Genomic DNA, 101,076 nt, shown 5'->3' with positions numbered 1-101,076 from the left:
CATACATGCATGGTATATCCTGGAAATAGAAATGCTGGATCACTGGATGTATAGCAGGTGCTTTGATTTCAATGTGCATCCCTTCCCAAATTCATGGAAACTTAATCTTCATTGCAGTATTGCAGTGGTATTTAAAAAGTGGGTCTTTTGAGAAATGATTAAGTGAGAAGGGTTCTGTCCTTGTGAATGAATTAATGCTCTTATAAAAGGAACTTTAAGAGAGTTGCCTCTTCAGCACTCTTCCCCTTTTGCCCTTCCACATTCTGCCACCTGAGATGTTTGTTCCATCTGGAGAATGCAACAACATAGCACCAACTCAGAAGCACAGAACAAGACCTCACTAGACACTGAACCTACCAGCACCTTGATGTTGGACTTCTCAGCCTCCCCCAGAACTGTGAGGAATAAACATCTACTGTTCATAAATTATCCAGTCTCAGCTCTTTGTTATAACAACACAGTGGACTGTGACACTAAGTGATACCAAACAGTTTCCCAAAATGATTCTAGTAGTTTATAAATCTACTAGCAGCAATTGAGGATTCCCTTGCTCTACAATCTTCAATATTGTGGCATTGTTCAAACCGGAAAATTTTACCTGTCCATTGGTTGTGAAATAATACTCTGATATGCTTTTAATTTGTATCTCCTCGGTTATTAAGGAGACTGAGCATCTTATAACTTCACAAATCTTTTGTGAATGTATACTTGTCTTTTGTTTTCTCACTTTCTTTTTTCTTTTTTTTTTTAAGCAGTGCCAGAGATTGAGCTCAGGGCATGCTAGGCAAGTGCTACTGAGATATACTCTCAGCCCCTTGCCTCAAGACTTAGTTTTGCTTCATACATATAGATCTTTAATCTACATAAAATTGATTTTTTTTTTTTTTTTTGCAGTGCTGGGGATGAAACCCAGGGCATGTTAGATAAGCATCCTGCCATTGAACTACATCCCCAGACCCCCCCACCCCCGCCAAAAAATTGATATTTATTGGGAAAAGGAATTCAACTTTTTCCCCCACGTGGATGACTATTTATCTCAACCTAATTTATTAAATGACCCACCTTTTTCAAACTATCTTTTCTAAATTGTTTCTATGTCTTCATTAGTTTATTTTTTGGGGGGGGGAGGGCACATACTGGGATTGAACCCTGGGGAACTCTACCCACTGAGTTATATCCCCACACCTTTTTATTTTTTATTTTGAGACAGAGTCTTGCTAAGTTGCTGAAGCTAGCCTTGAAATTGGGATTCTGTGCTTCAGCCTCCAGAGTTGCTAGATCACAGGTGGGTACCACCATGATCAGCCTATTTCTGTGTTCTTTTTTTTTTTTTTTAATATTTTTTGTTGTAGTTGGACACAATACCTTTATTTTATTTATTTTATTTTTAGTGTGTGTGGTACTGAGGATCGAACCCAGGACCTCACATGTGCTAGGCAAGCGCTCTACCACTGAGCCACAACCCCCCAGCCCCTGTGTTCTTTATTCTGTTCCTTTGGTCTGTTTTTTTTTTTTTTTTTTTCCCTTTGCTAATACTATATCATTTAACTTTCTATACTTTTATTATAGTTTTATATAAATGTCCTTGCTTGTTCTTCAATAATTGTTTTGGTCTTTTACTTTTATCGAATATTTAGTCTGCCTATAAAAATAACCCAGCTAGGATTTTAAAGTTTCATTAAATCTACAACTCAGTGAGGAGAGAACTTACATGGTTTTCCTGTCCTAAAACATGAGATATTTCTCTATTTAGTTTTTTTTTTTTATGTTCTTTGATTGTATAGTTTTTCTTCATAGAGTTTGCACTTCTTTGGTTAGATTTGTTTCTATATTATTGATATGATACAGTATACTTTTTAAATACCTAATTAACTTTTGGTTATTGTTGTTCTGGTGGGTGGTGCTGGGAATTGAACTCAGGGGCCTTGCATGCCCTGCAAGCATCTACCGCAGAGCCATACTCTCAGCTCTTTAATTTTCTAACATCTTGATGGATAGAAGTGAAATCACTTTTATCTATTTTATATACAGCAGACTTTGTAATCTTTCAATATATCAATAGATTTTTGTTTTATCTATAATCATATCACATGCATAATGCCAAGTTTGTTTTTTCCTTTGTAATTATTGTAACTTTCATTTCCTGTATACTGTACCCTCAGGAATTTGAGTAAGTTGTCAGCTTGGAGAACAACTCATCTTTGTGATTGATCTGAAAAAAGAACGCTTCCTTCTACAATTATTCTGTGTCAATTAAAAAGAAAAAAATTTAAAGAATGCCTTCATTGTTTCACCATGAAGTACTATGTATGCTTCATGTTGTTTTTTTTAAATAAACTTTTATCAAGAAAATAAACTTCTATGTCTAGTTTGCTAAGTGATCTTATTATGAATGAACATTACAATTTATTAAACATTTTTCATGCAAGGTTTGTTAACCTCAAGGTATTTGGGATTTTCTGTTCTTTCAACAAGTACAGAATTGTCTATTCACCTGAGTACTTGAAAACATTCACTCGAACTGTGGTCAGGGTCAGATGCTAGGCATTTTTGTTGTGGGAAGACGGTTATATACAGATTCAATTTCTTTAATTCATTATAGCATTAGCCATATTTTGTATTCCTTTTTTACTTAATTTTGGTAAATCAGGTTTTCCTAGTTACTTTCAAATAAAATTGTTCATAACATTAATTTTTTTATGTTTCATTTCTATTCTTTCTGGACCATTTTCTTCCTGTATTGTTTATTTTGTTTTTTTTTTTTTTATTTTACCTAGCTATCTTACCAAAGAATGGTCTCCTTTTTACTCTTTTATAACTATTTTGATTATTGATTCTATTACATGACTGAATTCTAATTCATTAGCTTTTGTTCTCAGCTATATTTTTTCCAGCCTCTCTACTTTGGGGGATGGATATTCTACTTTTAATAGTTTCTTTCACTTGGACGTGCTTTTAAGCTCTAAACAGTTATATTGCATTTTTAAAGAAACTCAGAGGAAAACAAGTCTTACATTTACTTAGAGATGCAGCCTTTCCTATGCTTTCATTCCTTCCTGGAAGTCTGTGTGCTCTGGTATCATCCTTTAAGCCTGAAGAACTTTCTTTAGTTTTTTGGTTTTGTTTTTGGGTTTTATTTTTGTACCAGGGATTGATCCCAGGGGTGCTGAGCTACATCCTCAGCCCTTCTTCATTTTTTATTTTGAGACAGAGTCTTGCACAATTGTTAAGGCCTTGCTAAATTGCTGAGGCAGGCCTCGAACTTGCAATCCTCCTACCTCAATCTCCTGAGTCACTGGGATTACAGGCGTATGCCACCATGCCTGGCTTTAGTATTTCTTATAGAGCAGTACTGCTGGTGACTAATAGTCTTGGGGTTTTTGTGGGTTTTTTTATCTGAAAAATATCTATTTTGTTTTCACTCCTAAAGGATATCTCCATTAGATATTAGAGTATTCTGTGACAGGTTTATTTTTTTATTTTAGCACTTTCAAGATGTCCTACTACTTTCTGGCCTTTGCATTTTTATAATGAGAAATTCAGTCTTTTGAATTATTATTTCCTTGTGTCCAGCCTCTGTCCCCCATGTCTTCAAGATTTTATTTTTATCTTTGGTTTTCAACATTTTGGCTTTGATGTATTAGTCAGTGTTCTCCAGAGAAACTGAACCAATAGGATATACAGAGATATATAAGAAGCTTACACAATTATGAAGGCTAAGATGTTTCACAATATGCTGTTTGTAAACTGGAGAACTGGGAAATCTGGTGTTAAAATTCAGTCTGAATCCAAAGGTCCAAGAGCTGGAGGTGGTACTGGTAGTGGTGCTGGTGTTAAGTCCCAGAGTCAAAAGACCCAAGAACCAGGAGCTCCTATGTTCGAGGGCAGGAAAAGAAGGATATTTGAGCTGAAGGGGAGAGTTTTCACTTTTTTTATATCCTTACCCTCAATGGATTGGATGATGCTCACTCTCTTTGGTAAGGAAGAATCTTTCTTTTTTCTTTTTTCTTAAACTGGGGATAGAACCCAAAAGCATTTTCCACTGAACTATATCCCCATTCCTTTTTAAATTTTGAGACAGAATCTTGATAAATTGACGAGGCTGGCCTCGAATTTGTGATTCTGCCTTAGCTTCCTAAATGGGTGGGATTACAAGCATGTACCACTGCTCTCACCTAAGAATCTTTACTTAATCTACTGATTCAAATACAAATCTCTTCCAGAAACACCTTCCAGACACAACCAAAAATAATGGTTTTCCAGCTATGTGGGCAATCCCTTATGCAGTCAAGTTGACACAAAATTGCCCGTCACAATATGGTAGGACATAGTTTCTTATTTGTTCTGTAGGGGTTTCCCTGATTTTTTTTTTTTTTTTTTTGATTCTGTAAATTTGTGTCTTTCACCATATTTGGGGAAAATTTAAACATTATTTTTTCAAATATTTTTTCTGCCTGTTCTTTTATTCTGGGAGTCCAATAACATGCATATTAGAATTTTTGATTTTTACCTTGCAGTTTCCTGAGGCTCATTCATTTAAAATTTTTTAGTTGTAGTTGGATACCATACCTTTATTTTATTTATTTATTTTTATGTGGTGCTGAGGATAGAACCCAGCATTTCACACATTCTAAGCGAGTGCTCTACCACTGAGCCACAACCCCAGCCCGAGGCTCATTCATTTTTATAATCTTTTGCTTGATAAGCAAAATCGGAAACAAAAAGTACAAAAAAATAAAAATATGAAAAAACAAAAATTAGGGCTGGGGATGTGGCTCAAGTGGTAGCGCGCTCTCGCCTGGCGTGCGTGCGGCCCGGGTTCGATCTTCAGCACCACATACAAACAAAGATGCTGTGTCTGCCAATAACTAAAAAAATAAAAATAAATATTAAAAAAAAAAAGAAAAAACAAAAATTATGAAAAACATGTCATTAAGTAGACTGAAAAAAACACACTTGTTTACAGTATGAGACTGGAAAGAAGGAAGAGCATTGCTTATTCAACCTCAGCTGTGAATGTATACACTTAGTGACTCAAAATTTTTGCCAATCTGCATATATATGCAAATAAACACAAATATTGACTTTAAAGTTACAAATAGATTTTAGGAAATAGGCAAATTTCCAAAGATGGGATCCACAATGTGGATTAACTTTGTTGTTTTTCTTTTTTCTTGTTTTTCAAATTCATTATCAAAAATGCGCGCGCGCGTGCGTGCGTGCGTGTGTGTGTGTGTGTGTGTGTGTGGACACATGTGCGTGTTAGTTACTGGGGATTGAACCCATGGTTTTACCACTGGACTACATCCCTTACCCATTTTACTTCTTCTTCTTCTTCTTCTTCTTTTTTTTTTTTTTAAAGAGAGAGAGGGAGAGAGAGAGAGAGAGAGAATTTTTTTTTTTAATATTTATTTTTTAGTTTTCGGCGGACACAACATGTTTGTATGTGGTGCTGAGGATCCAACCCAGGCCTCACGCATGCCAGGCGACTGCGCTACCGCTTGAGCCACATCCCCAGCCCTCTTCTTCTTCTTTTTTTTTTTTTGAAACAAGCTCTCACTAAATTACAGAGGATGGCCCTTGAACTTGTGATCCTCCTGTCTCAGCCTCCTGAGTCGCTGGGAGCACAGGAATGCTGTGCTGTGCCTGGCCCTCGATGTGCAGTTTCTTGGCCCTTCCAACTCTCAAGGTGCTTCATTGCTTGTTGCTTTATAACTTTCGATTGCTCTTTTCCCTTGCTCTTTATCTGTGAGAGAACTTTGAGTCCTTGGCCGAAGTGGCATAACTCTAAAGAGAATTTGTACTATTTGTTTCTTTCTGATGCCTGGGTGTGCTACCAACCCAGGAATGCTTTAAATTTTGTTCTTTGAGCACAAACCATGGAGCACAGATGCTCACAAAAGACTTGTCTTTCTTCCATCCAGTGTCAAGATAGGCAAGTTTTTTTGTTTGTTTTCTTTTTTGCTGCCTCTTTCCCCGAAATGTTTTTTCTTGTTTTCTTATATGCCTTTGCACTGAGATTATAGAGGTCCCAGCATATGTGAACATCTCCCACTATCTTGGTATGTAGAGGCGTGAGTTGTATCTCCTATCCCCCACATTCCAGAGAACAATCTGGACTACATTCAAGGTTTCCTGTGTTTCACAGAAACCCTTGGGAAGAAAAGCTGATTTTAGTCCTCATTTATCTTCTGGCTTCCTGATTTTACTTCATTTTGGCCTCTGTAGAAATGCTTCTATTTGTGCTAGCTCAGTGTTTTTCAGTGTTTTATTTATTTCTGTATTTTGTTTTTAGTACTGAGGATTGAACCCAGAGGCACTTTATCACTGAGCTGCATCCCCAGTCCTTTTTAATTTTGGGACAGAGTCTTGCTAAGGTGCTTAGGGCCTTGATTAATTGTCCAGGCTAGTCTCGACAAGGTGTGTGCTGCTATGCCTGGCTCAGAAGTATTTTTTATTTTTATTTTGTTTTGAGGGTACTCAACCACTGAGCTACATCCCCAGTCCTGTTTTTGTATTTTACTTAGAAACAGGGTCTCACTGAGTTGCTTAGCTCCTCACCGTTGCTGAGACTGGCTTTGAACTCAAAATTCTCCTGTCTTAGCCTCCCAAGCCTCTGGGATTTAGATGTGTGCTACTGTGTCTGGCAGCAGCTCAGCAGTGTTTTTAATTTTTTTTTTTTTTAGTTATAGATGGGCAAGATATCTTTTATTTATTTATTTATTTATTTATTTATTTTTATGTGGTGCTGAGGATCAAACCCAGTGCCTCACGTGTGCTAGACAAGCACTCTACCACTGAGCCACAATCCTAGCCCCTCAGCAATGTCTTTAAAAAAGTTCTCTTTTGGGGGGAGCCTGAGTTTGTGCTTGCCTTGCATGTGTGAGGCACTGGGTTCCATCCTTAGCACCACATAAAAAATAAATTAATAAATAAAAGATATGTGTCCATCTATAATAATAAAAAAAAAAGTTCTCTCTCTCTTTTTTTTTTCCCAGTTGGTAACTGTCTGTAATTCCAGCCACTCAGGAAGCTGAAGCAGGAGGATCACTTGAAGCCAGGAGCTCAAGGCCAGATTGGACAATATAGTAAGAACCTGGTAAAAAAAAAAAAAAAAGAGTTCTTTTGGGGGGACTGGGGTGTTGGTCAGTGATTGAGCACTTGCCTAGCATGTGGGACGCCCTGGGTTCAATTCCTAGTACCACAACATACAAAAGACCCTCTTATCAACTATAATAAATAGGATATTCCCTTAATCTGGTACAGATAATCTGCCAAAAAAATTGTAGGAAACATCGTCTTTAATAGTGAAGCACAGGAAACATTCTGTTCAAGGTCCGTAATGAGACAAGCATGAACCTCTCTCACCAATTTTATTCATCTTTGTCCTGGAGTCCAAGGAAGGAAATCTGATTGTGTTCCTTAATGACTTTCACTTTGGACCTCATGATAAGGACAAGCGAAACACAGGAGTCAGAATCTTGGTTGGGTGTGGTGTCTCACACCTGTAATCCCAGCTACTGGAAAGGCTGAGGCAGCTAGATCACAAGTTTGAAGTCAACCTGGGCAATATAATTTGATCCTGTCTCAAAATAAATAAATAAATAAATAAATAAAAGGGCTGGCGCTATAACTTAGTGGTTGAATGCCCCTGGGTTCAAGTTATAGTACCAAAAAAAAAAAAAAAAAAAAGGAGTCACAAAATCTTAATGTGCCTTAACTGTTTGGAAGTGTTCCAAAATATTTGAGGACCTGTGCTGTGAACAAGAAGAAAAGCCATTTGCCATGTAAGAAGCAGAGGATGACACTGAGCAAGCTGTACCTGTGTCAACATGTCTCTCAGCATGTCTTCTTCACCACACTGCATCACATGCTACCTGTGGACCTTCCAGTATGTGTAAATTCTGAATTATAATTTGAAACAGATCAGGTAGCACGTAGTTTGCCTGGACCTTTTATGCCTTTAATGGCAAAAATCCAGCGTCTCTCAAAACATTTCAGTGTCAGGCTATCTGGATAGTTGGTTACCCTACCTATAGAGCCTTAGGGCAAGGTTGGGGCACGGCTCATTCTGCCCAGGTCTGAGTCATTATCTTGGTCCTCAGCTTTCTCCAGAATCTTTGAACTCAACTTGTTCCTCTTATCTGTAAGAAGCAGAATCTCTGCTTAACCAGTTATAGGGGACTTCCTGGTGGCCTACTGCTACCTCACTATTGCTGCTGCTGTCAGGCTTTAAACTCTGCTGAGAGAAAGGAGGCTGGACTTCTTGCTAAGGCTCTTGGATAACTCTTGGTCTTCTAAGACATCCCTGAGTCTAGCTGGCAAAGCAGGGAGATCAGTGGCAAGGTGCTCAGTGACAAGGTCAGGACTCATTACCAACCCCTGGAGGGCTGTTTTTACCAAAGTATGCTTCAGTGTGATGCTGTAGTCTGCTTGCAAGGAGGGTCTTCCCGAGAAATGCCCAACTCTTGTTCTCCAAGGATGGTAAGGAGGTGATTTTATATGTGTGTGTGTGTGTGTGTGTGTGTGTGCGCGCGCACGTGCGCACATGCCTGCATGTACGTGAAATACTAGGGGTTGAATCCAGGAATGCTCTACCAGTTAGCTGCATCCCCAGCCCTTTTCATTTTTTGAGACAGGGTCTCCCGAAGTTGCTCAGGGCCTCGCTAAATTGCTAAGGCTGTCCTAGAACTTGTGATCCTCCCACCTTACCCTCCCAAGTCACTGTGATGACAGGTGCATACCACTGTGCCCAGCTCAAGAAGGTGATTCTTTTTTTTTTTTTTAATTTTTTTTAGTTGCAGTTGGACACAATATCTTTATTTAATTTTTTATGTGTGCTGAGGATCGAACCCAGTGCCCCAAACCTAGTGTCCCGCACGTGTGAGGTGGGCGCTTTACCAATGAGCTACAGCTCCAAGAAGGTGATTCTTTATCCACCCTTTGGGAGGATCTCAGAAGAAATTCAACCATGATCCAAATACCAAGTTTGGGAGTCGTTTTCCTGAGCACTGGTTTGTTGTTAATTGCAGGGACTTAGAACCAAGTTTCTGATCAAGTCTAGCTTCTTACATTACTGCTGCGACACGGCAGATTTGTGGCTCCTATGAATCTTCTATAGCAGATTCATGCTCCCACATGAAGCCATGATGGCAGCATTGTCCTCATTTTATACCTTTTTCTGGTTTATGATTGCCCCACCTTGCCTTTTTTTTTTTTTTTTTCAGGTTTTGTTACCATTTTATTGTTCAAGCGTGGGACTTGAGGCATGCCTGGATCTGCAGCAACCTGCAGAGAAGAGGCTGCAGGTGGGGGCGCTTTGGGGACACCACCTGGCCAAGAAGGGAAAAGGATAGGAGGGGAAAGATCAGAAAGGGAGACAGGGTGGTCACCATGACACCAGAAGACATCATTAGCCATACCATGTCGGGTGAGGAAGGGGTCAGGGAAGAGTCAACGGACACCAAGCAGTGGTTTTTCCCATGCCCCTAGCACCCGCATGGAGGCCACCTGTTTAGAAAAGGAATGGAGGAGGGAAAGGATGAGGAAAATAGCTGCCCAGTAGCCTCCCTTTCCACCCTGGATTCACATCAGACTCCATCCCTACCACTTACCCCCCTTCTATATTTGGAAATGGACCTAACAACAGAGGGAGCAAAATGAATTAACATTCTGATGCGTCAGTGGATGGCATATGTTCACGTATACGGGGGAAGGAGAGGGGGGATACCACCTGAAATTATCCCCCACCTCAACCCCCAGCCTATTCCTGTCCCCCAACCTTGCTTTATTTATCCTTCTTTTCCCTGACTTATGTCTAGTGAGATGCACAAGTGTTAAGTATATAATCGGATGAGTTTTGACAATTTAAATGTTGACGCCCATGAACCCAACACCCCAACCAAACCTTGAAAATTCCCTCATTTCCTTACAGTTGACCTCCCACCCTGAAACCACCCTTTCTCCTGCTTTTAATGTATTCTGTTGTTTTCTTTGTACCCTTTTGAATACCTTGAATCCAATGAGGAAGGACATGGACAATTAGAATATTAAAATGCTGAAGAAGTCCTAGCCCTGGCGCATGCCTTTACGGAGCTTCCTGCTGATAGGGAGACTGACACCCACCTAGCATGGAATGCTGAGGGAGCTCAGAGTGGCTGATGCCCAACCTGAGCTCTTCTGACCAGGTGCCCAATTCCCTGCCAAGTCCTTCTCCCCATCACACTCTCCAGCCTGCCAGGTGCTTCTTGGAACACTTATTCATGGACGACTCCTGCCTTTATTCCACCTGTCCCTTTCTATCACTGTTCTAATGAACCCTCTCCCTCCTTCAACCCCGAATTCACGAGTCTTCCTGGATTATCCAACAACCTGTTTTTGCTATGTGCCTGATACTGTGCCAGTTGATGGGACAGGACACAAGGACAGAGCCAAAATCATTCTGACCCCTGAGGGGCTTACCAACATATATGGAAATCATTTCTAAATAAAAGTCAGTATGTGACCTCAACAGACAAATGTCACTAAACTAATCTTACCCAGGCCCTCCTAAGGTCTTGTAGTTTATGAATCATCCTCAAACTGGGTGTGGTGATGCAGGTCTGTAATCCCAGTGACTCAGGAGGCTGAGGTGAGAGAATCACGAGTTTGAGGCCAGACTCAGCAACTTATTGAGTCTCTGTCTCAAAATAAAAAATAAAAAGGGATGGGGACGTAGCTCAGAGGTAAAGTGTTCCTGTGTTCAATCCCCAGTACCACTAAAAATATAAATGAATAAGTAGGTAAATCATTCTTTTGGGCACCTGGTCAAAGTATTCTTTTTTTGTTCTTGTTATTTAAGTGTCAGTCACAGTTCTAGGTACATGGGCTACATCAGTAAATAAAACTGAAGGCTTGGGCTGGGGATATAGCTTAATTGGTAGAGTGCTTGTCTCACATGCACAAGGCCCTGAGTTCAATCCCCAGCATCAACAAAACAAACAAACAAACAACAACAACAAAAAAAAAAAAAAAACTGAAGGCTTTCTGCCCTTGTGAGACTCCACACAGTAAGTGTAATAAATCAGTAAATCATGTAGTGTGTGACAAGGTGATGATTGTTATAGCAAAAAGACAAAGGACAGGACCAGGAGCATCTGGAGTTCCAGGGTTAGGGGCAGATGTGGGATTAAACAAGCACTCTCTGAAGCCCTCACTGAAAAGATAAGACTTGTGCAAAGACTTGAAAGAGGTGAGGGACAAAGCCAGAGGGTATCTCAGGAAAGATCTTTATAAACCAGTAGTTTTTCTGTCAGTAGCAATTCCCCACCCTTTTACCCAGGGGACATTTTCAATGTCTGGAATAGTTTTGCTTGTCACAACTCGAGGGAGGAGGGAGTATTCTACTGGCATCTAGTAGGGAGAGTCAGGGATGCTATTAAATATTTTACAAAGCACAAAACATCCCTCTGCGACCAGACCAGTCAATAATGCCAATGTTGAGAAACCCTGGTTAGTGGAGGGAATAACCAGTGTAAAGGCCCCGTGGCAGAAGTGTACCTGGGACTGCGTGGGATTGACACAAAGGAACCAAGGGGGAGGCAGTAAGAGATGAAATTGGAAGGGGAATGGCGGTGCCAGAAGATGTGGGCAAGGAGGCACTGTGAGAACCTTGGCTTCACTCCCAGGGTCTGAAGGAGCCAGTTCAGGATCTGAAGTAGAGGAATGATGTAATTTTGCTTTGTTGTGATGACAATAGGCTCACAGGAGGCCAGTGTGGTGGACCCAAGGAACCAGCTTGGCTTCCTATGGGCTGAACTACCCTTCTCAGACTTTCTCTTCTCTTCTCAAAGCTTAGTCCCACGTCCCTCTCCTTGGCCCTCAGCTGAGAATCTTACCGTTGACTTCAGAGCAAAGCCAGCAGCTGTCGCATTGCCCCTGGACACCCCTGCCATCTTCCATCACAGCTGAAATTCTGCAGGAGTCCCCTCCTTTTCTGGCACCAGCCAAACCTACCATGAGGATCCAGGCTCTTTCCTCTCGCCCCTACACCTTCCACCTCTTTCTGTCTCTACACCTTCCCCTTCAACATTCAAGCATGCTATAGTATCTCCCGTGTAACAAGCCAAACTAACCAAAAAATACACACAATTCTCCTTTAACACAGGAAACTTGGGATGGGGGTCACCATGCTCCTGAACCACTGAACTTCCTTTATTATGAAAGATCCTAGGTGTTCCCATTGTCCACCTGCATGTCTTCTTACATGAGCATGCATTCTATTGACTGGAAAAACATTATGTTTGAGCCAGGTGCCGTGGCACACACCTGTAATCCCTGCCGCTCAGGAGGCTGAGGCAGGAGGATCATGAGTTCAAAGCCAGCCTCAGCAAAATCCAGGTGCTAAGCAACTCAGTAAGACCCTGTCTCTAAATAAAATACAAAATAGGGCTGAGGATGTGGCTCAATGGTTGACTGCCTCTGAGTTCAATCCCTGGTATACCCCTTCCCCCGCAAAAAAAAAAAAAAAAAAAAAAAATGTATGCTTGGTCTATGCCTGGTTCCCTTAGAACTTCCTGGCTGACAGCATCATCTTTTGTCCTCATGAGGTGACTTTTGGTAGGCTCCTGAATTGCTTTTGGAGGGCTACTGCTCACCAGAAAGTCGAAATCTTGATTAGAAGCTTGGAACTGTCAGCTCCACCCCCCGGTTTCCGGGGAGGAGAGAGGGACTGGAGATTGAGTTAATAATTGATGGTGCCTACGTGATGAAACTGTCATAACAACTCTTAAAGGACAGGAACCTGGGGAGCATTTCCAGGCTGGGGAGTGGATCCACACACCAGGAATTAGCACATACTAACACCATGGTTAGGTCAGAAACACCTGGGCTCAGGATGCTTCCAAACTTCACCCTAGGTACCTCCTCATCTGGCAATTCATCCATATTCTCTCTCTCTTTTTGAGAAAAAGGGAAAAGATGGTTTATTGCTTTGTTAGTAAAGGAGAAACACAAAAGACTCCTGTCCCAAAGGCTGTGATTTTCACCCATATTCTTTTTTTTTTAAGATATTTTTACTTGTAGACAGACAATAACCTTGCTTTATTTATTTATTTTTATGTGGTGCCAAGGCTCAAACCCAGTGCCTCACACCTACTAGGCAAGTGTTCTACCACTGAGCCCCCAACCCTAGCTCCTCATCCATATTCTTCATAATATATATTTTTAATAAACCAGGAAACATAAGCGTTTCCTTGAGTTTTGTGAATCATTAGAGTGAATTATGGAACCTGAGGAGAGGTGGTAGGAACCCCCAATTTGTAGCCGAATTGACAGTGCCCTGGGCACCTGTGTTAGTCAACTCTGTCACTATTAATCGTTTTATTAATAATTTTTATTAATAATTTTCTAAGTTGATGTAATCAACTTAGAAAAGATTTATTTTGGCTAATAGGTTTGGTGTCTTCAGCCCATGATCAGTTGGCTATCAGTTGCTTTGGGGCCTATGGCAAGGCTGCTGTTAGACCAGGACGCAAGAAAAGACCACTGACTCCAATTAAAATCAAATTAAAGCAAGCTTATTATTTCGACTGGCCGGGCTGCCTCTCCCACCCAAAACCATGGGAACAAGACAGCCACAGCAGCTTTCCTGCAGCCCAGCTTTATAGCCCAGAAAGTTACACAAAGGGGGTTACAGATAACAGAACTCTGACGAGCATAACACTAATGGTAGTTTACATTTTTTGCTGGCCCGACATCAGAATTTATGAGGACCATTAGAGCCTCAGAGAGGGTCGTTATCTGGCCAGGGAAGGCCAAGATTTGTGAGGTGTCACTAAAGTCTCAGAGAGGGCTGCTATCTGGTCAGAGAGCCAGGCATGGGTGAGTTCAAGGCACGGGCAGGCATTCCAAGCAGGTTCAGAATTTGCAGTAATTTATAGTAAAGCCAAAATTATCTTTTCATGGCTTTGTGGCGAGATGGCTCCCAATTTTAAGAAAAGATCAGGTTGGGCCTATCACTGCATTTAGTAGCAGTAGCATGTGGTGGAAGAAAGTCACTTACCCCGTGACCAGAGAGTGAGAAAGAGACCAGGGTCCCACATCCTTTTTAAGAACACAACCTCAAGAACCTAAAGACTTTCCCCTAGGCTCCACCATGTCCCCACAGGGCCACCCTGGAGACAGAACCTTTAACCCATGGACCCTTGGGGCACATTAAAAAAATAATTTTAGTTGTAGATGGACACAGTAACTTTATTGTATTTATTTATTTTTATATGGTGCTGAGAATCAAACCCAGGGCCTCACATGTGTTAGGCAAGCGCTCTACCACTGAGCTACAACCCAAGCCCTGGGGCACATTTTTTTAAAAAATGTTTTTCAGTTGTCTTTTATTTTGTTTATTTATATATTTATATGTGGTGCTGAGAATCAAACCCAGGGCCTCACATGTGTTTGTTAGGCAAGCGCTCTACCACTGAGCCACAACCCCAGCCCCCTTTGAGGAACATTTAAGATCCAAACTATAGCAGACCCCTGGTTTCTGAGGTTGGGGGCAGGCTTGTGAGGCTGAGTCTTCAACCTATGGAATCTGTGTCATCTCCAGGGAGTTACTATCTGAACTGAATTAAATCAAAGGACACCCAGTTGGTGTCTGTCCCAGAATTGGAGAGTTGCTTTGTGTGAAAACCCAAGCATTTGGTGTCAGAAGTGTTGTGAGTAGAGAAAGGTTTGTCTTTCACATACCTTTGGGATTAGTGCTTATGTAAAAGAGACTCCGGGGAGATAGATTCCCCCTTCCAACATGTGAGAACAGCTAGAAAGCACCATCTCTGAACCAGAAAGCAGCCCTCACCAGACACAGAAGCCACTGGTGCCTTGATTATGGACAGTGGTGAGAAATAACAGTCTGCTGTTTAAAAGCCACTCAGTTTGTGGTATTTTGTTATAGTAGCCTAAGCAACAAGTCACCAGCAGTCTTTTGCCTGCATGGGTGTAGGAACCTTGTGATGTTATGATATATATTTTTTGGTTTTTGCCACAGTTCCTGGCTTGTAACTCCTTTCTCCAGGTGGGTCAAAGAAATTCCAATCCTCTTTGCCTTTCTTGGATTTACGTTTTCTTTTCTTTTCTTTTTTTTTTTTTTTAACATATTTTTAGTTGTAGATGAACACAATACCTTCATTTTGTTTATTTTATTTTTATGTGGTGCTGAGGATCGAACCCAGTGCTTCACATGTGTGAGGCAAGCACTGTACCTCTGAGCCACAACCCCAGCCCCTCAGACTTACCTTTTCTGATAGTAGATGACAAGACACCCATATCAGTAGAGGTCCCATCCCATGCCCTGAAGGAAGGAATGGTGCACATAGAGGCCAAGAAGAATCTGGATAGGCCTGGCTGCTCTCCCCACCCTATTAGTCTATTGCATAGTCTATATACAATTAAGTTCCTTTAAAAACCCAGAAGAACAGGATTCAGAGAGCTTCTAGATGACTGATTATGTGGGGGTTCCTGGAGGGTGCCCCCTGGCCCCCAAGGGTATGGAAGCTCCCCTCTTCACATACCTTGTCCTAATGCTAATCCTTTATAATAAACCATTAATGTTGTTTCCCTGAGTTCTGTGAGCTGTTCAAGCAAATTAATTAAACTCAAAGAGAGGGTTGTGGAAACCACAATTGCTAGCCTGTCCTCAAAAGCTCAGGTAGAACAAGCTGGGGCTTGCAACTGAGGAGCACTCTTGGGAACTGAGCTCTCCTGCAGGACAGGTGGATAGTGTCAGAGCTGAATTGGAATAGAGGAAAACCAGCTGGTGCCCAATGCTACAGAACTGATTGCTCCTGTGCTAGTGGAAGACAGCCCTACAACTTTTTTTTTTTTTGTGTGTGTGTGTGTGTGTAGTACTGGGATTGAACCCAGCAGGACCTTGCAAATGCTAGGCATGCTCTCTATCCCTATACCCCCAGTTCATTTATTTATTTATTTATTTGAGATCGGGTCTCACTAAGCCACTGAAACTCTCCTCAAACTTGTGATCTTCCCACCTCACCTCCCAAGTTGCTGGAATTAAAGGCGAGTGCCACTGCTCCTGGCCCCACAACCTTTGAGGTCACAAAAGTTTCTGTGTTGATCTGTGTTGATTGTTGTGGTTGAAAACAAAAGGAGAATTTTTTTTTTCCTATACACACAGTCTCCAACCAACCTGCCTCCTTTCCCTCCCTCAAGTTTCTTTTGAATGATTCTTCTAAAACACAGGTCTTTTTCCTCTTTAACTTGAACACAGTTTAATGGCTTCCCTCGGCCCTGACAATAAATTCCAAAATGCAGAGAATGTCTCTTTGCCCTAATTTAAGTTGTTATCTGGTCTCCCAAGAAATCAGGAGAGGAAGAGAGGCAAATTTCCTAAACAAGCCAATTGACATGGCAATGAAGTCTCCTTTGTTCTAATCCTTGAATCCTTTTACAAAAAGTAAGAAGGCGGCTGGATGTGGTGGTGCACACTTGTGATCCCTGCAACTGGGGAATTTGAGGCAAGAAGGATTGAAAATTCAAAGCCAATCTCTGCCATTTCATGAGACTCTGTCATAAAATAAAAAAGAGCAGGGCTGTAGCTCAGAGGTAGTGCCCCACTGGGTTCAGTTCCCAGTACTGGGGGTGGGGTGGGGGGAATAAAAGTAACCTAAAGTACCTGATGTTAACCAACTGGTTACTTTTCTATCCTTCTATCTTCCTGTTCCTACCTTACAAGGAAAGAAACTTGAAAGGGCCTATCACTTTTGTTCTTTGTTTCTGCATTCTTCAGCCTTTGCCTATAATCTCCTCTGCTCAGCTCATCTAAATACTCACTCTACTTTGTGGAATGAAGTGTTGCCTGGTTCTAGAATAACAAAATGAAGCCAGTTAAGATCTTTGAACTAAATTGTTGTGATGTTGTCTTTTGACACTAGTTATCAAATGATTTGTGATTATTTTCTTCCATTCTGTGAGCTGTCTCTCCTCTTGGACACAATCAAGTGTCCTTTGATGCACAGAAGTTTTTAATTTCAATGTAGTCCAGTTTATTTATTTTTAGTTTGGTTGCCTGTACTTTTGGTGTCGTATCCAAAGAAATCATTGCCAAATTCTGTGCCATGAAGCTTTTTCTTCCCTATTTAATTCTTGGTTTTATAGCTATAGCTGGGAATACTCTGAAACCCCTTTCACTCTGCCTCACTCCATCTCCAGATTTGCTCTATATGGCCCTTCATACACACACACACACACACACATACATACATATTTCAGCAATTTAGTTCATCATATATATATATATGTGTGTGTGTATATATATAGTGTGTATATATATATATTTATATGCATACTCTGTGAGTGTGTGCGTGTGCATGTACAGTTTTTTGGCACTGGGGATTGAACTCAGTGGTACTTTACCACTCAGGCATCCCCACTCCCCCTCCCCTTTTTTTTCTTTTGAGATAGGGTCTTGCTAAGGGTCACGCTGAGGGTCATGCTACATTGCCCAAGCTGGCCCCAAATCTGTGAAGATCCTCCTACCTCAGCCTCCCAACCCTCTGAGATTATAGGCATACACCACTACCCCTAGCAGACAGGAGGCCTTATCTAATTCCAGCTGCATTCCCATTGTTCTGTGATGTTCACTCCTGTCCCATGCAGTACAATTTCCCCTACCTGGCCTGGGACACAAGTGTACCGAGGAGTTTACATAGTGAACATATCATCCTGAAGATGGCAGTCTGTCTTGTTTTCCATAGCTTCAGTGCCCAGCTCTGCACTTGTCCTGGGCAGAACTAACTGGTTGCTGCTCAGTCTTCTGGTGCTTACCTGTTTGACCGAACTGGTCATGTGGTTGGATTTGACTAGGGTCCTTGTCACTTGCTATCCCAAGAACACAGTGGGCTTACAGCAGGCCCTGGTGATTGGTCAGATGAAAGATGGCTTTAATATAAGTTTCTTTCCACTCTCTAAAAACTAGCACTTGTCACTGTACTGCAGCTTAACAGAGAAGCCTAATACATTTTCTCAGAATATTGTCTAGTCAAGCCAGAGGTGGTGGCACATACCTGTAGTCCCTGCTACTCTGCAGACTGAGGCAGGAAGATCACCTGAGCTCATGAGTTCAGGGCCAGCCTAGGCAACATAGTGAGACCCCATCTCTTAAAAAACAAGCAAAAAAAAAAAAAAAAAAAAAGAATAATGTGAATACAGAGTACGTTCCTTGTATTTAACTACAATTTCCCCTCTGTACAATGAAAATTGCTTCACAAGGCTCCTTGGACACAGTGAGGGCTCATTCTATATTGTCAGCAATGAACAATGAGCCTCAATAACTGTCAGCTGCCCAGCCCAAACACAACTAAGGAAAATAAAAAAGGCTGGGGTGCATCAGTGGTAGAGTGTTTGCCAAGTGCTAGTCCTAGGTTCCACCCCCTATACCACACACGTGTGCGTTTACACACAAACACAAAGCCCATACAAAATGTGAACAAGCCTTAGCATCCACCAACCCAAGGAGAAAGCTGCTAGCAGTATGGACATTTGCTTTCACTAACTGCCTAGGATCACATGTCTAGAATGTTTCCCACACTATGCATATTGGCAGTGTTACCTGGTAGTGTTGAGTCCAAGGAAATCCTAGAAGGGGGTGAACTCAGGACAAGTAGGGTCCTTGCTGTACTTGTTGGAAAAGAATGTCAGCATGTACCAGTCAGAGATATAGACAGAGATTTACTTAGGAAAGAAGATATATATTCAGGGCTGGGGTTGTGGCTCAGTGGTGGAGTGCTAGCCTAGCACACAAGAGGCACTGGGTTTGATCCTCAGTACCCCATAAAAAATAAATAAAATAAAGATAAAGGTATTGTGTCCATCTACAACTATAAATATATATTTTAAAGATACATATTCAAGGGAGAATGTGGTCTATCTTGAGAGGGAGAGACACTTTAAGGGTTCTCAGGTTCTTCATTTACTTATTTATTTAGTACCTGGGTTTGAACCCAGGGGCACTTAACCACTGAGCCACATCTCCAGCCTTTTTTTTTTTTTTCATGTTGGTGCTAAGTTGTTTAGGGCTTTGCTAATTTTCTGAGGCGGGCCTTGAATTTGCAGTCCTCCTGTCTCAGCCTCCCGAGCTGCTGAGATTACAGGCATACCACCACAGCTGGTTTCAGTCTCTTCTTTTAAAGGAAACCTGGTGAGGGGTAGGTTTATGGGAAAGTGTGTGAGGATGACAGTTTGTGGTGGTTGGGTTGTTCTCTCAGGATCCTTAGGCTGACATGGTCTCCATTATCTGGTCAAGTCCCCTAAATTATAGGATTCTTAAAATACTGTATCTGTCTTTGCTTAATCTATTATTGGTGGACTAATTAGCAGTGCACAAAGTAATTATTGTAAGTGATTTTATGATAACTCTAAAATTTATACTTTTCTCAGAAATTTGAGAGTGACAGGCTTGTGAGAATAACTAACTTGGGGGAGTGACAGGTCTGGAAGAGTATGTGGAACTTTTTTTTTTTTGTGTGTGTGTGTGTGTGTTTATTAGAGAATGAACCCCAAGGGCTCACTGAGCTACAAGCCCAGTTCTTTTTATTTTTTAATTTTGATATAGGGTCTAAGTTGCTGAGGCTGACCTTGAACATAGGATCCTCCTGCCTCAGCCTCATGAGTCACTGGGGTTAGAGGCTTGCCCCACTGCACCCAGCATATGTAAAACTTTAAAATAAAATTGGGCTGGGGCTGTTGCTCAAGCGATAGCACGCTCGCCTGGCATGAACAGGGCTCTGGGTTCGATCCTCACCGCCACATAAAAATAAAATAAAGATGTTGTATCTACCGAAAACTAAACAATAAATATTAAAAAATTCTCTCTCTCTTTTTAAAAAAAAATAAAATCATATTTCCTTGTCCTTATTTGTTTTAAATATCTTACTTTTTATTTGTAGTTGGACACAATACCTTTACTTTACTTATTTATTTTTATGTGGTGCTGAGGATCGAACCCAGGGCCTTGCACGTGCTAGACAAGCAGCTCTACACTGAGCCACAACCCCAGCCTTCCTTGTCCTTATTTTATGTCTCCTTTCTATCTAGTCTTCAATTTTTTCCATCCTACCTTAGTAGGAGGTAGACATTCCGCCCTTTATGGAGGCCCTAAAGCCAGAGGCTCACTTTACCTTACATCTGATGGGGGGGTCCTTGGCCCAGAATGATCCAGGAGGACTAGTGGCCCCTCAGACTTTAGTTTGAGGGCTAGTGAGGCAAACAAGGAAGTAGAAAGAAGAGCATCCATCCTGGGGGTGGCAGCGGCCTCCAGCATCTGGGGCCCAGTGGTGCTAGCTGTCCCTGCCATGAGTTTGTGTCCAGCAGGGCCTGAGGCAGGCATGTCCTCACCCGGCCAGCTCTGCAATGAGCTTTGGCCCATGTCCACACCGCAGTGGCCTCAACTCAGCTTGTTTCCTGGAAATTTTAGGAGCTACCTATGGCCTTCCAATAAACTCCTTTTCTGTTGAAATATACCAGGGTTGGTTTCTGTTGCTTCCAATTAAAAACTCTAACTCAGCTCAAGACAAGGGTTCTATGCAGAGCTGGAGGCCCTAAGTTCTGCTCAGCTAACGGTCAGCCTTAGGCCCAGCTCTGCCTGGCAGGGGTGTATGGGGGAGTGAAGGTGGGGAAGGGCTTGTTTGGCAAGGTTCCAACAGGAGTCTGAGATGATGGGATCAGATACCTGAAATGCAGGTTCTGGAGCAGAGGGCCTGGACTGCAGCAGCATTGTCACTTAGAATGCAAATTGCAGTCCCAGACCTCCAGGTCAGAAACTCTAGGACCTGCAAACCAGGTCCATTACTCTGGATGATTACCCTCTTGATGACTTACCTGTGCCCTAAATTTTGCCCTAGAGCTCCAAGGATCCACTTGTTGCAGAAAAAACAAGTGTTATGGTTTGGATTTTAAATGTCCCCCAAAGCACATGTGTTGAAGATCTGGTGCCAGATGGTGGCACTAATGGGAGGTGATGAAAACTTTAGGAGGTGGAGCTTAATTGGAAGAGGTGGGTCACTGGGGGCATACTTTTGAAGGTGTACTTTGTCCCTGGCCCCTCTCTCTTTCTGTTCATTTCCTGGCCACCATGAGGTGAGCAATTTTCCTCCTCCACGGATGTTTGCCATGATGGATTGCTTCACTACTGGCCCAAAAGCCACTAAGCCCAACAAACATGGACTGAAATCTCTGGAACTGTGAGCCAAAATAAATTTTTCTGACTTTAAGCTTTTTTTTTTTTTTTTCTTCCTCAAATATATATATATATTTTTTCCAGGGCTGAGGTTTCAACCCAGGGCCTTGATCAAGCTAGGCAAGTTCTCTGCCACTGAGCCATATCCTCAGCTCCTCTTTCTCCTTTTATCTTTTTTTTTTCCTTGTGTACTTTGTCACGGCAATGAAAAACTGACTTTCAGACAGAAATAGAGACTCGGGCTCTAGGTCTTTGACTAATTTGCTTTGTATGCACTTGCTTTACTTCTCTGAATCTAGGTGTTTTCATCTATTAATTGGGGATCACAATATCACTACAGAGGTTTGTTGTAAGGATTAAAGAATACTATTGAACTGGAGTGTAGCTCAGCCATAGAGCACTTGCCTAGCACGTGTGAGGCACCAGTTTCAATGCCCAGTACTACAAAATAAGTAGATAAATAATGTTGTATACTAACAGTATCAAGCATGATGCCTGGGACAGAGGAGGGGTCAGTCAGCAATTCCCCCCTGTAACATGAAGATAACAGCCCTCATCGTCCAAGCTTGTTTGTTTAAAGAATCAGAGAAGATAAAACACAAAAGCAACGTTTCTCTAAGTGAAAATATGGAACAATGAAGACATAAACTAAAACAAAGAAGTTTAAAAATACAGAATTGAAGCCAGCAGAGTTGTACACACTGTAATCCCAACTACTTGGGAGCTGAAGCAGGAGGATCACTTGAACCCAGGAGTTTGAGGACAGCCTGGACAACATAGTGAGTCCCTGTCTCAAAGCAAAACATGAGACCTAGACACCAACACCAGGAGAGGTGAGTGCGTGTGGGCTTCTCATTAAGCAGACCCTGGACTCCTCCATGGGCCAGAAACTGCATGGGCCCTAGGCACACAGTGGTGACCCTGACCCAAGCAGACATATGCTCTGTCTGAAGTTGCTCGTGACTGAACTCTTCAACTCAATCAGACCAGAGTATACTGTTCATATTTTGGCAGTGAAAAAAAAAAAAAAAAATATATATATATATATATATATATATATATATAAATTTTTTACAGGCTCTTTCTTGTAGCGAGAAAGATGAGCTGAGTACAGGTATGCATTCTCTCTCTCTCTCTCTCTCTCTCTCTCTCTCTCTCTATATATATATATATATATATATATATGTAGATTTGAATCAAAGTTGGTTTTGAAAACTCACACTTTAATCCCCCCTTTATTTTCAGACATGATTAAGTCTTACTTCCATCTTAATGTTGATTTATTCATTCCCTCTGGAAAGGGTTTTTCAGAAAATCCCGAATCTAGGAGGAAATACAGCAAACCCAAGAAAACCGTTAGCCCCAAAATACACATTGTACTAAAAAAATAATTTTTAGGTATATAAAACCTGCAAAAGAACTCCCTGTGTCTTTTTATTTTCTCCTTAGATAGTGTTATTTGGGCTGAGATTGTAGCTCAGTGGTAGGGCATTTGCCTAGCATATGTGAGGCACTGGGTATGATTCTCAGCATAAAAATAAAACAAAATAAATAAATAAATAAAAGTATTGTATCCATCTACAACTAAAAATATTTTTGTTGTGGCTCAGCGGAGAGCACCCACCTAGCACGTGTGAGGCCCTGGGTTCTATCATCAGCATCACATAAAAATAAATGAATAAAATAAAGGTTTTGTGTCCATCTACAACTAAAAAATATTTAAAAAAGAATAGTGTTGGGGCTGGAGTTGTGGCTCAGTAGTAGAGCACTTGCCTGGCACGTGTGAGGCCCTGGGTTTGATCCTCAGCACCGCATATAAATAAATAAATAAAATAAAAGATTTTAAGAAATGGCATTATTAGCTCAGTGGTAGATCACTTGCCTTGCATATGTGAGATACTGGGTTCGAATCTCAGCACCACATAAAAATAAATAAATAAAGATATTGTCTCCATCTACAACTAAAAAAATATTTTAAAAATATACTGTTATTTGTCAGGCATGGTGACGCACACCTGTAATCCCAACAGCTTAGGATGTTGAGGCAGGAGGATCACAAATTCCAGGCGTACCTCAGCAACTTAATGAGATGGTGTCTCAAAATAAAAAATAAAAAAGGGCTGGGGATGGGGCTGGGGTTGTGGCTCAGTGGCAGAGCACTTGCTTAGCATGTGAGGCACTGGGTTTGATCCTCAGCACCACATAATAAATAAATAAAGGTACAAAGAAAAAGTGAGGCGTTAAAGAAAAAAAAATAAATAAAGTCATGCTTGTTCATCTACAACTACAAATTTTTTGTGTGTGTGTGCGGTACTGGGGATTGAACCGAGGGTCTTTACATAGGCAGCAAGCACTCTACCAACTGAGCTACATCCCCACCCCCAAAATTTTTTTTTAAAAGGGCTGGGGATGTGGTTCAGTGGTAAAGCACCCCTGGGTTCAAGCCCCGGTACCCAAAGTACATGAATAGTGTTATTTTAAACTCACAGTTGGAAAAAGAATGTGCCCATGCAGCAAATCAGAAGTCTTATCTTTTTCCTCTTGGGAGAAGGAAGAATGTTGAATGGGGATGAGGGAGCTTCCAGGGCAGAAAAGCAACAGGATTGGCTAGAGATGGTGCTGGGCCAGCAGTAGGAGGCATGTTGGGAATGCTGAGGTTCCCTTAGGCTCTGGGCAGGAATCTGGAAATTCACATTCAAAAATTTGGATAATTCCCTTCTTCCTTGCAAAACATTTATCTATTTATTTATCATAACATGAGACACATGCATGTGTGAATAAGAGTGCAAGACAAAATTTTCCCTCTCACCAGACCCACAGATATCCAATTCCCCTCACACAGAGTTTTCTGGTTTCTTATATTTCTTTCCAGAAATATAGGCTGCACATATATAAGAATATACATATGTTTTACATTTTGTTTTTTCCCCACTTAAAAATATATCTTTCAATTTGCTCCTTCAGTGGTTGTATGCACACATTAAGTTTTGGTCAATATTTTGTATCTCAAACAATTCTACAGTGGAAAAACACACAGTTTAAAAAAACAAAAACAACAACAACAAAAAAAAATCAGTGGACTTTTATTTTATTCATATATTTGTATGTGGTGCTGAGAATCGAACCCAGTGCCTCACACATGCTAAGCAAGTGCTCTACCACTGAGCCCCAACCCCAGCCTGAAAAACACACAGTTTAAATGTTTACAGCACCTAACATTCTACTCCTTCAGAATTCCTACTCCTAGACTTGCTTTCTTTTCAGCCCATTTTCCCACTTGATAGTCAGGGATCTCAGTGGCCTACTCAAGGTCTTTCCAAAGCCAGAAGGCAGTGGAGATCAGAATCCAAGTGCTTTAGTTTGGATCTTAAATGTCTCCCAAAAGCTTATGTGTCAAAGTCTTGATTCACAGCCTTTGGTGTTAATAGGAGGTTATGGAAACTTTAGGAATTGGAGCTTACTGGATGAAGTTGGGTCATTGGGGGTGTGTCCTTGAAGGGGATTTGGAGAACCCAGCTTTCTTCTTCTTATCTCTGTTTCCTGGCCACCATGAAGCCAGCAGCTTTAGCCGCCACATTGTCCCCACCACAATGTTCTGCCTGACTACAAGCCCAAAGGCAATGGGGCCAAGTGACCATGAATTGGAACTTCTGAAACTGTGAGCCACAATAAACCTTTCCTCCTTAAAAGTTTATTTATCTCATATATTTTGTTATAGTAGGAGAAAGCTCACAAATGTGAGATTTCCTGTTTCCCAACTCATCACTGGTGAAAGGGTTAATGGCATTTGACAGACACAATGTTTTATTTTTTATTGATTTGTGCATTTACACTTGATTTATCAAAAAAGTCCGAGGCAGCTGTGGGAGGCCAACCTTACAGATGACTGAGTTACACTCCCCAGCTGGGTGCTGAGGTGCTCAGTCACAGAAATGGATGTGTCTTGCTACAGCCCCATGGGTGAAGCTATGCTCACCTGTTCCTTTGTAATATAACCCCTTGCCCTGTTTAGGATAGAATCTTACATGGAAGTGCCTTGTGTGTGTCCCCTCCTCTTACTGTGCCTTTGGGTGTGGCCTACCCAGGTGTCAGTCAACCTGCTGACAGTGGACATCATGAAGATAGACTCAGCCCCCTGAAACCTGACCCCTTGCCTCATTTGAATAGCTTCTCCTCAATAAAAGGGGTCAGCGTGGGTTGTGTGTGTGTGTGTGTGTGTGTGTTCTCTCTCTCTCTCTCTCTCTCTCTCTCTCTTTCTGCTGACCCTTAAGGTCAGAGGAGCCATAACAGCAACCCCAAAGAAAAAGGTATTTGTGTCTCTTGTGTGGTTATTTTGTGCAGCCCAGTTAGCCCAGTTTAACTAGAGTGACCCCTGAGCCTTTTAGTCAAGAGAACAGAAACCCGGCAGGCAGCTGCCATTGAGGTGTCAGTCCTTGTGTCTGCTTTTGTCCCCTTCTCTTCTGCTTGGAGGGAGACCAGATGGTCTGACCCATCGCTGCAAAGGCAGAGCTGAGTCAAGCTGAATCATAAGGCCAAACCTGAGAGATGCTGAGAGCTGAGGGCCAAACTAGATCAATCATATTATCCAAAAGATTGATCATATTATCCAGTAGGCAAAGCATCATATCACCAGCTCAGACAGGTGAGAGCCACAGGCTGAAAGCCATGCCTGGGGGTGACCGGTGCACATTCACCAGGGAGCCTGGCCCCTTCCTGTCACTTCATGTGTGCCCGGGGCTGAGTTTTACCTGGAAGCAACTATGAAATAGAAGCAGAATTGGGAAGAAAAGTAGAAAACTTGTTGTCCAGAAAACTCTGAAATAGAGAAGGCAAAGAACCAAGTGAAATTCATGCTCATGATTGTCCACCCAGCCTTGGGATGCTGACACTCCCCCTCTGCTATCAAGTCCTTTCCAATCTTCAGGACTAGGGCTTCTTTTCCTCCTCCAGGGGTTACTGAAGCATATGGGGAAGAAGGAAGTCACTTTGGAGACTGGAGGTTTGAATTTTGATGCCTCCACTTCCTGGTTGTGACATTTGAGCAAAACCACTCACTTTTTCATGCAAAATACTTACTGAATACTTACTATGTGAGGCATTAGCGAGGTTCTCAGGAACAAAGATGAATGATCAGTCCTTGTTCCGGGAAAGCTGACAATAGGAGAGTCAGATGAATGAGCAGATGATAACATTAGAAGATACACGGCCCTGGGTTTGATCCCCAGCACTGCAAATAATAATAATAATAATAATAAAAAGAAGAATTAATTAATTAATTAAGTTATTATTGTATGCCAGACATCAAGTATGGCCTGGAGAGATGGTCCACACATAGCCCCTGTGCTCATGGAGCTGGATAATATTGAGAGGGAGGTGAGTAATAAATACAAACTGTGATAACACAATGAAAGAAACACATGATATTGTGATGGAGAATAACACAGTGGGGGCAGGTTGGATACCACTGTGGAACAGGAGGAGATGAGGCAGGACTTTGTGGTGCTGAATTAATTAGAAGTGATATTATGAATTTATCATACAGACTCTTTGATATACAATGGTGTTCCTCAATCCAAATAAACTCACAGTAAATGAAAAATGTTGTCAGTTGAAACACTGAATCTACCTATCCTACTGGGTGTCTAGCTCAGCAACCCAGCTGTGGACAGTGTTTTCCCTGGTGATGGCATGGTGATCACAGGGCTGACTAGGAGAGAATGGGGCTAAATATCACTAGGCCATGGTGGGGGTGGGCAGACACAAATTCAAAATTCACAGGATGCAATAGCACACGTCTATAATCCCAGCAACTCCAGAGGCTGAGGCAGAAGGATAGAGAGTTCAAAGCTAGCCTCAGCAAATTAGCAAGACCCTAAGCAACTCAGTGAGACTCTGTCTCAAAATAAAATACGAAATAGGGCTGGGGATGTGGCTCAGTAGTTGAGTGCCCCTGAGTTCAATTTCCAGCAACAACAAAAACAAAAATCAAAATTTGAAATCATGGGGCTGGGGTTGTGGCTCAGTGGTAGAGCGCTTGCCTAGTATGCTTGAGGCACTGGGTTTGATCCTTAGCACCACATAAATATAAAGATATTGTGTCCACCTAAAACTAAAAAATAAATTTTATATATATATATATATATGAGAATCTGGCTCTCAAAAAAAAATTGAAATCGTTTCTACTAAATGCATCACACCATTGTAAAATCAAGAAATTATAAATTATCCAAAGTGTCTGTACAATATTTTTATGTTCTATCTCTGTCTGCTGTAGAGCAGACATGCCCAGTACTACAGAGTTTACCTAGATCTCAGTTCTTATATTTGAAATACACTTCTCCATGAAAGGAAGCAGAGTTCCTCCAAGAAATGGCTTCCAATCCCAGGGTCAGTACTGAGATGTGCCAGGAAGAGAGAGAACTCAAAAATCAAAGAGAACACAGGAACCAGATGGAAAAGTGTCCCACTGAACAAATCTAGAACAATTTGAGTATAAAATAGATAATGAAAGCTGGGCATGCCTGTAATCCCAGAGACTTGGAGGGCCTGAAGCAGGAAAACCACAAATTCAATGCCAGCCTCAGCAACTTAGAGAGGTCTTGTCTCAAAAAATAAAAAGGTCCCATCATTGTGTACATCCACAACAATGGGGTCCTAATTAGAATAAGATATATTCCATGCTTGTATAACCATATAAAAATAGATTCTACTCATGTATAACTAAAAATAACCAATAAAAAAGATTAATAACAAAATTAAAACAACAGGGGAAAAAAAGGCTGGGTGATAGAGTGCCCATAGGTTCAATTTCTAGTATCAAAAATAATAAGAATAGGGGCTGGGATTATGGCTCAGCAGTAGAGCGCTCAATTAGCACCTGTGAGGCCCTGGGTTCAATCCTCAGCACCACATAAAAATAAATAAAATAAAGATATCATGTCCAACTACTTCTAAAAAAATGTAAAAAAAAAATAATAATGGCTTAATAAATTATAATATATTTTCAAATATATTAAATATATGAGTACAAACTTATGCTAAAAATAGAAACAAAGATAAATTGGGCCAGCTGCGGTGGCACAGGCCTGTAATCCCTGTGGCTCCTGAGGCTGAGGCAGGAGGATCATGGGTTTAAAGCCAGCCTCAGCATGGGCAAGGCACTAAGCAACTCAGTGAGACCCTGTCTCTAAATAAAATACAAAATAGGTCTGGGAGATGGCTCAGTGGTTGAGTGCCCCTGAGTTCAATCCCCACTACCCCCCACAAAAAATATAAATAAATAAGTAAATAAATTGGGATGGGATCATGGCTCAGTGGTAGAGCGCTTGCCTACCACATGTGAGGCACTGGGTTCGGTCCTCAGCACCATATAAAAATAAATAAATAAAATAGTTTGGGGTCGTGGCTCAGTGGTAGAGCACTGGCCTAGCACATGTGAGGCACTGGGTTCGATCCTCTCGTCACATAAAAATAAATAAATAAAATAAAGATATTGTGTCCATTTAAAACTTAAAAATTGTTTTAAATAAATAAACGTGCATAGGAAGGAACTTGCACACGCCCTGTCTCTCACCACATGAAGCCCTGCACCACCTCGGGACTCTGCTAGCAAGAAGGCCATCACCAGATGTGATGCCTCAATCCTGCATCTCCAGAACTGGGAGCCAGAATAAACTTTCCATTAAAACAGTCCAAAAATTGTGTCTATCTACTAAAAATATATTTAAATAAATAAATAAATAAACCAGTGGAACAAAAGGGGAGAATTAGAAAACCAGGCTTTTGAAAGAAACAGTAATATTGATTAGGCAAGAATCATTAACAGATGTTAAGACCTTTGGGTGAAAACTTGTGGAAAAACAGGATATGTCCAGAGCTTCAAAATATCTTTCCACAAAATAGTGATTAATCACAAATATTAAAAAAGATAACTTTAAGCCAGGCGTGGTGGTGCACGCCTGTAATTCCAGCAGCTTGGGAGGCTGAGGCAGGAGGGTAGAGAGTTCAAAGCCAGCCTCAGCAATGGCAAGGTGCTAAGTAACTCAGTGAGACCCTGTCTCTAAATGAATACAAAATAGAGCTGGGCATGTGACTCTGTAGTTAAGTGTCCCTGGGTTTAATCCCTGGTACCAAAAAAAAATCTAAAAATATTCCCAATTTAAAATACTTTGGAGTCCATTTAATGATCAATGATGGAATTTCTACCTAAACTCTGTTTTGTGATATCAAACTTGGTGAACAGTGTATGCACCAGTTTTGAAAATAGCACAGTTGGGGCTGGGGTTGGGGCTCAGTGCTAGAGCACTTGCCTAGTATGCGCGAGGCACTGGGTTCGATCCTCAGCACTACATAAATGTAAAATAAAGATATTGTGTCCACCTAAAACTAAAAGATAAATATTAAAAAAAAATAGCACAGTTGTGCTCCTAGAGTAACTTGAGGGAAACTAAAACCCAGAGAGGTAGGAGGCTGCTCTGGTTTGGATGTGGTCTGAGTGTGTCCTCCAAGGTTTTCATGTTTTAAAATTTAGTTCCTACTGTGAGATATTATGTAGGTGAGAATCTAATCCTGCTGTAGTGTTGGAAGTGGCCTTGAGAAGGTGATTAAAATTAGATAAAGCCCTCATGATGGAATCTCAGAGATTTTATAAGAAGAAGGAGAGAGACCTGGAGAGACACGTGCATGTTCACACACGTGCACAGAAACTTGCACACGCCCTGTCTCTCACCACATGAAGCCCTGCACCACCTCGGGACTCTGCTAGCAAGAAAGCCATCACCAGATGTGATGCCTCAATCCTGCATCTCCAGAACTGGGAGCCAAAATAAACTTTCTGTTAAAACAGTCTGAAAATAGAAAACAGACTAATAGAGGCCAAAGAAAGAGGGTTTCAGAATGAGAATGAGAAGCAAGGACAGAGGCTGCGAGGATGTAGTAAGATGGAGTCAGTATCTTAGGAGTATGGAGGAGTTAGTAAGAGGGAGGCCTTTGGAGGAGCACATGTTCAGTGCAGCAGTGGGGAGAAGAGGACAGGAGAGTCATCAGTGAATAGATGGCAGGTAAAGTCTGCATAATGATCTGGTGACAGGTGGGAGTGAAGAGAGAAAGGGGTCCAGGACCAGGCTGTGAGCTGTATGATTGACTGGTTAGTTGATTGCAGTTTAAATAAAACTTATGATTTTGGGACTGGCACTGTGGCTCAGTGGTGGAGCACTTGCCTAGCATGTGTGAGGTATTGGGTTTGATTCTCAGCACTGCATATAAATAAATGAACAAAATAAAGGTCCATCAAAACTTTTGAATTTTAACCAAAAGTGAGTGGGGCAGTGGCTTGGAGGTGGCATGCAGTCCTCCTTTGGGCCTGAGACCAAGTGATCCTAAAGTGTTTTGGTAAAATATTTAAAGTTCCTCATCCTTCAGGAGATGGTGGTGCATACCTGTAAACCCAGCAGCTTGGGAGGGTGAGGCAGGAGGATCAAGAGTTCAGAGCCACTAATGAATGGCAAGGCGCTAAGCAACCCAGTGAGACCCTGTCTCTAAATGAATATAAAATACAGCTTGGGATATGGCTCAGTGGTCAAGTGCCCCTAAATTAAATCCCCAGTACCCCCCTCCCCAAAAAAAGTTCCTCATCCTGCTGGCATGGTGGCACATGCCTGTAATCCCAGCTACTTGAGAGTCTGAGGAGGGAGGATCACATATTTGAGGCCAGTTTGGGCAATTTAAAATAAAAACTAAAAGGTCTGGGGTTGTAGCTTAGTGATAAAGTGCCCCTCCATTCAATCCCCATTACTGGGTGGGGGGAGAAAAAAAGAAATTTCCTTATCCTGAGGACCTCCTCAGTTCCTGGCAAGCTGTCCAGTCCCAGGCTGCAACCACCATTTAATATTCATTGGTCACTTCTGAGTGGGAGGATTAGTCTGTATTTATTCATTCAACAAACTTCAGCTGGTCCTGGGAATATAATGGTCAGCAAGGCACGCACAGTCCCTACTCTTATAGACTACAGAGATACTAAAAAAAAAAATAGGTCTCTAAAAAAAAAAAACCAGAACAAAAAGTCTTATCTCCCCTCAGGATCATGGTAGAAAATCCAAAAACTAATAAAAATATAAGGCTGGAAAAAAATCATACTGGCAGATTTCCTCTCTGTATTTTTCCTACACATTTCCCAAGTAATTTCCGATAAGTGTCCTAAAAAAAAAAAAATGCAAGTCAATTTTAACTTTGGCTGCAAACCAAGAACAAAAAGGTTAAGTGTATTGAATTAATTTTTCAAGGCAAAGTTATAGAATCTGTGGATGATCTGCCGTCTCCAAGGGTCCAATCCCTGTTTTTTTCCATTAGCAGAAGGTGTGACCACAGGCCTGGTGAAGGCGGGTAAAAAAGCAAGTCTTCCTGCTTTTCAAGTGTTTTCTTTATTCTAAATTAAAATGCTGCATTCACCTGATAACAAAAATCGAGTAGAGCAGTGGAGCTACGAGGACAAACACAGTGCCTCACCCCTGCCCATCCCATCCCACTCCACGCCTTCTCAGCACCTAGAGGCAACCAACCCCTTTAACCGTTTGTTTTTAGACCTTCTAGAAGTTGTTTCCAAATCCTCACTAAAATGTTCATCCTTCTATTTCTTTATCTATTGAGTTTAGTTAGTATTGATTTTCCAACATAAAATATCAGGTATTTAACTCGCTCTGTCTTCCTCTCCTCTTCCCAAAGATGACTCTATTTGCATTAATGTTTTATATATATTTTTAAAATGTTGGTGCTTTTATTTTTTTATCTTAATTTAATTTATTTATTTATATGTGGTGCTGAGGATCGAACCGAGGGCCTCCCTCATGCTAGGCAAGCGCTCTACCACTGAGCCACAACCCCAGCCCCAATGTTTTATTTAATTATTTGTGTCATATAAGCAAATTCTATAGTTATATAAGCAAATTCAATGTGTCTGGTGAAAGAGGCTGGTTGATAATTCCTCATTCTCTGCCCACATCCACATGCAACCTCTTCTTGGATTCACATTTACAAAAGTCAAGATTGTGGGCATTTCTGATCTTTTGTTACAACCATAACCATGTCTTCTGGGTTTTTCTATAGGGTGACTCTAAAAGTTGAAATCAGGGCTGAGGTTGTGGCTCAGCGGTAGAGTGCTTGCCTAGCACATGAGAGGCCTTGCGTTCAATCCTCAGCATCTCATAAAAATAAATAAAATAAAGGAATTGTGTCCAACTACAACTAATATATATATATATATATATATATATATATATATATATATATATATATATATATATTTTTTTTTTTTTTTTTAATAAAAGTTGAAATCTAATAGACCACATATGTTGTCATGGCTGTGTGAATATGGGTTCAGCTCAGGCTAAACAGTGGGCTGACATAGACTTCTTTCTCCATGCGCTCAATCTCACAATCCCTGTGTCACTCCAAAGAGAATAAATATGTCAGTCATTAAGGTCTTTGATAGTGTATCAGTTAGATACAATCATGTCACATTATATCTCATTTTTCATTTAAATCATAAATTTATTCTTCAGTTTTGAATTTTTCTAAAGGCTATATTGTTTTTCTTTTCTATTTTCTTTTTCCAGTACTTGGAATTGAATCCAGGGGCACTTTACCACTAAGCTACATCCCCAGCTCTTTTTAATTATTTTTAAATTTTAAAACAAGCTCTGATTAAGTAGTTTAGGGCCTCACTAAGTTGCTGAGACTAGCCTCAAACTTTTGATCCTCTTGCCTCAGCCTCCCAAATTGCTGGGATTAGAGGCGTGGGGCACTGCACCCAGGTTTGTTTTTATTTCTTCTTACACTGTTTACCTGTAACATATTCTACAGTATGAATAAGAATTATCCCTTCTGAAATTCATGATAAAATTTCATTCTCGGGCTGGGGATGTGGCTCAAGCGGTAGCGTGCTCGCCTGGCATGCGTGCGGCCCGGGTTTGATCCTCAGCACCACATACAAAACGAAGATGTTGTGTCCGCCGAAAACCAAAAAATAAATATTAAAATTCTAAAAAAAAAAAATTTCATACTCATTGTGATTATTTTAAGAGGTGAGACCAGGTGGAAAAACTTGATTAGTACTCTGCTCTGAGGAATAGATTGATTCATTCATGTGACTAATGGACTTCTAAACGAATGGATTATCCCCAGAGAGGATCTGATATAAAAGCCAGTTGGGCCAGGTACCTTGGTGCATGTTTATAATCCCAGCAGCTCGGGAAGCTGAGACAGGAGGATTTCAAGTTCAAAGCCAGCCCCAGCAATGGCAAGGCACTAAGCAACTCAGTGTCTTTAAATAAACCCTGTCTCTAAATAAAATATAAAATAGGGCTGGGGAGATGGCTCAGTGTCGAGCGCCTCTGAGTTCAATCCCCAGTACCCAAGGTGGAAAAAAAAAGCCAGTTTGGCTAGGTTTCTCACACCCTGGCTCTCAGTGATGTCCTGAACCTCTTGAGACTCTGCCAGCACGAATGCCATTATTGTGGTCCTTTGACCTTCAACCAGAACCATGAGCCAAAGTAAACCTCTTTTAAGTTATCCAGTCTGTGGTAGGCACATTATTAGCCACAGAAAATACACTAAGACATCACATCTTTAATTTTTTTCAAATTATCTTTTATATCATTATTCAATTCAAGTCCTTTTTTTTTCTTCCTCCAATCTACATCCCAAGCCATTTTCTTTTCTTTTCCGCTAGAAGAAATATGGATATTTTTTATTTATAATTGCATACTGGGGATGGTCTTTTGAGGTATGACTCCAGACTTAGAAGCTCTAAAGAAAGAGTTGTCATCCTAGCAACTCAAGAGGCTGAGGCAGGAGGATTCCAAGTTTGAGGCCATCCTTAGCAATTTAGTGAGACCCTGTCTCAAAGGAAAAACTAAACCAAAACAAAAAAGGAAGGGCATTAAAAAAATTTACTTTTTAAAAAGTATTTTTTCTTTTAGTTGTAGATGGACACAATGACTATTTATTTATTTATTTTTATGTGGTGCTGAGGCTCGAACCCAGTGCCTCACACGTGCTAGGTGAGTTAATAGATTTACACTTTTTAAAAGTTGCATTAAGAACACCATCAATGGGGCTGGGGTTGTGGCTCCTTCATACAGCGCTTGCCTAGCATGCATGCGGCACTGGGTTCAATCCTCAGCACCATGTAAACATAAAATACATTGTGTCCACTTAAAATTAAAAAATAAATATTAAAAAAAGACAGATCCTCCCCCCCAAAAAAGAACATCATAAATAACACTAAAACTTTGGGGAGTTATTTTGTGTGTTCTCAGTAGAAATAATACTAAAAATTGGGAGAGTTGTTTGGTGTATATTGAGTTTCAGTTTTGCAAGATGAAAAAGTTCTAGAGATCTATTACCCAATAATGTGAACATAGTTGCACTACTAGATGATGCACTTACAATGGTTTAGAGGGAAATTTTTATATTGTGCCTTTATCACAATTAAAAACATTTTTGAAGGCTTAAGTAAACTGAATAATGTTGAAGGTGAGCTGGGAAAATATTTTTTTTCTTTTTTTTTTTTCTAATTAATTATACAGGACAGTAGAATGCATTTTGACACATTGTACACAAATAGAGCACAACTTCTCATTCCTCTGGCTGCACATGATGCTGAGTCACACAGTAGTGTAATCATACATGTATACAGTGTAATAATGTCCGTCTCATTCTACCATCCTTCCCATCCCCAATGCCCCACCTTTCCCCTCACTCCCCTCTGCACAACCGAAAGTTCCTTCATTCTTCCCCCCACTCTACCCCTGACACACACTATGGACCAGCATCCACTTACTAGAGAAAACATTTGGCTTTTGTTTTTTTGGAATTGGCTTATTTCACTTAGCTTGATACTCTCTAATTCCATCCATTTACCTGCAAATGCCATAATTTCATTCTTCTTTAAGGCTGAGTAATAGGGAAAATATTTTTAAATAATTGACTTTCCTTAAAATCCCATTCTTTTTTTAAAAAAAGTATTTTTCTTTTAGTTGTAGATGGAAACAATGAACTTATTTTATTTACTTATTTTTATGTGGTGCTGAGGATCAAACCCAGTGCCTCACATGCTCTAGGCAAGAGCCCTATCACTGAGCCACAACCACAGCCTAGGATCCCATTCTTTTTTTTTTTTTTTTTTTTTTTTTTAACATTTTTTAGTTGTAGATAGGCACAATACCTTTATTTAGAATTTTTTTATGTGGTCCTGGGGAACGAACCCGGTGCCTTATGCATGCTAGGCAAATGCTCTACCACTGAGCCACAACCCCGGCCCTAGAATCCCATTCTTTTTCCCTTTACTTTGGTGTTTAAAGCTTTTTTTTTTTTTTTTTAAAAGGCCTTTGATGATTTCTTCTTTTTTTTTTTCTTTTTAAAGATAGAGACAAAGAGAGTCAGAATTTTTTCGGCGGACACAACATCCTTGTTTGTATGTGGTGCTGAGGATCAAACCCGGGCTGCACGCATGCCAGGCCAGCGCCCTACCCACATCCCCAGCCCGGTGTTTAAAGCTTTTATGCCAACAAATGCCTCTTCAAAACCTAACCTCTCCAACATAACTCCTTCCCTTGTGCCATTAGGAGGATATACCTTTTCTTTTTGTTTGTTTGTTTTGTTTTTTTCCTTTGAGACAGGGTCTACCTAAATTGTTAAGGATGTCCTCAAATTTGGATCCTCCTGCCTCAGCCTCCTGAGTAGCTAGGATTATAGGCATGTGCCGCTACACCCCGCTGTTCTACATTTTCTGAAATACATCCTCTATTTTCTAGGAAACCTATGTGGAGGCCAACTTTGTATGTCAAAGATGTCATTATATTACCTTTACATTGCAGGATGGTTTAACTGGATCTAAAATTCTAGGCAAACTTTGTTTTCTCTCAAAAACAAGCAGGCACCGTAATCAAAGGCATTTCTGTATATCAGTGACAAATCCTCTGAAAGGAAAATGGGAAAACTACCCCATTTACAATAGCCTCAAAAAAAAAAAAAAAAAAAAAAAAAAAAAATAGAATACTTGGGAAGCAACTTAACAAAAGAGGTCTATACAATGAAAACTGCAGAACCCTAAAGAAAGAAATCAAAGAAGACCTTAGAAGATGGAAAGATCTACCTTGCTCTTGGATAGGCAGAATTAATATTATCAAAATGACCATACTACCAAAAGCATTATACAGATTTAATAAAAATCGACCAAAATCCCAATAGCATTCCTCATAGAAATAGAAAAAGCAATCATGAAATTCATCTGGAAAAATAAGAGACACAGAATAGCTAAAGCAATCCTTAGCAGGAAGAATGAAGCAGGTGGCATCACTATACCAGACCTTAAACTTTACTACAGAGCAATATTAACAAAAAAAAAGTATGGTATTAGAACCAAAATAGACTGGTAGATCAATGGTACAGAATAGAGGACACAGAGACTAACCCACATAATTACAGTTATCTCATACTAGACAAGGGTGCCCAAAACATACATAGGAGAAAAGATAGCCTCTTCCCAACAAATGGTGCTGGGGGGCTGGGGATGTGGCTCAAGCGGTAGCACGCTCGCCTGGCATGCGTGCGGCCCAGGTTCGATCCTCAGCACCACATACAAACAAAGATGTTGTGTCTGCCGAAAACTAAAAAATAAATATTAAAAAACTCTCTCTCTCTCTCTTTAAACAAAACAAAACAAAAACAAATGGTGCTGGGAAAACTGGAAATCCATATGCAACAAAATGAAATTAAACCCCTATCTCTTGCCATGCACAAAACTCAACTCAAAGTGGATTAAGGACCTAGGAATTAAACCAGAGACCCAGCATCTAATAGAAGAAAAGGTAGGCCCTAATCTCTACCATGTCAGATTAGGCCCCAACTTCCTTAAAAGACTCCTATAGCACAAAAATTAAAATCTAGAAATCAATAAATGGGATGGATTCAAACTAAAAAGTTTCGGGGCTGGGGATGTGGCTCAAGCCGTAGCATGCTCGCCTGGCATGCGTGTGGCCCGGGTTCGATCCTCAGCACCACATACAAACAAAGATGTTGTGTCCGCCGAGAACTAAAAAAAATAAATATTAAAAAATTCTCTCTCTCTCTTTAAAAAAAAAAAAAAAAAACTAAAAAGTTTCTTCTCAGCAAAAGAAACAATCTGTGAGGTGAAAAGAGAGCCTACATCTTGGGAGCAAATTTTTACCCCTCACACATCAGATAGAGCACTAATCTCTATGGGTATGTTGTTATGCTCGAATTCAGGACCCCCCAAAAGACCACCAGAGACCAAGATCAATGTAAGCAGCAAAGAGGTGTTTATTACGAGAGCTAGCTCGGTCCTCCCTGCACACACACAGCAACTGGTGACGCTGAGAGGCTGTGAGCCCAGGGCTTGCAGCAGTTCTTTGGGGAAGGCAGGGACCCCACATACATCATAGCATCTCTTAGCAAATCATCATACACCTCGGGAAAGTCATAAAAAACTCTAAAACATGATTAGCACATTCACTGGCAGGAACAAATTGGGTAAGGGTGATTGGTTAGTACAAGAGAGGGATTCCTTTGAACTGATTGGTTTAAGCCACGAGGGGAGTACGTCCCAACATGTTATCAATCACCATAAACTACTTGGGGGTCATTTGACATTCCAGGTATTTTCCCTGTCTCATGATGATTAGTGGTTGCTAAGGGGTTGCTATGGGTCCTCACCTAGCCTGACTGAGTCAGGGACATCTGGCTCCGCAGATCTCTCCCGTTGTTTATAGATAAACAACTCATCAGGGTGGGTATGTGCCTAGGAGTGCTCTGTGGGTCTTTCCAAGGACAAGGGTCACACCCCCTTCCTTAGGACAGGCTTTGCTCTGAGGTAGATGCTGGTTTCTCATATAAAGAACTCAAAAAGCTAAACACCAAAAAAAGAAATAACCCAATCAATAAATGGGCCAAGGAGCGGAACAGATACTTCTCAGAAGTGGATATACAATCAATCAACAAATATATGGGAAAACGTTCATCATCTCTAGCAATTAGAGAAATGCAAATCAAAACTACTCTAAGATTTCATCTCACTCCTGTCAGAATGGCAGCTACTATGAAGACAAACAACAATAAGTGTTGGCGAGGATGTGGGTAAAAAGGTACACTCATAAATTGCTGGTGGAACTGCAAATTGGTGCAATCAATGTGGAAAACTGGGAATTGAACCACCATTTGACCCATCTGTCCCTCTCCTCAGTCTATACCCAAAAGACTTAAAAACAGCATACTAGAGGGACACAGCCACATCAATGTTTATAGCAGCACAAGTCACAATAGCTAAACTGTGGAACCAACCTAGATGCCCTTCAGTAGATGAAAGGATTAAAAATTGTGACATATATACACAATGGACTGTTACTCAGCAATAAAAGAGAATAAAATCATGGCATTTGCAAGTAAATGGAGTTGGAGAAGATATTGCTAAGTAAGCCAATCCCCCCCAAAACAAATGCTGAATGTTTTCTCTGATATAAGGAGTCTGATTCATAGTGGGGTAGGGAGGGGGAGCATGGGAGGGGAAGGGAAGGCAGGGGGTTAGAAATGATGATGGAATGTGATGAACATCATTATCCAAAGTACATGTATGAAGACACAAATTGGTATGAATATATTTTATATACAACCAGAGATATGAAAAAATGTGCTTTATATGTGTAATATGGATTGTAATGGATTCTGCTGTTATATATTTAAAAAATCAATTAAAAAAAACAATCAGGCATTTCTCTATTCAGTCTTCTAGGATTCGATATTACTGACGGGAAATTTGTACTTATTCTGACTCTTGTTTATTTTTTTATTTGTTATTTTTTTTTTAGTTGTTGATGGACCTTTATTTTATTTATTTATATGTGGTGCTGAGAATTGAACCCAGTGCCTCACATGTGCTAGGCAAGCGCTGTACCACTGAGCCAAAATCCTAACCCCTCTTGTTTCTTTAGAAATGATATTTTTTTCTCTTTAGAAACTTTGCAGATCTTTTCCTCATTCATGACATTCTGAAATTTCATGAAGAAGTGTCTAGGTATGGACAATTTCCCATTCATTATCTTGAGGTATCTTGAGCACTGAAAGGAAAGTGAGGAACCAGGAGGAGAGAGAGAGAGAGAGAGAGAGAGAGAGAGAGAGAGAGAGAGAGAGAGAGAGAGATATGAATGACAGAGACCAGGCAGAGATACACACCAGAGTTTATTTGCCAGAGCTGACAAATGAAGGCTATCTCTCCATAGGTGGAGAAAGGCAAAACAGGCTTGGGGTTGGGACTTTTTGGGGGCAGGCTGGGGGGGGATTAGAGCCTAGGGGTCATAATGCGGGTAGTTAAGGGTGGGGTTGGTACAAGGGAGTGGTGAGCCTTTCTCAGAACTGCCCTTGGGCAGGAAAAGGAAATTTTTCTTAAAAAGGAGGCTGTCACTTAAGATGGCCATCCAGATGCTAAGCAAGGACCTTACAAGCACAAACTAAACTCATTCAGAATGAAGATATGTCTTTCAGTTCTGGAAATTATCTCATATTTTTCCCCAAGATATATTGCTTCCCTCTATTTTATTCATTCTCATGATCTGGGATTCCTAATAACCACACGGACTTCTACATTAGTCCTCTCTGTTATTTTTTTCTCCATGATCTCCATCTTTTCACATTTTTGCCCTATGTTTTTAGAGTTTTTAAATCCTTCTATTGGACATTTTATTTTTGCAACCACATTTTTAGTCTCTGAGAAATATTTCTTGTTCTCTGAGTGTTCCTTTTTATTATAGCATCCAATTCTTATTTTATGAATGTTTTGTCTTCTTGTATTTCTTTATATTATGTAGTTCTCTGCACACACTGAATTATCTCTTTCCTGCAGTGACATATTTTTGTTTTTTAATCTTGTTCTTTCTTTTGCAAGCTGATGGCCTTCCTCATTTATATAGTGATTATTGGTAATGATGAGGTTCAGAACACAGAAAATGCTACTCCAAGCTAAGTCACCTTGGCCTATGAGTATTTTAGACTGAAGGAATTTGAGAAAACCATAGGAGCAAGAAGATGTCCTTGACCTTCTCTGTCCTTCTCTGTCTGAACCAGGTCTGCCCTTTTCCTGAAACAGATATTAAGACCCTCAGGTGAGAGATGCCCCTCCTATACCCCAAGAAAGGAAGGTCTTTCCATTATATTAAGTGAAATAAGTCAAACTTAGAAGGTCAAGGGTTGTGTTTTCTCTAATTTGGGGAAGCAAAAGAGGAAAAAGGAGAAGAAAGGTGGGGAGGGGATCTCATGAAAATCAAAGGAAGGGCTGGGGTTGTGGCTCAGCGGTAGAGCGCTTGCCTGGTGCGTGCGAGGCCCTGGGTTCGATCCTCAGCACCACATAAAAATAAATAAAGGCATTGTGTACAACTAAAAGAAATGTTTTTAAAAAAATCAAAAGGAGATGAGTAGAGGAAAGGGACCAAGGGAGAGGAAGGGAGGGGTGAGAGGGAGGGAGGAAGGGAGGGGTGAGAGGGAGGGAGGAAGGGAGGGAGGGGTGAGAGGAAGGGAGGGAGGGGTGAGAGGAAGGGAGGGAGGGAGGGAGGGGTGAGAGGAAGGGAGGGAGGGGTGAGAGGAAGGGAGGGAGGGAGGGGGAAGAGTTGGAGAGTGATATTGGCTAAATTTATGTTATGTTGCATGCATGAACGAATATATAACAACAAATCGCAAATCCCATCATTATGTTCAATATAATATATGAATAAAATAATGTGGAGGAAAAAGAAAAAAGACAGGAATAAATATTAAGATAAACATTAAAAATAAATAAACATTAAAAATTTCTCTTTAAAAAAAAAAACAAAAACCTCAGAAGTCCAACTTCCAAGGGTTAAAACTCAGGGATAGAGTGCTTATTAGCATACACAAGGACCTGGGTTCAATCCCTAGCTGAGGCAGGAAGATCCCTTAAGCCTAGGAATTTGAGGCCAGCCTGGGCAACATAGTGAGACCCTATTTCAAAAAAAAAAAAAAAAAAGGGAAAATACCTTTATATTCCATCATCTCTTTCCTTTTCCTTCCTTCTTTCCATCTTTTTTTTTTTTTTTTTTGTAGAGGGAATGAAACCCAGGATGTTTTTACAACAGATCTAGCCCTTTTTACTTTTTGAGACAGGGTCTTATTTTTATGTGGTGCTGAGGATTGAACCCAGTGCCTCACATAATGCTAGGTGAGCACTCTACCAAGTTTAATTAAAGGACAGCAGAAAAGACTTCTCCCGGAGGAAAAAGGGGACCAAGAGGTGGAATCCGTGGAAGTGCGGTTGTCTCCCCTTTTTTATAGTTTTGGTGATGGAATGTAAGGGGGAAGGGTTGGGACACAGGTGGGCCAAACAAGTAATCTGGGCAGGAAGGACTTCATTAGCACTTCTTTGGGATGGGCTATCTCCAAATCTGTTGGGGGCTGTTTCCTGGGTTCCATTAACATTTCTTTGGGGTGGACTTTGGCCTAGGGCCTTTCCGGGACTTCATTAACATTCCATGAGTTGTCCGGCAATCATTATCAACCTGGCCTCCATTTTAGATTTCACTCGATATGATATTAGACCCGATTTACCTAACTACACTGACTACCTAATTTTAAATCTGGCTTCACTGGGATCATATGTGCATACCATGGTGCCCAAGTTCCATAATCTCTTTCTTCATTTTATTTCTATGCACCTATATAATTCACCTATATAATTCTAACAGTAGCCTCTAGGCCCAGAATAATGCCAGAGAGAACTTGCATCAAGGGAAGAAAGTCACAAGTTTAAATAAAAGGAAATTTAAATCAATTTCAATGTTATATAGATCCTGAAAATGACTTGACAGGCTTTGGGTTTTTCACCAAAGTCTCTTATGTTTCTTTCTTTTTCTTGCATTAAATGTCCACCACTAGAATCACAAATAAAGCATTCGTCCATTTATTCATTCTGGAAGTATATGAATACACCACCAGTGAAACTCCTCACCATATACAACCATAAGAATGGGATCCAAATTAGAGTAAGTTATACTCCACGAATGTATAATATGTCAAAAATATACTCTGTTGTCATATATATCTAAAAAGAAAAAATAAAAAAAGAAGTTATGAAATGCTGCCCAATTGCCAGACACTGAATTAGACACTGAGTATAAACAGTGAAGAAGACATAGTGTAAGGGTAAAAGAAATTGAAGTTAAAGCGTAAAAGTTAAAGGGTAAAAGACCGGGTGTTGTAAAGTTTCTAAGCTGCAAGGTCTGAGTTAAATTTCTGTAGCTGTTAAGACAATGCTTGGAACTGCCCAGTAATAAGGGCTCTGTGTGGTCCCACATAGGCATTGTAGGGCCTGGACCAATCAATTTAAATGTAACCCCCTCCTTAGGAATGACCTATCACTCCAGCCTGACCTGTTCCCGCCAATGAATGAACCAATCATGTTTAGGAGTTGTTGTTCAATTTTCCCGCGCCTCATGATGATTTGTTCTGATGTATACAAAGCCCTCCGCCCTCCCCAAAAAGTGTACTTAAGCAATCCTCAGCCCCTGCTCGGGGCTCTGGGCTGCTTTCCCTTCTTGAGTGGGCACGGAGCTCCAGCATGCTGGTTCAATAAATCCCCCCTTCTGCCAATTGCATGAGTGGTCACTTGGTGGTCTCTTTCTCCGACGTTTCGCGGGACCCTTACAATAGATGGTCCTCATCCTCTGGAATTTTCAGTTCAACCAACAAAAAAATGTTTAGCTGGGCACAGAGGCACATGCCTGTAATCCCAGTGACTCAGGAAGGTGAGGCAGAAGGATCACAAGTTTGAGGCCAGCCTCAACAACTTAATGAGGCCTTAAGCAACTTAATCAGACCCTGTCTCAAAATAAAAAATTAAAAAGGATTGAAGATACAGCTCAGTGTTTAAGGGCCCCTGGGTTCAATCCTCAGTGCCAAAAAAGGAACAAATGTTTATTAAGAATCTATTATGTCCAAGGAATTGCTGCTGCTGTAGTTTTGAGAACTGAAGTTACTTACCCACACAGCTAATGCTGATATGAGAGCACATTGATATGACTATTCCACTATCTTCACTGGCATAACTATCTAGGGACCATTGCCCAGAAGATAAACTGAACATTTCAAATTAACTTCATTGTTTTCCAAAAGATCCATCAACCCTTTAATAGAATTTACTATCAATTTGCCCCTAAGATTGAACCTCTTACTTCAAAACCTCCCCTTTGTTATGGTCATCCCAAAATACTATGGCATGATCCTTTCCCACTCCTAACCAACCCCTGCCCCCACCCAGCATTAAAAGACCCTATCCCTTAACCTAGGCTTCGATATCTCAATGAATATCACAGCCTTGCACTTTTTCCAAGGAGGCACAGTCAGACTGTTGAGGGGTCAGCAATGAACTTAGCTTCACCTTATTCAATAGGTGTGATAGTGACAGTGCAGGAGTCAACATTTGACAAGGTAGTGGGGATATGGTAGTGAATAATGTCCTTGCAGAGTCTGCATTCCAGAGACAGACAATAAGCAGATAAACCAGGAGATAAGTACTTTAATAATATTTTACAATGTAGCTGGGGAAATAGACAATACCCAAGTCGCCAAACGTATCATTACAAATCGCAATAACTAAGAAAGCAATAAAGGACACCAGAATAGAGACTGAGGGGAGTTGGAAGTCTCAATTTAATTTTATTGTTTATCTATTTATTCTTTGTGGTATTGGGAATTGAACCCATTGGGGATTGCTTTACCACTGAGTTACATCTCCAGGTCTTTTTACTTTTTATTTTGAGATAAAAGTCTCGCTACATTGCTGTGGCTAGCCTTCAGGAAGTGGCTTTTCATCCTCCTGCCTCAGCCTCCCTAGTAGCTTGTATTTCAAGTACCAGTATCACCACACAGGGCACAGTGATCTCAATTTTATAGATGATCCTCCGAAGTGCCTTAAGCTGAGGATGGATGTGGTCTGAGTGTTCCTAGTATTGGAATTACATGTATTGAGACCCTGAAGCACACACAAGCCCTTTAGCAGGTTCTGGAACAAAGAGGAAGTCTTCAAGACAGGAGTGAGTGAGGAAAAAGCCAGGACTGACCCTGGCAGATTTCCTATTCTTACCTCACTCAGAGGCTCAGCTTCACTATAGTGTTTATTTGTTTGTTTGTTTATTCATTCATGCAGTGCTGGGGATTAAACCCAGGGCCTCCAGTGCTCTACCCCAGAGCTACACCCCTGTCCTCTAATTGCTCTTGCAACAGAATTTTTTCTAATACGTTTCACTGCAAATATGCAGAAGTGAACATTACAGACTAAAGTGAACATTACAACTTTAAGAACCTTGTTGTTTGCATAACTGTTTTTGGCAAAAACGGCCCAGTTTTACCAAAGTCGTGTAGGGGGCTCCTGAAGCTTTGCCTTGAGCTCCATAAGCCCCCATGTCTCCAGAGAAGCAAGCTATGGGAACATATTAAGGATGCACCATTTCTCTGTCTTGCATTCTCTAGCTGCAGGACGTTGAAGTTTAAATCTACTACCAACTGCTTTGCTGAAAGAAGTGAAAATATGACCCAAGTTAATGGATGTTCACAGGCTCTTTTCTAATTACTTCCTGGAGAAAAATGTCTTTAGGTGCCGCTGATAAATTAAAATGTGTCCAAACTGGTGAGGAGGATGGTGCATTGGCCCTCACCTAACAGGCTGAGGGAATAACAATCCCAGACATTCACTGGCTAGTGCTGGGTTCTTGGTCGGGAGCCCGCTGGGCAGGACTGTCTTGTAAGAGTTCCAGGGGGGCCCCCGGCCCCATCATAATGCACACAGGCCTGGGTGGGGTTCCTGGCTATTTCTGCTTTCGCTCCCTCTCATAGGCCTCTGCCTCAAGTGTCATCAGATGCACAGTCCCATTGCGGTCGCCCTCGCACGCACACAAACCTCCACCCGCGTGTACACGCCCTGGTGCTGCGTGCCTCTGGCCCGGTGCTGTACTCCGTGCGCTGAAATCGCTGGGGCGCACACTTGCTGGGCGCACACTTGCTGCGTGCACGGTGCTCAGCTGGGAGGCTCGGAGTTTAATCACACACAAACAGTGTCCGGCTTCCTGTCCTCATCACACCCCTCCCTCCCCGTTTCCCTTGCCCCTCCCTCTCCCCGGCCCGATCAGCCCGCCCGCTCCCCCTCCCTGATCCCTCGGGTCCCGGGATGGGGGGGCGGTGAGGCAGGCACAGCCCCCCGCCCCCATGGCCGCCCGTCGGAGCCAGAGGCGGAGGGGGCGCCAGGGGGAGCCGGGCACCGCCCTGCTGGCCCCGTTTGTGCTGGGCCTGGGCCTGGCGCTGGCTTGCCTTGGCCTCCTGCTGGCCGTGGTCAGCCTGGGGAGCCGGGCATCGCTGTCTGCCCAGGTGAGGCCTGGCAGCACACTCCTTCCCTGGGCACATTAGGAGCAGAGACTGCAGAAGAACCTATGGGGGTCGGGTGGGCAGAGGGCCAGGGGACCTGAGGATGGGTGGAGGGCGAGATGTCAGGTGAAGAAGAACAGGGTGACGGCTGCCTCCTTCCCAGCAGGAGCCTTCCCAGGGGGAGCTGTTGGCAGAGGAGGACCAGGAGCTGCTGGTGAGTAGGTGTGGGCACTGTGTGTGGGTGGGCTGCAAGGCAGGGGAAGCATGTCAGAGCTGAGGCTGCAGCTGTGCCAGCTGTGAGTGAGGTGTGTGCCCAGTATGTGTGCATGAAGACTCACATGCATGGGTGTGAGTCTGTGTGTGTGTGTGTGTGTGTGTGTGTGGAGGGGGGTGCAGCAGTATAAGTGGGTATGTCTGTGTGTGAGAGAGGGTGACCACCATGTATAAGAAGTTTGTGCCCCAGTTGCTAACTGAATGCAAGTGTTTATTGGCTGTAGGTGAAGTGAGGTTATGAGATATACCATTTTGCCATGGGACATGGATGCTGTTATGTGCAGTGTGTACTGCCTAGGCACACTGACTGAGTGTGGGCATTTGTGTAGCATATCACTGGAGTGCAGGGGCTGTGCTGTGGAGGGGATGTGAGGGCAGGAAGGTGTGGCTGGTCTCCGGAAAGGGCCTGACCCCACGCTTAATCAGTCCCTAAGACTTCTGTGTCCATTGCTGGCTGGTTGCTCTTCTGACAGGCTCTGATCATCTTTGCTTATATCTTTGGGAGGTCCTAGTTGATCCCTGCCCTTAATTCTCCTAGGAACTGAACCCCCAGACTGAGGAAAGCCAGGGTGTTGTGCCTTTCCTGAAACAACTAGTCCGGCCTCGCAGAAATGGTGAGCATCCCTCTAAGAATGACAAGAGTGGCCAGTTTAAGGTGGCTTCTGAATTCATTATTAATTTTGTTCATGTAACAGCCCTGTGAAGTGGGCAGAGCAGAAATCATTATCCTTCAAGAGAAACTGAGGCACAAAGAGTGAAGGGGGATGTTCTGAGTCACACAGCTGAACAGTTGAGGCTCAAACTTAGGAATTATAACCTTTGCTCTGAGGCTCCTTTTGTCACATAGACCTGCTTTTCATTAACTCTACCCCAGATATGAAGAGGGGATAGTCAGGAGTTAGGAGGATCCCTGGAGTCATGATGAGGACCAGGTGGGAGAGTCAGAGGCCTGGGACCCAGTTAGCAAAGACACTTATGAATGGGATGTCCACATGACCATGGATCCAGGTTCCCATGGGTTACACCTGTTATCTCAATGTTATTTCCCCTGCTGCACTATAAGAGATAGAACCCAGGGCCTTGCGTATGTTAGGCGAATACTCTACTACAGAGCTACACCTCCAGCCATTGTGATTATTAATAGCACCCCCTTTTGCTCTCAGAAGCAACCTGATTTGGATGATAATTATATAATCACTCTATTTATGGAAGAAGATGAGGCCTGAGGTTCTGAGGACAGGAGACTAGACAAGACCAAGGACGCCAGGGTCCTGAGAGGAGAGCAGGGCTGCTAAGCGGCTCCTGGGCCTCCAGAGGGATCTACTCTGCTCATCTGTCTTTCCTTGATTCTCAGCACCTAAAGGCCGGAAAGCACGGACTCGAAAAGCGATTGCAGCCCACTATGAAGGTGGGTGATGGGTGAGTCATACCTGGAAGGAAGGGTGACAGAGGGGCAGGGCAGGTCTCAGTAACCCCTTCTGTGTCTTACAGTTCACCCACAGCCGGGACAGGATGGAGCACAGGCAGGTGAGACCCCATCCCCATCTCTGAGATCTCCTCTTTCATCCTATGGCACTAGCCTCCTGGGAAAGGGATCCCTCAGATCCTTTGTTTTCTCAACTCCTGCCCGTCCTTCAGCCTAAGAATCTGAGGAGCCGGTTCATCAAAGTTCTCAGGGTTTGGTTCTCTTTATGACCCATGCCTGGGAACCTGGGAAGACCCTTGCCCTCTTCATCCAGGCTGGCTTTTCTACCTCCTCAGTGGCCCCAGCTTTCTCTATCAGTCCTCAGATTTCAAATACCTGGGATTCATTTGTCCCCCAATCCCCTGTATCCCAGGGGTTTGCATGCCCTGATCATTGTTCCTCCAAATGTTTCTATTCTCTGCTCTTTTTTCCCATTCCTTCCCCACCTTCCACCTCAGCACTACAACCTCAGAACCTCAAACCCACTTCTGGCCCCTTCTCCCTTCCTCACCCTCCCATCCCTCCATTCTGCCTCATTTACCCTTCCAAGCTAAGTCCCCTGAAACTTCCATTTCATTATTCCATCACTTCTCTGCTTGGCTTCTGGCCTGCCTCTTAATGGCCCGGTCTCAACCTTATTTCTGAGCACTCCCTATGCATTCGCCATGCTTGTAGTGAGCAGATATGTCTGCATTCCAGTGTACCCTCTTCTGGACTTTGCACATGCTGTTCTCTCACCTGAAATGTCCCTCCATTGGGAAGGCCAGGAGTCAAAATATGAGGACAGGTCCAGTCCTGGATGTTTGCAGCAGAGATGGAGAGAAGTAGTTGGATTCAGCATGTGGTTTGAAGATACAAGGAGGGATTGTTTGTAGGTCTGACACAAAGAATAAGAGAAACTGAGGAACCACGAATGATAAATATATTTTAAAATATATTTGTGGTTCTGGGAATGGAACCCAGGGCCTCATGCATGCTAGGCAAAGCCACTACCTCTAATCTACATTCCCAGTTCTGCAATGGTTATTTTTGAGGGATGGGCGTGGGGTAGAGAGGAGAAAGGTTTTTATGTTCTCTTATCCCTCCATACTAATGAATCCATAACCATGACCAAATGTTATTTTCACAATCAAAAAAAAATTTCCCAGGTACTAGGGATTGAATATAGGGATGCTCTATTATTAAACTACACCCCCAGCCCTTTTATATTTTTTTTAAATTTTGAGACACAGTCTTGCTTAGTTGCCCAAGTGGTCCTTGAATTCGCAATCTTCCTGTCTCGGCCTCCCAGATAGCTGAGATTACAAGTGTGCACCACTGTACTCAACTTTTGATTTCTCGATTTGTAATTTGGATATCTCTGGAAATGAAAAAGCCACTTGTAAGACAGGGTTTACAAGAAATAAGTTACCAGGGATGAAGTAAGTTGGAATGTGTACATTCTGTCTGATCTTCATAATAGCTCTCAAAGGATGTTCTGGTAACCTCTGTTTAATAATTAACTGAGATGCTTAATAATAAACAAGTGGATAGGCAATACTAAAGGGAATTTCACAAATAGATGGCTGGACATAGTAGACTAGCTCAGGCTAGGTGAGGAACTATAAAGACAGAAGTATGTGGCTTGAAGATACAAGGAGGGATTGTTTGTGGGTCTCATGGGAGTTGAGTATATACCCACCATCCCAGTGATTCAAGAGGCTGAGACAGGAGGATTGTAAAGTTGAGGTTAGTCTCAGCAATTTAGTGAGACCCTGCTTCAAAATAAAAAGTCAAAAGGGCTTTGTAACTCAGTGGTAAAGTGCCCCTGGATTTAAAAAAAAAAAAGGTAATGACCATAAGCTACAGAACTGAATAAGACACCCAGGGAAAGAAAGAAGCCCTAAGGCCCCAGGCCATCTGGACATAGGGCGAAGGAGGGAAGCTGGGCTGAGATTGAGAAGCAGACATAGAGGAAGAAACTCAGGGAGGGTGGTGTCCTGTAATCTAAGAGAAGACTCTGATTTAAGAAGGAGGATGTGGCCGGCTGTACAGAAGCAGCTGATGCATCACATGAGATGAGAACAGAGAAATGACTGCTGGGTTTGGTAACATTAAAGACGACTGGTGACCTTGATGACTGGTGACCTTGATGACGGAGGTTTTGGTGGTGGAGTTAGAATAGAGGCCCCTATGGGTTGAGTCAAGAAAATAAAAAAATAAAAAAAATTGAGATAGTGGCAATCCTTTTTAGAAGTTTCTCTAGGACAAAGAGCAGAGAAATGAACCACTAGATGCAGGGAAGTGTGCATCAGAAAAATTTAGTCATTTTAAGCAATACTGTATTCCTCTTAGTTTTATTGAGTGCGTTTTGGACTATGACTAGCTCTCATTTATTTGATTCTGTCTGATCTTCATAATAGCCCTAAAAGAAGGATGTTCTGGTAACCTCTATTTAAAGATGGAGATTATACAGCTTGTCCAAGGTCACAATGATATTAGGAAGAAGCAGGCTGTGAAGCCAGCTAGAGTGTGCTCATGTGCTGGACATGGTCCACATGAGAGGTATACTTGCTGGGGTGAGGGTTGGGGATCCTGCAGGGGCAATGTCCAAGAGACATTGGGAGGGTATGCTTTCCATCAGGAAGAGAGGACACATCTTCCACCATCACAAGGGGGTCTAAGGAATCTGAGAGAACAGGTAGGTTTATAGATTTTGTTGGTGTGGGGGGTGAGAGAGCCCTTGTCTGAGGACTTCTAGGTCCTTCAGAGAACTAGGGAGATAGGGACAGGGGGTTTGAGGAGAGACGGTACCAAATCATTGTCTTTGGGAAAACGAAAGCCTGCTTGGTGGGGGCAAGTGGGTGGCCAGGCAGCACAGAATATCCATTTGAAGTTTTTGTGTGACCATAGTTTCAAACACACTCTGCCCTTTGGTTACAACCAGCCTTTGCTCAAGCTGGTTCCATAGTTGGGATTCCTTCCCTCCTTTTCTCCCCTCCCTCTTCTTCATGGCCCGGCCAGCCCTCCACCTCTCAGTATAGTTCACTTATTTTGGCAGTTACCCAAGACATCCATTCATTCATTGACTGAACACACACGCACTAAGAACCTGCTATTTGCTAGGGACCAGCCTAGGTGACCCTAGCAAATCACACCCACACCTGTGCTCAAGAAGTCACTGTCTAGGACAGGAGACAGCATATAAATATGTAATTACAGTGCCATGTGACAAGGACAACACTCAGAGTAGACAAAGATCCATGGCAGGATAGAGGAAGACAAAACAACTTCAGAGTGGAACCAGGGACTCCTTCCCTATGACAGTGAGGCATCACTGGGCTTTGAAACCTGAGTGTAAGGTGGCCAAGGATCAGGGTGTGGCAGGCAAAGGAATCACCATGTGAAAGCCTGGAGTTTGCCAAGGGTCTGATAGGCTGGGGGCTGTAAGAAGTTCAGTGTGGCTGAAGCAGAAAGTGCTAGAGAACAGGGTGGGTTATGAGGCTGCGGAAGACGAAGCCAGGTCACAAAGGAGTTTGGAAGTCATTCTCAGGTAGGCCATTGAAAGTAATGTGAAGTGGGAGGGTGCAAGAAGGCGGGAGAGTTGTGCTGTGACCAGCTAAGGCCTCAGGTCCATGAGGGGATGGCAGATTCACTCAATTGTCCACTTAATACAAGAAAATGGAAGCTGAACAGCCAAAGGAAACCTTCCCCAACACGGAAACTAATGGTGAATTTGTGTGAAGCAGTATTCTGGAAAGTTTTTCTAAGAATAGTGAAGAACTGAAGGGTCCTGCATCTTTTTTTTTTTTTTTTTTTTTTATGTGCTTCTGTATAAAAACCCAACATTCCTCTGTTTCATAGGTGTTCTACATTTGAGGCGTAGTGAATCTTTCCTGTTCACCAGGTGTAATGTTTTAGTTTCTTACCAACAGGGCTGGTGGGGGGAGGGCATACAAAACTAACACTGAAATTTTGAAACAGCACAGAGTGAGTGAATTTTATTTTTTGTTCATTGTTGGTGGTTAAAAAAAAATACCCTCCATGTTTAAAAAAAGAAAGAAAGGTAATATGAAGGGGCTGTGGTTGTGGCTCAGTGGCAGAGCACTTGCCTTAGCATGTATGAGGCACTAGGTTTGATCCTCAGTACCACATATAAATAAATAAAAAATAAAGGTACATCAATAACTAAAAAATATTTTAAAAAGAAAGAAAGGTAATGTGAAGCCAGGCACCATGGAGCATGCCTGTATTCCCCAGAGGCCAACCTCAACAACTTAATGAATCCCTGCCTCAAAACAAAATCTTTAGAAAGGGCTGTGGCTGTGGCTCAGTGGTCGGTGGAGTGCTCACCTAGCATGTGTTAGGCACTGGGTTTGGTCCTTAGCATCACATAAAAGATAAATAAATAAAATAGAGGTATTGTGTCTATCTACAACTAAAAGAAAAGAAAGAAAAAGAAAGGGCCAAGGATGTAGTTCAGTCCTAGAGCACTTGATTTATGGGCAGCCCTGGGTTTTATCACCCCAGTATTGCAGAAAAAAAAAAAAAAGATAATCATCCTTGCTCTCATGGGGTAGTCAGATTCCAAACAAACACATGAATGAATGATGAATAAATGAGATATGTTCGCTTGTTGATGACTGCTAGGAAAGAAAGAGAAGAGGGAAGAGATTAATGGAGGCAGGGATGGGGCTTTTTTTTTTTTTTTTTGATACTGGCCATTTACCACTGAGCTACATCACCAGCCCTTTTTATTTTTCTCTTGAGACAGGGTCTTACTAAATTGCTTAGGGCCTTGTGAAGTTGCTGAGGTTGGCCTTGAATATGTGATCCTCCTGCCTCAGCCTTCCAATTTGCTGGGGTTAAGCAACCAGTAATCGACTTTCTATCTCTCTAGATTCGTCTGTTATGGACACTTCCTATAAATGGGATCATAAAATATGTGGTCCTTTTGGGACTGGCTTCTTTCACTTAGCATAATGTTTTCAATGTTCAGCCACATGATAGCATACACCAATACTTTATTCCTTTTATGGTTGAATAATATTCCATTGTATGAATAAACCACATTTTATTCATACAGGTTATGAACATTGGGATGTCATTTTTTTCTTTTTAATTATAATGATTCAAGTAATGTATGTACACATATTCAACATAAAAGAGGCAAACAATATAGACACAGGTGAAGAAAATGCAAAAGCCCTCATTTTTCCTTAAATCCTACTCTGCTCCCCAGAAACAATCGGGTGACAATTTTGTCCTGAATCTTCCTGGTCATATATGTTAGATTTCTTCACACAATGTCCAATTTTACTTTGGGCTGCATAGGTCATGGCTCCTCCCATACCTTGGGCAGTTGATCTCTCTTCTGGATTAAGGTGGGCCCCAAATGTTTATTAGCTTAATGGATCCTTGGGGAATGTGTGGGAGTCCTGTAAAGGGACTTTTCCTTATCTTTGAACATCCATGTTCAGGTGTGGATGGGACGGTGAGTGGCTGGGAGGAAGCCAAAATCAACAGCTCCAACCCTCTGCGCTATGACCGTCAGATTGGGGAATTTAGAGTCACCAGGGCTGGGCTCTACTACCTATACTGTCAGGTAAGACCCACCTGGCTACATGGGTAAAGGAGAAACTGAGGGGAGAAGGGCTTGGTTTGCGGGGAAACAAAGAGGTCAAGATCAAGGCTGGGAAGGGAGAGTTTGGGGTTTTGGAAAAATGGGATACTTGGGTCTCTAAGGATATTTGAAACTGAGGCGAGGGCAAGCAGAGGCCTAGACTCTGCCTGCCCTCTCCCACCGCAGGTGCACTTTGATGAGGGGAAGGCTGTCTACCTGAAGCTGGACTTGCTGGTGGATGACGTGCTGGCCCTGCGCTGCCTAGAGGAGTTCTCTGCCACAGCAACGAGTTCCCTTGGGCCCCAGCTTCATCTCTGCCAGGTGTCTGGGCTATTGCCCCTGCGGTCAGGATCTTCCCTGCGGATCCGCACCCTCCCCTGGGCCCATCTCAAGGCTGCTCCCTTCCTCACCTACTTTGGACTCTTCCAGGTTCACTGAGGGGCCCTGCAAATTTTCCAGCCGCCAGCTCCCCATGCAGCTCTCTCAGTGCCTAGTCTCTTCTGCCCCACCTAAGCTCCAGACCTGCCTTTCCCTCCATAGGCTGCCAGTGCTTATTCACTTTATCCCTCATAAACATTCCCATTCCTCTCTTACAACGCCCCTCCCTGCTCTTCACCTCACTAGCTCCCAAAGCCCTTATCTTTTCACACTCCCATTCCCATTCATCCCTTGATTCCCCCCTAGCCACAGCCCCCCCAGGACACTGTGTTTTCTGGCAAGGATGGGCAAGGAGGGGTCCAGAAGACCCTGCTTTCAGGCACTAAGAGAGGCTGGACCTGGTGGCAGGAAGCAAAAAAACCTGGGATTAGGCCAGGAGTTCCCAAATGTGAGGGGTAAGAGCCCAAGACAAGCTCCTCCCTTGATAATTCCCTGTGGATTTTGAAAACAGATATTATTTTTATTATTATTGTAACAAAATATTGATAAGTGGATATTAAAGAGAACAAGTCATGGTCTCTCTCTTTACTGGGACCCACGGTAGTGGAGAGTCATGGGGAGGGAGTCTGAGCACTGGGGAGCAGGGACCTGCATTCCTCCAGCCCACAGTTGTCAGAAGAAAGCAGAAATGTGCACTGCTCAAGAAAAAAACCTGTCCTCCGCTCAGGTATTGCAGAAGCAGCCTCATTTCCCTAGGAGGCGGACTTCCTCCTGCGGGGGAATCCCTGGCAGGGAGGAGCAGGGGCCCTTCCTCTTGGCGGCCTTAGGACATACAGCAGGTGCTGGCACATGCCCTGGCTGGGAGATGGGGTGGGAGCTGGCTTGGAGGGGTCTCTGAATCCATAGATGGGATGCCGGGGACCAGGCACAAGAAAACATGGGCTCCTGGGGTCCTGGGGAGGAGTTCTGCAGTGGCTGGGGGGCTTAGGGCCGCTTCTTTGTCTCTATCCAGAGCCTTATGTAAGAGCTTTTCTTGGGAAACAGGAAGTCCTGCTTGCCAAGTTCAGCACAGGGAGTAGTGCAGGCCTTATTCCAACACACCCGGCCCGGCCTTAACCCCAGCACCCAGCCAGTTTCTTATTCCTGGTTCTCTTCTCCAGCGACTCCCACCTCCTTTTCTCACCTTCAATTGCCCCTAGAAAACTTCCCCAGTGGTCTCTCGCATGCCTGAGCCAGAGGGTCTTCTGTCCTCATCCCCTGGTCCTCAACACTGCCCAGCTTGTCCCCCATCCTGAGCCTGGCACCATGCCCCATGGCCAGCCAGCCTTCCCTCCCCCAACACTGGGGCCGCCCCTGGGTTCCTGAGCTCTGGCCGCTCCTCCTGGGTGTCACTGGCAGCCCCGTCCTTCCTAGAGAGACTGGCACCAAATTCTCCTGAGGCTGGGGGGCGGGTCTCAAGGAGACACTAGCCCTACAGAGGGGTGCCAGGAGCACCTAGATTACCCCTAGCTTGCTTTCCTCCTCCCTCCTTTTTATTCTCAAGTTCCTTTTTATTTCTCCCTTGCGTAACACCCTCTTCCCTTCTGCACCACTGCCTGTACCCCCACCCTCCCTGCCACCTCCTTGCCCCTCCATTCCTAAAGACACAGCTGTTAGCAGGGTCCTGGGCTCATGCCAGCCTCGTCTCCTTTCTTGCTAGCCCCCAAAGGGCCCTCGGGCGACATGGGGGGCCCAGTCCGAGAGCCGGCACTCTCGGTTTCACTCTGGTTGAGTTGGGGGGCAGCTCTGGGGGCTGTGGCTTGTGCCATTGCTCTGCTGACCCAACAAACAGAGCTGCAAAGCCTAAGGAGGGAGGTGAGCCGGCTACAGAGAAACGGAGGTCCCTCACAGAAGGAAGAAGGGTATCCCTGGCACAGCCTCCGAGAGCAGGTGAGTGAGGGGAAATGAGAGTCCGGGAGAGAAGAATGGGTGTCAGGGGGTCTCTAGGTCTCTGAGCTATGGTCTGCAAAGTTTCAAATAGGTGTAAGAGAGGGTCCCAGGTTTGGAAGTCAAGGGAGCGGCCATTCCAGAAAAAGAAACTGTTAAAGATTAATGCTTCTTGTACCTAACAGATCCTGGAGGGCAGCCAGCACCAAGACGCAGGGTGCTGGGGAAAGGTGCATGAGGGATTTGAAGCATTCCTAGTTTGGAGGAGAACTGAGAAGGAAGGCTGTCTGGGGTCGTTGCATCTTAGTCTTACCTTGACCCTCTTTCTATAAGCAGAGCCCTGAAGCCCTGGAAGCCTGGGCGAGTGGGGAGAGATCTCGGAGAAGGAGAGCAGTGCTTACCCAGAAGCGGAAGAGTGAGCCCTGGGCACAGCAGGGGTGGGAGGTGATCTTGTAATGTGGGGATCAGATTTTTATATATATATATATTTAACCTGAGCTAAATGAGGGTGGAGGGCAGACATCAGGGCACCTGAGGTAGACAATCCAACTGAGATTTCCTCCTTCTCTTCTCAGAGAGGCGTTCAGTTCTGCATCTTGTTCCCATTAACATCACCTCCAAAGGTGAGCATTATTTTAAATAATGACTTTGGGGAGAGGCACAAGCAAGGAATTTTGGTATCTGGGCCCAAGAGAATCTTAGAGGTGAAAAGATGAGAGATGATAAATGTCTAGGGTGTAAAGAAATCCTGACAGCCACACTCCTCACCTCCAGAGGACTCTGATGTGACAGAGGTGATGTGGCAACCAGCCCTTAGGCGTGGGAGAGGCCTGGAGGCCCAAGGATACGTTGTGCGAGTCTGGGACGCTGGAGTTTATCTGCTGTACAGCCAGGTAACTCCAGGCATACCCTGAACTCCACATGGGGGCCTGGAGGCTATCTCTTTACTCTTCTCCCAAAGCCTGTATACCCCATACTGAGGGTTCCTGATCCTTCTGTTCATACCAAACTTGGGAGACCCTTATTCATTTCCTAGCTCCTGTGAGGGCTCCAGAGCTGTCTCAGAATGGTCATACCATCCTGGTTTTCTTCAACATCTTCTCTCTTCCCTGCCAGGTCCTGTTTCATGATGTGACTTTCACCATGGGTCAGGTGGTGTCTCGGGAGGGCCAGGGAAGACAGGAAATTCTATTCCGATGTATATGCAGTATGCCTTCGGACCCTGACCGGGCCTACAATAGCTGCTATAGTGCAGGTGAGAATCATATAAGCAGTGGAAGTCGGATGTGAGCAGAGGACATCGCTGAACTAGACAGTGGAAGCCTGGGTGTAGAGGTAGATTTGAGGAATGAAGGACTGAATGCCTAGGTCCTTAGAGGAAGCATAGAAAAGGTGGAGCTGGAGAAGGCAGGGTGAAACATCAGAGTATGTGGATGGCTGTGCTTCATTGAGCATCTGTTTTCTCCTTTTCTCAGGTGTCTTCCATTTACACCAAGGGGATATTCTCAGTGTCCTAATTCCCCGGGCAAAGGCGAAACTTAGTCTCTCTCCACATGGAACCTTCCTAGGGTTTGTGAAACTATGATTGTTACAAAAGGTGCTTCTGAAATGGGAAGACCAGTGGGGGTACACATTGGAGACAGCCAAGAGCTGGCTAGACAAAAGATGGGGAATGGGCAGAAACAGAAGCCTCTACTTGGGTCTGACTTCATCACTCAGTCCACTCATTCTTCACTCCCAATCCTAGATTTTTACTTAACGGATATTAAAGAGGCAGAATATCTTGCTTTCATCTCCCATCCGCCCCAAATTCTTGTGTGTGTGTGTGTGTGTGTGTGTGTGTGTGTGTGTAGGGGGGTTGGGAGGTGGATGCCAGGCATTGTCCAAACGTGCTGTGGGTCCTCTGGAATGCATCCAGAACAGCACTACCATCTAGCGGCAGTTTGAGGGAATCATTCTGCCTGCTGGCACAAGTCCACTAAACCTCCCTCATCCAGGGAAAATCTCAGTTCCTAATGCCACACCCCTCTTCAGGTACCCTCTGAAGAAACTCTATGAGGAACTTCATTCTCACTTCATCTATTGGGCCCCACATTCCGTCACTATTTCCAGAGATGTATCTATTATGCGTCCGTCTGTAGGGCGTGCCCGATGACGAAGGTCCTTTTGCGACCACATTACTTAGGGTCCCAAGTTTTTTGTTTGGTACTGGGGACTGAACCCAGAGGCGCTTTACCACTGAGCGACATGCCCAGCTCATTTCCATTTTGAAAGAGTATTGCTAAGTGGCTAGGGCCTCCCTAACTTGCTAAGGCTAACCTCGAACTTGTGAGCCTCCTGCCTCAGCCTCTCCAGCCGCTAGGACTACAGGCGTGCGCCACCGCGCCCAGTCGGGTCCCAAGTTATTCCTTTAATACTCTCCATTCCCCTAGCGTGGCAGGCTAGACTGGTGGTCAGATGATCCTTGGATGTGTCGTACGCTCTGGCTGGTGTTCACCTCATTCTTTTGAGCTCTTTTTATTCAACAATCGCTAAAGTAAAATAAAAGAATTAAGTCCCCCAGTATTTCGCCTCAAGTCGCTCCCTGTATCAGGACCTCCCTGCCCTCCTGCCTCTGCCCTGACGCGCCCCACTGGACAAGGGTCTGGGGTCCCCCAGGCTCAGGCCCACGAGCGCCGAACGCAAAAGGGCGTGAATCGAGACACAACACGCAGGCGCAAACAGCGGAGCTGTGGGGCCGGCACGCGCGGCCAGGTACGGGGGTGTGCGCAGGCGCAGCCTGGCGTAGAGCCTGGGGGCGGGACGCTCCCGTGGCGTCTACGTTCTCCGGTAGGCGGGACTGGGCGCGTGGAGGCGGGGCTGGGCGCGTGGTGGCCGCGCCGGCGCCGTTCGCCGGGTGTGACGTACTAATTGTGCGCCGCCAGCGCCGGTGGGCCTGGGGCTCGCGGGAGGGGAAGGAGGAGGAGGGGGGGGAGGAGGTGGTGGTGGTGGTGGTGAAGGAGATAGAGGCTGAAGCCGAGCAAGAGGCGGTCGCGGCGGGGTCGCGCGGTGCGCGGCCCTGAAACCCTGTAATCCTGAATTGAGACGGCTGCGCCTGAGGACAGCAGGAGTGGCGGGGCCGCCGCCGGCGCCGGAAAGATGAGCCGGGAAGCCTGAGGCGGAGACGCCCGCCCTCGGGCCCGTCCGCCCGGCTTCCCCGCTCCGGTGAGGACGCCTCTTCCCCTCCCCCCGCCCTGCCTTGGCGTCCCATTCCTGAGCCTCGCTCCTACCGAACAGGGGCCAAGAGGCCCTCGACGGGGCGTCTTCAGCCCCTGTGAGCCTAGCTGTCCAGTCTTACGGTGCTGGGACGCATTTTGGTCCCCGGGGATGGGGTAGGAGAGGGGGCTGGGCTGACCTGGCTCACGTGGCTCGGTTCTGTCCCAGTACCTTGATTCGGTACCGTAAACACCGATTCGGTTTTCTTTTAGATTCCTTCAAAATTGTTTCCCTTTCATCAGATTCTGACCTCTGAGCCATATACCTAGCGCCTCCATTCCCACCTGAGATGACCTGAGAGTGCTCACCCCACTCCCCCGCATTAATTCCAGACTGGGAGGGAACTGTCTTCCCAGTCTGGGCAGTTCACCTGTGAAAGTTGTATTCTCTCCAGATACCTCTGCACCATGTGAGGGATCTTATATTGGACATTCTCCACTAGCAAGCTCACCTTTATTAGGCTCTCAAAGAACACCTGGTTATGTTAAAATGGAGAGTGGAGCCTGGAAATACTGGGTTTCACCCAGAGAGCTGAGAAATAAGATCACTTAGGCCTGCTGCTTAGCCATTTTCCCTTGCCTCCATCTGGGTAAGGGAGAGATAATGGCTCAGACTCTAAAGGCCTTTTTGTGGATCACATTAACTAGGAAGAGCTAAAGTTATGAGTTTTACATTTTTTCTCTATTTATTTGCATGTGAATCCCAAGGGCTTGCTGAGGAAGAAGAATCAGGGGCAGGATGTTTGGATTCTGATACTCTAACCTTTGTTTTACAGGGTACTGAAACATGAAAGAGACTATACAAGGGACCGGGTCTTGGGGGCCTGAGCCTCCCAGACCTGGCACAGCTTATTCGAGCCCCAGGAGGGAGCGTCTTCGTTGGCCCCCACCACCTAAACCCCCTCTCAAGTCTGGTGGAGGGTTTGGGCCAGATCCTGGGTCAGGGACCACAGTGCCAGCCAGACGCCTACCTGTCCCTCGGCCTTCTTTTGATGCTTCAGCTAGTGAAGAGGAGGAAGAGGAGGAGGAAGAAGATGAAGATGAAGAAGAGGAAGTGGCAGCTTGGAGGCTGCCCACCAGATGGGGTCAACTAGGAGCCTCCCAAAGGCCTCGTCCTCCCCGCCCCACTCATCGAAAAACCTGCTCACAGCGCCGCCGCCGAGCCATGAGAGCCTTCCAGATGCTGCTCTACTCAAAAAGCACCTCGCTGACATTCCACTGGAAGCTTTGGGGGCGCCACCGGGGTCGTCGGCGGAGCCTCACACACCCCAAGAACCATCTCTCACCCCAGGAAGGGGGTGCAACGCCACAGGTGCCATCCCCCTGCTGTCGTTTTGACTCCCCCCGGGGGCCACCCCCGCCCCGGCTGGGTCTGCTAGGTGCTCTCATGGCTGAGGATGGGGTAAGAGGGTCTCCACCAGTGCCCTCTGGGCTCCCCATGGAGGAAGATGGACTAAGGTGGACTCCAAAGTCTCCTCTGGACCCTGACTCGGGTAAGGTGGGAAAGAGGTGGGGTGAAGTGGGGAGGGCTAGCAGCTGGAGCACCAGGAGACACTTGCTGTGGTGAGAATCAAGCCTAAGGAAAGCAGAGTGAGGGGTCTGAAATAGCTGAGAAACATCTTCATTAAACCTCACTTTAAGCAGGAAATAAGACTAACTGATCATGCTGGGAAATAGAACCCCTAAGTTGGAGTCCTGTGGTCTTAAGTACAGATGAGAAAGGGAGCTATGGTTTAGGCAATTTATCCACTTCAAATCAGAACTCCAGCATGTACATCTCCAGAGGACACTGTTTACATAGTGGTAGCATGGGACCGCCTCCTGGTAGTGGAGTACATAATCTCTATGTTTGTCTGTAACATTCTTCCTCAGAATACTTCACCTCCAGAGAACTCCAGCCAAACAATTTAACATCTTTTATTAAGGACTCAAGTATTTGTTGAGCCATTATCATAGGTTGGGCAATAGGCTACATGCGAAGTGTAGAGTAGTAACATATTCCTGAAATTTATATTTCTGATTCCAGTCTTTTCTTGATTTCCTCCTATCTGTGAATAGGAACTCCTGCTTTCTCATTAGAACCTCTTGGACATCCTTATTTTATGCTTTAGGTTTTTTTTGGCGGGGGTGGGGGGGTGTCTCCTTACCTTGAGGCTTATATTGGTAGATTCTGCTTTAATTCATCCTTTTTGTGGAATTATGTTTGTGTGCATTAGTTAATCCTCCCATTATTCTTTCAGCTGGGCTAATTTCTCATCCCCATCCTATTTCCCCTGCCTTATAGGCCTCCTCTCGTGTACTTTGCCTAATGGCTTTGGGGGACCACCTGGGTCAGAAGGGGAGCGCAGCCTGGCACCCCCTGATGCCAGCATCCTCATCAGCAATGTGTGCAGCATCGGGGACCATGTGGCTCAGGAGCTCTTTCAGGGTCCTGATTTGAGCACTGGGGAAGAAGCAGAGCGGCCCGGGGAGAAAGCTGGCCAGCATAGTCCCTTGCGGGAGGAGCATGTGACCTGTGTCCAGAGTAAGCCCTAGTGGACCTAGCCTCCTTCCCTTGGTCAACTCCTAGAGCAAAGTCTCACTTCCCTCTCTTCTCTATCCAGGCATCTTGGATGAATTCCTTCAAACTTATGGCAGCCTCATCCCACTCAGCACTGATGAGGTGGTAGAGAAGTTGGAGGACATTTTCCAGCAGGAGTTCTCCACGCCTTCCAGGTAAGGCTTGAGGGACTGATTTTCTTTAAAGGAGTGCTGGGACCTAGGGGTTAGGAATAGAATGCTTGTTGTTTTATCTCCCATAGGTATGTACTTGGGGAGGAGGAAACTAGAGCTGAAGGGGAGGAATCTGCAGGCAAGGTGTCAAGTCCCTATAAGCCAACTGGGAGGGTCTTCACCTGGGACCCTGAAATATTATGTATTTCATGTATCTCTCGGGAATGGGCCCTTTCAGGTCCTCCAAAGGATCCATGATCAAGAAAAAGAAAGTCATTTTAGGTTCTTATTCTAGGCAGTAGTAGGTATTTCTGTATGCCCCAACTCCATCATCTCTTGTGTGATTCCACCTTTGGCCTACTCAGAAAGGGCCTGGTACTGCAGCTGATCCAGTCATACCAGCGTATGCCAGGCAATGCCATGGTGAGAGGCTTCCGAGTGTCCTATAAGCGGCATGTGCTGACCATGGATGACTTGGGGACCTTGTATGGACAGAACTGGCTTAATGACCAGGTGAGAAGTGGTGGAGAGGCAGCCTGAGTGGAGATTCTGGGAGAAGGGTGTCTGAGGCCCTCTGCATGGGGAAGCCTGGTACTCAAGCCACACCCTCCATGGCAAGTTGCCTCTCATCTTCTTCCCAGGTGATGAACATGTATGGAGACCTGGTCATGGACACAGTTCCTGAAAAGGTAGGTCCAACCACATAGTTTAGTCCCCAGAACAGTGGCAATTCTAAGCAGTTTTCAGTTCATCTCTTCCATTTTATATAAAGAGGGTTTCTGTTTTCTGGGGAAAAAGTGGTAGAAGTTATCCATTTCAAATCTCTAATCTTGGCTCTGGACTTACCAATTCTTTTCCTTTCTGCCAGCCTTTAATGTTTTTCCTTATGGGTAACTCAAAAAGAATTGGAATGGGAACCTATATAAAAAAAACAAAACAAAACATTTTTTCACTCTTAGGGATTTGAAGTGGGGGTTGTTCGAACCAATCTTTAGAGCCATATGAAATGGAGTGGACTAGAAGAAGGAAGGGGAAACTTGGTGGTAGGCTCAGGTCTTTTAATTTCACCCAACTCTATGTGTCATTGGCACAGGTGCATTTCTTCAACAGTTTCTTCTATGATAAACTTCGTACCAAGGGTTATGATGGGGTGAAAAGGTGGACCAAAAATGTAAGTTATTAATTGATAACTACTTATACAATGCTTTGCTTCTAAAAAATTAGAGTGGTTTTCTATGAGCCCTTTCCCAAGTTCATTCAGTCTTACAAATATTAAATACTTACGTGAGCCAGGAACTGTTATAGGCACCAAGGATGCAGTATTAAATGAGGAAAACTTTTATTTCATTTATATAAATGAGTCCCAAAGAGAAACAACATGGTTGAGGAACGCAGGGCCTGTGTGGGTAGCCTATTTGACTGGAGCAGAGTGAACAAAGGGAGAATGATAGAAAAATTGGGTCAGAGAGATCATGTAAGGCATGTAGGATAGGTTAATGAGGTACATTACGTGTACCAAGAAGCCATTGGAGTTAAGCAGGCTGGTTCTAGTAACAGATTAAAAGGGAGCAAAAGTGGAAACTGGCAGACTAGCTAGGAGAGAAGCACAGTAGTCCAGGAGAAGTTGCTAGATGGGAGTGCTAAAAGTGGAGGTGGGGTTGGTTGGAGAGACTGAGAGTAATTTCATCTAGAATAAGTTTCACAGGTATAACCAGTAGAATTTTATGACAGGTCAGATGTGGGAAATGAAGAAGATAGAGGAATGGAGGATAATTCTTAGATTCTTGGCCTAAGTGAACTGGGAAAATCGGAAGAGAAGGAAATTGAGATTTTTCTTCTTCATGGGTTTCTCTGCCCTACATTTGACAGGCGAGGAAATTTCTACAGCATTTTATTTTTATTTTATATACTTACCTATTTATTTTGAGATGGGGTCTCATTATATCACTCAGGCTGGGCTTGAATTCCCCAGTTCAAGAGATTCCACTGCCTTTCTAGTATTTGGGACCCAATGTTTTGGGACTATGTAGTGGCACATGCCATAACATTAGACTTTTCTTCCCCCAGTGCTAGGGATCAAACCCAGGGTCCTGTGCATGCCCTTGCCTCCTTTTTTCTGGTTTCCTCTCTTACCTAAACAATCTAATGTCCAGATGTTGAGCCTTGCCTCAAAATGCAGGGCCTGGGTATTGTGTTCTCTCACTTGTCCTCCTTATGTCCCTTTAGAACCCTTGTGGCAATTACCAGGACCCTTTTGTGTTCTACCTGACCTCAGCTGCTCTCTCTCAGGTGGACATCTTCAATAAGGAGCTACTGCTAATCCCCATCCACCTGGAGGTGCATTGGTCCCTCATTTCTGTTGACGTGAGGCAACGCACCATCACCTATTTCGACTCACAGCGTACCCTAAACCGCCGCTGCCCCAAGGTTTGAAAGGGGTAGGAGGAAGGTGGGAAAAATATAGGGACAAGGCTTTCCTGGAAAAATGGTGGGCTTTGGGTTTCTGAGGAGCAACCTGGGCATGGTATTTACCACTGTCATACCTTGGGTTAAGTTAGGAAGTGTGAGGCATCACTATTCTTTTTTCCTACCCACATAGCATATTGCCAAGTATCTACAGGCAGAGGCGGTTAAGAAAGACCGACTGGATTTCCACCAGGGATGGAAAGGTTACTTCAAAATGGTGAGTTTCCATGGGGAGGGGTATGGGGTGATGATGAAGGTAATGGTAGGAGGCAGAAATTGAAGTCATACCCCTGGGAGTCTCTAGGTGAATAGGTCTACCTTTTATTTTCTAGAATGTAGCCAGGCAGAACAATGACAGTGACTGTGGCGCCTTTGTGTTACAGGTAAGCAGATGATGGGGCCTCCTTCTCTTCCAGTTCTGAAGTCATTTGGGTTAAATGGTTGGGAGGCTGTTGTCTCATTTGGCTCACAGCCAGCTGTAGAGCAGGGAATAGCCTTATTTGTTAGAACACAGAAACCCTGATTTTATTGGTCCTCTCTATCCCACAGTAGAACTGGGCTGCTTGAGGCCCTGGTACAGCTGCCTCCTCAGCCCCTGATTCAATGTTTTATTCCACTTAAAGGCTAGGTATATTATGTACAAAGAACAGTAACATCTGAGCCAGGCTGATTTTGAACTCTAGACCATGGGAGTCTGGCTCCCTCTTATGTGAAATGGGTATAGTCTCTAAAAAATTGAGTGAGATCTCATATGAAATATGTAGCACAGGTCCTGACTTGGGAGGGATGCCCAGTAGATGGTTCTCATGGCCTGCTTTGTTAACACCCAGTACTGCAAGCACCTGGCCCTGTCTCAGCCATTCAGCTTCACCCAGCAGGACATGCCCAAACTTCGTCGGCAGATCTACAAGGAGCTGTGTCACTGCAAACTCACTGTGTGAGCCTCGAACCCCAGGCCCTGGGCCCGTTAATGGGCAGAGGGACCTGGGAGACCCTCCCCAAGATACTCCAGTTCCTTTCCTTTCCTGCCTCTCCCCATCCAATTCCCTTTGGTTTTTTCATATTTAAATGTTTTAATTGATTTCTGTATTTTTTTTTCTTTTGAGAGAATACTTGTTGATTTCTGATGGGCAGGGGGTGGCCATGGGGAAAGTCCTTTTCTCCCTCTCTGCAGGGGAGTGTTGCCTTGTGGCTTGGGTGGAGCAGTCATTCCCCCTTCTATGCCAAGGGGGCAGGAAATCAGTGTGGGGGTGGTGGGCGGGCAAAGGGATTACTGCCTGCCAGATCTTCAAAACTTTTTATATATATATATATAAATGCCACGGTCCTGCTCTGGTCAATAAAGGATCCTTTGGAGATACATAAGTGGTGGTCTTCCTTAAGGGGCCTCAAACTAGAGGATATGCTCTCTCAGGACTCCTTACAACCTGTGCAGTTAGCTATTCCTTTTGGCATCTTGAGACTGCAGGAGCCAGCTCTCCATATCTGATTCAGTCAGTGCCAACACCCAATCTTCATCACTCAAACAAATCCCCCAACCAGAGTGCAGAGGGCAGAAAGAAGGTAAAGTAGGTAAGCCGCAAAAAATGGGGGAGCCTCAGAAGCTGGGGAAGAGGACGCCGAAGGGATTGGGGAGGAGGCTGGATAGGATTTATGTCAGCTACCCCACAAGCCTTTAAGCCCAGAAATAGTTCCAACCCTCCTCCTCCCTCCAGCCAGGGGAATCCTCACAAGTCCTAGGATCGCTTCTGATTCTGTCATCCCCATTACTTAGAACACTCCTGGGCGGTGTCGGATCTATCCTTGCTGCCAGGGAAAACAAAATTTGAGTCCTGTGGAAACCGGGAGCACAGGTAAAAGGAAGTGGCAGTCCCGGGAGCCCGGAAGTCCCTTGAGGCTGAGACCTCGCCCCCCTTGCGTGATAGGACCTCCTGAACCACATGACTAAGGCACGATTACCTCCGCACGTGTAAGGGTGCAGGGCCCCAAGATGGCTGCCAGGCCTCGAGGCCCGACTACTGTATGTCACTTCCGTGCCGGCGAGAAAAGCGGACCCATTAGCCAATGAGACTGCGGGGCGGGCCTTCACCTTGATAGGCGCCGAAGCTACCCAATGGTGGCTTCGAGCCGTAGCGCTTACGAGCTAACGTCACGCCGGGTTGCAGAGCGCCGGCAGGCGGGGCCGAGGCGGCCAAGCCAATGCGATGGCTGGGGCGGGGTCGGGCGCTCTATAAGTTGTCGATAGGCGGGCACTCCGCCCTAGTTTCTAAGGATCATGTCTGCGAGTCAGGATTCCCGGTAAGAAAAGCATTTGCAAGAGTTGTGGCTACTTACCCTTCCGTTCCCTTCCGAGGGCCCCGCCCGGGGGAAGCTGAGAGGCCCACCGCCCCAGGCCCACTAGGGTTGCGGGGAAAACCAAGCCGGGAGGACTGATCCGGGGGGCAAGAGGGCAGATCCATGGTCGACGCTGCCATCAGGCCCGAGGCAGAGGGAAAGAGAACCCGGCTAGGGCCGAGCGAGTGAGGCTTATTACGAGTCCTCGATCCGAGGCGATGCCGTGCGGGAAGCCCCGTAGCTGAGTGGCGAGACGAGGTCGCGACCTAGCGTGGGAAAAAGGCAGAGGCGACCGCGACTACGTGGCCCGGATCCGGCCGGTCCGGTTGCCTCACTGTGCCAGGGGAGGGCTCGTGCGCGGGGGTTCCGGAGGATTCTGACGGTACCACTCGCTAGAGGCGGGGGTGCCTGGGTCCTCAGACAGTCGCTCCGTCGCGGCTGAAATGTGGGTCGTGGAAGAAGAAACCGGCCGTTCAGTGTGCTGGTTTTCTTGACGGCCAGGACTGAGCCTAACCCCGAGGAGCGGCCGCGTGAGGCACCAGGAGCCCACCCGGCGCCGGGCGGGCGGGTCCATTTTGCCGCACAAGCCGGGCATTTGGCAAACTGCGGATGGGCAGGTCCACTTTCCTTCGGGGGTGAGCGGCCTGAGGTATGGGAGGGCGACGCCATTTCGCGACGGGGGCGGGCGGGATGTGGATTGTTCCATGGGGGGTGGAGACGCCGCTGGGTGGTCGAGGGAGCGAGCACATGGCGGCCTGAGGGGTTCCCCTCCCCCAGTTTGCTTCGCTTCTAAGTGTTGTGCAATCTCCCCCTTTGCTAGCTCGGCTGGGGCTCATTGTGCGCGAGGCCGCCACCGCCCGCGGCCTCCCACATCCGGGCATTGCGAGGGGGGGCATCGGCTGAAGGGAGTGGGGGAGGGCGCGGGCGGAGTGACGTGGGGGAGAAGGGGATGTCCTACCCTCGGATCTAGGAGGTGAAGGGCGGGACTTCCGGCGCGCTGGAGGTGCGGAGGGAGGTGCACGCGCTTGGGCTTTGAGCGGCCAGGCCCGGGACACGTGGGCCCGATGGCAGGGAATTCATCCGGGCACGGCAAGCGCGACGAGCTTTCTTCCACCCTCTGGGTCTTAAAGGAGGATTAGCCCATTATGTTGGCGGCCGGGCTGGGGTAAAGGCCCGAGTCCGTTTTTTTTTTTTTTTTTTAATTGTCTTGAACGGGTGGGAGTTGGAATGAAAGCTGATGGCATCATGCATGGCTGCTTGCTGAAGTGCTTCAGTCAGGCAGGGGACAAAACTCATACCTTAAATCAACAGATCCAGAGACAATGGCCCCGATGGAATGGAGCCTGAAGGTGTCATCGAGGTGAGACTACCGACCTGCTGCTTCTACTCTTCAGGCAGTGCCACTTGCAGTTTGCTCTAGTTTCTGGTAGTCCAGTAGGGACTTGGGTTTCAGTTAGACTAGAACTTGGGATTTATCCAAGTTTATTAGCTTACAAACAGCAAAGCCCCACTCTAAGGTAGAGTTAAAACTCCTTTATAGGCTTTGCAGGGAAACTTAACATTTCTGGGGGTGATTATAAAACGTGTCTTTTGAATTCTCCACAAGCCCTATTATTGCAGTTGTGTGATGTCATGTGAATTGGCTTTTTTTAGTGATTTCTCAGTTATCTAGAACCAGCTGGCTTTCTTAGAGGGAGAGGGAGTTGTCTAGGTGCAGACGCCAGGTTCTATTTGTTCCAAACTCACCTATTTCACTATTTTAAGTTTTAATTTCTTTGCATTCTGCAGAGTAACTGGAATGAGATTGTTGACAGCTTTGATGACATGAATCTCTCCGAGTCCCTCCTCCGTGGCATCTACGCCTATGGTTTTGAGAAGCCCTCTGCCATCCAGCAGCGAGCCATTCTTCCTTGTATCAAGGGTGAGATCTCTCAATCCCAGAATAGATTGGATTGCTCCTGACCTGGGTAGAATGGCATCAGTCTAGTTGGTGGTGATCATCTCATTAGGTGGAGCAAAACGATCCCTTGTTGATCCCACCTTGACTTTTGGTCCCTGCCCATTTCCTGTTTCATGCCTAGGGCACATGAACGGCTACGGCTGCGTTTTCTTTCATACAGTTGCCATTGTGATTGTTTTTATAGCTATAGTCTAGTTTAGTATGGTTTAATCCAGAATTAACTAGTACCTTGACCTTGTCTTCTGATTTTTGAGAGGTGAAGTTGGCAAAACACTTAATTTTTGGTTTGTTAACTATTGGTTGCTTACTGACCTCATGAAGCTGGGGCTTAATTGTCTTAAATGTGCCAAAATTGTATGCCTTCTGACACATTTAATTCTGATTTGTCTATACAGGTTATGATGTGATTGCTCAGGCCCAATCTGGGACTGGGAAAACAGCTACATTTGCCATATCAATTCTCCAGCAGATTGAATTAGATCTAAAGGCCACCCAAGCTTTGGTACTGGCACCCACTCGAGAATTGGCTCAGCAGGTAAGTGTGGCTTTGGCTTCCCTGCCCTCTCTGGAGGACTGGTTTAGAGATAGCATATATAATCCAAAACTCTGTATTCTCTGACCCATGCTCTGGGGTAGGGAAAATGGATTGATGGCTTCTAGTTCTCAGGATTTGTTGGATTAATTATAAGTTGTTTCCTCCTCCAACACAAACACCGCCACTTCTCCCGCCCATTTCCTGAGTCAGATAGAAAGGCTGCTGGGTGGGACTTAGCTAGCTGGGCAAGTTTGGTGGCTATTTTATGAACAAACCCCCTGGCAATGGGCAAAGAGACACCTCACTAGTGGTGTTACTCTTATATCAGTCAGGGGCAGAGTAGAAGATAGTCCTTTGTTCATCCTAGCTTGATGCCTGTGTTGTGGCCAGAGCTGTTTCATGCCTAGGGCACATAAGATCCTAAATTGGACTGTTTTCTTGGAGTGCAAGGAGTAAATTCTGAAATGTTCTTTGGCAGATGTAGTGATTGTTTTGCTGTGAACTTATGGGCACAAATAATGTAAACAAGAAATTAGTAAATGCTGGCACATAATCTATAATCCCATCTACTCAGAAAGTTAAGGCAGGATTGCAAGGTCAAAGCCAGCCTGGGCAACTTGGCAACACTTTGTTTTATCTGGTTTGGTGTTAGGTTTTTTTTTTGTTGTTGTTGTTTTTCTTGTTTTAAGAATGAACATGTCACCTAGTTTAGGTTCTCTAGCAATAGACCATAGATGTGTATCATGAAGTCATGTGGTTCATAAAGCTGGCTGTTGATGGATTCAATGGGTTGTGAGTTAGGAAAGTTAAGGGTTGTAACCATCCAGCTTTAAAAACTTAATCATGCTTTGTTATGAATCAGTGTATACTCAGGAAACTGTTCAGATATTGTTTCTATAATATTGAGCAGTGTGATCTTAGAGGGTTAACAACTGTTTCTCACCCCAAAATTAAACTTAATAGTTGTTGGGAAGAAATGAAGACGAAACTCATGAAAAATGGGGGGGGGGTGGCTGGCACAATTAGAGCTAATATGTAAGTATCTGTCTTTCTCTGGTTTAGATACAAAAGGTGGTCATGGCATTAGGAGATTACATGGGTGCCTCCTGTCATGCATGCATTGGGGGCACCAATGTGCGTGCTGAGGTGCAAAAGTTGCAGATGGAAGCTCCCCATATCATTGTGGGTACCCCTGGCCGCGTGTTTGATATGCTTAACCGGAGATACCTGTGTGAGTACTATGTTCCTGTCCCCTGGTTCCTTCCCTTTTCTGCATGCTTTCCCCTTAAGCCAAGTCTTATTACCAAGGATGCTGCTGCTGCTTTTAAATGAGTTGCTCCATGATGAACCCCATGCGTGTCATCTGAGCCTGACTTCCCTGTTGTCTTAGCCCAGGTAGTGTTCTACTTCCTAGGGCTGCTGCTGGCTGGCTTCCAGGGAGGTCCCAGGCAAAGGATCAGTCCTTGTATTCTGAGAGCAGACTGCCTGCTACTTCCCTATTTTATCAAGAGAATTAAGTGTATTTTGTATTTCTCTGATTATTGTATCTTGGTATTTTCCTACTCTAGCTCCCAAATACATTAAGATGTTTGTATTGGATGAAGCTGATGAAATGTTAAGCCGTGGATTCAAGGACCAGATCTATGACATATTCCAGAAGCTCAACAGCAATACCCAGGTGAGAAAGACCCTAGTCATTATTTCTAGAATTTTTTTTTTAATGGACAGCATACCTTTATTTTATTTGTGTATTTTTTTATGTGGTGCTGAGGATCAAACCCAGTGCCTCCCACATCCAAGGCAAGTGCTCTACTACTGGGGTACAGCCCTAGCCCCTATTTCTAGAATTATAGTGTGGTTGGCATAAAGAAAATCCAGTGTCATGTGGCAGGGGAACTATAGAAGAATCTGGTCTCACCATCCCTAGTCTTGACTTTTTTCCCCTCATTAGGTGGTTTTGTTGTCAGCTACAATGCCTTCCGATGTGCTTGAGGTGACCAAGAAGTTCATGAGGGACCCCATTCGAATTCTTGTCAAGAAGGAAGAGTTGACCCTGGAGGGTATCCGCCAGTTCTACATCAACGTTGAACGAGAGGTGGGGCCCGGTGCAGGAGGCGGACCTGATAGCAAGTTGTTGGGTATAGCCCCTGACTGATTTCTCTCCCTACCTACAGGAGTGGAAGCTGGACACACTGTGTGACTTGTATGAAACCCTGACCATTACCCAGGCAGTGATCTTCATCAACACACGAAGGAAGGTTGATTGGCTCACTGAGAAGATGCATGCCCGAGATTTTACTGTCTCTGCCATGGTGGGTTTTTTTCCCTTGACAGCCCTGTTGTCTGTGCCATACTAATTTTCCCAAAACCCATGTACCTACCTACCTGCTATGTAGAACCTTCTGTATGCTTTCTAGCATGGAGACATGGACCAAAAGGAAAGAGATGTGATCATGAGGGAGTTCCGGTCTGGCTCTAGCAGAGTATTGATTACCACTGACTTACTGGTGAGTAAAGAGACCGGAAAGGGGAGGATCCAAGGTGATTCCCTCTCCACGGGGCCAACTAGTGCCTCTCAGGAAAGTAGCAACTTGGAAGAGGACCTGGCATGCCTGAGGTCTGTGGGAGACAGAGGATACTTGATTTCTTTGCCTTCCTTTGGCTGCCTACATGCATATTTAAGTCCCTCTGGATGGATCATATCCTTAATTCACAGGCTGAATTTGCCATCTTTCTTGACATAGGCCAGAGGCATTGATGTGCAGCAAGTTTCTTTAGTCATCAACTATGACCTTCCCACCAACAGGGAAAACTACATCCACAGGTAAGTGTAGATCTGGGATTATTTGTCCTAACTCCTTAGACTAGATCTCTATCCCTTTCTGTGCTTAAAAGCTTTTGGTGCTCCTTGGCCTATTTTTCATTCCCATTATTATTTTTTCACCAGAATTGGTCGAGGTGGGCGTTTTGGCCGTAAGGGTGTGGCTATTAACATGGTGACAGAAGAAGACAAGAGGACTCTCCGAGACATCGAGACCTTCTACAACACCTCCATTGAAGAGATGCCCCTTAATGTTGCTGACCTCATCTGAGGGGCTGTCCTGCTACCTAGCTCCAGCCAGGGTTCAATCCTGGGGGCTAAGGAGCAGCTGGAAGGGGGAGGGAAGGGAGCCAAGGGATGGACATCTTGTCATTTTTTTTTTTCTTTTTTTTTTTCTTTGAATAAATGTCACTTTTTGAGGCAAAAGAAGGAACCGTGAACATTTTAGACACCCTTTTCTTTGGGGTAGGCTCTTGCCCCAGGCGCCGTCTCCTCCCAGAAAACACTAATCCATGCCCCTAACCTAGTCACCTCCAAATCCCAGAGGCTCTCCCACCCCACTTGAATCCCAAATGATTCAAGGGGTTATAAAGTCACAACCTCATTTGCTGGACCAAATCTGCGAGGAGAACCCCTAAGTGAGGTTGCCCAAGGGATTGTCCCCAGGTGGGAGGAGCAGGGGAGAGAAAATGGTAGCCATTTTTACATTGTTTTGTATAGTATTTATTGATTCAGGAAACAAACACAAAATTCTGAATAAAATGACTTGGAAACTGCCTGTTTGGGCTTCTCATTTCTTCCCTTCCCTCTCCCACCTGCAACTTGGGTGTGGTGCAGCTCCCCTTTCCCACCATGCTTACCTTATTTGATAACACTATGCTGCCTTCCTATTAAGAGCTGCCAAATAATAGAGCTATTTTCTCAACTGAAAATGATAGTGTTAACACATTATGATGTGACCCTCTAAAGGGTTGGGTACACTGTCACGAGTGGCTCACATGACCCCAGCTAAGAGGAAGTAACTATGGAGGAAAGGGGAGTGAAAGCCAGCTGTTTTTTGCTCTCCGCTTAAATATTGGGGAGGGGCCCACCTCTTCTAGGTTAGTCCTCCTATAACCACTTAACTCCAAATAGTAGATGATCCCTGAGACATCAGAGTGCCATCTTTACCCACGTGACATCTTTTGACTTTGCCCTGATACCTCCTACTTAGACTAAGAGCCAATAATCCCCTAACTTGATTTCGAAAACTAATGACTAAGATTGGTGGCTGGAGCTGAGGTGCCTGAGTCAGGTTGGGGGTGGGGTCAGCTTAGTTACAGGAAGTAAGGGACTTTCATTTCCTCCTTCCAAGAAGGCAAAGGGAATAGGGTTGAACAACTGGTGCTGGCACAGCCTAGCTGGACCTGGGGTGAAGCAGTTCTGCCATGAGGCTGGCTGTACTTTTCTTGGCTTTGTTGGGGCTACTAGCAGGTAAGGACAACGGGGAAACTGAAGGGAGGAGTCCCTGGGAAGGAGCCTGCCCCTGGATTGTTAACTAGTCTCTTTACTGAAAGCCCAGGAAACAGGCAATGACTGTCCTCACAAAAAATCGGCCACTCTGCTGCCGTCCTTCACGGTGACACCTACAGCTACAGAAAGCACAGCAACCCCTACAACCACTCAAGGACCCACCACCAGCAGTCCTGGAAATTCCACAATTCATCCAACAAGCAACAGTACTACCAGCCCTGGACACACGACTGCCACTCACAATCCTGCCACCATCACCAGTCCTGGAAATGCCACAACTCATCCTACAACAAGCAATGGCACTTCTACCAGCCCTGGGCTCACTAGCTCCCCTCACCCAAGACCACCTCCACCCTCTCCAAGTCCTAGTCCAAGCTCCCAGGAAGCTATAGGAGACTACACGTGGACTAATGGTTCCCAGCCCTGCGTCCGGCTCCAAGCCTGGATTCAGATTCGAGTCCTGTACCCAACTCATAGTGGAGGAAAGGTAAAGCTAAAACAGTGAGGAGAGGGCCAAGTAGCAGGAGACAAGTTCAGAGAAAAGAAGGAAAAGTAGAGGGGATGGGGAGCCTCGGATGGTAGAGTCATACAGTCTTGTGATTCTCTGCTCTAACTTCCGCAGGCCTGGGGCGTCTCTGTACTGAACCCCAACAAAACCAAGGTCCAAGGGGGCTGTGAGGGAGCCCATCCCCACCTGTTTCTCTCATTTCCCTACGGACAGCTCAGCTTTGGATTCAAGCAGGTATAGTTCTATGAGTTCATCCTCATCCTTCTCTCACCCTCCCATTGTGCCATCCCTACAAACCCCTTGCCTCACTCCTTCCTCTGCTGTCCTGAGCCTTCCTGTTCACCTCCTAGGACTTGCAGCAGAGCCAGAGCATGGTCTACCTGAATTATATGGCTGTGGAGTACAATGTGTCCTTTCCTCAGGCAGCACGTAAGTAAACCTCCCTCTACTTCCTAAAAGACTAAGTTATGGTTGGGAAAGTAGATTGGACCTGACCTTTCCTCAACCCCTCAGAGTGGACATTCTCAGCTCAGAATTCATCCCTTCAAGATCTCCAAGCACCCCTGGGGCGGAGCTTCAGTTGCAGAAATGCAAGCATCATTCTTTCTCCAGCTCTTCACCTTGACCTGCTCTCCCTGAGACTACAGGCTGCTCAGCTGCCCCATACAGAGGTCTTTGGACCAAGTAAGACCTACCTACTCCCTCCCTCCTAGAATATGCCCCATGAACTGGAAGCCCCTTCCCCAGGCCCAATCTCCCTCCCCCCTTTTTTTCGGGGGGGGGGGGGGTACTGGGGATTGAACTAAGGGGTACTCAACCACTGAGCCACATATCCAGCCCTATTTTGTATTTTATTTAGAGACAGAGTCTCACTGAGTTGCTTAGCATCTCGTCATTGCTGAGGCTGGCTTTGTACTCATGATTCTCCTGTCTCAGCCTCCCCTGCTTTGGGGATTACATGCATGCACCACCACCCCCAGCCCCAAACCTCCCTTCTTAAACCCCAGACTTCCTTCCTCTCCTGGGTTTGTCATGACTATTGGGCAGCTCTCCTCCCTTCTTCAAAATTCTGCCTGATTCCCCCTTTTACTTGCTGCTCCAAGTCATTATGATGAGCTTCTCACCAGTCTACTTAATTTCTGTTCCCCTCTGCCTTTAATCCCAGCTGCCATCCTTGCAATGCCCACTTGCCCTATCTTTTTCTACCAGGTTTCTCTTGCCCCAGTGACCAGTTCACCTTCCTGCCTCTCATCATTGGTTTGATCCTGCTTGGCCTCCTCACCCTGGTGCTTGTTGCCTTCTGCATTTTGCGAAGGCGCCCATCCACCTACCAGCCCCTCTGAACATCTGCCCGGACTTCAAGGCACCAGAGAGCACCCTCATTTCCTCACCATGCAACTAACTCACAAAGTTATCTTCCTTCCCAGTCTTTCTTGAAGAACAAAAATAGAGATAATGCAATTAGGAGGAAGGAAGGGAGAAAGGTTTCTTTTTTTTTTTATTTGAGAAAGGTTTCTTTACACATGACAGGCTTCTCCTCCCCAGTAGGAGAGTGGTAAAACCTACTCAAATCTTTGTCCTTCATTTGCCTTGTTCTGCCAGGATTAAAAGCCATGAATTTTTTGTCACATGCCTTTGTGTTTTACATGGTTCAGCTGCAAGGAGCCAAAAAAAAGCTGGTGAGGAGGGATGAAAATACCAATGTGATCAAATGCCCCGCCCATGGGTTCATCTCTCCAAGTCTGGCATAGCAGTTATTCAATCTGCCAGACTACTTCCTCCATTTTGGGGCCACTGGCCCACCCTTGCCTACAACCCAGTGGAGCCATCCATCTTGGCAGCCTTATTCCTGGTCCTCATGTACAATTACAGGTACAGCAGATAGCCAAAGCTACGCGTAAGTGAATGTAATTTCACTTCCAAAGTAGTACAAGTGGCTCGTAAGCAAAAATTCCCTGTCATTGTGTCCAGGAGTAGGTAAGCAAAGAACTGCATCAACCAGCGTCCGGGTGCTGGGTAGCAGAGAGCAGGGCCCCTGCAAGGGTAGTCCCAATATACGCTTTCCCAGACAGATGCTGGATCCAATCATTCTTGCTGAAATCCTTGCCCAGCACATAGTGCACCCTCGGACCATCCCCAAAGGAGGTCCCTTGCTAGGTTTCCTGAAGGCTGCCACCTCAGAGCCTCGCATGGTGGCTCAGGGGTTGCCCTCTCCCAACTAGGCTCTTCCCCCGCCCCTCGCCCCCATGCTCCTTCCTCTTTATTGTACCGGACCCAGCGGTCCCTGGGACCCGGCCCACAAGACGGAGAAACATGGGGCTCCGACTGGCCTGCTCTTGCCGGCGCCATTGCCTGTGGAGATCTAAAGAGAAAGGGGAATATAAAGGTATAGCGCCCCGCCCAACGCCATTTTGGAGAATCATTCCTTTCCTGTTAACTTTGAGCAATATAAAGTTGGCAGGGAGAAGACAAGATGGCGTCTGCGGCGGCGGGGGGTGGGCAGTGATAAATCTTGCTTCCAAATTGGAAGCGTAAACAAAGACACGGAAGGTCTAACTGCGCAGGCGTATAGCTCCCGCACGCTTTAAAACACTCCGAAACGTGGTCTCTGAACTAGCCCTATTTTACGCGGCTGAAGCTGAAGCCGTGAGAAAGAGCCGGGAATAGGGGGCGGTGCAGCTTCGTCGAGGGATAGAGAGGCGGAGTGCCTGAGCACGCATGCGCACTGTATAATGGCGGGCTACGGAGACTGGCGGAAGCTGGTTTTCCAACATGGCGGCAGAGGCAGACGGGCCACTCAAGCGAGTGCTGGTGCCGATTTTTTTACCCGAGGAGTGCTACGATCAGCTTTTCGTCCAATGGGACTTGCTTCATGGTGAGTTTTATTCGGCTTCCAGTGAAAGTCTTGCTCGAGCGACCTCAACCTGTAGGTGGGACCTGACTGGCGACTAAGTGACGGCGGTAGCTCCTGCCACTGCGAGTTGGGCGGAAGGCGCTTCTGAAAGGGGCGGAAGTGTCTGGGATTCTGTGGAGGGAAGGCGCATATTTGGGCAATCGGGAGAATCTCCATAAGAAGTACTTTATGAAGCTTGTGCTTTAGCGACAAGGAAGGATGAGAAGACTTACATTTTACAAAACAAAATAAAAATGTGGCCAAATAACTTAAGACTTTATTAGGTCGTTGGCAGGGTTAATTCAAAGCTTATGATGAATCAGGTCTTCAGCACCCAAAGGCTCCTGGCACCCCAGTTACTCTCCTTTCAGCCTTCCCTTCTGGGAAGCTTTCTAAATCTGCTCCTGTCAGTTCATGGAACCTCCCTAGTGCTTGCAGGACATTGTGCTAAGTGCACTCAGGATCAGTGAGATTGTAATCCCAGCGACTGGGGAGGCTGAGTCGAGATTTCCAAGCCAGCCTCAGCTACTTAGCGAGACCCTAAGCAACTCAGCGGGACCCTGACTCTAAATATTTTAAAAGGGGTGTGGGATGTGACTCAGTAGCTAAGGGCCCCTGGGTTCAATCCCGCACCAAAAGAATGAATCCCGCTGGACCAAGCTCCTGGGGGAAGACTTCAGTGCTAGAGAAGTTGTGTATAGTTAGAGCATAAAATTAGGCCCAGGAAGGGTGGTCAGGAATAATCAGGGTTCGAGAATAAGTGGGTGTATGGGGCCGGAGTTGTTGCTCAGGAGAGAGCGCTCACCTAGCACATGGGAGGCCCTGGGTTCTATCCTCAGCCCCACATAAAAATAAAGGTATTGTGTCCAACTACACTAAAAAAAAAAAAAGAATGGGTATAGAGGGCTGAGGTTCCTAGCATGTATGAGGCACTGGGTTTGATCCTCAGCACCACATAAAATAAAGATCTTGAAGAATGGGTATGTATAGAGACCTGCCTTTGGAGAGAGAAGCAGTGGAGATCCTTGGAAATCAAGCTGAGGAGTTTAGCTGTTAATTTGTAGAAAGAGAATGAAAAACTGGTGGGAGGGAAGGTGTTATGGTAGAAAGCTGTTTTGGAAAGTCCCTAGTACAAATAGGAAATGGTTTGGAGCATTTTCCATTCCTTTGCCTTTTTTGTTTGCCTCATCTCCAGATCAAACTTATTTTTGTGGACATGTGAAGGTGAGGGGTGGGGAAGGAGACAGCCCACTGGAGCACTCCTGGGACTTGAGTTCCAGAGGACTTCTCTGCATCTTTTTTTTTTTTTTTCTCAGTTCCCTGTCTCAAAATTCTTCTCAGCAAAGGCCTTGGGCTGGCCATTGTGGCTGGGTCACTTCTTGGTATGTATCATAACTGCTGTCAAGGTTGGGGTGGAGGTGCTGAAAGGTCATAAACTGCATGGGTCCCCTAACTGGAAGTGGGGTTAACTGTGCTTCCCAGTCCATTCTGTAGCTGTTGTATCATGCTACCAAGGGGTGGAGGCTTCTCAACTCTGCCCTTCTCATCCTTTCCTCAGTAAAGCTGCCCCAGGTATTTAAAATCCTGAGAGCCAAGAGTGCAGAAGGGCTGAGTCTCCAGTCAGTAATGCTGGAGCTAGTGGCACTGACTGGGACCATGGTCTACAGCATCACCAACAACTTCCCCTTCAGGTGAGGGGTCCACCATTCATCCCCAAGGGTAATTGCCCACAGCTCTAGTGGGAGTTAAGATGAGGAAGGCAAAGGGGTAGAAAGGCTGAAGCCCTTCCAAAAATCTAGTTATCACCCACGGAGGTGATGAGAGAAAAGTGAGCATCACAAGAATGCCCAGGATTCCAAATGAGATGGGATTGTAGAGGACAAAGTAATCAGAAAATTGTGTCCCTAGATGGATGGGCCATGGAGGTCTTCCCTGCCTCTTTCTAGGCCCTCCTTTCTTCCTCCCAACTCTTGACTCTGCAGCTCTTGGGGTGAAGCCCTGTTCCTGATGCTCCAGACGATCACCATCTGCTTCCTGATCATGCACTACAGAGGACAGACTGTGAAAGGTGCTGGTAATTTGCCAGGAATAGGCTGCAACTCTTGGGAACCCTACTAATTATAAGCCTGGGGAAACTGAAGGATGTACAGAGGTCGATGATGACTCCTTGTTTTCTCCACCCCCAGGAGTAGCTTTCCTAGCCTGTTATGCACTGGTCCTGCTGGTCCTGCTGTCACCACTCACACCCTTGGTAGTGATTACCCTGCTCCAGGCTTCCAATGTACCTGCTGTGGTGGTGGGAAAGGTGGGTACTGGGAATAAGGCCTTGGCAGGCGGCGGGGGAGGGGGGGGCGGGTTAAGGGCAGAGTAGAAAAGTGGGGGTGTCACACTGAGGGGAATGGAGAAATTAGTGACAAGAACATGGGAAATAGTTCAGGTGACAGAACCAACAGTCTTGACTACCTCCCTTAGCTGCTCCAGGCAGCCACCAACTACCACAATGGGCACACAGGCCAGCTCTCGGCCATCACAGTCTTTCTACTGTTTGGGGGTTCCCTGGCCCGAATATTCACTTCCATTCAGGTAAGTGCACTTTCTGCCCTCCAGAGGGCACTCTAACCTCATCTACCCTTCTCCACTGGAGACTTATGTTGCCCCCTGAGGCTTTTGTCCTTAGGGGAACCTTTCTTGATTTATGCTGAAGGGTGGCCTTCTCTGTCCTTTACAACCAGGAAACCGGAGACCTTCTCATGGCTGGAATCTTTGTGATCTCCTCCCTCTGCAATGGCCTCATTGCTGCCCAGGTCCTCTTGTACTGGAACGCAAAACCTCCCCACAAGAAGAAAAAGGAGGAATAGGGTTGAGCCAGCTGTTTGAGTTGGGAGTCATTTTGTGTTTCCATCCATCCACCCAACCTCAGGGTTCTCCCCATGTGAGCTAGTCTGTTGATGTGACTTTTAATCATTTTCCATTCCTTTGCAGTTGCAACTTCCTGAGCCAGAGTCTGTTTTCGGTGAAAACAGGTAGTGGGAACCAGATCTTTAGAAAAAAGAGGACAGTGGTAGTCTCTCATGCTGACATTTTGATATTAAAGTACCATTCCAAATCTTGTACATGTGCTATTCAGTCATTTTTTTAATTGGCTGAGATTGTTTCTTTAGCAACAGTTTCTAGCTGTTTCCTTATGGGGCAATGTCTCACCCTGCCCTCCCACCAACCCTCTTCCCTTCTGGCCCTAGAGGACAGAACCTGAACAGTGGGATGAAGGGAACTGGGGGCTTGTGGCTGGGCCTTTTCCCTCCCCTAGCCTGGCTTGGACTACCTCTTAGACCCCAGTGCTGGGGTGGGGGAAGGGGGACAGAATGACTCAGGCAGGGCCCCAGGGTGGGGTGAGGAGGTTCCTGCTCTGGCAGGTCCAGGCGGAAGGGAGTGGAGATGGCACTGGTTCCTACTATAGTGAGAGGAGTACAAATGGAACAATAAAGACAGAGAAGTTGTTTAATCATACAAAACTGTGTTAAATGTGGTTTTGCTTCTGCTTTCTGGGACAACTGCAAATCTCTGAACTGTAGTCCAACCCAGGAAAAGGTTTGCAGCCTGTGGGTAGGGGATTGTTCTGGATTGGAGGAAAGGAGAATGCAGCCCTTATGGGAGGTGTGTGTCCATGCGAGTTACAGGTGGGTCAGGGGCATGGCACCAGGATTGTATGGAGTGGGAGAACCTGGGGGTAGGTAGGGACTATAGGGAGGTAGCAGCTCCCCTTGGAGCCTAGGGTCACTCTGTGGGAGAGAACTCGGCGAGGGGGTCTCCGGTCTACAATGGGGAGAGCTGTAAAGAGAAATGGGGGGCAGGGATTAGAGTTTGCTTCCCTGATTGGAGGGTCTGGGCAGTGTCCCTAACTCTTATGTGGGGACTAGTCTGACCAGTTGTGAGCAGACAGAGGTAGAGCTTGCCACCCATTCAGCCACTCTGGGTTCAGCAGGCATGGAACCAGAACCTAGGATGGCTTATAGAGCAGTGCAGCCCTGTTGGGACATGCTCACAAGCCGGTTTGCGTGCTGTGTGGCTGTTTTCCTTTTTTGGGGCAGCAGGCCAGGAAGCGGCAGGTTAGGTTTGGCCTCTCCTTGCCCTGGGGGCTGGGAGAGGAAGCCGGGTCACATACCGGCCAGAAGCAGGGGGAAATGGGGCATTCTGATAATGATAACACCATCACATCCAAAGGTCTGTCATTTGCCCCTGCAAAGCCACCACCACCTCCAAGGTGAGATGGATAAGGTCCCCAGCAAAAACCCCAGCCACCAGGACGCTCCCACCCACACTTTACTCACAGAAGACACACAGCCTTCTAAGGGGAGTGGCCTTTGCTGGGATAACCGCCTCCTCCAGTAGAGCCCTCTGGCATTTGCCCCGACCCAGGTCCTAAGAGGGGGTTGCAAGGCTCTTCAACCCACTTCCCAAGCACTTACCTGTAGTTGCCAGTCAGGTAGGCTGTTGAGTAGTTGGGGGGCTGGTACCCAAAGCCTCTGCTCCCTTGGGTGGCTGTGTAACCCGGCCCCCAGAGTGGGACCCCACAGGCCAGGCCACTGCCTCCAGGGCTGAAGTGGGCATTGCCAGTGCTAGAACTTTTGGTCTTCCGCCGAGGCCGGTACTTATAGTCGGGGTAGTCACGCAGGTGTCTGGCGCGCAGCCGCTTGGCCTCCTCCACGAAGGGCCGCTTCTCGTCCTCACCCAGCAGCTTCCACTGTGCACCCAGGCGCTTGGAAATCTCAGAGTTGTGCATCTTGGGGTTTTGCTGCGCCATCTGGCGGCGCTGAGCGGAGCTCCACACCATGAACGCATTCATGGGCCGCTTCACCTTCTCCAAGGGAAGACTCGCGGACACCAAAGGACTCTTGGCACCCTCTCGCTCCTGAGGTCCCGAGGACGAGGAGGTAGCAGAGATGGTAGAGGTCTTGCATGCGGGAGGCTCTAGGCTCCAGGCCTGGGCCTGTGAAGAGCAGGGCAGTGCCATGGGTTCAGGGGAAACCTTGAGAGGGTGTCTTGAATGCCCTCTCAAAATAAAGGTAAGACCCTTAAATGGAAGTGTCTTCTCTATCGTAAGTCGTGATGAAGAATCTCCAGTCCTTTAACGAGATAGATATTACTCCCGACTCCGAAGCCCTGGAAATGGAGCTTTTGCTCCCAAGTTGGCACACTTTCGGGAGTCAAGCACACAATCCACTGGTTTTGGCACCCTTATACTGGAGAATTGCTCTACTTTCCTTTTTGCTTCCAAGTCCCCCACCTTCCAGTTCTTTTTCCCTTACCCTCTGCAATGAAGGTCCGGTATTAGGGTGGAGGTAGTAAACCTTTGCTCTGTAGTTGTCAGCTACCAGACACAGGAGGCCGAGATGCTGCAGACCTATCCCACCTGCACTCAGCCGTAAGTCTCCCAGGCCAGGTTCAGGAACAGCTTTTAAAGCTGACTCCTCCCCAATCCCTCCCAGAGGCCGTACCAACATCCCCCTCCATTAGGCAAACCCAGGTGTCCTTTTCTTCCCAGCTCCAATACCTACCCTCTGGGCACCACACCCCACTCCCCACCCAAGGCCTAGATGTCAGGCCTTCCAGCCCCAGTTCTACAAATCACCTCCCCTCCCTTTTTAAGCACTGACAATTTGAAGTCAATTCATTTCCACAATGGGGTCAAGCGCTCTGGGCATCAGAAACCCTCAGGGTCAGAGTTATGCTTAGAGAAACTTGGGAAGTCCCACTCCCCACCCAAATCCCTTTTCTGATGCCTATTTCTCCTCAAACCCTGACCTGCCCCTGGGGCAAGAAAGTCAGGCAGTCAAAGGGAGGTAGGCCATTTTTGTTTCCTGAGTCATTCCAGCAGGTGCTTGGGTGATGATTCAACCCTTTTCTCCAGGTGAGAAAACTCAAGCCCTCCCATTTCCAGCCCCCAGATTTCTTCACTGCTACTGAATTACAGCAAGTTTTATCCTCAAAACCAGTTGGGGGTGGGAAGGAAACCCGGGATAGCTCCCAGGAGCTGAGAGGTATGCCCGCTGGAGCCAGTGCAAAAGACCAGCTAGCAAGGAGGGTTGCACCCCTGAGTTCCAGAGGCTCCCCACTCTGCCTAGCGCCCAGCCCACGCCCTGGGCCTCAGGTAATCGGATTAAGCAGCCTATCCTGGCTCTCAGCTTCTAGCAGGAACAGGAACAGCTCCAGCTCTGAGCACAGCAGCCCTGCCTAGCCCACACAGTGACTCAGGACACAGGAGTGGCCCAACTCCCTCTACCAGCTATGGGGGGGGGGGGGGGAGGGAGCAGCACCCTGAGCCACCCCCTTGGACCAGGAGGGTACCTTGGGGCTGGGGAATTTAGGAATGCTAGAAATTGGAATGAGAAACCAACTGTAAAGGATTAGAGAATAAGAGCCAGGGACCAAGGCAGGTCTGTACTAGAGAATCAAATGAACCCAAACTCTGGACAAGGAACACATAGGAGACAGAGCCGTTTGGATTTTTTTTTTTTTATTCTCTTTTTAAATACTGTACAGTGAAAAATAAATACGCCTTCTCATCCACCAGACAAGGTTGGTCCCCCCTCCCTCTGGGGGACCTTGTCACCCCCCCTTCATACATACCCCTGGTTCTACTCCAAAACCTTCCCCATGCCTCCCACCCACAGATACCCTTACTATCCCCGTCTTCCACAGTGATGAGGCCCCAGAAATGGGGGTACAGGATGGGAGGAGGGATAGCAGGGGAGCCCCCTGAAATGTCAAATCTGGGTGGGTCAAGGAGCACCCCCACCAACAGGCGGAGAATGGGGGTGTTCAGAGGTTGGGGCATTAGAGGATAAAGGCACATCCAGTCTGATGAGGAAGGGGAGGCTCCCCTCACCCTGGGGGTAGGGTGGACAAGAGGGAGGGGGTATGACCCTGTTACACACCCCTCCACTAGCTCCTGGAGGTTGGGGGGGACCCAAGCTGCTGTGCCACCCCCCTCCCCCCTAGATAAGAGCAGCTCCAGCGCAGGTCAGTTGGGCCAGTGAGGGCCATGGTGGTGGGCAGCAAGCGAGATGGAGAAGGGAGGGATGCAGGCTGGAGGTTTTATGAAACCCCATTCACCAAACTACCCAACTCCAGGGGGGCAGAGAGCTCCCCATTCTCTGAGGGGCCCTTAGGAAGCTTGCTGACAGAGTCACCCTGAGGGGGAAGTAGGGAAGAAAATGAACAGAAAGGAAAGCAGATGGTTAGTAGAAGTCCAGGTATAGGCATCCCCTCCCACTAAGCCCTCCACACACCAGGGGCTGGTTCCCCATCTTCACTCTTTTCACTCATCGCAAGCCATACTTTTCTCTCTGTTCTGTTCCAACTCTGCACTATTCTCAATGCAGCCTAAACTCCATCAGACACAGACACCTCAGAAATTCATTAAGAGATTTTTTGGGGGGGAAATTTTGTGTGTCCCCCGCTCTAGAATAAAAAAGAGTGGGGGTAAGCTGCATCTGGCTTGCCTACCTTCTGTCCTGAAAGAGAATCCTCTGAGGGTTTAGCGCGTTCCAATGGTGGCCGCTGGCGGCTCTGGGATTCTGCTCGTGAGATATAGTCAGCCACAGTCACTGGGAAAGGCAGAAGATCAAGTTTCAGAAGGAACTTGGGTATTCAACCCCAGGATTCCCACTAAACCCAACCCTAATCTTCACACAGGGCAGGATGTGCCCATTCTAGGCTCTAGAAGGGCTACTGGCCTGCAGTGCCTGCTGACCTGGCTGGCGGTCTCCACTAATAGACCCATCAGTCCGGTTACCACGGTTGCGGCGGCGACGGCTGCGATTACGACGTTGGGGTCTTGATTCTTCTTCTGTGGGGTACAGGAGAACAAATCATACAACCATTCTCCCATCCCTCATTCCACCCCATCTCTGACTTCTCAGGCCCCTCACCCAGGCCATTCTCTGTCATGTTGGGCCCATCAGACTCCAAGCCTCCATCCATGACAGTCCTGTCTTCATCAGTGCGGCGGCGACGGGAGCGGCGACGCCTGGCACTTGCTGGGGGTGGTTCCCCAGGCTCTGAATCAACCGGGGGCTCTGGTTCTGATGTGTCCAGTAGGCTGTAAGGATTACTATCTGGATCTTTCAGCACTGGTCAGAGAAAGGAAAGGGATGAGGAGTCAGGTGAAATTTGTCTTTCCTTTTGGCCCACATTCATGACACCAACCCTGTGGTACCTGAGCTAATAGATGAAGAGTTGTATCTTGAGGTGGGCCGGGGAGCAGGTGGGGGTCCCCTACCCCGGCCCCCAATCGGCCGCCTCCGGCTTTCTTCCCCCCGGGTTGGGGGATCCCGGTCACCAGGCCCAGCTCGGCTGGGCTCCTCTCTTTTCTCTGATTCAGTTTCAGAAGCTGTGGAAGGATCTGAGCTGGCGCCTGAAGAACACAGTGACATCTATTCAGGGCCATTCATCCCACCCCAAGATCCATCACAGCCTGAAAATTGGAAGAGTTCTTCCTCTCCCTCACAAGCCCCCCAGCCAATCATCTCTTGACTTTGAGTCTCCAAGTTTCCACCCAGCCCACTGCCTCTCCCCACTGGATCCACATGTGCCTTACCATAGGCAGGACCCCCGGTCCTGCGGCCTCTGCCCCGGCCCCCATAGCTGCCACCATAGGTTCTTGTTGTATGCAGAGAGGAGGAGGAACTCTCGTCAGTGGTATAGCCAGCCTTATCACTGCTGCCACCCCGTCCACTCCCAGGAGGGCGAAAGCCCAACCCAATCTGGCGAAGCTGTTCATCAATTTGCAACCTCTCCAAGCGAAGCTGCTCCACCTCCTGATTGGAAAGAAGATGGAAGATGAAATGGAAGAAGGAAAAAGATCAGTGGACAATTCCCTTTTTTCATGCTTCTCCTACATAGCTAAGCTCTCAGGAATGCAAAGAGAAAGAAGATGCTGGCTGAATAAGAAAAATTTGGGAATCTAACCCCACAGTCAAAATTTCCACCAATGGTTCTTGTTCTACAAAGACAAACTGGGTCTTTGTAGACAGTGACACATGCAGGAGGATCACCAAGTTCAAGGCCAGCTGGGCAACCTAGTGAGACCCTGTCTCAGAATGAAAAATTTATAAAAGGCTGGTATGTATCTCAGTGGTAGAACAGTCCTAGGTTAAATCCCCAGTACTAAGAATGAAAAATGACAGATGGGGAACCCCAATTCTGAAGCTTATCCTTCAGAACTCCTTCCCTGCCCCTTGCTGTACGCAGTCTGCTCCTTTCCTGGGCTTTCAGCATGGCTACCTGCAGGTAGGAGAGGTGATACTCCAGCAGCGCCTGGGCATTGCTAATATTCTCTCGGGTGCCAACAAATATGAAGGGAACCATTCCCTGGAGAGCAGAGAGAAGGAAAGATGGATCAGAAAGGAGAGCAGACAATATTAACCCCACCTGGTCTCCCAGGGGAGCCCACCCAATGAGATCAAATTCTACTAGGGGTAAACAAAAATTTGTGTTCCACCCTCTGCAAATAACAAGCCCTCAGAAAATAATCCCTCCTACTTCTGGAAGCCAATCTCTAGGCCTAGTTGCACATACCTCCTCTCTGGGGTTCTTCTTGTCATTATCACCTTCCACACGAACCCTCACCACACCAGATTTATCCACAATCTCCTGGATCACTTTCCCATTCTTTCCAATCACTTTGCCTGAAAGGGTAAAGGAGGAATTAGGCCTTTTTCTGTTTTCTTTTTTCCTTTTAAAGGAAATAAACACTTATGAGAATCCCATATCTGGGCCCCTAATGCTTTTTTTTTCCCCCTTGAGACTGGGAATCACTCTATTAATAACCTGGCTGGTTTCAAACTTCTTGGCTCAAGTGATCATCCCACCTCATCTTCCCAAGTAGGTGTCACTGCACTCAACTTTCTCCCCACCACCACACTGTGATTGAACCCAGGGCCTCATACATGTTAGGCAAGTACTCTGCAACTCAGCAACACCCGCATAGAAAGCTGGTGGCTTTCTATTCTATTCTCTTCTACACATATACCCAAACTCACCAACCAGGTTCCTGGGCACTTGCACAGAGTCCTCAGAAAACTCCAGGTAGCTTCGGGCCTGTCGGCATGCCTCAGGAGTCTATGGAAGAAAAGTAGAGATATGTTACTAAAACCAAGGACCTGGATCTCCAACAATGATCTCCAATGATTCTGGGGAAACTGGCTACCACCAAAAGCAAGGAAAAAGTGCACCATAACTCAGGTTTGTTTGTTAGCCTCCCTTCCCTCTATAACCTAAGATCCTGAAGGTAGAGATCTTTTGCTAACCTCCCCATAGATGCGAAAAGTGCAAGTCTCTTCACCCAACTCAATGGCCGTCACCCCAGGTACTTTTCGGGCCTGCTGGATATTGGCACCATGAGTCCCAATTGCCAGACCCATCAGGTCCTCTCGCACGGTAAATTCCTCCTGGAACGCTGCTGCCAACTGCTTGCTTGTCTGAGAAGAAAAGACATTGTAAGAATCATGGTGGTGAGCCAGGTGCAGTGGTGCACGCCTATAATCCCAGCAGCTCAGGATGCTGAGATAGGATGATCTTGAGTTCAAAGCCAGCCTCAGCAACTTAGAAGCCCTAAACAACTTAGTAAGAACCAAATAAAAAAAATCATGGTGGTAGAATCTCAGAATACCTGTCTAATGTGCCTGCGTAACTTAAATAAGAAAGTCAGAACCACCCTGGAGTCTGCTCTCCACTAAGACCTTTGTACAAAATGCAGAAACTTTTAAATACCAATGGGGTAGGGAGGAGGAGGATGGTGTAATAAGGGCAGAGTATGGGCTGGAGTCATCAAAGTTCTGGATTTGGCTTTAACACTATCAATAGGGTTGTGTGATCCTGAACAAAACACACATTGTGCCTCTGTCACCTGCTAAGTGATTGCAACTGACCCTACTTCATTCTCAAGACTAACAAGAGCATCAGACAAGGTTGATGTGAAAGTTCTTTTCCCAAGGTACTGACAAGTGTAAGAAATTCTTACCTTAACCACCAAACAAATAACCATTCTTCCCAAAACTCAACAAGTTGAATAAAAAGGGGTTAAGAAAAGCAGAAAATGAGCCTATGGAATACCACAGTTCTACTTTATTTCTCAACTAGCCTTTAGAGGGATCCCTGGGTTCAGGGTCAAGAAGATAAGAAAGGTTCAAAAGTTTTCTGGAAAAGTTGAGTCAAGGTAGAATGCACCTAGTAGTGAAAACAACTGACCGGGCCACTGAAAGATCACAATACACCATTTCTTACTTCTAAGATGGACAGGGTGGAATTATTGCAAGGAGCACACTAGGCACAAGAGAGAACTGGGAAAAGACACTTAGTGGGGTGTTCAAAATTTTACTAAGTTTTGGAGGAAGAGGAGAAGATCCATGACTTATTAGTATCTTCTAGAGAAGATAGAGAAGGATTTTATTTCTTTTTTTTTTTTTTAAGAGAGAGTGTGAGAGAGGGAGATTTTTTTTTTTTTTTTTTTTTGAGAGAGAGAGAGAGAGAATTTTTTAATATTTATTTTTTAGTTCTCAGCGGACACAACATCTTTGTATGTGGTGCTGAGGATCGAACCCGGGACGCATGCATGCCAGGCGAGCACGCTACCGCTTGAGCCACATCCCCAGCCCCAGGATTTTATTTCTTTTTTTTTTTTTTTTTTTTTTTTTTAATTTTTTAATATTTATTTTTTAGTTTTCGGCGGACACAACATCTTTGTTTGTATGTGGTGCTGAGGATCGAACCCTGGCCGCACGCATGGCAGGCAAGCGCGCTACAGCTTGAGCCACATCCCCAGCCCCAGGATTTTATTTCTTAAACTGCGTTGGGGGTGTAGCTCAGTGGTAGCACATGATTAGCATGCTTGGGGTCCCAAGTTTGATCCCCAGCACCAAAAATAATCTGCTTTAAGGAAAAAAGGCATTTGTTGTATTAGTTCTTATATGTCATAGTTAATATCCGTGTATATATGTATTTTTTTTAAAAATAGTTTCTTGCTATGTCGACGAGGCTGGCCACCAACTCCTACACTCAAGCTAGCCTCCTGCCTCAGCCTCCTGAGTAGCTGGGTACAGTTAGAATTTTAAATAATTTTAAAATGAAATAACAACAAACAAAAGGCAAGATATCTTAAAAAGAAGGACATGTCCCTATTTTTCTTTTTCCTTTTTTTTAAAAAAATATTTGTTTTAGTTGTAGGTGTACACAATAATCTTTATTTTATTATGTGGTGCTGAGGATCGAACCCAGTGCCTCATGCATGCTAGGCAAGAGCTCTATTGCTGAGCCACAACCCCAGCCCCATGTCCCTATTTTTCACTGTGGACCTATGCCTAACTTAGCTTATTTAAGTTACTACACAGATCAATGTAGCCAAGTCCTGAAGAGCTGAACAGTCTACCTTTTCATGACCAGGAACCTGCACACTGGAAACCAGAGCAGAAAGTTTGTATCATCTGACAATAATGGTGAATTTTAAACTGGCAGTGCCCTCAGAAACATTCCTGGAAAGTGAAAGATTGTCATAATCCAAAATTTGCACAGGTTCACAGAAAAGCCCCCAAAGGATCAGTTCACTTGAAAAATGAAAACAGATGTACATGTACACGTGTACACACATACACACACACGCTCTACCATTTAGAATGGTATAATACCTAGGAAAAGGGAACCTGATGATTACAGGATTTCAGAACTTAAAAATCTATAGAGAGGCGGGGAGTGGTGGCGCACACATGTAATCCCAGTGGCTTAGGAGACTGAAACAGGAGGATCTCAAGTTCAAAGTCAGCCTCAGCAAAAGGGAGGGAGTAAGCAACTCAGTGAGACCCTGTCTCTAAATAAAATAAAATAGGGATCAGGATGTGGCTCAGTGGTCAAGTGTCCCTGAGTTCAATCCCTGGTACCAATAAATAAACAAACAAACAAACAGAATCTATAGAGGGCCTGGATATGTATCTCCAGAGCACTTGTGGATCCCAGTGCCACAAAACACCCCAACCAAATAAATTTGTATAAATATTCTTTTCTAACTATTTCACTGTCATAGATGAAAAAGAGAAAGCTTGTTGAAATCAAATGGTTTTCCAAAGAACGCTTTATTTGACAAAGCAAGACAGGATTCCAAGTCTAGCAGTGTTCCCAGTGTCCAAGTGGTTCTCACAGATATCCCACAAAGCAGTTTGGGTTAGAGGCAATCTGGGGGCACTGCTAGAGGTAAGAATCAGGATTTCTTCCTCCTTTCTTTTCTTTTTTTTTTTAATATTTATTTTTTTAGGTGTAGATGGACACAACACAATGCCTTTATTTTTATGTAGTGCTGAGGATCAAACCTGGGTCCCGCCCATGCTAGGCGAGCCACAATCCCAGCCCCTTCTTTCTCCTTTCTTTCTTTGATTCTTTTTTTTTTTTTTTTTTTTTTTGGTGGTACTAGGGATTCAACTCAGGGACACTTTAACACTTTACCACTGAGTTACATCTCCAGCCCTTTATGTATTTTATATTTTGAGACAGGGTCTCATTAAGTTGACCAGGATGGCCTTGTACTTGCAATCCTCCTACCTAAGCCTCTCAGATTGCTGGAATTATAGGCATGTGTCACTGAGCCCAGTACCCTCTTTGCACTTTTATTAGACAGTGTTTATCTGACTGTACTTCAAGTAAAATTTCACTTCATCATTGGACATCCTACCTTAAAAGAACATTTGAAAATAACTGTACCACAACATGATGGAGCTCCAACATCTGAAGGAGTATGAGATAAAATAGCTGATCCAGGTTTAACAGTCAGGAACAGTTTTAGCCTTTTTGTTCCATAAACACAAGAGCATGAGACAATAATGGGGCAGGAAAGGAAGGGGAAAAAACATTAGGGGATCAGAACTTTACCTCTAGGTGCTTGGTAGCTTCTTCATTTCGGGACATAAGTAGCAGTTTGGTGCGCAGGCTTCGGAAATGCATATCACCCAGCAGAGATGCCCGCTTCACAGGGGCTTCTGTGGTTGACTGGGAAGAAACCAATGTGAAGTCATTAAAGCTGTGCATATACACTGGGAAAATGCCAGTAGCTAGAAATCAGAATGCCTGAGTCCCTGGAAAAGGTCAGAAGAAATAAATGTAGGCAAGAGGAAAACTAACGTTAGTCTCACAAGAGCCAACTATCTGGGTACCTAAGGGGGTTAGTTGTAGACAAAAAGCATGGAGCAAGTATATAATAAAAGATATACAGTCTCTTTTTCTTTCTTTTTTTCTCTCTCTCTCTCTTTTTTTTCCTTTGGTACTGGGGAGTAAACCCAGGGGTGCTTTATCACTGAGCTATATCCCCAACCTTTTTATTTACTCTGAAACAGGGTTTCACTAAGTTGCCCAGGCTGCCCTCAAACTTGCAATCCTGCTATCTCAGCCTTCCAAGCTGCTGGAATTACAGATATGTGCCACCATACCTGACTACACAGTCTTATTTTTGAAAATCCAAATATCCAAGAAAGAGTCCCCAGCTCTAGTTCTAGCTCAATGGTAGAGTTTTTGCCCAATATATAGAAGGCCCTGGGTTGGATCCCCAGCACACAAGGGGTGGGAGGCAGGGGGAAGTAGGGTTATACACAAGGAAAACTAAGGCTATTGGTGCCTTGGTGCCTGTAGGGTTAGGAGCAATAAATTTTTCTAACAAATAAATATAAGCACAATTTGGCTTCTCCCTTTCTCCAAAGAGGCTAAAAAGGAAAAAGAGAAAATTGTTAAAAGGGTTTACATGAAATTCATGCAGAATAAACTCACCAGAATAAAGAGTTCACTATTTGTGATGTTGAGAAAGATGCAATTAGCTCCCAGTGCTTTCTTGAATTCTTTATGGACATTTTCATTGGAGCAGCTGCAAGAAAGAGTAAAGTATTCAGAATAGAGTACAATAAAAGGTTCAGGGGACAAAAAGCAGAGAGAGAAGAGACCACAGTTAAAAAACAGGGATGGGAAATGAAAGGGACATGAACTATACAGGGCCAAGGAAATAACATGAACCAAATGAACTATAGAGGGCCAGGGAAACAATAGATAAGACTGAATAATGGGAATGGGCCTGGGAGAAATAAGGACAGACATTAGGGCTGCAAAGAAGGTCTTCCATTCCTGACCTCCCTGATACTCACGCCTCTCTCAGATCTTCAGGCACAGCCATGGTAACCTTGAAGAAGCTGCCTTTGGTTGCAAGGGGATTGGGATTAACTGGCCGAAGTCGCTCCAGGGTGACAATCTCATTGTAGGTGGCATCACAGGCAGCATATTCAATGACATAAAACTGGTAAGATGGAAAGAAAGAAGTTGCAGATGGCCTGAACATCTATCTGCTACCTATCCATGAATGAATAAAACATTCGTTCAAAAAGTTCTCCAAACTTTACAACCACTCACATCTCCCTTCATCATCCGCACACGGGCCAGCCACCAGCCACAAGGTTCCTGTTCATTGGCTCGAGAATAAACCTGAAGGAGTTGGAAACCAAAGAGACATTGAAGATCATCCCAAACATCTAGAATGGAATAAGCATTAATATACTTGGGATGCATCCTAAACCAAGGATAAAGTAAATCAGAGGAAGAGATTACTAACTAAAAATCAGAGAGCACTAGACTTTTTATTTATTATTATTACTAATAATTTTTAGAGATGGGGTCTTGATTATGCTGCCAATTCTGGCCCTGAACTCCTAGACTAAGCAATCCTCAAGCAATACTCTTCCATCAGTTTCCCAAGTTGCTAGGACTACAGGCTACACTACCACACCTAACAGCATACTACCACATACTACCACATCTAACAGCAGCGGATTTTAGATGCTATTATCACAAATGGAAGAAAAGTTAATCCCCTGAACCTGGGGAGCTCCCTGATTTTGTCTGATCACTTCCCCAAAGGCTATATGGCTGGATGTGGTAGCTGAGCTGGAGAAAAGAGCACCAAATAACCAGAGAAGAGCCTAGGATCGTGAGAATAAAAGTGATGTTCTTCTTTTCTTCCCTGCCCTTACCTCCACTTCATCCCCTTCTGTGATCTCCTTATTATAGTCAGCCGGAGGTGGTAGCCGAACATCCCCAAAAGGAATCTGTCTTTCACTCTGCCAACTGTAAGAGAAATAGTGTTATGAAAGCTATTCAGACTGATGTGGTCACCCATTTCTTTAGGAAGGGGTTACTGCCTCAGCTGGGTGACTTCCACCTTCCCTAGTTAATTGAAGCTAAACTCCAGGCCTTGCTTCGTAGTGATGCCATCTTCCACTTCTTGCTAATATCTAGCAAATGTCCCCAGTGTCACCAAATATTCAGCCCTTTCCTCTCCTGGGATCCATATGTTACCCACAAAAATCTTTGGCTCTTCCCTACCTATTATATGCCTCATAAGACTCAGCCGCCCCCTCTTCTCCACTCTTCTTCTAGGACCTAGTATGCTGGGTTCTCTATTCCCAAGGTCTTACTTGTTTTCAAAGAAGATGGTGACGGAGTCTTCATGGACATCCTTCACAAAGCCCTGGAAAGAATTTTTTTTTTTTTTAATGTACAAAACATAAAATGACATTTCACCACCACTTTAGCCATCAGGGGAACAGGGACACTCGAAACCCTTAAACTAAAGTTTTAGGCGGGGCCACAAGCAGTCTAAAGACAGGGTCAGAAAGGCTGTACTAGAAAGAGAATGGTAAGTTAGAGAAAAAAATGATATTGGCATGGAAAGAGATATATGTGGCAAAATACAGATATAAAACAGGATGCAAACTAAGTAGAAGAGGAAGTACCACCTGCAACAGAACAGTCTGCAAACTGGTGGTCTACTCTGGCTCTGACAGGGGCCTCCCTATCTGTGTCTTCCTCCTGTTGTGCTGAACAGCCTGCCAGAGTTCAATTAAAATACCAACAACAGCAAGGCTAAGAATATCCCATGAGACAGTATAAGGCTATCCTGGAACACCTAGAGGACATCAGGATCTGCTGAGAGAAGGGTCCAGCTCTCCCTACAGCAAGAGACCTCAGCACACTTGGTGTTCTTGATGCCCAGGGTACTTGGAGTATAAAAAGAACACTGGAGTAGTTCAAAGTAAGGAATATAATTTTACAGAAGAAAAAATTAGGATTTAAAAGACATGACTTTTTAATGACAGAATGATCGCTGAATTTGAAAATAAAATCTATAGAAGACCCCATTTTTTTTTTAATAGTTTTTTTTTTTTTTTTAAGAGAGAGTGAGAGAGAGGGAGAGAGAGAATTTTAATATTTATTTTTTAGTTTTCGGCGGACACAACATCTTTTTTTGTATGTGGTGCTGAGGATCGAACCCGGGCCGCACGCATGCCAGGCGAGCGCGCTACCGCTTGAGCCACATCCCCAGCACTAGAAGACCCCATCTTGAGGTCAATAATAAAAGAAAAAGGGATTGGGGCTGGGGTTGTGGCTCAGAGGTAGAGCGCTTGCCTCACAGTTACGAGGCACTGGGTTCAATCCTCAGTACCACATAAAAATAAATAAAGGTATTGTGCTCATCTAAAACAAAAATATATTTAAAGTTAAAAAAAAAAAAAGAAAAAGAAAAACGGATTATCAGATAGTTGGTCCATCTCTTTCGGTCCTCACTGAAGAGGATATGTTCAACCTCCTAAATCCTAAACTACCTGTTTAACCCCAAACCTAATTTTTCTGCCTTCCCTATTTTTTCACACATTCAAAATTAGGGATTTCTAATTTTGACAAAATTCAATTTGAGTTTATTCTTTTATTGACTATACTTTTGGTTTCATTCTAGAAATCTGCTTAATCCAAGACCACACAGGTTTTCTATGTCTTCTCTGGAATCTGTATAGTTTTTTGTTTTATATTTAGAACTATAATCTGTTTTGAGCTAAATTTTGTACTGAAATGAGAATTGATCAAACTTTAGTTTTTACCTATAGGTATCCAGTTGTTCCAGAACCATTTGTTGAAAAGACTACCTTCCCTATAAACTGTCTTTTTCATTTTTGTCAAAAAAAGTAATATAGAATGGTATGAAACCACTCAGTTGGTGAATTTTTTGTTGGGAGGTACTGGGGGATTGAACCCATGGCCTCACACACGCTAGGTAAGCACACTACCACAGTCACATTCCCAACCCTTTATTTATAGCAGTACTGAAGGTTAAACCCAGTGTGCTCTATTATTGAGGTACATCCCCAGCCCTTTTTTGCAATAGGACCTTGCTAAATTGTGGAGGCTACCCTCAAACTTGCAATCCTCCTGCCTCAGCCTCCCAAATTGCCGAAACTACAGGAGTAGCACTACCATACTCAGCTTAAATTTCATTCTTGATACAAGCCACCTTTCTTTTTTTTAGGGACAGGAACTTATTATGGAGCCCAGTTCTTTCTTAAAGCCTTACTACTATGCAAGGCATGTAGTTATTACTACTTCTGGGTCTCTTTCTAAACCAAATTTTTATCTTTCTCTGATGATCTCTTCTCAAGAAATGCTTATAAATCCTCTTCATTCAGAAACAATATTCACTCCTACCACTATATATATATATTTTTTTGTACTGGGATTGATCTCAAGGGCACTTGACCACTGAGCCACATCCCCAGCCTATTTTGTATTTCATTTAGAAACAGGATTTCACTTGAGTTGATTAGCACCTTGCTGTTGCTGAAGCTGGCTCTTAACTGGAGATCCTCCTGTCTCAGCCTCCCAAGCTGCTGGGTCACTCCTACCACTCTCTACCCAAGTCTTCTGAGGGACTCTAACTCCTTACTATCTTCCTGGGTTATTTTTCCCTTCTGAATACTTTCCTTAGTTACTTCCTAAGTGCCTTCTTCCCACAACCACTAATATCTTATTCCTACCCCTTTTCATTTTGTCTTTGTGGTGCTGAGAATTGAACCCAGGGCATTGCACATGTTAAGCATGTGCTTTACCTCTGAGATAATTCTTCCCACACCCCCACCCCCTTTATTTTTATACTGGGAATTAAACCCAGAGGCCCTTCACCACTGAGCTACATCTCCAGTCATTTTTTTTGGTACTAGGGATTAACCCAGGGGCTCTTTACCTGAGTTACATCCTGAGTCACTGGGATTACAGGTGTATGCCACTGCACCCAGCTCTCTTATCCTCTTTATTAGGGTTTGTCTAAATTTCTAGAAATATGTCAACCTGACTCTTGTCAGATTCTTTACTCAAGATGCCTACCTCCAAGTCTTCATAATAGGTTATCAAGATAAAAGTAACCTATTCCAAAACATTTTAGGGATGAGACAGAAGGAAATGGAAAGGAGACACAGGAGAATCACCTGCCTGCATCTTTTATGAAGAGATTTGCACTATGCCATTAGCTTTAATCCAATTCTCCTCTACCATGTTGGGGTTGGCTCACAGGGTTAACAGTATTATATATATTTTTTTCACCACAATTTCCAAGGCAAAATGCTAAAACTCAGAATGGGGTCAGCCCTCACATCATTGAGCAGTTCAAAATAAATGTCACTCACCCTTATACTTTCAAGGTCTTTTTTCCTTCAAATATCCTCCAAAAGTAGGTCTTTTCCCAATTACACATTCCAATCCTATCTCTGCTCTTTAATTCTACCCATTAGCCTTGATAATGGTTTTTGTTTTTGTTTTCCTTTGAGGATACCAGTGGGAGAAAATGAGCTCCAAGTCCTGCTCACTCTATGCTCACTGGGAAAATAAGCAAATAAGGGCAAGAGCAAAATCTGTTAGAAAACCATCCAGATCCAGAGGATGACTTGATTCAGTGGCCGTACTATACACTGGTTTTTATCTTCTGGGGTCTAGCACCAGGTAGGCAGAGAAAAAATGTTCTAGGTTTCTAGGTATTTGTTTCTCAAATCAAAAGATACGAAATCAGTCCCTACCTTCACCCTATATTCTAGTCCTGACCTATCAAAAAAAAGGACTTCTAGGAGAAAAGCAAGAGGAGTTCGAATTTGATGATGCCCCATTCATTAAGAAAGGAATGAGGGCTGGGTACACTGGCAAATACCTATAATCCCAGCAACTTGAGAGGCTGAGGCAGGAGGATCGCCAAGTTCAAAGCCAGCCTAAGCAACTTCACATGGCCCTAAGCAACTTAGTGAGACTGTCTCAAAAAAATAAAAAGAGCTGGAAATGTAGCTCAGTGAAAAAGCACACCTGGGTTCAATTCCTAGTGCCAATTAAAAAAAAAAAAAAAGAGGAAATGAGGGCTGCGAGTATACTTCAGTGGTAGCATGCTTGTCTAGCATGGATGAGTTACGGGTTCAATCCCAAGCACTGCCAAGGAGAAAAAGAAAAAAAAAAGAATGAATAGAATTAGAATATCTAGGCAAGGTCTAGAAAGTAGGATAACTGTGTCCTAGGAGGTGAATAGAGAGTTCATTTTGAAGTGTACACTTAAAAGAAAAAAAAAAATTACATTCTGACAGAAAAGGAAGGATTGGTGGGATAGTTACAAAATAGCTTAGATCTCAGATCTGCCATCTCTCCTGGAAGAAAATTAAAATAGGACTCAATTCTCAAAGAGGAAAAAGGACCTCCACAAAATTTATAGTTCTAGAAGCAATGTAAACACTGCTTGACCACACCAAGGTTTGCTGAGTCATGAATATTAAATCAGTAGCAAGGTCAGAATGGATAAGTATCTATATGGCACTGAGAGTTGAAAAAGGATTAGTCTGAATTTAGAGATTTGTTTTTAACTCAATCATGGAGCAGAAAATGCTAAGGTAGTCAGAACACAAAACCTACATTATCTAGCTTTAGGCTCAACTCCAACTAAACCCTATTCTGTCCCTTCTTCACTCAAGTCTATCATTCCCATAGTCCACAGGAGAAAAAGGAAAGATTCAGAGATACTTTCTGTAGGATACTCCTATATGGAACAGGAAATGTGTCCCTTGCCAGCCTGAACTAGATACCAATCTTGCCTAGCTGGGCAAGGTTCCTATGCCTCTAGAACAAAAAAAAAAATAAAAATAAAAAAAAAAATCACATCTTCATCTTAGACTCAATTTGAGAACTGCTCTTCTTGAAAGCGAGAATTTGAGGGTGAGAAGGATCCAAATGAAGGACAAGACACTATGGGAAAAAGGGCTAATATTTTATGAGGAAGGTTATTTCAACAAAGGTAAACAAGTTGGGGGGACAGAATATGAGATAAATGTGTTCTATTAGAACCAGAAGGAATTAAGAGACTTTGGAAAACAGAAATATTATGGAGGTAGGCAGAATAGAAGAAAAAGTCCCAAGAGTTAGGAAAGTATGCAGAAAATGAGAAAAGAGATCAGCTGAGAGTGTCCTTCAGCTAGAAACAAAATAAGGGTGATTCCTGGGGATTACACAGGAATAGAGAATTTTAGGATAAAAAGGCAAAGACTTGCATATAAAGAAATCTGGGGGCTAGGGATATAGCTCAGTCAGTAGAGTGCTTGCCTTCCATACACAAGGCCCTGGGTTCAATCCCCAGCACAAAAAAAAGAAAAAAAGAAATCTGGCAAGGAAAGATAAAAATGGTAGGAATTTAAAGTGAGCTTTAAAAAAAAAAAAAAAAGACAAAAATGAACTTGTCAACTGCAGTGAGGGGCACATACAAACCCTTTCAGCTAAGCCTTCCATGATTTCACAGAGTCAGAGAAATTCTTCCAAGGGCATGAGAAGGTAGAAAGATCTATTGAGAGAAAATGACCTGAGGGAACTGAAGGAAAGGGGGCCCTCCTCCTCATACCTGACATTATGAGCAGTATCTTTTCTCTGGCCTCCCAGAGTGAAATGAAAAAAAATGAAACAGGAATCAGAAAGTCTGGGACAATTCTAGGCATAAAATCCAAAAAAAAAAAAAAAAAAAAAAAAAAAGTTCAGAATTCCATCAGTCACACAAAGAAAAAATTCCTGAGAGGCAAGAAGTTTTCTCTCTGCCAGGAGTGGTGGCACACACCTATAATCCCAGCTACTGGAGAGGCTGATGCAGGAGAATCTCAAGTTCACAGTCAGCCTGAACAACTTGGAGAGAAGCTGTCTCAAAAATTAAAGGGTTGGGATGTAGCTCCATGGTAAAGTGCTTGACTAGCATGCACAAGGCCCTAGGTCCCACTCCCAGACAGAGAGGAAAAAGAAAAGGTCAGGGTCTTTCTCTGACTTAAATCTAAATGGGTGTGTGTTTGGGGGGGGGGGGGCAAGTGACCTAGAAAATGATGGTAGTAAAAGGATTTAAAAAAACAAAAAATCCTGGGCAAGAGAAAAACTGAAATAACCAAGGTTCTTTTGAAAAAGATAGTCCCTGTCTCCTTCCAGAAAATATTGACAGATCAAAAACTGGGAGAATTGACCAAAGGACTTCCAGAAGTGGGAATCCTTGAGATAAACCTAAGGAATCCTGGTGAGAGTCCTTTTAAGAGATCATGAATAAGAAGCTTATTATGCTCTCAAGATGAAAAACTATATGAATGATCCAAATGTAACTGAGGTCAAAGTGAAATACCAAATACAATCCATCCCTGAGTAGAATGGCAGATCAGCTGGGCTTGGAATAAAGGTGTGATGGATGACAGACTTGTAAAAAGAATCCACTTTATGGTTGGCTGGGAGGCAACTCGACTGATATAACCTGGGACCAAAGATGCCAAATGTCATAAATGGATTTTGACCGTTTCTCCTTCGGCTGGGAACGGGGATATAAGATGAAAGTGGGGTGAATGTTCCACAGCCAGTAGACAGAAGACTCCCCGAGGAAGATTAAAGGATCCAATATGGGACAGTGGACCTTCCCAAGGGGTTCATGTGGGAGAAGAAAGAAAATTCTCCATGTGCTTAGACTGAAGGGAAGATGTGATTAAGGGCTAAGGTATGTCTTTCACTAGGAAGCAAGAAAGTCAACTAGAAGCTGGGTAAAGAGGTTTATCATGGGGGGCAAGGAGCGCCGATCCAAGCACAATAATGACCTGATGTCCATTTTCTCGGAACTGGAGGTAAAAACAGGTGTAATAGAGGGGTCAAAAATAAGAGGAAGAGGGCTAACTCACAGCGGTCTGCCCAGGAGGGCTGCGGGTGGGAGCGTGGGTCGAAGGTTCTAAGGGTCAGCTACAGGAGCTTGATCCCGCCCCACTCTTCCCAGTTCCGGCTGCGGGGAGGGGGCCAAAGAGGGTGTCCAGGGTCGGCGCGCTGCCTCACCTTGTAGAAGGCCCCGTTGGAGCCGCGCACCTCGACCGGCAGTCCCGGCTCCACATCCCCCCCAGAGGACAGGCCGCCCATGGCGCCGCCACCGCCTCCGACTCCGGCGGCGGCAGCAGAAGCAGCGCTCTGAGTGCGGGTCGGGCCGGGCCCCCGGCGTCTCCCCGGAGGAGGAGCCGGAGGGGGAGCCGCGGGGGGCGGGAGCCGGGCCGGCCCCACGGCGGCCCTGCCACAGCCAACGAGCAGGGGGCCGGGGCCGGGCCGCTCCCCGTCCGCCGCCGCCGCCTTGGTCTCCGCCACCGTGAGGGGAACGGCCGCCGCCGCCGCTGCCTTCGTCACCTCAGCTTCCGCCCGCCGCCGGCCCCGCTGCTGCCTCAGTCCCGGGACCCGCCGCTGCCGCTCCACGGCCTCCACCTCCCCCTGCCTCCGCCGCTGCCGCCTACTGCGCAGGCGCACCCGGCACCCGCCCGCCGCGCGCGGGGCTAGAGGACCACAGCGCAGGCGTCAAAGCTGGCGACCCCACTCGCGCTCGCCAGCGCATCAGGGCTTCCACATTCTCCTCCACTCTCTCACGCCCCCTCCTGGTCGCTTCCTTGCGCTTGCGCAGAACAAGATGCACTGTCTTTATTCGCCTCCCCATCACTCCACCGCCCGCCTCTCTTCCTTTCCCCGCCCCACAACACTAAGTGCAAACCAATCATGGGGAGGGAGGAACCAAGTTCACTCCTTCGGATTGGAGTTCCGCCGCCCGGCTGGCCACACCCACTTCACCATAGTGAGCCCCAGGGGCTCGGGCAAGTTTGGGATGGGCATGCGCTTGAATGACTGCTTGGTCACTTTCTCCACCTTTGTCTTTCTTTGTGCGCACGCTCCAAAGAAAAAAAAGGAGGAGCCGAAAGGCCGAGAGCCCGGTGCGCACGCGCTAGGCTTTGCCTGATGCGCGCTGTGTTGACTGTCTTAAGTATCTATAACTGTCTGCAAGAGTCAGGATTCTTAACCTGGGGATGTATCTCAGTGCTAGAGTGCTTGTTCAGCATGCTCAAGGTCTAGGGTTCACTCCCCAGCACCACAGGGGGAAGAAAGAGCCATTGCTCTTGGCTTGAGAAGATTTTAATATAATGAAGAGTTAAAGAATAATTTCATAAGCCATACCGAAAAGCAAATGCAGCTGAGCGGGGCGCCGCTGGTAATACCAACTCCTCCGGAGGCTGAGGCAGGAGGATCGCAAGTTCAAAGCCAGGCTCAGCAATTTAGTGAGATCTTCTTGAAAAACAACAACAACAAAGGGCTGGGGATGTGGCTCAGTGGTTAAGCACTCCTGGGTTCAATCCCCTGTACCAAAATGTAATAAATAAATAAATAGGGCAGGGATGTAGCTGAGTAGTAAAGCTCCCCTGGGTTTAATTCCCGCGGAATGGGGTGGGGGAGTAATCCTTGCCAGACTGAGATAAACCAAGGGCATAAAATTGAATTTTTCTGTCTCCCGCTAACAAATGGCTTTACCAGCTTCACTATCTCTTAGTCAAGATCATCCACCTGCAGGAAACTGGTATCTAGGGCCAGTTGTAAAATAT

General features: G+C 45.0%; 8 protein-coding genes, 1 long non-coding RNA gene and 4 other non-coding genes across 15 annotated transcripts; 10 read left to right on the top strand and 3 right to left on the bottom strand.

Annotated features, from left to right (window-relative positions):
- Positions 1 to 45,390: 45,390 nt before the first annotated feature.
- Tnfsf12 (TNF superfamily member 12) lies at positions 45,391 to 53,949 on the top strand. The gene is made up of 7 exons (XM_027946922.2): positions 45,391 to 45,661; positions 45,825 to 45,872; positions 46,470 to 46,545; positions 47,286 to 47,339; positions 47,423 to 47,458; positions 52,856 to 52,980; positions 53,185 to 53,949. The coding sequence occupies exons 1-7, from the start codon at positions 45,503 to 45,505 to the stop codon at positions 53,434 to 53,436; spliced, it is 750 nt and encodes a 249-aa protein (XP_027802723.1). The 5' UTR covers positions 45,391 to 45,502; the 3' UTR covers positions 53,437 to 53,949.
- Positions 53,950 to 54,055: 106 nt separating this feature from the next.
- Tnfsf13 (TNF superfamily member 13) lies at positions 54,056 to 57,099 on the top strand. Its single transcript, XM_027946915.3, has 6 exons — positions 54,056 to 55,305; positions 55,639 to 55,717; positions 55,878 to 55,925; positions 56,077 to 56,195; positions 56,419 to 56,557; positions 56,778 to 57,099. The coding sequence occupies exons 1-6, from the start codon at positions 55,048 to 55,050 to the stop codon at positions 56,885 to 56,887; spliced, it is 753 nt and encodes a 250-aa protein (XP_027802716.1). The 5' UTR covers positions 54,056 to 55,047; the 3' UTR covers positions 56,888 to 57,099.
- A 1,196-nt stretch (positions 57,100 to 58,295) lies between these two features.
- Positions 58,296 to 65,099, top strand: Senp3 (SUMO specific peptidase 3). Of its 2 annotated transcripts, none has more exons than XM_027946911.2 (11): positions 58,296 to 58,506; positions 59,333 to 60,049; positions 60,841 to 61,080; positions 61,160 to 61,271; positions 61,634 to 61,781; positions 61,910 to 61,957; positions 62,362 to 62,439; positions 63,558 to 63,695; positions 63,868 to 63,951; positions 64,067 to 64,117; positions 64,565 to 65,099. In XM_027946911.2, exons 2-11 carry the CDS (start codon positions 59,344 to 59,346, stop codon positions 64,673 to 64,675), a joined length of 1,716 nt encoding a protein of 571 aa, XP_027802712.1. In that variant the 5' UTR covers positions 58,296 to 58,506; positions 59,333 to 59,343; the 3' UTR covers positions 64,676 to 65,099. The 2 variants fall into 2 exon arrangements, with proteins under 2 accessions (XP_027802712.1, XP_071460177.1); XM_071604076.1 differs by having other exon boundaries at positions 63,495 to 63,695.
- LOC139702559 (uncharacterized) lies at positions 60,450 to 63,560 on the bottom strand. Its single transcript, XR_011705174.1, has 2 exons — positions 63,183 to 63,560; positions 60,450 to 62,186 (listed from the first exon to the last, which is right to left on the bottom strand). It is a non-coding gene; the product is annotated as an uncharacterized lncRNA (long non-coding RNA).
- An 878-nt stretch (positions 65,100 to 65,977) lies between the features above and the next one.
- Eif4a1 (eukaryotic translation initiation factor 4A1) lies at positions 65,978 to 72,160 on the top strand. The gene is made up of 11 exons (XM_027946913.2): positions 65,978 to 66,032; positions 67,380 to 67,428; positions 67,857 to 67,989; positions 68,424 to 68,563; positions 69,626 to 69,794; positions 70,132 to 70,241; positions 70,515 to 70,658; positions 70,738 to 70,875; positions 70,981 to 71,070; positions 71,308 to 71,387; positions 71,511 to 72,160. The coding sequence occupies exons 1-11, from the start codon at positions 66,010 to 66,012 to the stop codon at positions 71,653 to 71,655; spliced, it is 1,221 nt and encodes a 406-aa protein (XP_027802714.1). The 5' UTR covers positions 65,978 to 66,009; the 3' UTR covers positions 71,656 to 72,160.
- LOC114101808 (small nucleolar RNA SNORA48) lies at positions 68,022 to 68,158 on the top strand. The gene has a single exon (XR_003584399.1). It is a non-coding gene; the product is annotated as a small nucleolar RNA SNORA48 (small nucleolar RNA).
- Positions 68,837 to 68,979, top strand: LOC114101816 (small nucleolar RNA SNORA48). Its single transcript, XR_003584405.1, has one exon. It is a non-coding gene; the product is annotated as a small nucleolar RNA SNORA48 (small nucleolar RNA).
- Positions 69,899 to 70,041, top strand: LOC114101811 (small nucleolar RNA SNORD10). Its single transcript, XR_003584401.1, has one exon. It is a non-coding gene; the product is annotated as a small nucleolar RNA SNORD10 (small nucleolar RNA).
- Positions 71,098 to 71,237, top strand: LOC114101813 (small nucleolar RNA SNORA67). Its single transcript, XR_003584403.2, has one exon. It is a non-coding gene; the product is annotated as a small nucleolar RNA SNORA67 (small nucleolar RNA).
- A 566-nt stretch (positions 72,161 to 72,726) lies between the features above and the next one.
- Positions 72,727 to 75,032, top strand: Cd68 (CD68 molecule). The gene is made up of 6 exons (XM_027946914.2): positions 72,727 to 72,857; positions 72,941 to 73,383; positions 73,519 to 73,638; positions 73,755 to 73,833; positions 73,918 to 74,088; positions 74,614 to 75,032. Exons 1-6 carry the CDS (start codon positions 72,812 to 72,814, stop codon positions 74,745 to 74,747), a joined length of 993 nt encoding a protein of 330 aa, XP_027802715.1. The 5' UTR covers positions 72,727 to 72,811; the 3' UTR covers positions 74,748 to 75,032.
- An 826-nt stretch (positions 75,033 to 75,858) lies between these two features.
- Mpdu1 (mannose-P-dolichol utilization defect 1) lies at positions 75,859 to 79,410 on the top strand. Of its 2 annotated transcripts, none has more exons than XM_071604077.1 (7): positions 75,859 to 76,279; positions 77,614 to 77,679; positions 77,856 to 77,988; positions 78,280 to 78,371; positions 78,484 to 78,602; positions 78,770 to 78,880; positions 79,030 to 79,410. In XM_071604077.1, exons 1-7 carry the CDS (start codon positions 76,177 to 76,179, stop codon positions 79,153 to 79,155), a joined length of 750 nt encoding a protein of 249 aa, XP_071460178.1. In that variant the 5' UTR covers positions 75,859 to 76,176; the 3' UTR covers positions 79,156 to 79,410. The 2 variants fall into 2 exon arrangements, with proteins under 2 accessions (XP_071460178.1, XP_027802717.2); XM_027946916.3 differs by having other exon boundaries at positions 75,881 to 76,279; positions 78,280 to 78,365.
- A 268-nt stretch (positions 79,411 to 79,678) lies between these two features.
- On the bottom strand, positions 79,679 to 81,350 carry Sox15 (SRY-box transcription factor 15). Its single transcript, XM_027946920.3, has 2 exons — positions 80,764 to 81,350; positions 79,679 to 80,125 (listed from the first exon to the last, which is right to left on the bottom strand). Exons 1-2 carry the CDS (start codon positions 81,306 to 81,308, stop codon positions 79,969 to 79,971), a joined length of 702 nt encoding a protein of 233 aa, XP_027802721.1. The 5' UTR covers positions 81,309 to 81,350; the 3' UTR covers positions 79,679 to 79,968.
- A 1,809-nt stretch (positions 81,351 to 83,159) lies between these two features.
- Positions 83,160 to 99,952, bottom strand: Fxr2 (FMR1 autosomal homolog 2). The gene is made up of 17 exons (XM_027946843.2): positions 99,503 to 99,952; positions 92,791 to 92,843; positions 92,347 to 92,440; positions 91,730 to 91,801; positions 91,468 to 91,616; positions 91,100 to 91,193; positions 90,212 to 90,328; positions 86,608 to 86,778; positions 86,341 to 86,419; positions 85,877 to 85,986; positions 85,583 to 85,669; positions 84,897 to 85,116; positions 84,516 to 84,713; positions 84,229 to 84,429; positions 84,051 to 84,146; positions 83,804 to 83,904; positions 83,160 to 83,488 (listed from the first exon to the last, which is right to left on the bottom strand). Exons 1-17 carry the CDS (start codon positions 99,581 to 99,583, stop codon positions 83,393 to 83,395), a joined length of 2,019 nt encoding a protein of 672 aa, XP_027802644.1. The 5' UTR covers positions 99,584 to 99,952; the 3' UTR covers positions 83,160 to 83,392.
- Between the last annotated feature and the right edge of the window lie 1,124 nt (positions 99,953 to 101,076).

Source organism: Marmota flaviventris, chromosome 17 (assembly GCF_047511675.1).
Source record: "Marmota flaviventris isolate mMarFla1 chromosome 17, mMarFla1.hap1, whole genome shotgun sequence".
Taxonomy (NCBI): domain Eukaryota; kingdom Metazoa; phylum Chordata; class Mammalia; order Rodentia; family Sciuridae; genus Marmota; species Marmota flaviventris.
This window is presented reverse-complemented; position numbering and strand designations above follow the sequence as displayed.

Bases quoted from the DNA above. Each gene is read 5' to 3' on its own strand.
- Tnfsf13 (XM_027946915.3), top strand. From the start codon at position 55,048: ATGCCAGCCTCGTCTCCTTTCTTGCTAGCCCCCAAAGGGCCCTCGGGC. The intron at 55,718-55,877 runs GTGAGCCCTGGG...TTCTCTTCTCAG, and splicing joins GCTTACCCAGAAGCGGAAGA to AGAGGCGTTCAGTTCTGCAT. The intron at 56,196-56,418 runs GTAACTCCAGGC...CTTCCCTGCCAG, and splicing joins TTTATCTGCTGTACAGCCAG to GTCCTGTTTCATGATGTGAC.
- Mpdu1 (XM_071604077.1), top strand. From the start codon at position 76,177: ATGGCGGCAGAGGCAGACGGGCCACTCAAGCGAGTGCTGGTGCCGATT. The intron at 77,989-78,279 runs GTGAGGGGTCCA...TTGACTCTGCAG, and splicing joins ACCAACAACTTCCCCTTCAG to CTCTTGGGGTGAAGCCCTGT. The intron at 78,372-78,483 runs GTAATTTGCCAG...CTCCACCCCCAG, and splicing joins ACAGACTGTGAAAGGTGCTG to GAGTAGCTTTCCTAGCCTGT.
- Cd68 (XM_027946914.2), top strand. From the start codon at position 72,812: ATGAGGCTGGCTGTACTTTTCTTGGCTTTGTTGGGGCTACTAGCAG. The intron at 73,384-73,518 runs GTAAAGCTAAAA...TAACTTCCGCAG, and splicing joins CAACTCATAGTGGAGGAAAG to GCCTGGGGCGTCTCTGTACT. The intron at 74,089-74,613 runs GTAAGACCTACC...TTTTTCTACCAG, and splicing joins TACAGAGGTCTTTGGACCAA to GTTTCTCTTGCCCCAGTGAC.
- Eif4a1 (XM_027946913.2), top strand. From the start codon at position 66,010: ATGTCTGCGAGTCAGGATTCCCG. The intron at 66,033-67,379 runs GTAAGAAAAGCA...TTAAATCAACAG, and splicing joins TCTGCGAGTCAGGATTCCCG to ATCCAGAGACAATGGCCCCG. The intron at 68,564-69,625 runs GTAAGTGTGGCT...TCTCTGGTTTAG, and splicing joins CTCGAGAATTGGCTCAGCAG to ATACAAAAGGTGGTCATGGC.
- Senp3 (XM_071604076.1), top strand. From the start codon at position 59,344: ATGAAAGAGACTATACAAGGGACCGGGTCTTGGGGGCCTGAGCCTCCC. The intron at 63,696-63,867 runs GTTTGAAAGGGG...CTACCCACATAG, and splicing joins TAAACCGCCGCTGCCCCAAG to CATATTGCCAAGTATCTACA. The intron at 63,952-64,066 runs GTGAGTTTCCAT...TTTATTTTCTAG, and splicing joins GGAAAGGTTACTTCAAAATG to AATGTAGCCAGGCAGAACAA.
- Fxr2 (XM_027946843.2), bottom strand. From the start codon at position 99,583: ATGGGCGGCCTGTCCTCTGGGGGGGATGTGGAGCCGGGACTGCCGGTC. The intron at 91,802-92,346 runs GTAAGGGCAGGG...CAACTCCTTCAG, and splicing joins CAGAAGGGGATGAAGTGGAG to GTTTATTCTCGAGCCAATGA. The intron at 84,430-84,515 runs GTACCACAGGGT...TTCTCTGACCAG, and splicing joins CTCTTCATCTATTAGCTCAG to TGCTGAAAGATCCAGATAGT.
- Sox15 (XM_027946920.3), bottom strand. From the start codon at position 81,308: ATGGCACTGCCCTGCTCTTCACAGGCCCAGGCCTGGAGCCTAGAGCCT. The intron at 80,126-80,763 runs GTAAGTGCTTGG...TTCTCTTTACAG, and splicing joins TACCTGACTGGCAACTACAG to CTCTCCCCATTGTAGACCGG.
- Tnfsf12 (XM_027946922.2), top strand. From the start codon at position 45,503: ATGGCCGCCCGTCGGAGCCAGAGGCGGAGGGGGCGCCAGGGGGAGCCG. The intron at 45,873-46,469 runs GTGAGTAGGTGT...TAATTCTCCTAG, and splicing joins AGGAGGACCAGGAGCTGCTG to GAACTGAACCCCCAGACTGA. The intron at 47,340-47,422 runs GTGGGTGATGGG...TGTGTCTTACAG, and splicing joins GATTGCAGCCCACTATGAAG to TTCACCCACAGCCGGGACAG.